The 102,203-nt window shown below is 44.1% G+C and overlaps 3 protein-coding genes across 3 annotated transcripts in view; all 3 read right to left on the bottom strand.

Moving 5' to 3' along the window:
* The window catches only part of arhgef18b (rho/rac guanine nucleotide exchange factor (GEF) 18b), a gene marked incomplete at its 5' end in the record, with an annotated part of 40,552 nt that extends 37,737 nt beyond the window's left edge, over positions 1-2,815 (bottom strand). Inside the window, one exon of the mRNA XM_079158349.1 lies at positions 2,740-2,815. Coding sequence (XP_079014475.1) covers positions 2,740-2,815 — 76 coding nt within the window. The remainder of the gene's footprint in view (positions 1-2,739) is intronic.
* Positions 2,816-5,287: 2,472 nt separating this feature from the next.
* insrb (insulin receptor b) lies at positions 5,288-79,666 on the bottom strand. Its single transcript, XM_079158300.1, has 23 exons — positions 79,518-79,666; positions 58,829-59,377; positions 29,544-29,752; positions 29,286-29,419; positions 23,662-23,801; positions 23,285-23,429; positions 22,971-23,185; positions 22,494-22,620; positions 21,547-21,797; positions 20,257-20,424; positions 19,945-20,143; positions 18,535-18,667; positions 17,993-18,146; positions 17,478-17,626; positions 16,071-16,227; positions 15,741-15,837; positions 15,480-15,547; positions 15,117-15,346; positions 14,409-14,519; positions 14,123-14,285; positions 13,872-14,001; positions 13,624-13,758; positions 5,288-13,309 (listed from the first exon to the last, which is right to left on the bottom strand). Exons 1-23 carry the CDS (start codon positions 79,609-79,611, stop codon positions 12,955-12,957), a joined length of 4,113 nt encoding a protein of 1,370 aa, XP_079014426.1. The 5' UTR covers positions 79,612-79,666; the 3' UTR covers positions 5,288-12,954.
* A 17,958-nt stretch (positions 79,667-97,624) lies between these two features.
* use1 (unconventional SNARE in the ER 1 homolog) lies at positions 97,625-101,541 on the bottom strand. Its single transcript, XM_079158651.1, has 8 exons — positions 101,429-101,541; positions 100,564-100,613; positions 100,385-100,463; positions 100,081-100,233; positions 99,780-99,795; positions 99,612-99,642; positions 99,230-99,392; positions 97,625-98,953 (listed from the first exon to the last, which is right to left on the bottom strand). Exons 1-8 carry the CDS (start codon positions 101,525-101,527, stop codon positions 98,771-98,773), a joined length of 774 nt encoding a protein of 257 aa, XP_079014777.1. The 5' UTR covers positions 101,528-101,541; the 3' UTR covers positions 97,625-98,770.
* Between the last annotated feature and the right edge of the window lie 662 nt (positions 101,542-102,203).

Raw genomic sequence — 102,203 nt, 5'->3', positions numbered from 1 at the left:
CCGAGCCTTACCCTAAGCCAGCCTGGCTCCACAGGCGCTCACTCCATTCTCCTTGAATAGATTCTGCCCTGTTTCTATTCCCCTGTGAAGGTTGACTTTCTGATTTTACCGAGATCAGTGTGAACAGGTACGCTGCCGCCGCTAATTTCAGTAACGAAGGAATGGTGAAAGAGTTGCTGCTCCGCCTCTCTGGACTATAATACAGAAACAGAAACATGCTAGTAGCAGCATATATTATGCTGTGAAGCACAAAATCAATATAATAGAAGCTTTGAAATGTTCCACGGAGGGATTCTAATTACATTTTAAATCTGATTGAGCTTTAAAAACATATAACTATATGATATAATCCATTGTGCAATCTACATTATATTGGCTTATGGACGTACATATCCTGTGTGCTCAGGTGGCTGCCACTAAATTCAATGGACGTTATCACACTCACCACTGTGAGCTATATGAAAAGCTCATCTCTGACATCTAGAAGGCAGACCCAGCATTTGTGTTAATAAGACTGAGACCTAACTAACTGCAACACAATGGGTTTTTTTTTGCAGTTAATTCTAATCATATTTGTGAGTGTTATAATTAGTGTCTGTGGCTCAGTCATCACCCTCAGATTTTGTTGTGCAGTGACATCAAATGAGAGTCCCTGCACCATGTCTTGCAATAAACCAGCAGCATCCACTCCACAGCCAGAGATGCTCTCACATAAACACACTGTAGATCTATTTTCTATATTACTAAATCACCCCCCGAGGCTGCGGGGATGGCAGTGTCCCCGCTGGAGGAGGATTTTGTTTGCGTCCAAATCCCACTCGTGCTAAGTGTAAACTCAGACACTCGGCACAGACATTGCAGCCGCGGCTTGATGTTGTCCAGTGGTGCCGCCGCAGCCTTTTATGGTTGGCCTCTCATATCTGCTAATACATCACACAAGGACGAAACATCAGAGTGTGTCGCTGTGTGTGTGTGTGTCTGCTCAGGTGTGTGTGTGTGTGTGTGTGTGTCCCCACAACCATTTTGGCACTGTCATAGTCAGCTGTTTTTTCGCCACAGTTTTGGCTCCACTTAACAAAGGGTGGCCTGCTACTACAACTAATGACTATTATCAACTAGTAAATGACTTAATTACATTAACACATCGCCACTTAATATCTAATCAATCTAATACTTCATGTACTTTTTGTTATTTGTATTTTCTTTTAAATATTGTTCCTCTTTTCTCTGCATTGTGATGCTACAACTGTAACTTCTGTCTACTCTGTTGAAGGGCTTTTGTGAACTGTTTCCCTTTCAGATCAAAGTTAAGGACAGAAGGTGTCATAATGCTGAACACATTGTTTGAGATAAAGTTTTGATTTCGTGCTATAAAAGTAAAATTGACTTGACAAATGCCCCACAATAAATCAGCTATTTTACTGAATTTATGTAACTTAAGCTGTTTTTTCTGTGCTTGTCAGATAGATTAAAGAAAATAAAAACGTCCATCATGCAGAATGTAAATGACAGATTTGCGTGCCTGGACCCTGTTTGGGCTTGATGAGCTCTGTGAAAAAGGAAGACATGTGAGCCAATGTGACAAAGAAGGAAATGAGGGCACATGTTCACCACAGACTGTCCATACGTTCGAAAAGCTACATGACAATCACAAGAGGAACTCTGGCATCATATGATACAGTCAGTTGATTCTTTGCAATTGAAGTGATGAGTTTATGACATGATGAGTTTATGACAAAGCACATCTGTTTATGTCAACAGATGTTTTTTTTGCTACAAAAAACACAGATGATGATAAAAGTCACACTTGTAACTCATCTAACATAAATATATTATTCAATACTTCAAATAAGTGTTGGTATTAAGGTTATAACGACCATTCAGTACCTGGATGAGACACCGTGCAAGTGTGTGCATGTGTGACAGATGTTGTGTGCTGTTGAAAACAGAATACAGAGGCTGTTAGATCTGTGGTCGAAGCAGCGCACATCAAAACAACTGTCATCTCACAGATCCTCTTTGATCAGAAATTCGTCCGACTACTCTTTCAAAGCGTCGAGCTACACAGACACCCCCGGCTGAAGCAAAATGGAAGCGTGCTACACGGCTTCTTCATGTCTTTATGTCTCTGAAGATAACAGCATGGAAACAGAAAGTGTGAAATAATACAAGCTCTGCGCTATGTAGAGACGGGTGAACAGGAAAAGATGAGTTTTTGCGTGCGTTGGGTGTATGAAACTCCACTTGTCAGTCTTTTGTCAGTGAACTTTTAGGATTTTTTTTCTGAATGAATTTAGTTGGAAAACTGTAAACTCACACCAAACATCATTAAAAAAAACCCTTAATTTAAGCTGTTTACTCTGCATTTACTGTCGCAGTATCGCCACACCAAATTATGACATGACAATGAATAATCAAAGGTTTCTGCCCAATTATAGGTGCATTTCTGTGTTCACTCGTCTTATACAATGCTGCAGGGATAGAAATGACTCATTGAACTTTGCAAAAACCTCTTCTGATACCCAGCAACCGTCGCTCACCACAAGCCCCAATCAGGTAAAAATGGCAAACAACAGCTAACACATCCTCTTATCCTGAGGTCACATCCAGTCCACGACCTCTACTGGATGATGACCCCTCTCTCCTCTCTGCCCAGTTTTACGCTCTCAGTGTTCCCTCTGTTCTATCCGACAAACCCAAAAAAACCGGCCGAAGTGCAACCACATGTAAAACCAGTACCTCTCTTGAAGGACCATCTCTTCATCCAGAGTTTGGAGAAGGAGGGCCAGGAGTTGTTAAGAGAGGAGTCCGCCATTTGAGCAGCGCAGTGGGGAGGCCAGCTGGAACTGGAGCTCTCTCACACTGGAGCTCTGGCACCCAGCGAGAGGAAGAGAGAGAGAGAGCAGGAGGGGAGAGGAGGGACGGAGGGAGGGGAGTCGAGAAAGAGAGAGAGAGAGTCCAAAGCAAGGAATAGGGAACTGCTGATTGGGGATTACCTCTCCAAAGACTCTAGTGAAGACAGGAAAAGAACAGGAAAGCCAAAAAATAAGAAAGGGGGACAGTGGGAAGGGAAAAGGAGGCGTGAAAGTGTTGCTTTGGATATGTTGAATATTTATAATTGTTTATGCTGCAGTGTAAGAGACTCCAAGAAAAGTTTCAAGCGTTTTTAACAATAAACTCATGCAGGAAAAAAAGTAAAGGCAGGTCTTCACTGTATAGACATTTTATGAGATGGTTGCTGGTTGAGGCCGAGGAGGAAGTCAGAAATGGGTTTGGGATGACACAGGAGTGAGCAGAGGGGTCGTAAAGGGAGGCAAAGTGCATTTTAATAGTCTAAGATCTCAGTCAACAATTAGAAATCAGTTGAAGGCTTCAAAAAAGCATGTTTTACTGTTCCAGGCCAGTTAAAAGATGTTGTTGTTTTAGGGAAATAGGGCAGAAACAGAAAAAGAGAAGGAAACGTACGCAATAAAAGTGTAAGGCAATGATACATACATGCAGTCTGAGTCACAGTGGCACAAACCGCCACATCTTCTGGGAAGAAGTAAAGCAAGTAAAGTCTTTTAAAAAGCTAAACGGTCACCATACAGGAGAGAGAGGAGAGTATCTCTAAGCTGCAGATACTAGATACAGAGCCTGACAATTGTTGCAACCATTGTGCTTCTTAATTTGCGCAAGTGTAACTACGGATGACTGTCAAGTTCAGCTCACTGCACATCAAGTGGAAAAGTCTTCTTACTTTCCCACAGACAGAGGAGGCGGAGAAAAAACACTGGCATAGAGAAGGCAAGTAGAAATGTACTAAAACAGAACTCTACCGCAGAAAAGTACTTCACATTTCAGACGATGCATCGACAAAGGCAAGTAAGGAACTGGGCCCTTGCTTGCAGATCTCTGTTTGAAACTCAAAACTCAGAAAAGCAAAAATAAACTCTACTTACATTCGATGAGCGGTGACAGATGGCAGCACGATACTCCTCTCTGTTCACCTGAACAAGGCAGAGGAGAGGAGACAAGGTGGTTTAAAGTTCCTCAGGTCTGACAATGTTCTGCGTGAACGTCGGGCTCGCCCTCACACTGACTGCAGAAAGCCAGCAGCCAGCCACAGGATCTCAACCCCGCTTCCTCTTTTTCTCATTCTGCGCAGCTGAGAACATGATGAATGGCCGACACTTACAGTTTCACACATGGCTGCTACTTTAATACGCGTCGTGGCGGCTCACGCACTCGACGGTAGCCCAGCACTATGGCGTAGGTGCAAGTTGTGAAGTCTTGTGTTGACGATGAGTGACCTATTGACAATAAACCTTTGTTCTTAACTCACAGACTCTTAAAGACATTTCATTGTGACAGATTAAGCAAAGCTACAACTAAAGGCGACGCATTCATGATTCAGTGCACACATATCCACCCATCATTATCTCATGACTTTCATCAGTCCAATCTCTATTCTTGCATTGTGCATGTTCATGTTTTGCAGCTTTATGCTCCGCCGTGAACAGCCCAGAGAAACTGGGTTAAGAGGAACTAGCTGCGTTTGTAGTGGTTTCAGTCAGAGCATTAGTTCATCAAAATCGCGCCTCGATGCACCCTGTGCCACTGCTCGTCATCTTTGACTTTTGAGACCTCAGTGTGTGAATGAACACGAAGGCCCACGTGAAATAGCTGACAGGCCTGAGGTCGTCCCCTGCAATACAATTCACAAGCAGTGAGGAGAGTTATGGGCTCACAATACATCAAGAGAACATGTTTACACGGTGTGGTAGAATTATAACAGTAGAGTAACAATGTCAGACATTCTGCAATAAATTTAACTGATATCCAAATATTGCATTGTGATTAAAACTGAAATGTTTGAGGTTCATGTCTTCATTTTATTCTTTCTTTTGCAATTGCTTTGGAAATTTAAAGGATCAAGATTGCAGGGAGCAGGTTTAAATACAACATGTTGGCAAAGGAGTGTGTAGAAAAAACTCAATCACACGTCTCTTGTCAGAAACAATTTCAGACAAAAACATCTGTGACAGGTGACATATTCGTGACACAAGAAAGGCTCAATGGGTGACATGCTACTGATGTACGCAGCGTTTTAATGCTGTAGTTGGTTCAGGTGGAGAGAACTATTTTATACACTGCTAGGTAGTTTTATGTAAAGCAACACATCATATTTATAAGGCCAATGTATCGGAGTATAAAAGTATAAAGTCGCAGGTGTCTGTGAGGTAAACGGTGAGAACGTTCTGGCTGCCGGCCTCAGTTCATAGTTAAAAAAGCACAAGACGACACATATTCTCCAATAATTTTATTCATAATTTTAATATAAACAGTTAATTGTTGAATAATTTACACACAGCAAGATTTTTATTTTCATATCATTGCAACAGTTTCTGTACATGTCACTACTTGGCTCTCCTTTGAAAACATAGAAAAAATAAATTGTCAAGCGTTCATTTAGTCATGGCACATTTTTGATCCTGTACAATATGCATGTAATTCTGTCTGTGTGTGTGTGTGTGTGTGTGTGTGTGTGTGTCTGTCTGTGTGTGTGTGTGTGTGTTCAATATGTTGATATCTGTGATACATAAAGATAATGGCACATTTGGATCCAGTGTGAGGGATGAAGCAATCTCTGTGGGTTGCGGGTTTAGGTTTTTTTGGACTGTACATACACACACATATTCCTGCTGTCTGCATACACACCGATGTCTCAAAATAATGTATATACAACATATCCCAAAATTAATACATCAGCATTTTTTCATCGGCAATAAATGACATTGATAAAAGAGGTATCCTGCAACACTACACACAGCATTCTGGGGACCACCTATGTGCACTGAGGAGAGAAAGACTCGAAGGACACGGAGAGGAGGAGCGGGAGGAGCAGCGATCAAAGACAAAGAAAGCCGTGGTAAAGACTTCAACAGAGGACAACACGGACACAAATCCATTGATTCAAACGACGCACAGCACGGGAAACAGGATAGAGATAAATATAAAAGGTATTGGTGTATAAACTGGAGCAGACCACTGGACCGACAGAAGACTAGAGAAGAAGTTGCTTTTCCTCAGATTCGTCACCACACCTGCAAACGCCCCCCCCCACACTGTCTACCTTTAAACAACGGAGGGTCAATAACACAAATATGAACAGTTCATCACAACACTACTGTCAGACAGTACTTCATTCATTCATAGCTGAAGGTGTTTCACCTTTATGCTGAGCCTCCACAGGAATAGCTTGATATTTTGGGAAATGCGCGTGCGTGTTCCCTTAATGGCAGAGAGCTAGATTCTCTCATATCTGTCCCGTACATAAAGGCCACTGCTAGCCATGGGTTAGCCTAGCGTCGCACAGAGGGAAACAGCTAGCCTGACTCTGGTTAACTCGTTCATCAACTCATTATGTCTCGTTAATCCGGACAAGGAACAAAGGAGGTTTGCGTTTCAAGGAACAATTCCTTGGACCTGACTCTAGAAACTCACTAGAGTCCAGCACGTAACGCCACAATTTCATATTTCCCAAAATGTCAAAGTATTCCTTTAACACCTCCAGCTTTACAGTCTAAACTTAAAGATGTAGGGTGGTTGAACCATCCGGTTTTTCTTTTCTCTCTCTCTTTTTCTTTTTTTTTTTAGCTTATTAAGGATTTTATCACTCATGTTTCCTCTTCTTCAAAAGGATGTGCAGTGGTCTTTTCCAGTTTTTCACGTACAAAAAAACAAAACAAAACAAACAAACACATTTGCAAACTAAAACACGTTTTGTCAGAAACAATTTCATACAACAACATCTGTGATAGGTGACATATTTGTGACACAAGAAAAGGCTTTATGGGTGACATGCTACTGTGGCTGGGTGGGGTGGTTGAAATGCATGACAACATTCAGAACATGCATTGGATTAAGAGCAGGGTTCATTTCAGGCCACGTACTGTTTATGTGTTGTCACACAGGGGGGCAAGCCCTCAGACTGGAGTTGTGCTGCTCCTGTTAAATACATTGACGGACTTGACTCTGCTTTTCTGTGTAGTGGGTTGTCTCATGAAAAGAAAAGAAAAATCTATCGTTTTAAATTTAGAAAAAAAGTTATATACACATTGATAACCATGTTAAATTCATAATGTACAAGAGTAGTAAAAGTTTACAGTCAGAAAAAGTAAATTGTATTTGCCCTCCATACTTTGGCTAAAAAAAAAAAAAATTCTCTAAAATGTAATACTTTTTTCTTTTCTTTAAAACAAAACAATAATACATACAATGCTTTGTTCTCACCCTGCGCTGTGTTATTAGCATGCTCTGTCCAACCGCTTTTTAGGTCATCAGAGTTCAACAAAACAAACCTAAACTTCCCTAAAAATCAAGTACTTTCGTTTTTAGGGGGGGGGGGGGGGGGGGGGGGCCATGCTGCTATTTACAGTTAAGCTGTTTGTTGTTGTTATTTTCTTGTATTGCAATCACTTGCTGCTAATCATGGGGTCTGTGCATGTTGTTTGGGGCCCTGCTGTCAAAACAGACAAGAAGCAAAATCAGTGAGCATCAAAGCAAGCTAGATCTTAGCAGAGCAGACACACACGGTCAACTGTCAGAAAATCCAAATTACAGCGTTTTCCCACCAAGCAGTGAGAATATATTCTCTGCATTTACATCTAAAGAACACAGAATGCATACAAGCATTATTCTTGTGTTTTCATTTCATGTTTGGGAGGGGGGGGGGGGGGAATCCTCTGCAGTGATTGGTGGAGACACGTTTCTGCTCTGAGGGGAGTGGAATGGGTGGGAAGGGTCAGGCGGGCTTTTAGTCTGAGCAAGGCACTATGGGGTCGGGGGCCATGTTTGCTTTGCCACCCCTGACCTGCAATGCTTCCATCCAACCGCTAGAGGGCAGTCCAAACCACATCACATCAGAGAGCGAGAGAGAGAGAGAGAGAGAGAGAGAGACAGAGGAGGATTCCTAATTATCTTCAAAAGGGCAGAAGGTTTTCAGATTTATGAAAAGGGTGTTTGGGTTTTTGTTGTTGAAAACGTGTCCTTGGAGTTATCATCTCCATTTAGATTTTTGCAAGGAAGCTGTGAACTTGCACTTCAGAGCAGATAAAAAAGGTAGGTAGGTAGCTCCTCTTCCTCCTCGTCCTCTTTATCCTCCCACCACAAAAGCATCAGGCCGCCTCCCTGAGACGAAAAGTTACAATCTAGATTTCATGTCTGTTAATAGTTCTTATGGCACACAGGATTGTCCCAGTCCGGCTCCTTTTGTAGAGGAGGGTCCTCCTCGTTAAAACGTTTTAACCAGCTCAGACGTCAGTGTCCTGATCAGCCAAAACAGACCCAACGCCCATGGCATTGACGGGAAACAAAAGGTTATCTCTTGATATTCACAGTAGAAAAAAAATATACATACAAAACATAAATCAGCACAGAGAAACAGACAAATAAACCGGCCACGACTGGAGGAGATGTGGGATTTGAACGCTAACCGTTTTGACCACATAAAGAGACAGATTGACAGACTGAGGAAGAAGAGTAGGGCTACCAGACAACAGGGTAGTCTAGAAGTGATTTCAAAAAAAGCACAAGGGTCCAGGGCTGAGCTCGGGTGATCACAGATATGCATTCAGAGCCAAAGAGATTCATGATAATGTCACATCCCCAGAAACCAGTACAGCCACGACTACATACAGTCCAGAGGATTGGTGAATGCCGAAAAGGCAAATATACACAATAAAGCTACACTGCTTCTTCCAGCGCCCGGGGAAGCCTCCTCTGAGAAACTTCATAATAAACTGTAGCAACAGTGAAAATGACTGTCCATTAAGCCAATTAACTGCCTTACGTTCCACATTTTAATAAGTGCTCGTGGGTGAAAAATGACGAGGGGAGGGATAATAGTTGTATATCTTACGCTTATCCCTAAACTCCAAAATCAAGACATTTAAAAACAAGAGAAGGGCCAAAATATCCACATACTGCAGGGGTCAGTGACAGCTTCCCCCGGCACACAAGAAGAGAAAACAACAAGAAGGGAGAGGGGTTTAATACACCAAGAGGGACAGGAATTCATTAGCAGTGTTGGTAATGTACGATAAAGTGATATTATTTTAAATAATCGGATATTGAGAGACTGACGGGGATGATTTAGGCTCTTTAGACTGATTCCTCCATATGCACTGAGGTAGACTCTGGCCAAACACAAAGACGACGACAATTACTTACTTACTTACTAACTAACGAGCACTCTTGCTGCTCACCATCAGCTACACCACCTGTACAATAACAAACCAGGCTTTTACATCGCTCTACTCTCAAACACCGTAAAAATGCTTGACTAAAAAGCTAACTGTGTTCTTCTTATACAATGACAATGATCATAATAAAATAAATATCTGGTATTTCAAAGATATGGGCACCATCTTAATTAAAAATTGCATATGCATGTGAACACCACCACAAGATAAGCAACCTAGGGTCAAGGTAGAGACGAGAGCGATGTCCCGCGTCCATCATACGTACTAATACTAACTAGATTTAGAGTATGCAGTGTATACAAAGATGTACCAACTGCCAATTCAAATAAGAATTTAGTATTAGTATGTAGTGTGGAACGGCGACACAGCTGAGGTCCACCATTTCTTTCTGTCAGGTACGCGAAACTGACGGGCATCAGATTTGTATTTTTTTGATATATCTTTTTTTCTGCTTTTATTTCCAAACTATGTCACAGATTATTTACAAAGTACAAAAGCCCAAGATTGTAACTCCTCAGAATAATTAGCTAAAATCTACATCCTAACCTCGGGCGCCTACGAGTGCGCAACAGCACAGACTCTGGCCAATCCACAGTGTCACCGCTAAAGCACTGGGTGAACATTAGTGTTCAGACCTTACGCTGGCAACAAGCTAAAACGAATAATACAAAAATCTAAAAATAAAACCGCCCCAAAGACTTCCGACTTCTCTTCCAGCAAAGAACAAAGTTGCAACCCTACAAACACAAATGTAAATGCAGCTTTAAAAACGTCTCTGCCTCTCCTGCCTCATGAGAAGAAATACAGAGAGAGCACAGAGGCCTGTGTGTGTGTGTGTGTGTGTGTGTGTGTGTGTGTGTGTGTGTGTGTGTGTGTGTGTGTGTGTTACTAGCCGATATAACTAGCCTGGACGTGGCTCTGGGTTTGAGAAGGCACTGGTAAAATATGGAGGCAGCTTCTCTGCTTTCTCTGACTCTGATTCTGTGGGTTCTCATTGTTGACAGAAAGCTGCCAACACTTTGGCTATAAGTGCTGAATGCTGTTCGGCTAGATTGGCAGCAACACTGGTCGTTGTGTCCAGAAAAAATAAAGTCTGCTGACTATCCCCTTCCCAAACCATCGAGTGCTGCGGATAGCAGAGTGAGAGAGGAGCCATTATGGAGGAAACTGAAACTCTTGACGGCCTTTGGGCTCCGAATAAAGGTCGTAGTAAATGAATGATCTTAATGAGGGATCAGCAACTCATTCTTCTGCAGCTCTGAGTGAGGGTACGGTTGACAGGAATGTTTTTGATTCCAGGAAGGAGGGACAAACTTCAGATATTCGATTATTAAGAAGGAAAAACAAAGTCTTTCATGTGTGTGCTCTGAATCTGATGGGGTGTGGCGGTGGTAACAGCTTTGCCAACAGACAGGCAAAACCAGGGGAGGGGGGGGGGGGGGGCGGGACAACAACGAGGGAACGAGCAGCTCCAACTAAATCCTGGAATGTCAGACCTGAGTGAAATAGCTACTGCACACCGTGTCCCGACGGCCCGACTGCATGTGATAGCAGAGACAATAATAGGATTAACAATCACTCACACACACCCTCGGCTGCCCCTCGCTCCCCACTACCTGCTGTGGACTCTGAACACAGTTGGAACTTTCCGTATTTCTCTCCAGCCCCTTCGACCACAAAACGTGGAAATTTCCAATAGCCTGATTTTGGAGCAGTGAGTTCAGCAGCCAATGGGGAAGCCTCAGGAAGACTGAGGAGGGAGAGCGTGCAGGAGGTGTGTGTGTGTGTGTGTGTGTGTGTGTGTGTGTGTGTGGTGCAGAGCAAAACGTGCACGAACAATGAGAGGTGAATATAATGTGTGAAATTAATAGAACCTTCCATCCAACACTGAGGTCCTGAACTGAACCAGATCTCAGGTGAGATGTGAAGGGAAGGCTACTGCTGCAGGATTTAAATAATGAGGGCGTTTAATGCTAGTCATAGAACAGAAGGATGGATAGAAGAAAAAAGGGGCCTCATTGTTTCACTTCACCTGCATTTGGCCGAGAGCTGCTGTTTAATTCCCCATCCTGCCCTCGATCCAAGCAGCACCCACACTAGTCAACCGAAAAGCCATCACCGTTACGCCAACACAAGGAAGTACAGTCACCAGGCAAAGGACGAGCTCTCCACGCTCTCTAACCTCACTTGACAGTTAACGACGACCTGGACAACCAGCGCCATCGCGTGAAAGACATGATGAACCTGTGATAACCAAACACATAAAGACCTCAGCTCCAGCGTGATCTGACCAGAGAGACACAGCAGACACAGGGACAAACAAACATCAGGTGCACTTCCACCTAGAAAGACCTCATACCCCCTTTTATAAAGCTTTTTTTTTTTTTTTTTGGTTATTTCGTATTTTTTCCATTGCTGTAATAAAGTTTCCTCCTCAGCTCTCAGAGGGAACACGTTTTTTTTTTTAAAAGAAACCCAAAATGATGCAGTGAGTTGACGATATTTCGGGGGCCTTCTTCTTTCCCGTCCACGTGAACAGAGAGGACTCAAGAGGGACTGGAGGCCTAAGACACAGAGAGCACTGATGGTAGATTAGTGTGATTTCTTGGGCTATAAAAATAAGAAAATTAAAAAAACCCAGAAAGAAAAAACCTGGCAAAACAAAATGCTAGCAAAGCTTCTGATGAAAATATTACAAATATGAACTATTTACAAAAACATCAATATGCCATATATTATATATGAAATACTGGTATTTAAATACCAATATTCCATATATACTATATATATTATATATATTTATATATTTATATACCCACTAAAATATATCAAAGCAGCAGCTATTGGTCAGTCTGAGGAACTCTTTTGTCAAATTCTTAACTGTTTAAATATCCTTCAGCCATATAGTGAGGACACAGACATACAACTGAGAAACAGAAGAGAAGAGAAGATAATAAAAAGCAAATAAATTAAAACTAGTCACCAAACACCCAATGAATCTGTGTGAAGTTTGGAATTCTGCAGAACCAAAATAAAAAAAGTAAAATAAGAAAACATTCCTCTAGGAATAGATGTTTGTTCTAGAATCAAGTCTTTGAAAGTCATCCCACTGTTCCAAACTGATTAAGTCATTGTTCAAAGGGAAATGAGTACAAGCGCTGATAGACACTTCTCTTTGTTTATAGGCCACATACAAAAAGGCCACTATCTGAGTAAAAAGAGTTCACTTAAGAGAGAAACAAAAACAAAAACAAAGCACAGAAATGTGGAAATGCAGATTGGTGGGGAGAAGAGGAGGGACACGTCTGGAGGAGGTTGAGCAGAAGCAGCCATCTTGGTTGTCTAAGGTTTGTCGTGTTCACAGTTTTTGTTTTTTCTCTGTTTCCATCACAAGTCCTGGAAACGTGGCAATAGTGAAAAACAATAGATAGGTAATATGGTAATAGAAAGTCCGATGTGTTGTTGAGGAAGTTACAAAAGAGTTACACCATGTTTTGCATCCCTCGCTTGCCTGTGTGCGGCAGCCACGAGGAAGAAAATAAAAAGTCCTGAGATCTGTGTCGTTTTTGAAGGGCTTCTCCAAGAATACGAAAATCATTAGAAAATGATGAGAGGAACATGAAAGATACAGAAAAAAACAGACTGGAAGAGAAAGATGATGGGGGGGGGGGGGGGAGGTTAAACAAGGTCTTTTAGGAAACAGGAAATGTTAGGAAGGGCTGGATCTGGGCAACGATAAGATTCGTCCGTTTTTCTTGCCACCGTTCATGTGTGTGTAGGGGACATGCTCCTCATAGTTCCCCCTGAGGGCCACCGAGGGCCCGCCGTCCCTGCCTAAGCTCTCCTCTCTCTGGGAGTACGAAGACGGGTCCAGTGGGATGCTCTCCATGTTCTCCAGGTCCAGGTCATACTCCTCTGTCTCTGGGACTTTGTTCTCCTCGCTGTAGAAGAAGGAAAACTCCTGGAAAGACGGGTGCAGCTCCTCCCGCAGCATCTCGATGATCTCTTGGAACAACGGCCGCATCTTGGGGTTGTACTGCCAACACATCTGCATTAGGCTGTGCCTGGAAAAGGGAGACAAAAGGCATACAAAGCCCATTAACGCATACCCCAGGACTGTATTACACCAATTCATTTAAACCATTCAATTAAGCCCTCAACTCCCTGGGCACACTCAGAAATAGAAGTACTGTATAGGAGAATTACTCGGAGGCTAAATTTCCCCCAGACACACAATGAGCTCCATGAGAAATAATGTGTACCTTTTGATGCAACTTTTAGGTATAAAGACGTTTGTGATATTGGTATGTTTGTACAAATTCAAACCCAGATTAAGACACAGTAGCAGTCTTCCAGTAGTGAGTCTGTATTCACTCACATCCTCTCGGGGCAGATATCCGGCCGGTCCAGGTATCCTCCATCCATGACGAACTTTAGAACCTGTTCGTTGGATAAACCCTGGTAAGGCTGCTCTGCTAGCGTACTGATCTCCCACAGCACAACGCCAAACGACCTGCAGACACGCACACACACACACACACACACACAACCACATGTGATCAAAAGGCACCAGCAAAGTAATCAGGCTTGCAAAGACAGCACAACGGCTGCAGAACTGTGACTTACCAGCAGTCAGAGTGGGCAGTGAAGACTCCGTCCTTCAGAGACTCTGGAGCCATCCACCTGACAGGAAGCAGGCCCTTACCTCCCTTACGGTAGTAGTCAGTCTCATAGATGTCTCGGGTCATACCAAAGTCTACGAGAGAGGGGGAGAGAGAGAGAGAGAGAGAGATTTGTGATTCAATTCAACCACAACACACAACTAACCGAGATGAACTGCAATATGAACAACAAGGAAAACAAACGAGCAAAAGTACCTCCAATCTTGACGGTGAAGTCTTCTGCCACCATGCAGTTTCTGGCGGCCAGGTCTCTGTGGACAAACTTCTTGGCGTTGAGGTAGGCCATGCCATCCGCAATTTCTGCAGCCATCTGGATCATCTCCTTCAGCGTAGGTGGTGAACGGCCTGTGGGGTTGTTCTACAAAGACACACAAAAACACAGTTACAAAGTCAGTCAGTGATGCGTTTGAATATGAGAACCAAGCATCCTTCAGCTGCAGCGATCTTCCACCTGAAGAGATGGGATTTCTGTGTTGCATACCTCAGAGTCCGGCCTGAGACCGCGCAGGTAGGTCTTCAGGTCACCGTGGGTCATCAGCTCCATCACTACCAGGGTCGGCTGACCTTTGGACACCACGCCTAACAGACGTACCTACATAGAGAAGAAACATACACACACACACACGTGTGAACTTACAGTATTTACCCTTCCTTTGACTGACTAGGGACACTAGTAAACACTTAATGCGACTTCAGTGTGGGTAAGGTGTCCTCAATTACTTTACTATTAAGAGAAACAATCCTGCTGCTAACCAGGCAGACAAGATTAATACATTCATAAGCTGTTGCCATCATGTGAGCGTTCTCTTCATCTGTGGGTAAATAATACAGAAATGGCCCCCCCATACATCTCAACATGATTTCTTTTTTTACAGCTGACAGCACAACATATGGCAATTTAATTGGCGCTTAGGAGGCTATTAAATGAAAATATATTGGTAGGCACAATTGCTTACCAAGTGTGAACATTTCTTTTTGGAGTCAAACTGTGTGTCAATATGGCAGAATGAACACAACAAGCGAGTCATGATTATATGAGTCACACATGTTCTCGCTGGTTTCAACCCCATGATGGAAAGCTGTAATATACAGCAATTCACACGTGTACGGATAGCTGCTGCAGTGTGCCTGTTAGTCAGTGGTGAAGCTGTGAGAGGAACAGTTTGAAAAGCACTATGAAGGGTCGTACCACGTGGTGACAGTTGAAAGCCTTCATGACGGAGGCTTCGTTGAGGAACTCGATCCTCTCGCGCAGGCTGGCCGATTCATTGACCGTCTTGACGGCTACTTGTGTGTCCGGGTCTCCTTTGATGATGTCCTTGGCGATACCCTCGTACACCATGCCGAAGGAGCCCTGACCCAGCTCTCTGAGCAACGTGATCTTGTCCCGGGGCACCTCCCACTCATCAGGAACATACACTACACACAAGGCACAAATCGCCGTTTCGATGAGGCAACCATTCACAAATCATCACGTTGTGCTTTTAAATACAGGAGAGAGCACAACATGTTGTACTTCCCAATCGTAGCAGTTGTGTAGTGCTATTCTTACCATCATTGGTGCTGATGTACTCTGGGTTTGAGGAGGCGATAAGAGGTCCTGTCGGGCCTTCTGTTTGCCTGTAACACGACAACAGAACTGTTACACAATGTGAACTTTCTCCAGTATGTTCGGCCCTTCTTGCAGAGTCCGTCTTGTTTATTTGTACTGTCACATATTCCCTCTTTGACGTCATATAGTGTAATCTGCTCAGTGTATATATCCTGCATGGCGGATCATCCCGATAGGCTGCATGCCAGTCAAAGATCTTACCTCTTTTTGAGGATCACAAAGACTCCACCTCCCACGAACAGCAGCAGGATGAAGCAGATGACTGGACCCATCACAATCCAAATAAAACCTGGATCCGCTGTAACAAACACAGAAGTCATCGGTCAGTTCACTGGGAAGACTGCAGAGCATGATAGACAGATCTGTATTAAAGGATATTGATGCGCAAAACAGCTGATATAAGCCTTGGTTATTAAATATCTTATAATATGTATGAACAATTATGTGAGCAGTTTATGAACTTCCAGTTTCGTGTGAACGATGCATGACATGCGAGTTCAGTTAAGTCAGACATGTAGCCTCCGGTCTTACAATTGGGCATGAAGAAGTAAGTGGTTTCTGTGAAAGAGCCATTTCCCGCCAAGGAGGTGGCGCGGACCCTCACGCTGTAGTTTCCAGGTTGCACAAGCGAAAGCTTTGTGCCACCTGACTTGAGGTAGGCCGGCCGTGACACACAAGCCGTGTGGACCTGGGAGAAAAATGAAAAGAACACTTCAGCACGAGATATCACAAGGAATAATGACAGCGAGCACAGATTCCACTACTAAGCTGCGAAGTATAAAGTGCGTGAAGGGTCATTATTACTCAACGCAATAATGAGATCTTTGTAGAAGGCCTTTCGAACAACAGCAGTTTTAGATTTGAAGAGCATGAAGAGCCTGGGTCCAGCACAAGCACTCACGCTGGGGAGAATGTCACCAATAGTGCATTTGTCTTTGTACAACAATAAGTGTGTAAAAAGTGTAAACATTGTAGATCACAATTAACTTCAAGGAAAATGCAGAAACACACATAAAATGAGACTTATGTGTGTCTGTGGGTCTGTTGTCCTGGTGCATGCTGGGAGGTATCCCTACATGCATACCCAAGGATGCTACTGCATAAATATATATCAAAACTATTCATATCAGGCTCAATAAGAATGTTTAATAATGCTCCTCCACCAACTTCATTAATCCAAATAAGAAATAATACTTTGGTCTTGCTTAAAAATAAAAAAATAAAAAAATATATTTTGACTGATGGAATTACAGGTATCAAAGAAGAAAACCTGCAAAACTGTGTTAGAATATTCCCAACTTTTAGCATGTAGGACAGTTAACCAGTCACTCTAAGGTCTTGCCATGTGGCACCACTGTGCAGAAAGACTAATGACATGCTCTAAATGTCAGTTTAAATGAATTCTGATCGGTTTGTTTCAGCTGCAGGGTGAGTTTGTGAGTGACTGGTGTGTTTTCAGTGCAGTGCAGGAGATGTCGTCTGAGATGCCGGTCCATCCCCGCCACTGCATTAGAGTCTTCCTTCCTGCCTCTGTCACTATGGTAACAGAGCTGCTACTGGCTCCTAGGGTCAGGCAGTGCCGCAATGAATAGCAATGAGAGATGAATTCCCACATTTATAGCAAGTAAACAACAACAACAACAACAACCCACACACGCACAGAAGCACACTGTCGGAGACGAGCAATTATCTGCACGAACACACAGGTACAAACACGCAAACACACACACACAGTGGTGGCATAGAAGGAAAATACAGCATTTGAGTTTATACAGAAAACCTTTTCCCGTCTGCCTCCACTTTCCAGAGTCTACGTAGATAAGTCCTGGTTCTCTCTGCATTTTCATTCATGTTTTCTTTTGCACTCGTCTGTGGCCTCCTTGCCCTGTTTCCCTGCCTCACCGCTCTCTCAAAAGTTCGGGGATGGTTGGTACTGACCTCTGAGTCTCCCACCTTCCTGTAGAACACCTCATACAGAATAATGAGGCCGTTAGGGGAGCGAGGGGAATTCCATTTGATCAACACGTAGGGAGGCTCGGCCGTCACTATCTCATGGGTCACTAGGCCTGGGATGTCGTCTGCTTTCTCTGTAGGTACCAGACATTAAAAGACAAGCACTGAGCATGTGTGCAGTATAAAAGCACTGCATTTTCACATTGTTCTAGTTGGCAATGTGTGTCCCTGATTGCCTCTAGAAACATTTGTTTGGGTGCACATGTTTAAACTGTTTGGAGTTGATTCTGATCACCTATGGCCCTTTCTATGCTTCATACATAGGTAAATGCTAAATGTGTACGGTTATGTCACTGTGTGTTCTTGTAAGTCTGTCAAAAGCATGTATACTCAGTTGCCAAAATGAGCACGAAGTTGAATCAGCGTCTTTCAACTAAAACTGATCATTTTACCCTTAACTAAATTAACATTTCCTGAGTGAGATTTTGACTTGTTCTTACCCTCTGGCATAGTTCGAGCACTGACATAAGTAGCCAGGCTGCAGCGTTTGAGGTCCGCCGCATGGTTGCAGGCCATGATCTCTATCTTATAACTGGTGAAGTGTTGCAGGTTGGAGATGACTGTCGACTCCTTTGAAGACACCTTTAGCTCCACCTGAGCAGAAAAGACGAGAGAGATGTTATTACTTCGACAGCGTCAGGGATGTCACGGAGAATAGCAGCTTCCTGTGCCATTCTGAGGCTGAGCTGAAAAGTAATTAGATTTCTTACAAAAACATAAATATGTCATCTGCTTCAGAAAGTAAATTAGAGGTTCACAAAGTTAAAATAAATATACAGAATTGGAAATCATTTTTTTCTCAGGGGGCCGCTTTCCCTTTTCACTCTGATTTAGAGCAACATGTAAAGGGGATCAATATTGATTTTCTTAGGTTACATGCGCGTCTTTAAAATGGAAATCTGGGATGGGGAACAGAAAAAAGATCAGCACAGACATGAGAATGAAAAATCTGTATGGTACAGGAATCTAAACGGTGCGAGACCTTGGATCCCTCCTCGTCTTCGTCTTCAGGGGTGGCTGTGGTGGAGCCGAAAGCCAGACTGGGGGCTGCGGTGAGGAAGAAAGAGGGCAGGGTGGCGTTGGCAACTCCCACTGAGCGCCGGCGACGAGATGGCCTGGACAAACAGAGCAACAGGTAAAGCAGTGAGCAAAAGTTAGGTGAAATGCCACTGAAAACCTGAAGGAGGCAGTGCTATTTTTCAGAGCCTCTAAACGAATGGATAAATTATCAACACAAAAGTCAGAAGCATTTCATGTGAACTACATCCTGGCAGATAGAGCAGTAGTGTGGAGGAGGCCAGTGAGGACCTCTGCCCACAATAACCTTTACAGTGAGCAGCAAGTCTGACTGCATGACATTTATCCACAAATACCATTTAGTGCCCTGGTGGAAGAGCTACCAACCCCCACCACTGTGAGGTGCCAATGAGCAGGGCCACGTTCCTCTCAGTGGTTATGAGTGTAGGACCCACCACAAAGGCCATGTACTTAAACCAACTGAGACACAGAAGACCTGCAGTGCAACTCTGTGTTCAGGACAGGTAGAATCCCTGTCAATTAATTAGACAACGTTCAAACGTCCAAATTCACCACCAAGTAAGTGTCCTTGAGTAGCACACTTCACCCCAAGCTGCTGCGGTGAAGCCTCTCCTTCACTGTACAGGGAAGCGTAGTTAATGTTGAACCGACACTCGCTCATGCAGAAGAAAAAAAAAATATGAAGCTTCCTGCATCCATTTGCGTGACGGAAAAAGAGAGCACGAGGAGTTCTTTGTGTACTACGGTGTATGGAGCTGACCTTGGCTGATTCAACAGCATGGGGTTCAAAATCCAGCTGAGGTGTGTGTGAGTTTTTAGTGTTTGTGTGCGTCCAAATGGCAGTCTGCATGACTGAGCCCCTGACTGGCATGAATGATAATGGGCACAGTAATTACAGCGGAGGGAGAGACTCTGTGTGTGTGTGTGTGTGTCAGGGGAGAGGGTAGGGGCACCGTGGCCCAGAAAATCAGCACCTCCCACCCTGAGCCCCCCACAGTAGTGCCCTGTACAAAAACAAGGGTCTACATAAACCACACGCACGAATGGACAAGACAGAGTTGGCACAGAGCTGTGTTGAGACACACATCATGTTGGCTGGCACAAAAGAGGCGTGACCAAGTCTGGCTGGACAGACACAAACAGCAACTAACAAAGCAAGAAGCTCCTGTGGCGCTACATTTGGTATGACGCTAAAATGTGCAGAATTTGGAATGTATAAAAAGCTTTGTAAACAAGCATAAAGTTCATTAAAGTTGTGACCACACTGCTGTACAGCGCGTGAAAACATGCTCTGAAATAAAACATTTCAAAAAGTCGTGAATTGTAACACTTAATTACAACCCGGGGTGTGTACCTGCTCTCAAAGACTGCATTGTGGAGGTAGTTCTCGAAGGTCTTGCGATACTCTATCTCCTCCTGCTCCTTCTTGAGCTGGTTGTCAGTCTTGGGGCAGTCGCAGCACCTGCCCCCTGAGGTGGGCTCGTCTGTGTGGTTCCACTTCTGCTCATCCTCACTGTCCAGGTGGGTCGGGGTACGAGACGGCAGCTTCATTCCTGGGCAGGGGAAATAGGCGTGAGGGAAAGCCAGGCCAAAAAAATGTGAAGTGAGCAGCAGTTGATTTGCGTTGCAGTCACTTTTGAACGGATCAACCTGTGTGGATACGGACCTTGTAGGCAGTAGTCAAACTTGTAGAGGTCGCTGTCCTCAGACTGCTTACGACAGATGACGCGGTAGTGGGTGATGTTGCCGTTAGGATTGGTGGGAGGCTTCCACTTCAGGATGATCTGAGAGGAGGAGTTGGAGGAGGAGATGGGGTCCAGAGGCACAGAGGGTTCTGAGAGGGATGGAGGAAGACAACAGTTAGGACTGTAATGGTGATGTATGGCCGTAGGCAGATCGACTTTGGTCCTTTGCGAAAAAAATGCCCCCCCCTATTCATTTATGGAGAACTTGCTGCATTGACCAATTTTATGGTTGTTTGGAATTTTCTCGTAGGCACAAGCGCAAACTAAGATGTAGTCCAGACCTGTTGTAAGAGTCATGTGCAATTAGTCCAAGCTTAAGCTTTTCACTAATAGAATTCATATTTTATTACTTTGAAGCAATTTTGACAACCCTATATAAATTACACTTCATAATTATTATCTGCAATTCAAATTATAGGCAAATATAATTCAAAATGTATTCATATAGCCTAAGATAACCCCCATAACTTAAATTGACACAATTGCATCACAGTACAATATCAATATGAACATCTACAACTGCAAAAGGAATACAATTATTTGACCCCCTCTCGTTTGTCATCGATCGCCTTGCTGTGGCGAGATGTTTTTCAAATTGAACCATTTCTTCTTCATGTCAGTGACAGTACGACTCTCAGGTGACATGCCGTTAACAGCACTGAGTTATTTAACCCCATTTCCTAAATTTCACTGCGGATGCTGTTAAAAATGATAGACTTTCCTTAATGGATCTCTGAAAGCACGTAGGACATATGGGGTAGGACGTGTAGCCTTATAGTATTATCAGGGTGTTAATTATGCTAATTTACAATTCTGATGAATGTATGCTAATTTATGCACAGGTTGCATTCATCATGTTTTCACAGTTATCTGAAGTTATGAGTGTTTGCTGAATCTGACTTTACGAAAAAAAATAAGAGAAAATACGAAAATGTTCTTGTATGTGGTCCATTGTGTTCGGGTGAGACTAAATGTAAACCTTACTGTGTTTATTACAAGAAAAAACTCCATAGGGTACTTTCAACACAAGACCAGAAACTGTGATTCTGTATAATGTATTTATCATCTAATTGTGAAGTCAGATATTCTCTACAGTCAGTGACAATTTCCGTCAAATCTAACGGCCAAAACTAAGTGCAAAGTCTCTAAAAACACATTTTCCTAAACCTAACCATACTTGTATGTGTATGTCTTTCAGTGGTGGGACTCACTGGAGGCATTGGTGCGGACGTAGATGATCGCGCTCTTGGCTCCATGAACCTGGTGCTCATCAGATGTAGATAGTTGGGTTTTGACCATCATGGCGTACTGGGTCCAGGGCTTCAATGGTCGGATCAGGTGCCCCGGATCATCCGCCTTCTTGCCGTCCGTGGAACGTGATGGAGGATCAACATCAGCGATCACCCAGCTGTTAGAGCCACATGCGTCCTGTCCATCAAACTCCGTCACATTCTTATACGGCCTGGAGCAGAGGGAAAGTCGGAGATCAGAGAACATGGATCAACAGCTCCAAACTAACAGTGAGAAGTATCTATGGAGCGTCTTTGGCAAGTTAAGGACATACGTTTTGTATTTATAAGGCACATTTTAGCACAGGTAACACGGGGAGCCAAACAATTCAGTGCTTTTAAGACTATAAGTAGCATTTTGACTGATTCTGTATTTCACTGGCAGCAACTGAAGTGTTTTAAGTACTGGAGTAATGCAATGTGAACGAGCTTCTACTGGTTCAGTTACTGACATGACTTTCAAAGCTTAGTCCAAAATAACTCCTGATGTGTTCTCTGTACTCCAGAGATGATTTTAGGTGCGAGTACATTTCCTGACACTGTTTTTATGAAACGACTAGTAACTCAGTCTTGTCTTTAATCAGCTGTAAAAGAGTTCATGATAATCAGTAGTTTATATTGATCCTATACGCTTGCTTATAGGACTAAGACCATCAGCATATGACTGATGCGTTTGTACAAATTAAAAAGCAAAGATCCAAGAATTGACCCTGAGGAACCCCCGAGCAAATCCTAGTTTCAGCAAATTTAAAGCTTCTGAAAAGCATAGGATGTTCCATCATTGATGTCAGAGGAAAACCAGTTAAAACAGGACCCAGTGTGATGTGCCATGGTATGAAACAATCCAGGGATTTTGATCAGATACTTACGCCTCTTTATAGAGAACCATAAAGCCCAGCAAGTCTCTGAAGTCTAAAGGCCAAAAGGGCTCCCACTTCAACATAATCATCGTTGATGCGGTCTTGATCATGGTGAATTTCAGCAGCTTGGTCTCACCTAAGGGGTGAAACAGACAATGCTCAGCAGGAGAACGTCAAACACCGCACTGCTTCTGCTTTTGAGGTATAGACAATCACGCCATTATGGTTAGAAACAAAACACATCAACATTATTTCTCTGCATTTGAAATAATATGGCACACCCTAAAGGTCACACCTGCAAAATGCATGCAGAGCAAGGGTGTGCGTTTTGTGTTTTTCCTGAAGGAAGGCCGTCTATGTAGATACAGCATTTTATTTCATCCAACATTTGGTTGTTGTGAAAAAAAAGACGCATGTTTGTACTGTTAACACAAAGAAATCTAGAGCCGGTTAAGAACATTAATACAAACGTTCCGGTTATCTTACAGGAGGCTTGGTCCCCGTTGGTGCGTACAGCGATGTCATTCTTTTGGTTGCGCTTCTTGGTTCCCGTCACCTCCTCCATCTTTCTGATTTCAGACATGCAAAGTTTGGAGTTGTAGTGGAAGAACATACGACCGCGATGGATGGTCAGGTTGTGCTTGGACCAATCCCACAGCTCACGCAGGTTCTGGTTGTCCAGCGCATAGAAGGCGAAGACACTAAGAGAGACGGGGGGGGGAAGACAGGTGAAGAAATTAAACACTGTGATTATCTAAATGGAGAGGAGAGGTGAGGTGAGGAGAGGAGAGGGGACTTACTCTCCCTCAAGATGCTCCCCTCTAATAATACGTAGTTTGCGGAGGAAGGAGAGGGAGACCAGGGCGTAGGCTCTGCGAACAGTCAGGTAGCCTGTGATTTCCTCAAGCTGGCCGAAACTAGCCTCCAATTCAGCTGCAATGTTATCTGCACGGAGATGGACATTTGGTCATACAGATAGCTCGTAGGTGATGGCAGAAAAGATACAGATGGTCATACGGTCAGACAAACACACAGGTGGATACACACAGGCTGTATGGCTAGAAGTCCCGATAAAGAGAGCAACATTGACTGAAAAACCCGAGCGATGGAGGGAGAAGGAGACAGAACACAGTGTGAGAACCAGAGCCTCGAGATGGTGAGGTGCAGTAGTACTCACTCCCTCCTCGAATCTTGATGATCAAGTTGCCGTGGAGAACAGTGCAGCCTCTCAAAGCCTGGGCTGAAGTTACAGAGTCAATTAACTTATTTCCCGCACACAGTTTAGGACACAGTCCTGCACATGGCAAACAGGTCAACCTACAGAGAGAAAGAGAGAGAGAGAGAGATGTACACAGATTAGAGCCATTAAATACTCGCTGATATGCTGGGCAGAGAACCTTATTGAAGCAGATCAATACAGACAATCAAGAACATTATTGGCATTTAATCAGAATGGGATTATTGTCCACGATACATTCCAAAAGCCACAAAACTACAGAGGCTGCAATGTTTCTGTGTGCTCATATCGGAAATGGAATGACGCATAGATGAATGGTATGAGGCAGGAATGCTCAGTGACGTGCTGGTGCGACATGCGCTGCGACCGGGGATGACGTGGCATTTTCAAACAACAAGGGTGAATCTGTTTAGTGAAATTAAACGGACATACATTTATTCTAGTCGCTACAGTCTATTCTGAATTTGATATGCAGGCAGCCATCTGGCTTCATGTTTGAGTTTGTGTTCTGCTTTATTCTTGTTTTTACGTCTCGTTCCTAATCTTCTCCGCCTTCCATATAAAGCGAATGTAACAAACGTGCTCATTAAAAGCACATCCTTTATTTGACTTCACTACATTAAAAAAAAAGACTGGTCTAATAAGCAAAGCGGGAGGAAGATGTATAATTAACTAGATATCAACAATACTGAACGTAAGGTTTCTCAAACTCATCATCTCAAACGAGAGACAATCACACAGAGCCTTGCAATTCAATGAATGAGATGATGTATTCAGAGGTGAATCTGTATAATTCTCTCAATTAATTTGATAAGTCCCGTAATGAATCCATAGGCTCTTAGCGGTGGAATTGGATTACGCAATCTCTCATCCACATCTGAGCCTCCTTCATTTTTATTAGCGCTGGGGGATACAGGAGAGAGCTTTATCATCCTTTGCCTCAATTACTTCTGTCGCACATACAACACACACACACACACAAATGCACAATCATAAATAACAAAAACAACACGACTGGAACACCAGCTGCAGTTCCCAACAGGCATTCCCCTCTCTCAGCTCTCTGAGTGGCGTTCTCTCCCTGCAAACATGTGCTTGTGCACGTAGTCACACACACACACACACACACGTATACTGTGCAATGAGGCCTTGATGGTGCTGCCTTTCAGCAAATTCATTCACAAAAGGCAGGCCTTGTCTAGTGAGCCGGGTACCCGCCACATGGAGAAAAGGGATCCGATGCATCATTCACAAATGAACACTTTTTTTTTCTGAAGCCCTCTCGAAAGACCATAATCATTCCCTTTAATTCCCCTTCTAGCCTTGACACCCCTAACCACAAAGGTCTGCCTTAGACGTAAACTAAAACGCTGCTTTTTGGTTGGTCTGCTCCACAAACCTCAGTGTATCGCTCCTAACACCACTGAGTGATAGCTTCCCCCACCCAACGTATTTTTAAGGGGGCTGCTCTGAAAAAAAAAAAAAAAAAAAAAAAGTTGAGTCAAAATGATCTGTTTCCTTGAAAACTACATCTGCAAATCAGAAGAGGGCTGGGGGGGGGTGACACTGGTTCACTAGAATGGATTTTGAAGCCGTCCAATCAGGGTTTGAAAACTCAAAGTAGAGGAGACAATGACATCAAACGGCAGGCAGCATTAACAGGCACCTTTTCAAAGCAGCCCCTGTGCCCGGGGAACAGCTAACAAAGGATGCTGTTGTTCACTGCGGGGACCATGCAAGCTCTGCATGCACTGCCATTTGTAAGCTCACCCTGAGTTAATTCTATGTTTATGCAACTCTTGTCATAATCCCCCTTTCCAGGAAGCATACACACACACACACAAGTACAAACAGTCTCACCAAAATTGTGCCCCTACCTTTGCCCTTAACAGCCAGGCCATGCTATGGATGACATTCACCATGGTGACATGAAGTTCCAGGGGTGTGGTTTTGGTCCTTGTCTGGCTTTTTGCTATCCACACTGAGAGAGCCGAATGACCCATTACACACCTGCCTTCTCCTAGTTTCCATCTTATCAAACTCTTATTAATTTACGTCAATCAGAGGCCAAATAACCGTTTCCCCTCTAAGACTTCTGGGCGAGTGGAAACACACTGTAATGATCTCTTAAAAACAACAGTGAGAAAAAAAATCCTCATTCTTTCTCCCACATAGAAAATCGTATATTCAAATTCTCCGCAGTAATGCTCTAGTTGCAGTGTAGAAAGAAAGAATGTTTTGGGCCGTTGTAGTGAAAAACACAGACACACAGGCAGACAGGCTGGGTCCAATGGCAGCTCTTAAAGAGACAGTGTTTATCTGTCCGGCTGAACTCCATGACTCGGGCTCCAGGGTCTGCTAGAACCATCTGCAACAGAGGCCGCAGCTGACGCTCGGGTTTGGTTTTGGGCCCAGGCCTGGCGGAACCAGACCAAGTGCACGCATGCACACACACACACACACTGCTGTACTACTGCCACAGCATCCAGGAAAGATGAGCAAACTCTATTCAGTAGATTTCAGGGACGGCTGGAGAGACAGACGAAGACGGGGAGAAAATATATCCAAGTGAAGGACACATTGTAAACACAAGATTTAAAGAGGTGCTTTTGTGAGATTCTTTGCGAAGAAATTCAGTTTTAAATCAACTAATCGATTGGTGGACAAAATCACATGTCCGTCAACTAAGAATTTCTTTGGTTGAGGACAGCCCTAATGCAACTAAACATCCAGACGTACATTACAGATACTTACATTTGAATTATACTATTGACGGACAGCAAAGGGCAGGTAGTAGTTTACTGTTTATTGGCGTCACGGAAAAATCAAGATGCCAATGTGTGTGTGTTAGTGTGTGTACTCCTATGTACAATCTGTGTTGCCTGCCTGACTGTCTGGGCGTGTGTGTGTGTGTGTGTCTGGGTGTAGCTTCTGCCAGGCTAAGCCGCTGTGGTGATGACGCTTGTTCTTGCTATAACCAAACCAGAGCAGCAAAACAGACACACAGAGGCCCCCCTGATGTTGCAACTGCGTCAGAATGCCAACGAAAAGAAAAATGTTTTGTTTATCACATAATGTGTGCACACATACATCTATACGTAACCACACAAACAAACACACACAGAGGATGCCATTCTGCCGCATGCCTCAGGGGTGTATGGACTGAGACTTAAAGCAATGTTCTTTTCTGTCTAAGCACCTGATAATCCCTGCGGGCTGGCAGCATGCAAGGGAAAGTCAATCTCTCTCTCTTACAAAAAAAAAAAGATACATTTTGGAAAAAAGGAATGTTTGGTTGAAATGTTCTTCCCATTTCCGCTGGGTGTACTAAAGCTCTGTGCATGTGTGTGTGAGTGTGTGTGTTATTTACCTAATAAATATATCTCTCTCTATATATAAACCTCTCTCCATCTGGACACAGTGGACATTCCCCCCCCCCCCCCCCCCCCGGCCTGCACCTGGAAAAAGTAACCCGACCAAACGCTGTACTGGGAACGAGCTAATGTAGTCACAAACACGTTCGGCACACACAAACACTCAAATGCATGTACGCTCATGCACGTACACATGTATACGCAAAAAAAACTCGTATAGTCACAGGTACACGAGAAACACACAAACACCATCAATCATCCGGCCACCTACGGCTTCAAGCGATGCAGACGTCTCCAGGACACAACCTGCTCTTATTAGGACAACCTCAGAGAAACACACCTCTCAGTGCTTCTTTTTCACCCAATCTTCCCCACACTCCATTAATGTGTCACTCTTTCTGTCTTTACACCAACAAAAAGTGGTAGTCGTACTCGGTAAAGTCTTTTGTCACCGCTTAAATAAACAAGTCTACCACTTCTTTGTACGTGACTTGGCATGTGATCTTTATTTAACTGGCAACTCCTGTGAGAGCCGTTTAGTCAGATTTGCCTCGCCAAAAACAAACAACAGGAGTGTTACATGCATCACGTTTCTCCTGAAAAACATTTTTATCCTCATTGCACACACCTGCGTGTGTGAGAGCATGAAAACAGGAGCGGTCTCAAAACACATGCTTGGCCTCGACACAAATACGCGTCTTCCTCGTTTAGCGAGAGCTACTGGCGCTAAATGAGGAAGCCAGTGATGTTCCTCTACCCGTGTTTACTTCAAGTAAGAATGCTAAATAAGGTCATGCCCTTGCTTGTTGCACATGCAGACAAAGCTGTGTGCTAAACAGGACCAGGTGAGGTCCAGGCAGTGTTTTTGACATTGCTGTTACATTCACGGCACCTGGCTGACGCTTTTATCCAGATCCGGATTTACAATAAGATAAGCGGTTGAGTGTGCTTAAGGATAATAGGGATTTGGACCGCTGATCTTTCACCTCAGTACTTTTAACTACCTTAAACACTGACTTATATTACTTCTACTACTTCTACTTCTACTACTACTACAGAGGATCTGTACGCCCAAAGCATTTCTCATCCAGCTATGAATGGCAGTGACCCCGTCAGTGTACATGCTTGTTACCGTAAGTTGGTTTCAAAACATCCACCAAGAACCGACTATCAACCAACAATCATTATTCCTATTTGCTATTATTTCACATGAAATAATCTCCTGGGAATCACTCAACCATAGTAAGTAAACAGGTCCCAGGCAGACTGTAAAGTTGAGCTCAGGTTCTGAACACTGAATAATCCCTTCAATAGGAATATAATTGGCTATTAGGTGCATAAAGACCTGGGCACATTATTTCCAAAATAATCAACACTTTAACATGATTAGAGACATTGCTCCATGCTGATATAAAACATATTTGGTAAATTAAGTTAATGGATTTATTCTGCATATGAAAAGTAGAAAAAAAAAAACTTTTTGTTCTTTTATATCAGCTTGGGAAAGATGTGACTGGATGCAGCTGTGTAATCATGGAGAGCAGAATGTGATGGAGGCTGTGAAAACACCACGGACTCATTTACAGCAGTTGAGATTAGAGGACTTATTTTCATTTGACATTATGTAGTCTCGTTGCCTATATAGCAACTTTGTATTTGGTGCAACTTATGAACATATCATACCAACATTAACTGACATTAGAGCCATCAGCGTTACACATTTATAATTACAAGAACGTGGTCTTTCTCACAGGCTATCAATTGACACTGCACTTGCTTGTAAATCATAAAACCGGAATGCTTAAAACAGCTGAACAGCACTGTTTACGTTTGATAACCGGGCAAACAGAGTTGCAGGTGATGTTTTGCTCCTCTACAATGTCTCGACGTAGTTTGTCCTCGGCAGCCCAGCTGCTTCTCCTTCCACAGGGGAGACTTTCCGTGGTGGAAAAATACTTTTTGTTTGATCAACTTCCAAACACAATCATCTCTTGTGTGCAAAGGTTATTGAGTGTGTTGAGTGACCACAATCCACTGTCACAGAGGGATGATTTGTTGTGGGTGACAATTACATCTCCGATCATGTAATGGTGGCCACCATCAATAACACAGCAGTGTTTATGGTGGCATTAAAGGGGTGGGTGTGTGTGTGTGTGTGTGTGTGTGTGTGTGTGTGTGTGGCAGACGTACGTAGTGGAGTTGATAGTGGTGTATCCAGAAGGACACTCCGGAATACAGGCCCCGTTGTGGATGACATATTCGTAGCAGCCCAAGTCTCGGTCCTGGTTCAACATCTTAGTCTGTTTACACTGGTTGTGGAGCTCCTGGATTAAAAAAAACACACAAAAATGAAACACAAATGCTTACACCAGCGTCTGCAGTTTACCGTGTCCACATTTGAGCTAAATATTAGACGAGTACACCTTAAGAATTGTAGTTATTACCAACCTGGCAGAAGGAGAAGCTGACACAGCGCCAGCCCCTGAAGACATAGTATCCAGGAGGACACTTTTCCATACAGGTATTCCCATGCTGGAGGTTCCTGCAGGCCACACAGCTACTTGCATTACCTGGCTCAGAACAGCTGCCCAGGCACTGGTCATGGCAGCACTGGCCCTGCAGGCTACACGCACTATGCTTACAGTTGTCCAAGCACACTGAGGAAAAGCAGAAGGTGGGGGGGGGGGGGGGAAAGGGGAAGGAGGTGGTTAATATAAGGTATCGTACACATGGACTCAGTCATGTGTTTTATTTTGGCCCCAACTAGAATCACCATGAAGATTGTGTTTGTAACATCTCCTGGTTCTGATGGCATTTGGAGACAAGTGAGAGAGCAGTGGGACCTTAGCCAAAGTAAAATAAAGCCAAATAAAAACAGCACGGATTTGCATGTAGGCAGGGATACGTCTCTGTCTCGGTCACTCTTGTCTAACATTTAACAGCTCACAAAACGTTAAAACAAGAGAGACAGCAAAATCCTGTGGTCAACATGGTCACCAAGTGGTGGTTTGCTCTGATCTGTGAACCACATGCATGTTTGCTGTGGAAGTACACACACATGAACACGGCTGCGTGGACTATAAACAGGTGTTCTCGGCGAGGCCTTGTGGTTCCTTGTTGCCTTTTTAATGAGAGTACAAACCGGCAACTGAAAAACTTTTGACCCTCACAGAAAAAACTGGCAAAATACAAAGCACGGAATTATCCGTGATTTCATTGCTGGGGGATGGATTGCCGACTCAGATATTTGCATCACTCAATTGAGACAAACACAATCGGACAAACTCCAACCGGAATCTGCATGCGGACATGTAACTGCACAACCACTGATTGCCACCATAGCATCCATGAAGAGCGAGTGGCCACAAGTCACGCCTGATGACCAACGGCGATAGTCTGCAGCACCCTGGAAACAACCTTAATTGCTATTAGGTTTAGATTATAGGTCATTGGCTCATGTCAGGTTTCATTTGACCTATTGGGAAACAGCATTTGGTGAAAGAGCTTGAGTGTCAATTGTGATTGGATTAGCAGTAGGGTTTGACCTGTTCTCTGTAATGATCTAATAGAGAAGCTGCTATTGCCTTGTCTGATGGCCAGTAGAGACTCATTACATCTCACCTTACACCAGGCACTGGTCTTTTTACCAGCTGCACTTACTGATTGGGGCAAACAGGAAAGGAAATAACAATACGCAAGAGTTAACCGAGGCTGTTCAGTTCATTTTAGTCTAGAATCCACTGGTAGGTAAAGAACATCAGCCAGATGTGCTTTACCTGCCATACATAATAGAAACACCTCAGAAAATCAGTTTTGTCTTTCCATTTACTTTGGAATCAACAAGATAAAAAAAGCTAAATATCATAGACAGGACCCCAGGTGTTAATCGCCGTCTCTCACTATGTTTCTCACTATATCGTCAGCTTTGATATCATGTGTTAACTGAACCAGAGAGCGTCAGGGCAGGAAGCAGATTTAGGTCAAATAAAACGAAAACGATTATTTTGACATTGCTTTGAGTCCCTCATAGGCAAATATTTACAGCATCAAGAAAAGGAGGATTCCGTATTATCTGGAGTAGTTTGATTAACTTTAGATAATCGAGTTGTCCTTACTATAAACAAACCTAAAATAAGAAAGATGAACTTGGCTCACTGGCAGCTAGAAAATTGGAAAAAATATTGTTTAAAGAAATACTGTCAACTTAAAAGGGGGCACTGTATTCCAGTCTTCGTGGGATGCCACCCCTGTGAGGACATCCCACGAGCCCTCACTGCCAAGGATACAGCTAGGACCCCCCCCCCCCCCCCCCCCATGCACAGGACGGCTGCCCATTGTACTGCCTGAGTAAAAGCAGAGAGGACAGACGGGGTTGTGGCAGGGGGAGCGGAGGGGTGGGATATTGAGGTTAAAGAAAAGAACAACGACGAAAGGGACAGAGGGTCGAAACCGCGGAGAGGGGTAATGACTAATGGAGAACAAAAACATTATTTTCAACCTTCCGGGTTGGTTCATGCAGGGGTCGCTCCACTGCATTTTCTTTACTGGGAGCTAGTAAACACTGCACACAGTCGTCTCTGACCCACAGAGAAAAATGCACAGCTCTTCTCCAGCCCTCCCCCCTCCCGTCTGTCTGCTGTGTGTGTACATGCTGTGACCGCGGCATCACATAACAAGAGGAGGGAGGGCTGAGACTGCTCGCAGATCCAGCTCCAGTCGAGGATCCATGCCTGAGTGCCGCTCCAACCCCAGATCCACCCTCAGCTTCAGCCAATGTGTTTGCTGACTGGGGGAGGCAGCCATTCAATGGCCTTCCATGTTGGGGAGGAGAGAGACGCCCAGGGTTAACCCTGGCCTTGCTGGGGCAGACAGGGGGCAGACGCAGCCAAGTAGCCAGCATGCCAGGGAAGACTGCCGCTTTGGGTGAATTACAACAAGCTTAAGGCTGGAGCTGGGCCCGAAACGGAGATAGATAATTCCATTAATTACAGCGTCACTAAGAACAGTTGTTTACGTCCCCCTGTTATATTAATAAGACACGCATGATGCACTACTTTGGTATTTTATCTTTTCAGTTATTATCATTTTAATCTAAAAAGGTATATTTACCCTTTTTCCTTTCATGTCTCTATCTGATCCCAGCACAGCAAGACTCAGTGGGGAGTACTATAGAAGCATAACGCCACTACTGCAGCAGCGTTATTCTCCATTCTGCTCACGCTAGCGCCGAGCTACACAAGCTAGCTGCTATGCCAAACATGCTCCCAGTCAGCTCACTCACTCATTCATCCCCTCCTCCTCCTACTCCACTGTCCTCTTCTCTATCCCTCCTATCCGCCACAGCCTCACCCTGCCCTGCACCACTATCTATCTCTCTATCTGCCTGCCTTTCTAGGCCACTCAACCCCTCCCACTTTCATTCATACAACGCTTTGTTTTGTTTTCATGCTGGCTGGATGGGGGGTGGGGGGTGGGGGGGTGGGGGGGGGGGGGGGGGGGGTGGATGGAAGGAGGCATGGATGGAGGGATGACTTCCCTCGTGCTTCAACAACAAGAGGAGGAGGAGGAGGCGGTAGCATCCTGGAGAGCTAATCTCTCATTAAGCTTAACACACACACACACACGCACACACATGTGTAAACCTCACGGTGTCATTGTCATTCAATAATTTGCTTGCCGCTTCCTTACATACACACACACAGTCCCAGTAAGGGTTTTAAATTCAAAGGTGTGTTGTGTTTACCTTTCATTTGGCCATGGCAGTAAAGAGCCCTGGCTGTACAGTCCCCAGGGAAGGAACATGGGAAAAGCTGAGCAGCCAATAGCGTGCAGCCACACACAGCAACACTTCCTGCTCTTAACACATAAAACCTCCCCTTTAATTGGCAGTGCTGTCTACAGGCGATGTGCTGGGAACAATAACAAACACGTTTTTACCCCAGAGCCATTTACTCAGGAGAACACATGCACGCAGACACTCATACACCCTCTTACACACACACATGCACACAGCTGCTGGATTCACGTTTACTATATTTGGCCACGGTGGGAGTCCTAAGCTTCAAAAGCTTTGCTGTAAATGCTGAGTGATCTGATGTAAGACATTCGCCCTGAGAGAGTCGAGGAGAGAGACGGGGAGGAGGGGAAAGAGTGTAAACAAAAACACCCTGATTGCTGGGAGGGAGAGAGTGATACTGTCATAAGAAGCGTCAACACGCATGCAAGCAAGCGCACTAATAGACAAATAGGAATAGGCAGAGGCAAAGGTCTGTTTGTGTTCACTGTTATGGCCAAAAGGAGAGCAGAGGGGGAATACGCTAAGCTGAGGAGTGCGGTTGGCCGATATTAAAATGTCCCGACTGACGATATTGCTTGAGGAAAAACAATGACGTGCAAAGTCATGGTCCAAAAAAAATGTACATCTATTCTACACAAGGGCATGCTGAGATCAATACATTGTAGAGCTACTGTATGTTCTTTCATTCTAAGCTTCTATTGATATTTTCAAATGAAACATGCCGTGTATATATATGAGAGCGAGAGCGAGAGGACCACTGCACTCAATGTTACTCTAAGCTATTAATAATAATTTGTCATTTTAATGTGTTTTTGGAAAGATTGTTTGTTAAGATTTTATTATGCATTGAATCTGTGCAAACTTTTTCCAGCCTGTATTAAAGGATGAATACAAAAGTAAACAGTCATACCCTTCCTTTTGCTCCTGCAACAGCCACTCCCTCTCAGGGTTGCTGACACACAGATAAAAGAAAGGCCATTATGCAAGCAACTTACTCTACACAGGAAACGTAGAGGTTTCCTGTGTAGAGTAAGTACTGATGAGTTTACTCGAGTATACTTGGAAATATGAAGATATTTCACTGCGGTTACAAAGCTGTGTGGGTCAACAGGCAGTTGATCTGGGCAGACACGCTAACCATGCAGGTACAGTATGTGCAGTGGGCTGAACATGACCAAATTAAGTCATTCTCGTTTATGATATGCGTGCGTGTATGTCAAACCAGACGTCAGCTATTGAATTATTATTGGATGTCTTCTATTGATATCAGCCAAACATATCCAGTCAGGCTTTAAAGGTTGAAGGTAGGACTGCGTAAATGGAAGAATTAGGAGGGAACGTATAGTCATTTCTATGCATCAGCAATCATAAGGTGCTTTGCATCGACCATTGAATGTGGGCGTGTCGAGGGCGGGATGTAAGGCTGAACCAGCTGCGCACATTTACAGGCTGATCTGGGATCAGTAAAAAGGAAATTGCGCAATGGCAGGCGCACGCAAGGTTTTATAAATCAGAATATTTTTTTGCCGTACGTGCATTTCCTCCTTTGAACGTACGCAAACACTTAGTGTAGTTGTGTCCTTTCAACTACTGGTATGGACATATTTACAGTGCCAACAATAGTTTAATCATCTTTTACAAACAATCTCCTGCAGTAAAAGTCAGAGCACCCCGACAACCTTGTTTCTGTGTGTGTGTGTGTGTGTGTGTGTCTCCTCTTGGCTAAATGACCCAGACTAAATTGGGTTACTGATGGTTGAAATTGGCTGAAAGAGAACAGGGCTCGTCTTTCTCTCTCTCGCACACACACACACACACACACACAGTTGATGCAGCGGTTTCTTTTTAGTGTTTGGTCCACTATACAAACCTCCCTCACCCACAAACTCATTGACATGCCCTTTGTAAGCAGGTCATTTTCAGAATTCTGTTTTGTTTACAGGTTTTAAAAGTTGCCACATACATTAGAATTCAGCGAGATATCGAAGAACAGTTTTGTCTCTCCGTCACACACGCACGCACGCGCGCACACACGCACGCGCGCGCGCGCGCGCGCACACGCACACGATCACAGCCCTTCCACATATCTGCATGCCTGCCTCAACACGTCTACTTGTTCACCTACGTAAACAGTAGCACTCCGTCTATCTGCGCATATCAAAGATGGGCCGGTTAATGTTGGTAACAAGGCTTTTAAATGTACACTATCCAAAACGAAATCCAATAACATCTTCTTCATTGCTGCCAACAGTCATTAAAATGACAAGACTTCAGCACTTTGCCACTTAAAAAAAAAAGAAGACGCTTGATCAAATCAATCAGAGGTTTCTTGCTTTGCTCAAGGACAATTCAACAGTATCTGCTGAGAGAGCAGAAACTTACGGTCGTACACCGACGCGTAACTGCCGCAAGATCCAAAACATTTTGGATCGCCAGCAGCCTTCTCTGATCTCGAGCCTGCTGCGAACCCGTTCAGTCACATCTGTACAGACAGGGCAACGTATCTTGTGTTATGCGACGTGTAACGAAAGGGTGAACGTGGCCGAATGAGCATTGTTTTGCTGCCTGCTTTGTCTGTCTGCTCATTGATTTCCTCGCCTTCGTCTTTCCTGTGTGCCGGCCAGCCCTGCCGGCCCATCTTGTTACCATGGCGATGAGTCCAGACATAGACTGTCTGCAGTAATTAGCTGCACGCTCCCAACAGGCGCTTTCTTAGATTCCCCTCTAGTCATCATTTGTGTCCTGTCTTTTCATCGTAAAGCAACACACTCTCCATCTCTCTCTGTGTCCCTGGAAGCTTTGCACTCTTCTCGCCTCTCCCCTGACTTATCCCCCCCCCCCTGTCTCTCTCTCTCGTCTCCTCTTGACCCTCCTCTGCCAGTTTCCTTCCCCCCCCCCCCCCCCCCCCCCGTGCCGCCCCTGTCCCGCCCAGCCGTGGTGTCTGGCCCCAGGTGACAAATTTGCTCCTCCAGAAAGCCGCAGCTACTAGATCTAATTACGGACGCTCGGGATGGAGCTGCGATCAATACGTCCCACTGACGGTCCTCTTCGCCACTCCCTTATTCTTCTCTCCTCCAACAGATCCTACCCTCCACACTCACCCATCCTCATCCCTCCCTCTCCTCCCTCCCAGTGCCACATCTTTAATTTTGTCACACTGCCACCAGCTTCAGCATTTGCTGCTGGCTGCATTTTTTCTGACATATAGGTGCAAACATGAAAAAACACACACACACATTTATACATGCACTGCTAAAGTCTCTCTTTTTCTCTCGCACACACATAACACAGATCATGTTGTGACACACACACACACACACACACACACACACACACACACACACACACACACACACACACACACACACACACACACACACACACACACACACACACACACACACACACACACACACACACACACAGACAGAGGTCCAGCAGGTTTTGCTGACTAGACAGTTTGGTGACAGTGGGGAGGTGATGGAGAGAGGCAGCGGACGTGAACATCCATCTACAGAGCAAGACACCTGCATCACCGGCCTCATGATTTTCCTTCACATCACCACTAGCGAGAATCACACACACACACACACACACACACACACACAGAAGGAGTTTCTTCATAACATAACTGCAGTCAGCCAGTGAACAAAAGGCTGCGGTCAGATCCAGTGGTCACTCTCTCTGGTCTTCTCTAAAGACTCTGAAACTGGAGCCCGTGATTCAACGGTGAGCCTGTGGCATCCCTTGAGAGAGACATGCATCCGAGAATGTGGACCAGATTGGGAGCGGTTCCACGTTCACTCCAATGGTGTTTGATGGGGAATTGTGATTTCTGCTGCTGCTTACTAGTTGCAGCATTTTGAGGCAACAAACACCTCCTGTGTCGCTTATAGCAAGTCAACTTAGAACCAGTAAATGCACTGGAGAGTCCCCATCTACCTTACACTGAGACCGGTTCAAGAAAAATGTACTTTTCATCATCCAGACTGATAATTATTGACGCGAAAATGTCCGACTACTCAAAACTATCCTGCAGTTCCAACTTCTACCATGTCAGAGGAAATTAAATGACTGAATTAATCAACGAACACCAAACACTATGTTCTATTCTAGCTCTATACAAACAAACAAAAAGAACACAAAGCCACAAAGGGCTGCAGACAGAGAATACACATCTTTAACTGAACACTAAGTGCAGTTAGATAAATACTCCTTCATCTGGGTAATTTAATCAGTGGCGCTGAGTGGCAGCCCAGTCATGACTAAGGTGTTTTTAAGCCTTCCCTTTCTGCCTCAATGGCCCATTATCTCCTCATATTAGCCGCAGAAAAAGAGACGGAGAGAAAGGCAAATCACTCTCTCTCTCTTTCTCTCTGTCCTCAGTTGACACAGAAAAAAATGTTTATCAAAAGGCTGATTATCGGATTCTTTCTCTTTCTACTCTCGTCTTCCATTACTCCATCTTTCCTCTCCTCCAACCGCCAACCTCCACCTCTAGTTCTTCCTCTCTTTCCTGGCTTTCTTGGGTTTCAGGGGCTTTGAGTTCAGCTCGCCCTCATGACCGGGACGAGGACTCTGCGTTGTTGGGGATAACGCACATTCTTAGCCTGTCGAAAGACGAGGACCGGGAGTCCGTAATTAGACAATTAATCAGTTAGTCCACTAACGGATAATTAACTGGCAACCATTTTGAAAAAACACCAAAACATGGCTGTGAACAATGTTGCTCTTCTTTGTTTTGTATGATGGTTAGCTGATTATCTTTCAACTGAGCCTGTGAAGGACATTTTATAAACTATTTAATCAATTAACCGAGGAAGATAATCAGCAGAATATTTGGAATCTCTTTGCTTAAATAAAGGATAACAAGTTTGGGGATTTTTTTTTTTTACCCAGTTGTGTATAAACAAAACTTCCATACAGATAAAAGAGGCTCAATACAGATGCACGGGGACAGATGACGATGTAGCAACAAGCATACGGGCAAATGTGAAGACAGACTTGCATGCAGAGATAGAAGAAACACGTCTTGTACAGGTAAACACAAACAAAGACATAAGTCAACTTAATCCGTTTGACAGAAACACACACACACACACACACACACACACACACACACACACACAAGTGACATGGTCCTGTGTTTCTGCAGGCTGGCCAGCTGCACTGAGCAGTAGGCACAGTGTGTGGGGGGGCTTGGGCGGGACGGCTGCAGTGCAGATGCTAGCTGCCCTATTTCATATTCACAGCATAGCACTAAGCAGAGCTACAGAACACAGGCAAGCACACACACACACACACACACACACACACAAGTACACACACACACACGCGCATTCACGCACAAAGAGCAGTGCAACACACCTAACACGCCTGACACTATGACATTACTACATCTGTCAATTTTGAAGTTTCAGAAGAGATGATAAATCCTCCAAATGTTGGAATATTATGAGGAGAACTCAGATGGCACAAACACATTTTCTCCCGAGAGGAAAAAGAAAATCAATCAAATTAAATCACAGACGTTACTTTTGTTCTGAGTCACTGAGAGAAGGCTTCTTTTTTTTTTTTTATATGGCCAGATGCCATTTTAAGTGCCCTCACTGCTCTTTGTATCAGACAAATCTGAGCCCCCCCCCCCCCCCCCCCCCACCCCGCCAGTCTCCTCGCTGCATTCATATCACACAAGGCCTCAGGAAGACTATTCTGGGAGGAAGGAGGGAAACTCTCCATCATTACTACCAGAAACAGGCTTGTCACATACACACATTCCCCCGTCTTGTGTCGAAAGCACACCAAAAATGCTGCACACAGGTCACATGTCACAGACACGTGAAGTTCTAGCATCTTTCTTTTGTTCATAGCGACCCTCCCTTCTTACACACACACACACACACACACACACACACACACACACACACACACACACACACACACACACACACACACACACACACACACACACACACACACACAAAGACTGGAGAACGACAAAACAGTTGCTGGCCCTGACTCGTACTGTATTCAGTGATTATTGTTATCTGCTTGAATTATTCAAATATATGGGCAATTTAATTTAAAGTGTCTTCTTAGTAAATCTTCTTACTCAGACTAAGTCTCGCCTTTCTGACTTCCATTTTTGTTTTTTACAATGCAGCAAAACGAACACGTCTGCTGCTTCAAGCTGATTAAATGAGACTCTGCCAAATATTTGCAAGACGATGAAACACAGATCTGGTAGAAACAATTATGTCCTTAAGGAGCTGAAAAATCCCTTAGATATTGACACAAATGGTTGAATTGTCTCACACGTTGGCTTGGGTTTGAAGGGCCAGTGGTCATGAAAAGAACTTGGGACATAAAATGTAAAAACACGGCGGTCATAATGTCTTCACACGCAAATAGTTATGGACCTGTGTTCATCCAGTCACAGTCATCCCTCATAGCCTCACTTCAAGTTGCTGAAGCCTCCGTTTGACCTCAATGAGACTCATCTTTCCATCAGCAGAGTGAGAGGCCAAGGAAAACAGCCGAGGAGACTGACCAGGGGTCTCCTGGGCCGGTGCGCAGGGACAGATTACGGAGAGTGTTAGTCATAAGCAAAACAGTGTAAACTCAGATTCAGGGCTCAAGTGCGTCGAAGGAATTTTGGGAAAAAATCGGGAGATCTCTTGCTTCTGTTTTGCTCTAAATGTTTGGCCATCCATCTGTCTGAACACATCCCCCCCCCCCCCCCCCCCCCCTCGTTCCTTTTGTCCTGAACAGAGGACTGGAACCAATATTGGGTTCTGCTGGTTTTTAGGGAGAACAGGTCTACAGTTCTAGGGATCCAGAACACCGTGAAAGTTATGGAATACAAAAATGTTTTGATTTAAGATTCCCAAGGCACTGTCACTTTGATTTGAAGGTAACAGCTGCCAAAAATACTTGTGAACAACAGTCCTTGAAACCCGGTTGTTGAGCAGAATAAAAACGGTAACTTCTAAAATAAGCTATTACGGCTTCACAGCCAACACGATGTGGTACGGGTAGCTCAGGAGCCGTCGACCAAAAGCGGCGGACAGACATGGACGTATTCAGGTCGTCTCCCTTTGAGATCAAATTCTAATCAAAACTCATTCGACAGGTGCTGACATGATTCAATCAATCATCCCGACACCTTGCGTCAACAACAGGACGGGTTTCTGGCAGCAATGTGTGTGTGATCGGGTACTCAGAAAGAAGCACTCCTATAATGTTCCACTACAAATGAATGGGAAGTGAGACTCTACAAAATATTCCTTTATAAAAACTAAAACTAGATTAGCAGAACTAGTAGGCACACTATACCGTTTACACTGCCATGGTCTGGACGCTTTGATTGATACGTCTGCTGCTGCTGCTAGTTAGGCTGATGGCTCGCCTGCCAGTCCACCCATCACACATGCCCCTGTTGTAATGCTAATGCAGCGTGTGCCACTCTAAAACCTCCCCTAATTAAAAATCTTAGTTCCAAGAACTGCCAGTCTAAAGAGAATTTCTATAAGCACACAATATTAACTGCTGAGGCAGAGAATGAAGCGAGGTTATGTGCGCGTGTGTCCCTGTGTGTGGACGTGCCAATGACGAGCATTATATACGGGATGCTTGGATGTAGACTACTTAAAGCCACAGCAAACAACAACAATCTAGTATACGAGCAGATTTTACGTAGCAGCATCTATAGTGAGATGGACGGGCCGTAATCGGATGCTTCCTGCACACTATTGGTTCATACTGTGCTCTGACATGCCCTCGGTGAACATAGGAGGGAGGAATGGAGGCTCGGGCCGATGAAGCATGTGAAAACAGAGCATGATACGCAAATGCATCGATACAGATGCACAATTGAAGTGAGCGGTGGATGGAGGAAGGGAGGCCAGGCAGGAGGACGAAGCTCAAGGGTAGGGAAGTAGGGAAGGAGCCGACAGGGAGAGCCGGAGAAACGCCTTGACGCGAGGGACGACACATAAAGGACAGATGAGCAAAAAAACACAACCAAACAGCATGGATTCAGCGGTCCAGGGTAAAGAGCTCTGTTTCTGTCCTCCTATCCCTCCCTCAGCCAGTCTGATCAGTTCGCTTCGACAAACAACCCCCCCCCCCCCCCCTCCCTCCAGGCTTGTTTTTCTCTCCCGGTACAGGAATTCGCGGGGCGTCACCTCAAAAACAAGATGTTACCTAAGGAGGGTTATATTCACTTCTGATTCATATTTCAAAAATGTTTCTATCACAGAATTCATATTCCTTAATGTTATGTGAATATATATATTTTAAAAACTAAATTCTGATTATATTAATATCTTATTTATCATCTTTACTTAAAGCCACACTTATGAGCAAAAATAACATGCTTTAATTCTACATGGAACGGCCGGCGCTTTGCGACCAACATATGTCTTCATCAGGGTTTATTACATAGCTACGACACTTCTTGTTGACCTACAAAGAGTTGTGCTCGAGGCCTTCAGTGCCTTCGGGTGTTTTGTACCTTTTTTCCTCTGAGAGCTACTTGTATCGCCGATAGGAGACATCATTTCTCTCTTACTTTTATGGTCCTTAATCAACGTTTCAACCACCGCAGTCGTCGCCTCTGTTACAAACCTGGTGAGCCCTTGCTAGCCTGCTGACGTCGCCGAATGTTGAGACGTCACTGAAGTCACTTAACTTGTGTACGTAGGGGGTGGGTCTGTCCTTGATTTGATTGGATAGAAATTCAAACAAAGTTTACAAAGTGACTTTGTGTTATCAAGTTTATGTTCATGTTTGTTAAACCACAGAAAAGGGGAAGTGAGCTACTTGAGGAGAACCCCTGCTCGATCCTGATGTGTCCAGTCCAGATTTAACAGTAGAAAATAAACAAACAAAAGAAAAGAATCAATACGCTGTAGCTTCCACTACCTGCAACAAGAATGGAAGTGCCCTTACTCGTGTTTGATACCCACTAACACCAATCACGTCTCTGACAACGGGCACTACAGTGGAGGAGGTGCCTTTTCATCTGAAACCATTCATAAGCTATTATGGCTGCAGCTCAGGCATAATGTGAACACAGAGAGAGAAGCTGGGTCCTCAGCCAGCCTCAGCTACATGCCAAGCTCGGGCACCCGGCGTCCCTTTAGTGGGCCTGACTGAAAAGAAAACCCCAGCTGAAGGATTTACACAGCGGGACGACTGCTGGAGAGGAAGGGTCCAACCAAAGAGGCGTACCCGCTTGTATCATGTGTCCATATGCGTGTGTGCGTGTGTGTGTGTGCGCACACATACATTATACATGTACACCAGAGTGTAGGACAAAGAGTAAGGAGCACAACACATACATTAGGAAGGAGAAAGGGGTGTCAGGGGACTAAAGAGGCCCTGTTTATCCTTGGGGGGGTGCAGGTGTTGTCAACAGAGGCCCCTCTAGCAGGCAGGCAGCCTGGGTGAGTGGGTGGGTGGCACACAAAGAGAAAAGCCTTTCACTGAAACACAGCAGAGACAAACTGACACTACCTGTGCCTCACAGAGAGCTTTACCTCTGCTGCTGCTAATAAAACAGGAATAAATAAAGACAAATTGAACAAAATCGCATTTTTCTAAAAAACAATATGTCTGTCTCTGTAACAAACACTAGTGATACCAACACTCACATTCAACATCACACTAAAAACAACTTAGAAGAAACCTTTGTTTGCCGGTAGTAAAGAATATCTGACTGAGGTCACAACCACTCTGTCATGTATCCCCAAAGATATTGGGAACTAAACGTCCAGCTTTAATGTATCAAATCTACTTTTTTTATTCAGAAAATCCTGAATCAAAACAGCTGAAAAAAAAATGACCTTAACAGGACTTTTACTCTTGTGGTTGTTGGTACTCTAGTATGAGAATTGAACTCTTATATACACGACCTGATCTTCTAAACTAGGCAGAATGCCTTCAGGGTGAGAACGTGGTGTGGTTGACTGAATTCCATTACATTACAAATATGACTTTAACCATTCTACAAGACTAAACTGTATTGTAACCAGAACGAGCCCCCGAAAGAACACACCACTGATTATAAGTATGCTATGTACTGCAAGGCCTACATCATAAATGACAGTTTATACTCAATCTGTTGTCCCTGGTTTATGTATTGACATTTAACGTGTGCTCGGTGAGGATCCTTCCATTGTTTTTAACTTACCGAAATCACTAAATAAGAAACAAGCCAAAACAAACTGCTCAGTGAGTTTTTAAACTGTGCAAGTTTCTGTGGTCAGCTTCCACAACACCACCGTATAACAGATGTGATTCTCTGCCACAGAACATTGGACAGGCAGAGGTACACAGCAGTGTGTGTGTGTGTGTGTGTGTGTGTGTGTGTGTGTGTCTTTTTAATAAGATTTAAAAAAGTAGAATGAGGGCTAAATTAAATCAGTGCAGAAGGGAGAGCCTGGGCGGTCAGGGGCACAGCGGTTAACAGGAGACAGTAAACAGGTATTGGTGATTGATGCTATCAGCAGCTGTAGCTAGCGCTCACTGAAGGACCTGTTGACAGTGTGTGTGTGTGTGGGTGTGTGTGTGTGTGTGCAGAGCAAATATTACGATACACAAAAGGAGGAAAGCAAACTACTACTTTGTTTTAAATTGGTCACTTGCACATTTGATCAGTTGTTGGTCATGAATAAAAGAGGGTATTGCTAGGAGCTGGGATGACTTTAATTATTCACATATACTGGAACTAGGGATGCACTTCTTCATTTGATTACTTATCCTTTACCTATCACGTTTAGTTTATAAGTTCAGCTATCAAAGTTTGAATCAGCAAAGCCAATAAATATCAGCAAAACAATAAGAAAATGAAAAGCTTCAGCAAATCTTCTCTCACACGGTCATCGCTGGAGGGCCATACATCACCGCAGCTATTTTTCTGCAGTCCAGAAAAGTACTATTGGCACATTTATCTCTGTCAGCGGTACACATGAGACGAAGAGACTGGAGCATCTGTCCCTATCTACACATACACATACTGTCCACAGTATGGAGTTATGGAGCGCCAGACAGTCCCTCCTACAGACATACGTCCCATCAAACAGGACTGGGGGCGGGGTTTGTCATCCAAGCTGTTCTCTCGGCATGCATCGCTCCATCACGGCTAACCAGCCCTCAAGAGGCCCCCCCCCCCCCCCCACACACACACACACACACACACACACACACACACAGACACACAGACACACACACACACACACACACACATAGCAGAGTGCTGACTTTCAACTGCATTAACAGAACCATTAAAGACAGGCTGGGTTGTTTAAACGTGCACTGCTGGACACTCAGGCTTTGATTCAAACCTCCACTCCCACACAATTACGGATCAATTCATTAAACTCAATGGTCCTTTACTCTGAATGAGGGTGTAAACATGTATTCTGGAAACGCCTTTCAATATATACCTCTAGAATGACATGATCTCACGAGTTATGATAAGCTTCATAAATGTTTGGCATTGCATCCATTTGAGTTGGCGTTATGTGTGAATTTGGTGTAGATAGCATTTTCTAAATGTTTTTTTTCCTTTTCTTTTATTCTTTGTTTGTTCAGAGTGGTGCTGAACCTCTCTAGTGATTCATCAGGTCACATTATAAAGAGATGTAGCTAGATTATTTCCACAGTTTTCACTGGAACCAACAACAAATATCTGCAAGTAAATGTTTTCCCACTAATAGCAGCCACGCCCAGTTCCTCCCTCGGTGTTCCCATTCCTGCTCTGGGAGGAACTGAGGGATAAACACACAAACACACTCAATAGGCCCCGACTCTGGCCTGCCTCCGTGCACACACATACACAAACAGATATTCACCTCTGCTCCCAGACTCCCTTCTACCAACAAGCCCTTGCGACCAATTAGTTTAGTGGAATTGGCCAGAGGGGCGCCCCTCTGCCTGGATCGGTTCGAGGCAGGCGGCAGGAAGAGAGATGGTGGGCGATAAGGGGGACACACACCAGCATTCCTCCTGGGGGGCTTACAATTTATGTGGGTGACAAGCAAAAGTCATTTGTTTCCACATGTGTCAGAAACCTCAGTTTCCCAATCAATCGTTTAATTCCAGCGCCGTATACAAAGATCTAACACAATTGTGCGACTGAAGAAGAATTGACTTGGGAGTGTTTGTCCCCTTATTTTCTTATTTTGACGGAAAGGCAGCTCCAAAATGGTCGTTTGTGTTCTGGGTTAGTTGGCTAGAGACCTGCAGGTGGACTGGTTGTGCCGCTCAGATGTCGGTACACACGAGGCAAAGTAAAAGAGGGAAAGCCGGCAGCACATGACGGCAACATTCCTCATGGGAGGAAAAGAAACAAAAAACTCATACCACTCTATCTCTGTCAAGATAGGAATCGCAGAAGGGGTAGTCGGATGAAATATGGGTGTGCACAGTGCGCACGCACAAAGCGCAGGTTCATCCAAAACACCAGCAAGACATAGCTGCGAGCGTCATCTGTGGTCATGCGTTTGTGAGTGCGTGTGGAGCAGACAGCAGAGTGCAGTATGTCTGGCTGACAGACGGCGAGCAGAGCAGAACCTTATTTAGCTGCAACAATGCCATCACAAGGCCCAGAGCCTGGAGACACTGGAGAGAGGAGGCAGCAGCCAAGGCACGCTAAATATTAGCCGGGCTGGACGTCATTCTGCCTGGTGATACACACACACACACACACAAACACATGCGTCGTAAGAGACTAGCTCACTAGCTCACGGTCTATATTAAGGACAAGCTATGGGTGTTACGCAGTGTCATCTTCGATATATATACGTGGACTAGGAGGCGCAAATAATAGAAGCGGACATTTTGATTAGAGTGCAGCCTCGTCGTACTGGCAGAGTTCCAGATGGAGCACCGAAACTATTATTAAATTAGTTAGCATGTCATGAAACGGGAAGATAAATTATACCACCCTACTATATAATGAGTTCATCTAAAAGGCTCCATAGACACAGAATGTGACTGTGTTTCATCTTGTTCAACAAGGGCTCTGCCAGCGCCTCATTTTAAATGAACTTAATCCTACATTAGTTTGTATCTTATTAAAACCGAACAAGCTAAAGTGTATGGCGTGTGCATACGAGGATCTCTTCTGTTGTCATTTCACATGCTTTGCAGACATCTATGGCTGCAGCTATGACCATGAAGCAGCTCTTGTACGAGTGACTTTTCATTTTCCATATTTACCATTTGAGACGCCAATTTTCACACATATATGCCACGACAAAAAATACATTGTACTGTCAATATGTGAATGATTAGATGATTCAAACATATGTACGACTTTATTATTATTCTGTTTTAAAAAAAGGTCAAGTATGGTTTTTAGATGCTCAGCAGAAACCATGATACAGCTACTTAAACTCCTACTTAGAATCATCTTTGCATAGTTCATGATTCCTCTCTGCTTTAGATGAAAATGCCAAATATTACCTAGTTCCGGCTTCTCAGTTGTGAGCATTTGTTGGATTTATTTTTCTTATTTAATAGGAAACTGAATATCTTTGGAGTTCGGAGAGACAAAACTAAACATTTAAAGAAGTCACTTTGGGCATTATCCCTGTTTTTCTAACATTCTGCGGACCAAACTATCAGTAGATTAATCAGGAAAGAAATTTGGAGATTCATTTAAAAAGCATTCTAAGCTACAGCCAGACTTTGAGCTACCGTCGTCGTCTCCAAAGCGACACGCCCCTCATTTACACACAAAAACAGAGAAGACACAAACACAGCAGCTTGCAATAACACATACGTCTCTGAAGCCAAAACTGTGCAGCAGAGAAAACAGAGGAGAGGAGGAGGAGTCGTGGTCACTAAGCAGTCACAAATTACAGATGAAAATTGCGCCTTATACAAACAAAAAAAAACGGAAAGTCACACCTTTGCCAAAAAAAACACGAGAACTGTGGACAAACATGTTATAACCAATCACACGGGGAGTAACTCCGACATGCACCAATCGCAAGCACACACACTGCCGGGGCGGCCATCTTTAGTAACAGGAGCCAGGGCTGACAAGTTTGGTCTATCATTTTGAGGCCCAGAAATTCCTGCATGTCTGCATACCACAGTGAAAGGGGAAGTAAGGGAGGGGAGGGGGGGGGGCACAAAGTAAAGGAACAGAGGGACAGAAAGGAAAAAAGGAGGAGGGAGTGCAGAGGGAGGATCTTTCACATAAGGTGGAGCAACAGGGAAGGGAATTGGAGGGAGAAAAAGAAAGAGACGGGGAAAGACCGTTTCTTCTCTCTTTCATCACGCTGTTTTGGCGGCGTCTGATGCTTTTTGCAGGCTTTTCTACACATGATTAGACGACTAGACATCCCGGCCATGTTGGTAAAAAATATATTAACCGCATTCCATTCTCGTGAGGGTAGCGGGACTATCAAAATGCAGCAAAGAGGAGGAGGAGGAGGAGGAGGAGGAGGAGGAGGAGGAGGAGAGATGGTGAAGTGCAGGGAACGCATACTATGAGCATGAATGCAGTCTTCCCCCTGTGCTACAATTTACTACTACTGTTCAATAAAGATGCTGTACTGCGAGATAGCAGCAGCCATTTTTACTGCAGTCTTATAACTCTGTCACCACTCTGCTATCATCATGCGATGCGTTTAGGGCGAGGAGAGAAAGATTATAATGGCATTTTATAGCTGTCTTGCAAATGTATATTGCCATTCAAGCCATCAGGAGGAAGAGTGGCGATGACATAGTGGACTTCTAGGCCTGAATGTTGTTACAGCATCGCAACAAAATAGATGAATATTCAACAAAAGGTTGTTTTAAGGATCTGACATGAGCTACAGAGGAAACTCATGCTGTGACCTCCACTCACACTTGTCTGATACCTAAACCGAGGTTCATATCTTCATCTCCTGTGTGACACACAAACACACCGTTGAAACCGAGATTCATCATTCATCACTCGCATTTTTTTGCTGCCGTGTAAACATTTTTTTTTCAGGTTTTGTTTCACTATAGATTCTACAGATTTCTTCTAGCAGCTCCCGCGAGTAATGCTACAAGTCTCAACACAGATGCCACAACAAGTAGTGCAAGATGCAGGTCAGAGGAAAGTACCTGTTTTGCAAAATTGGCGCTGTGCCAGTCTGTGTACTGATGCCAAGCGTGTAGGGGTGACGCAGCCACTGAGCCATTCAGCATAACAACGAGATGCAGACCGAAGTGGCCTCTAATAAAAAAAAAAAAAAGAAAAGAAACGCTTCATGACCCCGTTTGCTTGCTGGGATCCGATATTTGATTTCTTTATGAGATATCCTGCTCCAACATCTAATGCAAAAGCTCAGTGGGGGGGGGGTAGTTTTAAATCTGTTCCAAAGCTGGCAGATAGTTACATCAGATGGGAAATGATGATTTTGTGTCTAGAAGTTAGCAGTAGAGCAGGTTATGAAGAGGAGGAAAAAGAAGCGTACATCTCACTGTGTGCCCCTGCTGCTAGGCAAAAACACTACACACACACACACACACACACACACACACACACACACACACACACACACACACACACACACACACACACACACACACACACACACACACACACACACACACACACACACACACACACCTGTCCTTGTTCCACATCGGCACTTCCCGTCTTTGTGAGTCCTCCTGGAATGTGTGTGTGTGTGTGTGTGTGTGTTTGAGCATGTATGTGACCATGTCATACCCTATAGTTATGGATAGCAAATGGCCCATTGGCCCTGACTTCTCGTCCCCCCCCTTCATCCTCTACTTGCTCACCTCTGACCTGGGTGGGTGAACTCAGGGTCACATTCTCCCAATAATGCGCCTCTGCATCTTTCCATCACTCCCGCCCACAGAGCCCCCCGAGCCTAGTGTCACAAGTGTTGCCTTAAATAGACAAGAGTTTCTCCGGACTGCACCATTAAAGCCGGCACAGGGGTGGTGGTGGTCACCATCAAAGCTCAGTTTACCAAGAATTGCGCTCCGTTCCCAGACACCTAACACATTCTGGGTAGGGCCCCGACTCCCTGGAAGGTGCTTTGTTTTTTTCTTTTTGCTAAGAAGAAGCTGTTAAATGGTTAAAAGAAAAGAGAAATGTATTGAAAGCCAAGGACATGACAGTCAGCTCAGCGAGCTGGGTCTGGACAGAACTACGTGGCAAGAGTTGGGTTTGGAAGCGGCATCGAGGATGAACGAGTTCAATTCAGGAAGAAACAGTTTAGAAACACAACGCTGATTTCTGAGAGCTTCATTTAGCACACGCATGTTTTCAAGATTTAACTTTTGACTCGCTGGACCAAACTAGGGTGAAAACATAAAGAAATAATAACGGGAAAGCATACTAATAACTTCCATGTGTCAGATAAGCATGAACTCCACAACCCGCACACCAACACGGATACATTTCCAGCATGTGGGAAACTCTGCTTTCCCCAGAAGGTGATGTAAAATTCTTGAGAATATAAAATGTTCAAACACCCTTCGGCTGAGCCGGTGCACCGCCTCAAAGCCACCCATGAAATTCAAAAGTATTTGATGGAGCATAAGCATTATGTATTCCAAATACAGCACATACTAGTAGCTTATTATGCCTCTACATACACAGCGCTTCCTTGCTCCAATGAAGCAGTTTATGAAGCACTTCATTTAATTATTTCCTTCACTCAAAAGTCTTTTTGGCACCCGTCAGAATGTTTGTTTTAGGCATCAAATTTCTTTAAAGCGTAAATAAGAGCAGTGAAACCACCACACTGCGCTGTATGTAATATAATACTGAGTGTGCATCCGCACAGGACTTAAGTGAGTTTGATGACCGCGTCAGTGTTACATTATTGACTTCATTATCTGTAGATCTTGTGGCAGGTACTGGGAGGGTTTGGGCACCACAACAGGAGGAGGTGGGGGACAGTTTTCATCCGCTTGTTGTGATAATGAAAAGAAAATGCTCCTCGTGTGCGCCGTCCACTTTGATAGAAACAAATTCATGATGAAAGAGTGCTGTGGTATCCAATTTATCAAAGACAAGCACACTTTATGATCAGAAGATTTGCTGCTTCACAGTATTCCTCATAGAATGTTTTTTTGTTCCATATATTATGAATAACCATGTTTGATTCATTGCATCATCAATCACCTTGACTACGCTTTATTACTACTGGAATTGTTTTGCTGAGCTGAAAACATGCGTCAGGTGAGTTCCTGAATGTGAGTGCTATGTTTCTGTTTGCTATGTTAAGACTGGACGGTAACAATAAATACTAGAACATAGTGCAACTGTTGATCAGACTGTGTCTTCACTATCCAGTGTGCATGATGTGTGTGTGTGTGTGTGTGTGTGTGTGTAGTGTTGATGTCATCTGATCTGGCCAAACACCTGAAAAGAATCCCCTTCCCTCGACTAGAGGGCGGGTAGTGTTCTTTGCCTCCCTCACACACACACACACACACACAAACACTTCAATCCTTGCAGCTCGCCTCTCCTCCCGGCTGGCTGTCTTCTAATTTCTGACAAACTTGATTTACAACCTTAGGGTTCGCGTTTGCTGGAGGCTTGCGAAGCGATTAATGAAATAAACATTTGCAGCACTGTCAGAGCTCGGCATTTCTGTTAAGAGTTTGTGGATCTGGAGGGAGCTGTGATCCATTTGTTTAACTTTTCTTTCCTTTCATTCCCCCCCCCCCCACACACACACACGTAAATAACACCCCTACCCCCGCTATCTTTGCCCACCGGCCTCCCCCCAGGGCCCAGTTGTACAGCTCGGCAGTAGGAAGTGTTTCGGGACAAAGGCAGGAAGTAATGAGGAAGTCCTCACAGACAGCTCAGGCTGTAACAACCGCTTGCCTGTCAACATGCCTTCCTCTACGGCTCACACACACCAAACCACTCGTGCACAGTGGGAGTGAAACCATCACCCTCATTGGGAAGGTATACCAGCCTCCTTCTCAACATCCCCTTGTCCTATGTGAACGGAAGTAGCGTGTATTCTTAAGAAATGCAAAAGAAGAAAGTATTATGAGATAGGGAAAGACTCTCTCCATCCCGATGCTGAAAACACAGTGCGGCAACAGTAGCCACACATCTTGCTCCAGCATGTTGGTATCCTCAGAAGCCCCCATCCTCTCGTCACTTACAGCCAATCCGCTGTTAGAATGGTGGGCAGCGAGTAGGTTTGTGCTCCACTTGGCCCTGTGTGCAAGTGTGCATTTGTTGTGCATGTGTCTATTTGAAAGTGTACTGTTACCATTGCATGCGTGTGTGTGTGTGTGTGTGTGTGTGTGTGTGTGTGTGTGTGTGTGTGTGTGTGTGTGTGTTTGTGTGTGTGTAGAGCAGGATGTGGGAGTGCCCGTCCATTGATGAGCTGGAGGAGAGAGACTTTTCCAGATCCCCCGGGGCACTCGGCTAGCACTGCCTGCCTGCTACTGCACTCACTGCACAAATGGAGCGGGTAGAGGGAAATGCACGCACACATGCACACAACTGATGCCAGCTTATCAAAGTTAATTTGGATTTGTTAACAAGGATGCAAGCTGCCAGGAAGGAAAACACAAGAGCACAATTACTAACTCTCCCTCTCCATCTGTCTGCTTCTATCCTTCCTCTCCTCCTCCCCTCTTTCAGTTTTTGTCTCTCCCTCACACTCGTTGTCCCTTATAAGACACCAATGGTAATTCAAACACCAGTGAGTGTGTGTGTGTGTGTGTGTGTTGATCTAAGGAGAAGCTATCACAAATGGACAGCATCAAAGAGGAGCATGTCTGCGTTTATAGCAATAAAGGAGAGAAAGATGAGAGCAGATGAGAGCATCTCTCTTCAGGACCACATCACTTGTAATTCACTTTACTTAGGACTTGGAACAAAGAAGGATATTACAAACAATTCAAATACCATCATTCAAGTGTGCTCTCTACTTTTTCCTGTTTGAATGAACAGAAGGAAGTCAAAAAGTAGAAATGTTTCACTTCAGGAGAGCACAATATGTTTCACTTAAATGTGCTGCAAAATCAAGAATTTTGAATCACAAATTTAGCGGAGCAAAAAACTATTTAATAACTGGATCATAACAGCCAGACAATCATTTTGACTCTAATAATATCGCCCCAACCCTAATGCTGATGTGAACTGTGCCAGACTCTCTGAGGTCCGACGCCTCACCACATGTCCCTCAAATGGCACATGATAAAGAACACTATATATATTCCTATATGTGCAGCCGGTACATGTTCCGATTTTGTTTTCCTCCCGACGGTAAAGCGAGCTTCCACTTCCAGGCAGCAGAGTTAATTCCAGTCAGGGAGAAGATGGCAAACGACAGCGTTTCTAACTTGGTCGCCTCTCACTGTCAAAGCATCTGTGTCAAAGTTCACGTGAACTCAGGGCTCCAGAATGAGATTATTTGCCTGCCTTTTGTGAAAATGTTCGACACGTCGGCAAAATATGGAATTACTGTATGTATTTTCACTTCGTCTTTATAGCGCCGCCATCGTAACTGTTGATCACCAGAGGTAAAGAGTGTGTTTGTAGCCGTGTGATCTAGATGGGTGATTGGCAGACAGGAAAAACAACAAGCCGTCCCCTCCAGATGGAGGCTCAGGAGTTGAGAGCGGTGACTCAATATATCTACACGGTTTGTTGCTTCACGCATCAAATTTAATGAAGCGTTTGAATGTGCACAAAGCCAATTCTAACTCTCGTGACTGTTGTTTCGCGTACACATATGGACATTTATAGTTTACAATATGGACCCTATATTTATGACCTGAATATTATTTTTACAGGCCAGTACTATCTGTGGTCGGGCGTCATCGGCTTAGAAATGTTTACAATGGCTGGGTTTTTAAAACTAAACTAAAATCGGTGCCACAACTCAGGTGTCATCTCAGCGTTTGTATCAAATGATGTCGAGTGACACCCAGTCCTGCTCAACAATCACACAAAGATGGAAATACATTGAAGTTATTCAATAAATCGCCGACTTTTGGGTAATTTTCATTGCCTCGAGAGTAATGCTAAATTAGTAATGTGTCATTTCTTATTATAAATGAGCCTTCACTTTTTACAGTCGGTAACATGGGCGAGGATTGTTGGACACACACACACACACACACACACACACACACACACACACACACACACACACACACACACACACACACACACACACCACACACACACACACACACACACACACACACACACACACACACACACACACACGCGCAGACATCCTGCAGTGGTTCTTCACTATGAAGACACTTAGAGCGAGCCGAACGCTCCCTTTGTGTGCTCGTGTTCCCTGTGTCACTGAGCACTAAATGGCTAATTAAGAACAGCAAGCTTCTGGAGAACCATTTCATTTACTTTTCATTAGAAACAACTGCAGAAATGGAGAAGAGATCGAATAGAGAAGTGAGAGGGGAAGCATCCTGAGCGGAGACACTTCTACACCCCAATTAAGAGGCGGGGCCGGAGAAGAGATCGAATAGAGAAGTGAGAGGGTGAGAGGGGAAGCAAGTGTTTTTGTTTGGCTGTGGGCACAGGTCAACAGCACGCTTCCTTTAGCGCCTCCATCCTTAATACTGTCCTTTTCTAGCTTGGCCAAAAGTGAGTGTGTGTGTGTGTGTGGTTTTTTTGGAGTGTGTGTCTGTACCTGGGAGCCACACTTCAAACTTGACTTGTTTGTTTTGCTCTGTTTATTTTGCTTTGCCCAGCCCCTTCTCTTCCCCTCCTGGCTCCTCATCTTATCCACGTCCACTGTCCACTGTCTTTTGCTAGCACGAGAAAATAAAACTGATGGAAATGCCATTGATGACAATTCACATACCAGCTGAGTATCACGTTATGATTAACAGTCTAGTGATGCAAAATATATAAATACAAAAGGAACAGTTCAACATATAGGAAATGAGTTGTTCTGAGTTGAATCAGAAGATTGATATGCAGATAAACCTACACACAAACTACTGGAACGGAGATACAGTCCAATAGCTCTCTCAACGTAAATGTGGGGATGCGAGTATCATTTTAAGACAGTCAGAAAAGATGCTATTATTTAATAATCCTTAACAAAAATACAAAGTCTTCTGAACATGCTTTCAAACAGCTTTTTTTTATGCTTTCATAAACTACCAGCACAAGTATATCACCGCTCACAGATTACAGCTGTAGCTCCATGGAAATGAAGTTCCAGTAACTGAGAATCACATACAGTACTGTAAACACCATAAAGTTTTGTTTTTGATTCTCCTCACGCTCTCTTTCTCTTGCTCAACCTCTCCACAGTACTCTCTGCCTCCCTCTTCCAAAAGCTTGGAAGTTAGTCTCTTTTAAAAAACGTCCATGGGACAAAACTAAAATTCCCATCCCCAGCAGAGAAGCTCATAGCTGGGCAGTCCGACCCGTGAACTCTGGTCAGAAGGAGGGTCACAAAGCCGAGCCGAGTGACGCACGCTGACCCATTTAGATCGACCACCGGTGCAGGTTTAACCTGTCTGACTGCGGACGGTCTCAAAGTGGTACGTGTGATGTAGAGAGGGCATTTTCCCCTCTATGGCTTTTGTCACTGGAAGGTGAAGCTGTGTTTGTGTGCTTTGAAAAACAATCGCAGCAAACAACAAAGCACGTAGGCAAAGGGAACTTTGACCTGAAAAGCTTTCTCTTCTCCTGCTCGTGTGTGTGTGTGTGTGTGTGTGTGTGTGTGTGTGTGTGTGTGTGTGTGTGTGTGTGTGTGTGTGTGTGTGTGTGTGTGTGTGTGTGTGTGTGTGTTTTCGTGTGTGTGTGTCAGTTGTGCAAGCACAGTGCTGGCCGGTGTCTGTGAGGCTGCACACCGTGTGCCAGGCCTCGGCAACAGACAGAGCCTTATCTAAACAGGAGATCGAGTGTTTGCTCCCATCCCCTCTTTCTCTCATCTGTGAATATTACCCGTACTTCCTTTCTATCTGTCCCTTTTCTCTCCCTTAACCTCTCGTTTGTTAATCCAGTCCTCGGTCGTGTGTGCTTGCTTTCCAACTAGCAATCTGCCTTTGTGTTTGTCTACTATACTTCCGTCTCTCCTCTGTAAATAGAGCGCTGTCTCGTCTATACGTTCAGTCTTCTTGCTTCCTTTTTGTTCATTCTCTATTTGTTTTTAATTTGAACACCATTTAAAAAAGGTCCCACGGACAAAAACAAACACCCATCCTTACGTTAAAATGCCCTTTATTGTGAATATGAGATATTATATTTTTCTAATAATGGGAATAAATTAGATAAGAGATTAAATACGACATTTATCTCAAATCCGCAAAGATCCGCAAAGAGCCGGCGACAGAAAGGAAGTGCTTTTAATCGCATTGACCAAACCACGGACAACATTTTCAATATCAAAGTATGATCGCACAAACTTTAATTTACTCATCATGTGCATACATGTGGGTGCAGAAGTTGCACGCCTGCACATCCTGTCCCTTTTAAAGCGGGTGCCAGTTATCCAGTTATCAGTGATCTCACAACCTCACAACCTTCCCCTTCTCTTCTAGAAGTCTTCTTTTTCTTGCCAATCTGGTATTTCTACTCCAGTAGCAATCATGTTATAGATAAATAATAAATAATTCTTCTCATTCTCTGTTTTCCACGGGGACATCCATGGGTAAGAATCCACCGCTCGAAGACATTTACAACCGATTCGGTCAACGACAACTAAAGCGATGCCCTGTTCTACAACACCACACAGCCTGACTATCAGCCAGACTACCAGCGTTGATCGAAATGCACTCTACTGTTTTCTACAGGAAAAGCAAGTAACCGCCAACATTCAATCAGGCAACAAAGCCACAGTGACAGCTTGTAAAAGCTGCGAAAATTGCAGCCTGAATGCACTTGACAAAACCCACTACTGGGCTGACCTCGACTACCTGCACAGCGTTGTCGATATACTGGAGGCGCACACACACACACACACACGAAGCGCATGTGTGCGTCAGATAAACACACACATACAAAACAGAGAAAACAGCACTGGGCCATGAATGTCAGATCTCATACACTCTCCAGGCTGTTTGGATTGCCAACAAGTTACTTAAGGGCCCTGCACAGTTAAACATGACTTGTCTTGGTTCACAGACACACACACACACACACACACACACACACAGTGGTTTTCCTGCTGGTAAGGAGCATGTGTAGGATCAGAGGAATGCAGGCTCTCCCTCGGCTAAGGCAAATTGAACCCTGTAAAAACACAACAAAAACAACCCCACAGTTTCCACTCACACATTAACTATAATTCCCTAATCTAATGCTCCACGGCTCTGCAAACGCACACACGTGTACGTCTAAGTTTGTAAACCGTGAGGTTTCATTTACAGAAGCTCTAGTTAACGATCCTACCGTTTCCTCGCACCACCAGCACGTGTTTCATTGTGCATCACTGCACAGGCAGGCAAACAACACACAAACTCACTGCTAATAACACTGCTGCTACTGCTATAAGTGCTGCTACACTAATTGTACTTTTACTTATATTTCTATGTTATTCTAATGTAGAACAACACTGATTTGAGAAAAGCAGTAAAAGGTCGCGGCTGTCGTCTAAAAGGGTCGACGGAAATGAGGAACCGTGGTTCTCACCTCCAGCGGGGACGAGCTCTTTAGCGCTCACATATGAAACTCACACGAACACTCGCACGCATTTAACAAACACATAGTGTGCACATATCTGTACAGCTCATCTGTACACTCACACTGGCTCGCCGCAGGGGCGAACAGCCATGGCATCATGTTCTAGAAATGGCTCCGTCTTCGAAACGCAGCTCTCGTGACGCAGAGCACGGCGTCATACCCGCTCCCCCGGACATGAACGCACATGTACGACGAGGTTGTTCGCCGTGCCGAGCGCCCACCTCTGTTAACCGGTCCACATTCTTTCTTTCTTTTTTTTAATGGTTTGTCTTTGAAATCAAATCCAGGGCCCGTAGTTATCAAACTTCTCCGAATACGTCTCACTTAACGTCGGAGAGAATTTATCACATTGACTGGAGCAGAGAGCGACTATGCACGGAAAGTGGAAAAAGTCAGAAATTGTGGTGTAAAATCCTATCGAAAGTTCAAGTCAAATGCAAATAATAGACTCAAATTACCACCACTTCTGAAGGAAACATATTGCCTCAGTTAACATATAACTCATTATAACCAGCGATGATTTTTGGCACATTCACTCCAAAAGATGTGATCACTTCTGTCTGCACTGCAATCATCTAAAATCTCTCTTAAATTCAGGTATTTTTCATTCATGAAAGAAGTTTTGATAATAGCTTTTATTCTTAAGTAAAAGTGAAGGATTTCAACATTTGTCTTTCCCTTGGGTCCAAAACACTTTCTTTGATAAATACAGGCCTCGGTCTTCACAAATATCAACAATGGCTTTTTTTCTTTCTTCATTTGCCTTAAATTTGAATGTTGAGCTCTTAATTAATTGTACCAAGTTTTCCAACAATCGTAAGTGCCGTTGCTCCTCCTCTGTAATGCTAAAAATGCTTGTTATAACCTCACCGTTTAGACATACTAGTCAACTTGTTGGGAGTCAAAACTCGAAGGCGATGCGTGTCTGTATGTGCAAAGACCGCGACACAAAGAGAAGACATAACCTGCATTACTTCTCCAACAGTGAGACCTGGCAGAAAATCGAGGAGCCAACATTATATGCCGGCTGCAACAGTCGATAGTTAAAGTATAAACACGGCCCGAGGTCGTTATGCTTTGAATGCTGGCCTTTCTGTCAAGACACAGAGACAGAAGAGAAAAAAACAACACAAGCTATAATCGCCTTCAAAAAATAATAATCATTCTCTCTGTGTGTCTTACAATAGAAGCCTTTCTCTATGTTTATGGTGGGAGAGGAAAGACCGGGCCGACATACTGGCAGCTGGCTGCAGCACCGAGCAAACCCGCAGCTCGTTTCTATCAAAAAAGGAGAGAAGATCTGTGCAATATTTAACAAACAAGTGTACATCACTGTTTATTCCCGTCCATCAGCTCTCTCGCTCGAACCCCCTTTTTCTTTTACGCCACAATGCCTACCTTTGAGCTTGCAGTTCCCGGACTCAACAATGCCGTTGAGTCATTCCACACATCAAGCAGATCCCGAGCCTGTAATTACTGAACACTTGCCCGCGACGCTGCAGTCAATGAATGCTAATCAGAGGGAGTCCGCGACCCCTGGCTGCTGATATCAGGAGCAACCCTCCGCATCATAGAAATCATTACACAAACCATTTGCAATGAAAACATCAGTCGTCTCAATTGATTTCTGGGGAAGAAAAAAAAATAAAAAATCTCCAGCGCATATTATCATTATGTGTCTCAATGGACCACTTTACAATGAGCAGCGTGATGGATTCTGGAAAGGTGCTACACTATCATGTCTGCACAAAACAGTCCGTCAATATGGAGATTTGTCCAATGCTTCCTAGATAAACGTTGGTTTTTTTCCTTCTAGTCGGCGAGTATTATCCGGCTGGTTAAAACACCCGACAGCACCTCTACCGAGTATAATAAAGCCGGGGAGCCGCTTAGTTAGCTGTGGGCTACAACTTGCGCTTGTTTTACCCTGTATCATTTTACATTTGGACAAATTGGAACCATTAAAAAGTACGCCAAATTAGCTATTGACAGTTCCTGTTTGCAATGTTCCTATGGAGGTACAGACAACCATCACTGGGTTTGATACTGAAGTAAACGTAAAAACATGATTCTCAGGAGAATTCTGGAGTTATACGGAGCATCGTATTTTCTATGAAGACTTATGGACCGTTATAGACGCCAGCGATAACGATATCTCCGCTAAGTGCGAGTCACACTGAATGTAAATATATGAGGGGGAAAAAAAACACTAAAGCTCTCCACTGTTATAATCCATTAAGACACAGATACACTTACTTCTCTGGCAGTGGTTCTGCGACCAGCATCGTCCCCTGAAGTGTCCGTTGATGGTGTTCTGTGGGCAGATGGTCTGACCTTGGGCCGTGCCGGGACACACGTCTCCACACTCTCGGTCGTTCTTATTGGTCATGATATAGTTGTCCTCCACCGTGTCCAGGATCTTGGACCAGTCCAGGGTGGCCAGGTAGCACAGGTCTGGATTCTTCTCGATCCTCACGGCGCCCCGGGTGATATTCATGAGGCTGTGGAGGCCCACCTCCTTCAGCTGCAGCATCTCGTAAATTACAAGAGCGTAGTTGAAGAAGAGGTTGTTTCCACGGATCACCGTCAGGCTGGGGAAGAGATCGCTGAGGGCCTCCAGGCCGTAGACCCTGAACAGCAGCACATAGTCGGTCACCACTCGCAGCTTTGGGTAGCTGAGGGCCCGGAAGTCCTCAGTCTTGGTCTTAAACATGAGCAGAATCTTCAGGTGGCCCTCGATGATGGTGCAGTTCTCCAACGACTGGAGGTTGGTCACATTGTTCCGGATGTCCTTGCTCTGGCAGACTGGAGGGGTTAAGAGGGAGGGAGACGTGAGAAACAAATATTAGCCATAAAACAGTCTTTAAAATAATTCAGCCATGAACGGTTTTGGTCAGACACCACGGCCTCTCAATATGTATGATTAGTTATTAGGAACACCTCCCTAGAACTAATGCAATGTAATAAAACAGTCCTAAATAAGGGTCAGGTGTTGTTGAAAGTCTTTTAGAGAAGAATAAATTCAACTTTTTTCAATTAATCAATTGTTTAGTTAATAAAATGTCTATCACAAATTCCTAAAGCTCAGAGTGACGCCAATTAATTACACGGTCATCTCAAGTAAAGCAGCAAATCCACAGAATTGAAGCTGGAATTTAGAAATGTTTGGACATTTATATAATAACTGGATGATTAACAGACTTTTGTAATAGTGGAAATGAGTTAATGAATCGACTTATCACTCAGCATAATAATAATAATAATAATAATAATAAGAGCACATCACAGTATAAATGTAGAGGCATGTCATTCCTCGGCTTTGGCTTACAGTAACAGGCCAAACCGTAGACTGTGTGTAGATCATTAAACGAAGGCAAGAGTAGTCTTCGATTTGCAACGGTATCAAAACGACCGGATGTGAACATCAACCATGAAACCACTAGTGATCTGCATTAAGTGGAGCAGAGCCATTCATGAAACAGGCTCACTGAAGTCCCCTCTACAATCCGACTGGCCGCAAGCACTCTCTCTCCCTCCCGCTCTCACACACCCACCCACCCACCCACCCCCACCCACCCACCCACCCACCCACCCACCCACCCACCCACCCACCCACACACACACACACACACACACACACACACACACACACACACACACACACACACACACACACCCCACCCACCCACCCACCCACCCACCCACCCACCCACCACACACACACACACACACACACACACACACACACACACACACACACACACACACACACACACACACACACACACACACACACACACTCTCTCGCTCTCTCTCTCTCTCTCTCTCCTCATTGGCTCCAGCATTATTTCTCTAGAGAGGAAATTACTGTATGGCACCGTGTGATCTGAATGAAGCAGACATGAAGGGGTTAACAGAAATGAAGCCTGGAAGCTAAATGCTTATCCATGCTCATTCATACTCTTTAGCTGCTGAACACTGGCACAAACACACACACACACACACATAAGCCCACATTTGGACCAGCAATTGCACGCACACACACACACACACACACACACACACACACACACACACACACACACACACACACACACACACACACACACACAGACTTATTCACACACAGAGACATTTACTAAAGGAGATGTACAGAAAGAAAAGGCATGCTGTAGTTGCTTGCTACAAATAATAAGACGCACATTTTCAACGTCTTCCTCAGAAGTTAAAGGAAGATTCTAAAGTGGGAGTCGAGAATACGTCATAGTTTAAAAACAGGTAAAACATTATTTCTGGTTTTGTCATTATATGAGGAAGCGAAACACATTTTATTTGATCTTTTAAAAACAGGTTTACAAATTTACCAAGAGGACGCAGAGCGAGATGCATGATGTGTGTGTGTGGGGGGGGGGGGTCTGTGGGAATGTCCGTGACATCAAGTGTCAAGCAAGTGTCATCTCATGTGAACAGATTTGCTGTTTAGAGTGGAGGCGTTATGATGGACCGCTTTATGATGTTAGAGCAGGTTGTTAAAATGAGAAGAACATTTGCATAAATTTTGCGGTGTCAACACACCCATTTCCACTCCGTGAACACACTCATTAACTACAATGGTTAGTGGGGAGACATGTAACGCTAATTTGTATCACGTGACTCTTTAAAAGCTTGCATGTACCGTACCAACCATACGGCCAGCCATTACGGCCCAAAACAGATGTTTCTGGTCAATAACCAACACGCGAAAAGATTAGATTTAAATGCAATCTGGGAATGAAACGTGTTTCCACTGCGTGAAACGAAACAGACCACTTCTCTCAGTCATTTGTTTCATTACAATTTCAACACAGAGAGCAAGAAAACCCAGATTCATTTGTAAAAAACTAAACAATGAAAAGCGGCCTGAGCTGATGCATGTAGGGTAAAATGAGTCTCCTATCACAGAAGTCATCTAATAGTCTCCAATTAGTCTGCTGCTTTCAAATCAATAACACAGACACGCCTACTAATGCATCCATGCATCTTGGTGGTGTGAACCCCATCTGCTCTCCACCTTTTTCTTATATTCCCCATTTATTATGCTCAATCCTTTGCTGCCACTTTACACACACACACAAAATAATCAATGGCACTACGGCATCTTGAAATAGAGAAAAAGTCAAACTGGATTGCAGTGGACTACTTGTTTCCATTGAGTTGTTATTGACTGTCCTCATTTCCCAGGTGTAAGCTACCTATTAACTTCCCATTCTGTCAAAGGTTAGCGAGACAAACATGTCAACAATCCAGGCGCAGACTCTGACCAGCAGCACGTCGATGGAGTTTCAGTGACTTCTTGTAATGGATAGGAGCCAATAAAGCCTGTAATCACTGCACGGCCAAATAAAACCGTGTTGTTTACTACAACCGCATGTTGGCAGTTGGGGGAAGTTAGGCAAGCGTGGAATGTGGACTGTTAAAAGTCAAACTGAGATATTAAACGGTCAGAAGGTATTTCTGCCACTAAGTGCCACCACTTGTTTGTACCTTAGAAACAACTGAAGAGAAATATACACATAATAGCAAGACTTTTTGAAACGCAGCCAGGAACAGTCAACTCATTTGACGCGGTGACAAAACTTTTAGGATAAAATAAATTGTGCCGGTGAGATATTAAACAGTAGGAATCAACTGTACTCGTCTGTACACAGGTGAAGCCATCCTGTTAATTATTCAGTGTCACACCGAGTAGCCAGTAGCCGACTGGACATCCAAAGGTGTTCGTGTTTTGTCACATGACCCCACTGTCAACTGGAAAGACCTGAACCCGACCTAAACCACAACTGGACAAGCCTACATAAACAGTCAACAGCTGCTTATAGCAACATGATAGCAGCAGTGCACACCAAGTTCACCAAGATTGTAAAAACTAAATGAAAGTGTATCAGAATATTTACAAATACATCAGACATAAGTGATGCAGGACTGTTCCTGGACACAGATCCCGAGGGTCAGTGACCTCAGGTTGAACGAAAAAGTTCCCAAAACAACGCAGCAGAGCGTCAACTCGGATAAAGACGCTGATTTTCCGCAAGTATACACTAGAATTTGTCTCTGCACGAGTAGTCCGTCAATATCTCTCTAAACAGCAAGAGTTCTGTAATAAAGTGACAAAATAGATTATTAAATAAATTGTAAAATCTACAATCAGACAGCAACAAGTGGACACAAGATCATTGCCGTCCGTCGTTCACCGTGTACTAAAATTACCTCTATCGACCGAAGACGATCCGAAAACAGTCGTTTGGATCGAAAACATTTACATTTACAAACGTACCCACGTTGATGTGGACGTGGCCAATGCCAGCTCAACTTTGCACACTTCCGACTGCAGCCGGCTTTGCCAGCAGCCAAAAACAACTCGTAAAATAAGACAATAAATCAATTTCGGCAGTTAAGAATCTCATCAGATAAGGCAAGGGTTTGAAACAACAGCTACTCATTCACACCATCTAGCAACGGGCCGCACCCTCTTTATTAGACACATACTGTGTCAGAAACCAAAACAACAAAAACACACTTCTTCCTCCACTGTGTGTCAGTCGGTGTTATTCCCGGTGATAAGAGCAACCTTACACCTTCTCAGCCCCTCCTGCCTTATCTCCGGGACACATCAAACAGGCCTACAGGCCACCCACTCGCTGTCAGCCTGCAGTACTAACCGGATACCTATTGTGCAACGCGGCAGCATAACAAACTACGTTACGCAACAGCAACAGGGCCAGGGTGCAACTCACCTCTGCCCACAATGATCTTCAAGAAAACACCAAGAGGACACAAACATGACCTTTTTCATATTTATCGTACTTTTGAGAAATGCGTTACTGGAAATGTGGTCTCTCTCTCTCTCTCTCTCTCTCTCTCTGTGTTCACACGGCGTGCTTACAGGCTTAGCGCGTACAGTATGTCACGTCTGCTGTTGGAGAAGCTTTATTGACACAAAGAAATGTTAGCGGGCCATGAGGGGAAGCGGTGCTGCTGGGAGCTCCCTCCGCAAAATGGAGTCTTGTTTTTGACTGACAGAAATGAGAGAAGGGGGGGGGGGGAATAGTGAGAGGGTGGGGTTTGTGTATATGGGTGTCTGTGTGTGTGTGTGAGTGTGTGTGTGTGTGTGTGTGTGTGTGTGTGTGTGTGGGGGGGGGGGGGGGGTCGTGGGTCATCGGGGGGGGCAGATGGGGAAGAGTGGAGGAGAAGGAGGGAGAGGAAAGGAGTGGAGGAAGGGAGGAAGGGTTACGTAGTTCGGGGTTGGCCCGCGAGAGCCACTGTGTCTTTAAAATAATGAGCTATCTCCTCCCTCTCTCCTCCCAGGTTTAGGAGCAGGGGGACACGGGAGAAGCAAAGAGCGCGAATAGGGAGATTGAGTCAGAGGGAAAGGGGTCGTGTACAAAAAAAAAGGGGGGGCAGGGGGGGGGGTGAAAGTGTAACCTGAGCCCAGGCAGGAACGCAGGGTGACGTAAGGGACCTACAGGACGGTTGGTGATCACATGCATGAATGGAGGGCCGCTATGGACCACTGTTACATGACAAGCGAGACACACACACACACACACACACACACACACACACACACACAGGGGGGAGAGGGGAGAGTTTGCTAACTATTGGCCATAATAACAACAAATTATGAGACTGCTCAACAAATCCTAAACAAACTGAGCTCATGACTGGATCTATGGGGGAAGAACATGAGACAGGGGAAGACACCTGCTGCACCATTTTTCATGTTTTGTCATCTGAAGAAGTAAATTGTAAAACAAAAATCCGTTGACACAAAGACTATACTGTGAGCTGCTGTTTTCAATTGCATTTGGACATAAACAGAGCTTGGTATAAAAATATTAAAAAATACCCAAAAAGTAGACATTGTGTGGGGGCGGGGGGGTTTGGTGGACAATGACCGTGACCCCTGTGAACCCCACCCTCCCACTGAGGACCACCCATAAGCAGACAGCCTGGTGCTCTCACTGGCTGTACAGGAGCTCTTAATTACAATAACAACCCAATCAGACGTTAATGAGCAGGGGGGCGGGGCTGTATCGAGGCAGCGAATGGAATAACAGAGCACAGACTGGAACGTACTGTACCATACTGTGGATCTCTATATGAGAAATGTGGGCCATCCACCCGCCTTCCCTGTCTGTTTGACACTTAATTTGGCAGCAGGAATGAGAAGAGGAGGTGGAGGAGGGAGGGAGGGAGGTGTAGAGGGGTGTCAGACAAACAGAAACAGCAGAGGGAAAAAGCTGGGAGATGGAGAGAGGTGAATGAGTTTAAATACTCAACAGGAGATTTTTTTTTAAATAATAATTTTACATGAACATTTTTGAGGAACGGCATATTCAGAAATGTCAATTCTCCTGATAACGAACACGTCGAAAAAAGATAGCGTCTAGACATTTCCTGCTGTGCGCCGCTTGAATAATTATGAGGTCTCTTCACACATTGCCGCTGCAACAGTAACTGAATAAATTGCCCAAAGTGTTCCACTGAAGGCCGGAGCTTCAGTTGGTCACACAAGGACCGCCTGCATGTTATTTTACACTCGGCCGCTATACTTTGATGTTATTTCAATATGATGTGAAGATTCAAAACACCGCCATCAATACGGGTCCACTGGTCCATACACAGACAATAGAGCAGAAGGCAACATGCCAGGACGGGATGGGGCTTAACAACACTGGTAAAAACAACATTGTAATTGATAATATTATTATTATTATTATTATTATTATTATTATTATTATTATTATTATTATTATTATTATTATTATTATTATTATTAGGGGACGATTCTTCTTCTTTTTTTTTTTTAAGTATTTCTTTCATTTTTGTCACACATTCAAAGTTAGACTCTACATAAGACCCTCATATACATAAGACATAAGAGAATGACTGCGATGGCTGCAAGTGAATCCAGTAACCAAATTGTAATTAAATGAGGCAAAATTATGTTATTAATAGGAAGCAATGACGGTTTACTTTGAGAAAATGCACTTTCGGTTATGAAAAGAGAATTTTTGATGGTCTAAATTTTCTGTCAAGCAATAAAATGGTTCCTTAGTTTGCGATGGTGAGTCTAACCCTCTCCTCATTACATTATGTTGATGCTGAAACAATATATTGCTCAGCCCTAAAATTAAACTTCAGCAGTATTGTTGCCACAACTCATGTAGTCCTGATGCTGTAACGGTCATTGATTATGATATTGTGGCATAAGCTCACACGCCACCCTTAAAAGAGCAATAATAGTACAAGGCTGCATGTGTGAAAACACCTGTCAAATACTGAGTATTTACATTATGTATGATCTGTTCAGTCCTTCTGCTTTCTGCGACGTGTCATTTGAAGATGTCAAAATTAGTTCAACGTCTCGACGGCAGGTTGTGACAACAGGACAGATTTTTATTACAAGTGCCATTCTGAAAAAAAACGATTTTCAACCCTGAAAACCTGACCTAAAATAAACGCTGTCGACACAATCCAGCCACAGTGTGAAGACGCTGTGTGGCGGCAACTGAGAAACGCATGATGGTGATGATTTAGATTTTACACAACAAAGCAAATCAAAGATCCATGGAATGGAAGACTGTGTGCCTGCAACAGTGTGATCATCCGTGATATCTCTAAGATCACAGGAATAATCGGCCAGGGTGGCTCTAAATCTTAAGCAGTCTATTGGCTGTTTCCAAGTCAGTCTAAAGACATCTGTTAAACAGCAGTATATATTGGCACATTTCACTTTAGCTCCCTGCCATTTTAGCACGTCATCCTCCGGTCTCTGTCACGTCCTTACTCCCTCTCGCTTGTCAAATATGAGGCAGAATTAGCTCACAGAATAAGCTCTTCATAATTACAGCTCGAGATTTACTTGAGCATGACCGGTGCAACTGAGGTCGCACCGATGTAACGGCTATCTCCGACAGAGCAACTAGTCAGTGAGCGCCCACAGCTGCAGCCTCCGTTATAGTGTAGCTACAATTTCAGATGGATTCTTCTCGTATTTTTAGAGTTGTGCTCCCTGCAGAGAATTTAATATGCATCAACTAACCGTAGCTGGCTGGCAGTGAGAAAGTGGATCACACTGGCAGTTTTTTAGAAGGTGAGAGTGGAGCCCTCTGCGGCCTGGGTACCAGCCTGCCTCAGCCTTCCACTGTACCAGAGGGCAGCCTCGCGCTAGCTTAGCGTGAAACCAGACCCGTCCAGCGTGAAATCGGGTGGCAGCTAACTCTGGACGGTGAGAAGTTTCCTCTCGCCGTCAGGTTAGACGCACGTTGCGTCCGATGAGGTGATCTGCTGATTATAGATTTGTCAACAGATCGGTTGCTGAACAAACCCCCCCGGGAGAGAGAATGTGCGGCCGCGGTGCCAAGTGGACTGCCAGTGGAAAAAAATGCATTTGTTTGTTGATATAGCTGTGGAAAGTCCTGCGAAGTAAAGCCAGCTCCCTGTGCGCCCACTGCCAAGCTGTGGCTTTTACAGTGAAAAAATGAGGCTGAGAAATTGCATGAGAGGCATTTTGATTAACATGTACCAACTTGTACCTCCAAAACAAAGAGAGTTGAGGACCAAAATAATAGTACGAGAGCCAAAGACAGAGAGGGGGGGGGGGGGGCAGTTTGAAGAGTGGAAATAATCTCAGCGTGCCATTAAATCAAACCACACAGGAAATGTTTTGAAGACGACATCTTCTGTTGACAATAAGAGGGGGAAAACGACCGAGTGACACGACGAGCGAGGGTAGCGAACACGTGCGTCTTTACAGACCTGCGCTTCCACATTCGAGGGCATCAGATAAAAGGTGTGTGTGTGTGGGGGGGAGGGGGGCTTGGGAAGGGAGATGGAGCGGAGAGAGAGAGAGAGAGAGAGAGAGAGAGAGAGAGAGAGAGAGAGAGAGAGAGAGAGAGAGAGAGAGAGAGAGAGAGAGAGAGGGAGTGTGTGGGTTGGAGCACCTGTTCCTCCATTGCCTCAGCTTCCCATTGAGGAGCATGGCAAGGGGAGCCGGCCTAGCCTATTTATACACAACGCTGGGTCCCGTTACAGCTGTGGCACGGGGCCAGGCTGTGGCAGATTGAAGCGGGTAGAAAAGAGCAACATGCAGGCCCGGCGCTGTCAGATGGCTGGCCAAGAAAAGGGGGAGGCCTAAATCAGATCACACTGGTGACTTTGGCTCACCCTCCTTCCATCTACCTTCCGGCGCTGGCAAAGGAGAGAGGAAGGGGGAGGGATAGAGGGGGGGGGGGGGGATAGGTACAGACAGAGGGAGACAAAGAGACGGAATATAAACGGAGAGAAAGAATGAGGAAGAGAAAAAGAAGTGAGGGAGGTCACTTGTTTTCAAAAACAGTGACTCACTATTTTCTACTTCCACCGAGCGTGGTATGACCTTGGACTCAAAGCTGCTAGGAGAGAGGAGAGGAAAAGACAGGTGTGTAGGAGCCAAGTGGAGGAAAAGGAGGCGAAAGAAACCGAATGTGTGCGGACAGCCCCGTTTGACAGGGTGCCTGATAGGAACCGATCGCTGGAATCCAAACACTAAATATCCAGTGCGTGCACACGCGTAGTCCGACGGAGAAACATGTCTCGTGTCCATCGTACATGTGAGATGGACATGAGACGAGATGACCGATACTCTTTTACATCTTCACATTCACATAAGGGCTTAAGTTTGCACATATTTTACAAGACAATTCAAATAAAGCCCGTCTCTATATCTCCAGCATACAGTTGCACCTCTGCTCTGACTCCATGCTCAAAACCAGCAAACAAAAAGGCCAAGAATTTAAAACCCTCAGTCCAAACGTAACGCAGATAAGATGCTCATTGTCTTTGTATCTGAGGTTTTTTCCTTATTGCCCAGTTCCTCATTCCATTTCCAGGTCTCTCTCTCTCTCTTCATCCTTCCCTCTGCCTCATGTCTCTGCAGCGCAGCACCGCGCATATTTCAACTTTTCTGAAAAGAAAGTCACTTAGAAAGAACTTAGAACTGCATCTGCAAGTACGTGGAACCCGGCGTGTTCGGCCGTGACAAGATACAATACAAATCGCACGGATCTATTCGGTCCTTCTGCTTAAATCCATGACCGATTGTAACCGACGTGATCAATGTTTAGAAAATAACTGGACAGCTGGCAATACACCAACCAAGAAAAGAAAAATCTGAAAAATGCTGGCCACGCCTGACAAAAACAGCTAAACCAGGTGGTGCTCCAAACAAATAAAAAGCATGCTGGGGGGGGGGGGGGGGGCGCAGCATTCCTGACATACTGAAAACATTTGGAAACAGACAGAGGACTATGAAACAAGAGCAGGTAATCAAACGCAGGCTGGACTGTGCCGACGATATAGTGCAAGACAGACAGACAGACAGCGCACACCACACACACACACACACACACACACACACACACACACACACACACACACAGACACAGACTAGAGTGAGTAATACAAAAAACATCTGACGTTCCTTTTCATCTTCCCACGTTAGCGAGTGGAGCGCAGAGCGGCGTCTTGGTGTGGTGAGCCTCGGCCTGAGAGGGAGGCAGCCGGGGCTCGGTTCCTCCGCTTGACTTGCAGCCGCACGGCAGCAGCTGCAGAGCCCGGCCCCACCGACGCTCTGACCCACAAACCATATCTACACATGAGGCTGGACGAGCTACGCCTGCCTGGTGGCTGTGCCAAAACTCGCCGTCTTCAATCCCATATGGCTTTCGTTCTTCCTCAAAAAAAAATAAATAAAAAAATTCAGCCCGCCTGCCTGCTTTAGACCTCTACGTTTGAGCATTGGCTGTGAATGCTACATCTCCAATACTATCCTGCTTCATGTAGTGCTGCAGTGTGTGCTTTAGCCACTCGGCATTCAGACTGAAACAGAAAAAAAAAAAAAAACAATCAAAGAGGAAAGAGGGATTCAGACAAGGAAGGGAGCTGTGATGGGACAGCTGCCCAACATGCTAACTCGTTCTTTTGACACAGAGTAGTTTTTACCTCCAGCTAAAACAGTTTAAGGGTTTAGTGGAGGTATTCCCTGTGTGGTGAATGGACGAGTGAGCTCATCCCAAGCGTGGCAAATCCTATTGATTTGGATTGCTGCAAGGCTGCCAACTCTGAGCTACTGCCGAATCCAAAATTTGAAGCAAAAGATGAAAAACACCCAGAGAGGAGGAAATAATTGGACTCTAACTGCCTTGAAATTAGTGTGTGTGTGTGTGTGTGTGTGTGTGTGTGTGTGTGTGTGTGTGTGTGTGTGTGTGTGTGTGTGTGGGTGTGTGTGTGTGTGTGTGTGTGTGTGTGTGTGTGTGTGTGTGTGGTGTGCCAGAGAGAGGAGATAAGTTAACAAGCACAGGAAATAAGAAAGCAAGAAAAAGACACAAAATAAAAAGAGGCAGAACTTGAGCGATGGAGAAAGCAAAGCGGCTCAGGAGCAAACAGAGAGACGGGGGGAGAGTTGACGAACTAAGACGGAAAAGAGGGAGAAGCAGAGGGGACGCTGGAGGGATGGAAAGCAGAGGGGCCAGGTCAGTTTAATGGCCCGTTTGTCTGCACTGTTAGACCACCAGCTCTCAGTGGCTGCTGCAGGAAGACCTCACACTCACACAAACACACAAACACACAAACACACATCACGCCTCTCCGCTTCCCTTTTTCCATATCTCTCCCTACCTCTACCTTTTCTTTGCTCAGGCCTGTAACACACAGCTTTGGGAGTGTCCCCCCTTCAATTTTAAGTCCAACCTAAATTAAATTGTGTTGTCTGTTTCAGCATCTGCTGTGTGAAGCATTTGTCCTGCGATCTCCTTTGAAAAAAAAAGACATTTGAAATCAAATTTAAAACGACGCCCCCTACGTTTGCATTAATTGGATTAATTAGATATCTACGTAGATGGATAGATGATTTTGAGCCAATAAAATGCGTTGTAAATTATATAAATTACAGTCTGCCACTTCTTACGGACTTGTTATCATCACGCATGAAGCAGCAAAGTTCTGTCAACATGTTATCTATGAACATTTTAGTCGTAGGATTTCGACTGTGAGCAAACATCCCCTCCGTCTGCTGTTTGTTTTTCCACAAAAACCCCTTTGCGGATTCCCAAAGGCTTTAGATCACTGCCCTCCTCTGTTAGTCTTCAAGTACAGGATATCCATGAGCATGCTAGGTATGGCATGGATGGAATACTGACGTCATGTAAACGTTGAAAAGCCCCCCCCGCCCCCCCCACCTCTCCACAGTCAACAAATCACTCCCTGTTACCTAGCCTGTGACAGACAAGTCCCTGGAGGGGAGGGCCTGTGGCCACAGCGGCATTGTAAAATGACTTCCATTCATTACGCTGTCATTTAACAGCAGGGCATGATTCAATATGGGCCCTCTTTAACTGTAAGTGAATTAGGAATGCTTGATGCAGGCTCATAAACTAGGCGCAAGCTCTTCATCTCTCTCTGTCCCCTTTCACTCCGTCTTGGCACGAGTCCCTCCAAGTGTTTCCTCCCAGATGGAGGCTGCAGTATCAGCGTCACACTGGGGACACTCCTTCCACTCCAGTCTGGCATTAAGTGTCGGTTTACCTCACTTCAAGAGCGGGACGCCTAATGGCCAGTTAAACATTGTTAAAGAGCCGAAAAAAGGCACGTGATGGACACACACACCAAAGTATGTGTCAACAACAATCCAATGAAAACTCGGTCTGACCTGAATGCTTTAAACGTTTCATGTTTTGCCATAATGCTTACATCTCTACTCAAATACTTTATTTTTTCCCAGTACATGTACACACTCATGGACATCGCAGCCTGCTTTTACTCGAAAGAAAACTTGGAACGTGTATTTAAGATCTCTGTTTAAGAGCTTTGCATCTGGAGTCCTAAAGGCGTCCGTGTTTCAGTGACGATGTTGACTTTTTTTGTTCAACATGGTTTCAACCTGCCGGTGAATTCACCTGTGCTGGAATCTCGCATGCAGTTCGGGGAGATTTTAATTTGCTTGTCTGGGAATCAATTTTGACAACCCGCTCTCTGACTCTGGTCTTTGCGAATGATTTCCAAAACTGTAAATTGCATTGCGTTGCAGTTTTTTTTTTAGAAAAATTAATTTCTGATAATCGATCTATTGAAATCCGTTTTTGGATTGTGAAGAGGCTGATTGTCCCAATATAAAGTTGCTCCATTGATTTGAACTAAATGTTTTCCCTTTTGAATAAAACACTGAGCGATGTATTCTGGCGTGTATACAGCTGTTAGTGGGTTTGTTATTACATGTATCACTGCCAGAGAAAGCCACTGTTCAATAGATAAATCTCCCGAAAAGCAGAAACAAAACCAGCTAATAAAAATCAATTAACAGTTAATAAAAAAAAAACTAATAAAAATCATACAAGCATACATTCTGTAATTGAATGATTGCATTTACTGCTTGGCCGGTGGTTTTGTGGGGCACGGCCAGACTCTCCATCTGGTTTCATGACTACGGTGGGTGAGATGGCGCAGAGGTGGACGGAGCAGTACAGCGGGCACACGAAAAGGAACCGAGAAGGGAGGCGCTCTGCGTACCCGCTCTCTGTTGTGCAGGTGGTTTCCATCTCCCTCTCCGTCTGCCGGTGAAATGCACCGACGGCCGTGTGCGCTGCTCACGGCACATGTTGTGAAAAGCAGAGGAGGTCTGAGGAGCGAAACGGAGGGGAAGCAGCGCTGCAGCTTGCCCGTCTCGAGCGGGACTTCTGGCGGACGCCTGTGATCGTCGGTAAGCACCGATCATGCAAAACTGACGAGCGGAGCACAAGTGGCCTCGTGGATCGATTCAAAACACTTTGTTATTGCAGCGAGGCTGGGAGGAGTAGGACTCAACTCAGCACCAGGTATTGACAGGCTGAGATTCAGTGAGTTACTCCCACATAGTGCAGCACACAAAATGATGTTTACAGGGGTAAACACACACACACACACACACACACACACACACACACATATATACAATATACCACTACAGACTAAGACATGCTGAAAATCCTACTTTCTGTAATCACACATACAAAATGCATGAATAAGTTAAATGCGGTGAATCTAGAAGTGTATTTATACAGAGGAGGGGAAGGAGGGGGGGGGGGGGGGGGGGGGGCATTGCACTACCAGCACATCCAGTGTAGTCACCATAGTAACCCATCTCAGGCTAGTTCATCAGGACAAAAACAGAGCCGCCCCCCCCCCTCACACACACACACACCTCCACTGAGCACATTACACATACAAACAGGAGTGTTCATAAAAAGGACACACAGACATGTGTGTCCGTGTCACCGGGTGTTCACAGTGTGCAGGTGGACATGCTAAGCATCACTTAGGCCCAGCTGGAGCGAGCGAGCCTAATAAGAGAGGAGAAAGCTAAAAACAAAACGGGGTGGGGGAGAGAGAGAGAGAGAGAGAGAGAGAGAGAGAGAGAGAGGTGTCAAATGGATTGTGTTCACACCTTTAAGAGGTTTGAAAGAGGAGGCTTTCCCACCCCATACAGAGCGGGATTAGCAGGTGTGTGTGTGTGTGTGTGTGTGTGTGGAAGACAGGTCCGCAGGCTGTGCGCATCTGCAGTGTGAAAGAAAAACAAATCAGTGGATGAGAGAGTGAACCCTCTTACCCCTGAACGTAAAAGCAAACGAGGGGAGGGTGGGAGGGAGGATGAGAGATGGAGATGGGAGGAGACGGAGCTCCAGCATGAAGAGAGAGAGAGAGAGAGAGAGAGAGAGAGAGAGAGAGAGAGAGAGAGAGAGAGAGAGAGAGAGAGAGAGAGAGAGAGAGAGAGAGAGAGAGAGAGAGAGAGAGAGAGAGAGAGAGAGAGAGAGAGAGAGAGAGAGAGACACAGCTGAGATAGAGAAGGCCTGGACACAGGAGGAGGAAGAAGAAGAGGGAGGAGAAGTTGTTGTGTCACTAATCAAGCCTGTTGCATTTTTCTCAGACAGAATCTACCTGAAAAAAACCTACTAGGTCAGAGACGTGCACGAGTCATAAATCACACATACAGTGCTGTAGAAAAACACTCCACAAGGTTCTGCTCATTAAATGAGAGGATTTTGTCTGAGGTGCAAACAACATTAAAAGACGATACTTTATTTCTTAGGAAAAAATTGACCGATATATTTGTTGAAATGGCAGAATAAAGACATCTTTAACTAATAATCAATGTTCAAAGTGTGTAGTTATTATGGAGGAATTATAAAATCCAGAATCAAATTCAAATTACTGACAAGTTGGTACGCATTGGCTCTCCTCATTTGAACTTTATTATATTCATAAATGCAGTTTTTTTTATTATGTCAGAGTATAGAAAGAATTATTTCCAACAATTGCTAAAAAACTCAAGGGGTGTTTAGAAAATAAATGTAAACAAGTGTACATGCAGGCTTATAGAGATGTAACAGCCCTGTTACTGTAAACAGGAAGCGGTTTCTTCACATTTCCTTGGAAGACACAATCTTACTGACGTACGGGCTTTCGTCAGTGAGGTCAGAGAGTCAGAAACAGAAGAAGATCGGTGTCCGACGGACAGAGACGGACACGTTAACTGCTGCGACTGTTGCCCTCAAATTACAGGATGGTTTTGTAAACTGTAACCACCCGAGCCCAGATACAGATTCCCCCGTGTGACACAAACATTCAGCCTTCCTTCTCAAACGGATGTCGATAAATCTGGAAACACTTGTCTTAAAATGTCCTAAAGTTTTCTTCACCATTGCTTACATAAAAAAGTCTGCCGTCCACTGGAGTGCCATAACAAAGAGAAAAACACGTCCATCTCTTGTACTGGGCAGGCGTCGGCCAACTGAGCCAGCGGTTTTACATCATTTCTACCATTGAACAGCTGTTTACTCAGCGAGGGTTGAACAACAAACTGTGGAGGCAAAGCCAATGGGACGACAAAAAGACGGACTTTCAAACTCACTCACATTCAGACACGGCGTCGGCCGGTGTCTGGTCCTGCCTTCTAAAGATCACTTTGCTGATCCTCGCATTACAGCGCCGGCTCAACTTGGATTTTACTGTGTGGAGTCACCAACGGTTTAAAATAGGGCCGATCCAAACAGCAACGAGGACTATCACATCAGATTGTTGCGGCATGGCGTCACGGTGCTCTGTGTGTGTGTGTGTTTGTGATCCCCCCCCCCCCCCCCGACTCAACCACATTTCTGTGCAGTGAGAAGATGTTTACAAAAACAGCCACGGTTCTCTGTCGAGGAATGCGAGTCAGGGAGAAGGGCATCAGCTAAGCATTAACAAAAAGAAGAAAAAAAGACTAATGCACATATTTCCTCACATGATACTGTGTGATGGATATGACAGTTTCCAGAATATGAATGAATACACGAGAGGTCTCCGGCTGAGGTTCACACCATAGCTATGGACAGTGAGGCTTATGGGTTGTGTAGTTTGTTTGTAGACTAAAATCAGATATGAGGTAATATGTGGCTAAAAGAACTGATTCAAAGTCATCAAGACCATATCATTGTCCAGTCGTCAGCATGCCTTGGCTGGTATATTTCTCCTTTCGTTGCCTATTTAAAGCTAGTTGAAACGCCCCTGTACGTTACTAATTATTTTCTCTACTTTCCAAAAGCTGAATTCAAATAATCCTTTTTAGACTTTTCAAATCGATGATAAAATGTTAACGTCGCTCTGGAGCGTCTGTCGAAAGCCAACAAAACTGAACACACAAGCAAACACACTCGAGTCTGTTTACTTGTCGGCTGATAAAACTGTGAATTGTGGCGGTGAAAAAAGGTCAGGTTTGTGTTTTTCATCCTCCGATTGTGTTGTTGGGAAAGACGGCAAAGGAACACAAAACACACACACAAGTGCAAGCTGAATGGAGAAAAAAAAAAATGCATTGGCCAGTTAGGAGCAGTTGTAAGGGATACTTGGAAAGATAAGAGCAGAGGAGGAAGCACTTAGGAAAGGCACCCCAACAGTTAATTTCCTTTAGCAGTACATATTGCCTTCCTGGCCAACACTCAAAAAACGCAGCACACAGCTGGTGGAGTCCTCAGTTCATGACCCCCATTGTCTGCAGGCTCTGTGAACACGGACTACCCAAACGTACAATGGCAATCTGCGTTCAGCGGTACAGCCGCATTGTGAAAGCCGCCATTCTGCATACAAGCCCATTAAAACATCCAGCAAAGGGCCGTTCTACCAGCGCGGCGCGAGAACAACATGCAACAACAGCAACAGTAAATCACTCCGGACTCATTTTGAATGTATACAGCATGTGTGAAATGACGTGTAGAAACATTAAAATGCTAATCATGTGGATTCAATGCTATGTTAACACATTCTAATTAGCGACAGGTGTGTTTGTATCTGGATTCTTCTTGAAACCTACAAGTCGTGTTGTGCCAAACCCTCAACATCGCCAATAAGCATTATTATGCTTTGTTAAGCTGTGGTTAAGATTATTGTGGAAGAAAACCAAAATATTAGTGGTGTAACGGACCGTTTACTGACGATCCGTAGCTGCCGATATTCAGTAAAATCATCGCTGATCGGCATTTAGTGTCGGCGGCAATAAACACAACATCCATTGTGAACAACAAATCCTCGTAGAAATCGGCAGGAGGAGAGCTAGTTAGTGTCAGCTGTTGTGGCCACCAGGGGCAGCACAGTCCTGCTGGGCTAAGAGAGCTAACAGGTTGCATTGAGTTACATTATGATGCCTTCAGGCTCTATTCAGTAAAAGTGGGCACTGGCCGATTGTAAATTATAGCGTTATCATGAATAAAGATTTCTGCTGTGCTCACTGGCCCTTTGAGGTCTCCTTAAATAAAGTATTGGATTCAGTAGAGGGATTAAACTGTGACATTCTTTGCCTCAAACATGAAAGCTCGCTAACTTCGTCACAAACACACATCGTGCAATTTGTCCATTTGATGAATTGGATGTTTTCGGTGGGTCAAGGGGGCCACTCGGGGCTCAGGGGCTAGTGCTAACATGCAGCTCACTCTTGAGCCTGCCGCTCTGGTACACACTGTTCTCATGCATGACCACCTCCTCCGGACACACACACGGAAAACATACATTGCCCGGAAGTGGGCAGGTCAGGAGCTGAGAGATGAGATCCTGCAGACAGCACAGGGTGGCTGGGGTGCATACAGATATACGTGCAACACACACACACACACACACACACACACACACACACACACACACACACACACACACACACACACACACACACACAGGCACCTACATGGTGGGCCACTTCAAACACATTCCACAGCACGCACAGCATTGTCGGAAAATGCCACTGTGCACTCCAGTGAAGAGAGCCCCGAGAATCCAAATGGGCTACAGACAAACTCACGAGGACATCTCTAGTCGTCCTAATTTTCAAAATCAACACGTTACTCCACCAGCAGGGTCGGGAAAAACAACCATTCAACTGTCGGTTGGCCCTGAATAAATGAGACTGCTTTGGACATTTGATTCACATCGTCCGGGTGGGAGATTCTTTAGGCTCTGCCGTCTGACTTAACTTGATTTAAGAAGCATACAGACTGTGGAAAGCATACGTAACAACACGCATGCACACTACCCCTTTCCAACAGAGCTGTGCTTACAAGCCTGAGAGGAACAAGAAGGGGGCAAGGCTCCCAGTTGCACAACTTGTTTTTCGCGAGTTAAACCCGGAGACAGCTACTTACTTCAGAAAACTGCTGATGACTATGACAAACTGACACAACCCAATAAAAATCCACAAACAGTCTAAAAGGCTTTATTGCTTTCTGTAGAGAGCGACGAGCACAGCCACAGCGTGGTTTGTATATCAATATGGCTTCCTCTTTCCCATGACTGAGGTGGAGATGTCAGTCAGCGTGTGGATTCAGAATTAAATATTTCAAGTATTTTAGGCGTAAACAACTCGAGAGTGCCAAATATGGTCACTTCCCAGAGAATTGAGTGCATCAGGAAGCAGAAACAGCCAATGACATGGACCCCACTCCCCGAGAGAGAGAGAGAGAGAGAGAGAGAGAGAGCGAGAGAGGAGAGAGAGAAGAAAGAGGAGGAAGGAGGGGTACCAGCAGCCCTGTCTCATAAGACCCCCTTTCAGAGGCCTCTGTTCTGTCTGCATACATGACCTGTGTAAAGGAGCCAGAACTTTTCCTTTGAACCTGGCCGCCGGGAGCAATTTTTTAAGTAATACAACTGAAAGTTTGAACAGCCTGAACCTTTAAATAACAAACAAATTAAATACAAGATACAGCACGTTTATTAATGGTTTCATTAAGCTTGTTCCCTAATTTTAGACTGGCGTAACAGCTCACTTGCTCTACCCACACGTACCGAAACACTGTGTGGACTTGTGCAACACATCATCTAAAAACACTGTACACAAATCTCAAAAAATACAAATGTAGGTCAAAGGTTAAACCGCTGATAAACACAGTCACATGTTGTTTAATTAATTTGTATTTCGTCTATTCTTTATTAACAATTAATATGTTTTCAATTGAGGCAAGCTGAGTTACCAGAAGTTACCAACCACATGGTCAAATTATATGTGTTATCTACTTTAATTAAATTGTCTCCCACTGTCAATACCTTTTTAAAAATATAACAAGATGGACTCATACAATTTGGTCTATTATTGTATAATTTATCCAATAGAGATCTACTTTAAGATTGTGGATGATCTTTATTTTTATATATATATATATATATATATATATATATAAAGATTAAAAGTGTCTTTCCTCCATTATATGACTGCTTTAATGCAGCCAACAATAAACATCAATTGAATACAAAAAAATGATAAATGATCACTCCACTGGTGTTGTTATGGTGAGGTTAATAGGCAGTTTACAGCGGGACCATTATCTCTCTCTCTCTCTCTCTGGCACAGCAGAGCGACTGTTTATGTTACTCGCTACGATCTAAAAACCCCAATTCATTGATAACAATAATAAACGAACACCACCGCAGAAAATAGATCCTCCGGCGAGGAAGACGCCCATGCTATATGGTGCGATCTGTTCGAGAGCAATGTAGGCTAATCCACCACCTATAAAGAGACTTCTTAGCGTCGGCGGCTAATTTGTTTACGTTCAGGCTGCAGCAGCCGCGTGTGTGAGTGTGCGCGCGCGCGCGCGAGCGTTGTTTTCGATGCTGCGTCTGTCGCCATAAGAGGCCTAGCTGCGCGCACAGGGCCAATCCTGCTACTCCCAGTTTAGACTCGCTGCAGCAGACCACACTCGTCCAGTTACAGCGACTAATCTGGCCCTGGGGCTGGCGCATCCAACACAGGCCGCTAAAATATGTGTGTACCTTTAAGAGACGGCGCGAGAGAGAGGGGGGGGGGGATTAATCAATAAATGTTACGCAGAAATATCAATTATTATCGCGCGGCTACGCAAAACGCAACGCCTGAAATTACTAGCCCCTTAATTAGACCCTGTGTGAAACTTTACGCATGCGCTAGATTGAAGGCGAGAGCCTCGTGACTGAAATCGCAATCTTAATTGATGAAATAAAGAATAATAATAATCGTGGTGTTTTTACGGAGCACCATTAGCCACGTTATATTCCACAGGGGACTTAATAACAATGTCAGTGATAAGACGAACTCACTTCAAATGTTCTAACAACATTCCTGTTGTAATTACAGAGTCTGTGTGGAGCTCTTTGGTATGTTTACGTTGTCTTCTTCATACTTAATGGTAGTTTATCCTCCTATAGAGACACAATAATCATAAACTAATGTAGATGCTACACGTGTAAGTTCTCCTGGTATCACTTTGAGTAACAAATCATTAAATTGTGCTTTCTTCAACATGTCTTTATATCAAATAAACAAGGAAACAGTAACAAATGTGTCATGACAGACATACAGCCACATTGCTAAAAAAATATTAAAAAAATAAATACTTACTTTCTCCGTTTATTAGTCCACATTGGCATATAATGCAGGTGCCGATGATTAAAAACACAATTTGTGCTCGCAGCTTTAACGTCCACCGTCTCATTTTGACTTGAAGATAAGTTGAGCTCACCTCTTCAAGCGTCTCAACAAAAAAATAAAGAAGTCTATTTCAACAGACGTTGGGATATCAAAAGTACTGAACAAAGTCCTACAAATGAAGGTCCAATACAGCCCACTGACTCAACGTTGCCCCCCGTGAGCCGGGGGGGAGTTGTGCATGTACGAGTATCTTCCCAGCCAAGTTTGTGATGTCGGCTGTGTGAGCCCTGGAGGAAAACGCAGACCACTAAATAACGTGATCTTGGCTTCTGGCAACTCATGTGCGAGTAAAGATCTTCATTTTCCATCAGTGAAGGCGACAGTCTCCACGTCCATGTGTCCAACGCTGGAGAGGAATTACAAGTATTATTTACGCAAGGGAGGGGGGGGTGGTGCTACTTTTGGGGGGTCCCCCGATGGAGGGCCAATGGCCCCGTGCGCACTGCTCCAATGAGGGAAAGACCCACCTTAGAAAAACAACAATCGGTAGGAAATGCGTTCAAAACAGCCTCTCCTCTCTTGGGTTCCTCCCGCAGAAAATGAGCTGAAGTTATGGATCTCGCCAAAGAATTGGAGACGACAAGGTTTGCGCTCTCTCTCGTTTATAGTCCACAGGTCCTCTTTTATATCACACCCCCCCCTCCTCTGTTTGCGTGTATCTTCTCAGAAAGCGGAAGCTTTTTTTTTAAGACAGATGGGAGCACATCCCAGGAAACTCCTACGTGCAGGAGAAGCGTGCAGCGGTACAGCTTTTCCCCGCTACGACCTTCCTCTGAACTCCTTCACCTCCGCTGGCCACCTCGCGCCGCAAACACCCATAAAAAAACGAACAAAAAAAACGGGAGAAAGAAAACAAAGAAAACTTGGGAGTGAAACGTGACTTCTCTGTCTCGTCTACTGCGTAAAGAGGGGAGAGAAAGAAAAACAACGTCTCCGTTTAACCTGCACGCTGCTGTGAAGTGAGGAAACTCTCCACCACGCCGCCCGATGCTTTTTCTCAGATTAACGTTAGCTGATGGGGGGGGAAACAAGCTAACGTTAGCTAGCTAATCCAAAACAAACGAGGTTTCGGTGACGGCGATAGAGTTAAAAAAATAAAAATAAAAACACACACACGCGCGCGTTGACAAAGTCCGTATCACGTCCCCGATAGTGAAACAAACGTCGAGGTAAACAAACGTAAAAATATTTTAAAAAAAGACGAGCCCAAGTGTTAAAAACTTGGATTCCCGTTCCGTTTAGCGGTTGCTCTCCCTCAGGTTCCCCCTCTTTCCGTCTCTCTCTTTCTGCGAGTCTCTCCACCAGTAAACAAGTCCTGCCAGTCACCTCAGCTGGGCCACACGTGGTCCGCGGGAAAACACGGAGCGGAGTCGCCCGGCACCCAACCAGCCAACCGGGGTCCGGATCGGGACTGTCTGAGCCGGCGCTGGCGTTAGCGTCAAAACACACCGGTGCTCTTTGTCGGAGGAGAGCGAGGGGGGGGGGGATGCACATCAACGTGCTCGTTAAAAACGGGAATAGAGTAAAATAAGATTTATTTAAAAATAAATATGTCGAGCATGTATGTGTGTATAAATGGAAATAATCACCTGCTAAATTGTCTAGTTAATACTCAGCATAGTGGATTGTTAGATAAAGGGAAGTTTGTAGCCTGTTCTTTAGTGCAACTTGTGGACAAAATAACAGAAACACAAGAGTCCTGCAGTAATTATCATTTTAAGGCATATTATGATTATGATTAAGCTCCTGATCATTTGTTTTGTCTACAAAATGTCACAAAATTACCTGCATGTTTTTCAGACGACCAACAGTCCAGAACCCAAGGTGAGTTTACCATCATAGAGTAGACAAAGAAAAGCAGATAATCATTCAAGATTGATCGCTATCATAGCTTGAAAAATGACTGCGACGATTAATCGATTATCAAAACAGTTGCAGTTTAATTTCCTTAATTGATCGAGTAATCTTCTCAGCTCTTCTCAGTTTGAATATTTGTCCGCCTGTTTGGCACTTGTTTTTTTATTATGATCTTGTATTTGGTTGAGAAAAAACTATATAAAAATGGTCTTTATAGCGTTATTTCTCAACCAAAAACAAAATTAACTAATATTATCATTTGAAGACTAGCCTTGATTTAAGTTCACAATGTTCACGTTGATTTACTGACTGAACAAGACAAATTCATTAATTTGCAAACATATCTTCAGCATCTCTATACGTCGATTTCTTGCTCACTTATCATCCAATATAAGTGTCAATACCAATATAGTTGACATACATACAGATATCATTTTTTTTAAACAAATATTTTCAGATAGTAGCATAGAAGCAGAGAGATTTGTGGCCAAACCAACACGGCTCTGTGTCGTGGAGCAGTGTAAACGTTACACACTGCCATGGCCCTGCAGCCAGGAAGCAAAATACCTGCCAGCAGTAAGGAAGACACACACACAGTTCCCTCACATTTACATATTATCCTTAGAATGAAACCTGTCCTAATGATGTAACTCAACGATTCAGACGCACAACACCTGGGAGCTTTTCTAGCACCTTCAGGGTGGCTGAATCCTCTCTCACCGTAACATGGGACAGGTAGAAGGCACTACAATAGAATATAGTACAACATGTGCTTCTTGTATATCACGTAGAGGTGCAGTGTGTGTGCTTGGATGGGTACGTACTGGTCTACTCTGCTAAGAGCTTGTTGAGCAGGCTTGTTAATCTGAGGAATGTTGTTACCCAGTGAACAGAGTAAATGAGGTCTTAGCGAGATTATATGTCACAGGTCTGAAGGACTAAGGGTTGAGGAATCTAGTCAAAACAGATCTCTTTGTGGTAGTCACGCTGTCTGACGCCAACTGGAGGCACACACACACGCAGTCTCTTCTCATACTCTCTTCACACACTTCGTCCCACTTCCTCTCAGGTGCTGTGCATTACACCACTTTCTTTCCTTTTTGCAGTGGGAGTAGAGGAAGTCAAGCGAATGGCTTCTCATCCCACCAACCCGACTGGAGTGCTGTTTTGAGTCTACACATGCAGCACTTGTGCAGCACACAGCCGTTGTACTACGACTTCATTTCAGTAGGTGGCACTAAAAATAACTCCAGCCAATTCACTTACTCCAAATGTCAAACCGGGACAAAGGGATGCAACGTTGTGAATAAATAGGATTGAATTCAACAAGAGAGGAGAGTGTAGGGAGATTCAGCCGATGTCAAGGAAACACAATGTGAATCTGTTAGCATGTATACGGTTCTCTGAGGTTGTAGAGATTCATTGCTTCCTGTGATGACTGCAAATGAAGAATTATAATTTGATCATGTCTGTCTTGAACATCTTTATTTCGCTGGTTCTGTAACTCACAAAGGCAGTATTCTCCCCTGGGAACATGGATATTGCAAAGCTCTCGTGCCGGTTATGAACATGTTGACACACCTCTTTTTATCACGAGCTCTGGGGCAGGTTTGGGGCGTGTCCACCTGGTTACTGGAAGTTGATTCAGACCAGAGGATATGCAGATACATGAATGACACAATGATGGGTGACAGTTGACAAAAAAGCTGCAGGGTCAGCACTCATTGCGTCAGTGAAAGCTGCTCAAGCTCCTCAATGTCCCAACGTGCATCTCGTCTTCTGGGAAAACAGCACACATCCACGTTTTTTTTAACATTGTCGGCAGTAGCACAACACAATATCTGCACTTGCTTTCATCAAGGTCTGTTCTGTTCCTTCAGGTCCAGCAAGGTATTGAACATATATCTAAGAATCAAGTCAAAGTAGTAATTAATTAAGCAGAGAGGAACATGAATAGATGAAATGCAGATGCTCTGATCCGCTTTTTCTTCCCTGTTACCTATTCCAATACCTCGACTCAGCAAATGATATCTTGATTTAGCATCAGCCTCATCAAGCGAGCCGCAGTCAGGTGACATACAACAGCTCCTTGGAGGGAATGAGCATTTATTAGTACAGTCGGCATTCACACACCCAAGTTAATGAGTTACAAATGCAGACATTTGCATTTCCCCCCCCCCTCCTGCCTTCCAACATAAACTTCTACAACATTAACTCCCACTACATATTCAGTCTGTTTCTCCACACACACACACACACACACATGCACAGATCCAAAGGGCAAAACAAACTCCCGCTCATTCTCTCATGCAGTCGCCTCTGCTGCAGCCTGTAAATGGTGGGATTAATACATTTAAATGGAGAGAGTCTCTTTCCTTTTGTTGGCATGGAAGGCTCAGTAATTAGCTGTCCGGGGAGCCAGGAAGCAGGAATCTCCGTTCATCCTGTGTGTGTGTGTGTGTGTCTGTGTGTCTGTGTCTGTGTATGCGTGAGGGCATCTGTGTGTGTTTATGAGTGTGAGATGTCCACCAAGGAGATCGGGTCATGAGCTTAAACAGACAAAACGTTCCTGGATTATCCTCTTCAAATGGCTCCCTGTGTTAGTGATTTACACTTTAAGCACTTGCTGTTCCTGCACTTCAGTCCCGGCAGCCTGCAGCTGAGAGACAAACAGACAAACAACGGCACCTCTCTCACTGTCTGCCTTCCCTTGTTGTCTCTCAAGCGCACAATGCAGTCACATGTAGGTTGACATTGAAGCACGAGGGTGCACACTTGTTGCTCTCGTGTGGAGGAACTTCACATCGCTCCTCTGCAGACGTGACATTGGGAAAAGGGAGATCACAGAAACACACACAACAGGATTCGCTGCTTACGCATTAACTATGGCAAAAGGAAGTTGTGTATTTATGTACATCTGCAGAAATACCTGCGTCAACTCAATGAATTCCCTCTTTAACGTTCATAAGTAAAATGAGTTTCAGATGTACTTTACATGCAAAACATCGTATTAATACTCTTTCTGTAGCAGGTCTGTGATGTGGAACGTGATCAGCTCTTCTTCCTGTACAGGTGCAGTGGGCGTATGACAGACGTTGGCATTTTGTGGCTCTTTTAAAAAAAAATATGTATTTTTTTTCCCGTGTATATCGAGCATCTTGGACAACAACATTTCCTTGAGGACGAACAACTCTTATCCTGTTTGTGAATGGGATGGGGTGAAGCTGGATGGCCTTAACAGGCGATTCAGGTGTAGTGAAGGAGCAGCACACCTGCTGACTCTGTGTGGAACCGCTTATCTGAAATAGGAACAGCGAGGAAGATGAAGGGCGCTGCTGACTATAACTAGATGTCAGACTAAGCCATTGATGAGGAAGACTAAAGCTTTTGGAAAGAACACCGTGGGCCGGCTCAACGCTATGATTATGTGCCCTATGATGCGTTCAGTGATCCGATAAATCTCCCACACGGACCACACAACTCATGTTGGTAATCCATGTTGATAACGGCTGCCTTTCAGGTCGTCGGATTGATCCACGGAGTTCCAGTCTGTCCCTGTTGGTCTGTCTCGGTTTGATCAATCACCTCTGCCATTAATGAAAATGAAACCAATGGTACATTGTGCCATCTCTAAAGCAGCTGGATATGCATTACGTGGGGATTTATGAATCACAGAGTACATACCGTATGTCAATCAGCCTTTTCAGAGTCTCTTCTTGTACACAGTGTGCTGCTCCCTGAGTCTCAGCGGCAGATTCAGACACAAGTCATGCGAGCACATGTAAGATATTTAAAGCCCTCTATCTGCTTTTCTCATCCTCCTTAGTCATGTATGCTCCTCAAGGCTTACGTTTCATTGATTTATTACCATAGGAAGAGCTAATCCATTCTGCAAAAACACAGCATAAAACTCACACATACATGTAATCCAGGAGTTATATTATTCTTATAGGGGGAGATTAAAAGAAACTCTCCTGGAAAGCCTCTCGTTTGATAAGATGATTTGCTGTAAAAACACTACAAATTCACAATTGACTCACTTTTATAAAGACCATTTATATGTGCCAGTGGCAGCTAGTGTCCGTATGTTCCAGTTTAATGAAATCAATTCAGCACAATCAATTTTGTGCTGGAGTTTATTTAATTAGTCAATTGACAAAAAATGGATTTTAATTGAGTTGAATATACTTTATAACGGTGAACATATACAACAGTCTTTCAATAAGCGACATACGAATCCGTCAATATTCAATCAATCACAACTAACTCTCTGCTCACAACTAAACCACGATGTTCATCCTCGTCACAACGCCGTCCAATCAAGAACGTGAACACCAAAAAGAGAAAGAAAACCAATAACAACCATATCGCCATTTGCATACTTTACATTCTGCTTCCTCCTCTCTGTACCTCGCCAAAAACACTTGTTTGTACATCTTTTTCAAACTGTCTCATATTTTTTTTTACTTTGTTTAATTTCTCCATTCTACAAAATCACCCCACAACCACCAAACAATTGTATAGCTGATTGTTTAGGTCATTTCTCTGGTAATATTCACTGGGAAACTGAATGTGTTTGGGTTTTGGACTGTTAGTACAGCAAAATAATTAAAAATGAAAAAAGGCGGTTATGTAACTCTCTGTGACTGACTTGTGAAATGAAGTAGTTACGGTAAACGGGGAAACGGCCGTCCATTTCAACACATAACCGTTTTCCTGCTACATCCTTTGGTTCTATATGTCACGCACACCAAAGTGTCGATGGCAGTTTATTTTCCAAGGAAAAGGTTTGACTTCCTCTTTGAGACAGCTCTATCTGTGTCACTATGTCCTGAACTAGAGGACCCTTCAGTAAACCCGACCACCGCCCCCGTTACTCCCCGCTCCATCATGTGTGTTGTGTGTCCTGTTGGTCTTTGTGTGAGACACTTAACCCATGGGTCACACACACACACATCCCAGAGAGCCTTGTTTTCCCACACGTGGACAACGACACACTTATCTATAAACAGATTAGACCGTCAAGGTCACTTCTGCTGCCCACTCCTCTCTCTCTCCGCACACAAACTCTCATCACCTGCTCGCTTTCTTCACAATCGGAATCCAACTTCTCCTTTTTTTCCTCCTTTCTTCTTTTCCTCCTGTTTTCTCCTCATTTTCTCACCCTCCTCCTCGCTATTATTTCAGCTTTTTGTGTCCTCCTTCGCTCCCTCTATTTGTTCTTTTTCTCACACTGATGGGGCGGTTTAGCGGGCCACGAGGCCATGTGCAGGGCTGAGGGATTAGCTTTATCATTGATAAGGACCTGGGGTGGCGCGTTGCATGGCGAGCTTGAACCTGAATGCCCTTCCTGAGAGGATGTGTCAGTGACTGCTTTAGCCACATATAGCAACACATCCAGAGAGAGAGAGAGAGAGAGAGAGGCACAGTAAAGGACAGTCAAAGGCAGGTCAATGTCACAGCCCCCCCCCCCCCCCCCCCCCCCCGGGCAGCGAGGGCTCAGGGGGGAAAGGTGCATTGGCTTCAGGAAGATAGTGTGTGCTGCACAACATCAAAGTATGGCTCTCACACTTCCCCCTTGCCCTGGGAGGAGGAAGATGTGGGGACACTGTGTTTTGTTGCTTCCTTTCACACGTAAATGCGTACACGTGTGTGTACACATGCAGGGCAGCGAGCAGGCAAACAGCTCAGCTCTTAGAAACTTCTGTTCCAGACGTAAGAAAACCGGATTGAAAACCACATTGACATTTGTAACTACGATGATAACAAAAATCTCGTTTCTCAACAGTATAGCTTTATATGTTTAGATTAGGAGGGTAGTTAAAAAACAATCTAATATTGTTTATTCAATGCTAACGTTTTCTAGCGGGCTTTAATGAACATCAGACATTTGCGGGCTATATGTAGGCGCCACGGAAGAGACAAGTCTATGAGTGGGTCGAGGGGTCACGGCTCAGACATGCCTGGAATAAAAGCAGATCGTTTTTCTTTTGTAAAAGTTGTGCTAGTAGTTTTTTTTACGGGGGCTGTAGTTTTTCCTGTGCTTATATAGTAAACCACAAATACTTTTTATATTTCTTATATAAATATATACAGTATATACTTCTTTTAGCAGCTGCTGTGGCCAACTTGTCTTAGAATATTGAAAGTAAACTCTCAATACACATACATTGCATTGAATTACAGAAGTAAGAGGAACACAGACTGGTTCGGACATGTCGACATGACTTTGGCTTCACCTTGTTATATTTCTTCACTTGCTTTAATAATATATAACTTTAGGACTCTAATAATTGACCAAATCAGGATTTCTTTTGCAACGTGGTAGTTTAATCTTTTGGCCACTATTCTTATTAATGTATTAATAGTATTAATGATCTTATTTTAACGAGTAGATTAATGATTAGATGGATGTTATTTGCTGTAGATGCGGTCATTCTGTAAAATGTGTAATTTATAGCTTTTTGATCGTCAACCTCCGTTCTTTAACTGCATGTGAAAACACCCACAGGGTGACTTGTGAGTGCAGATCAGAGCAGGGATAAAAATTCCCAGGATTCCAGTGACACAGGGACCCGACAATGACCCTCTGTGTCCTCCATGAATGGATATATCCACTGCTCTAAGGATTTAAATATTCATCAATCCATGAGTGATAAGAAAAGAGCAAGAAATTGTTGAAAATGCGTAGATTAAACTTAAAACGTGCAATTGAAATGTATTTGCTCTTAACAACAACCTATAAGTAGCGTATAGCAGAGATGTGTCATTAAGGGGGGAAGGTAAATAGAAAATTGAGTTTGCCTTACAAAAATAAACCCGAGAGGCCGACGCAGAATGTATTTTCTCACTGGCGCACAGATCGACTGAGACCAAATAAGTGAAAGGGGAAACACCTAATTACTTCCTGAGAGCGAGGCATGGTTGTGGAATAAATGCAGCAGCATTGTATAAGTGTTTACAGAGGAAACACACTCAGCCGCGCACCACCCATCCTGGACGTTAAAGACACCACATCCAAGGTGAGAACTGCTTCTTCCAAGAGGATCAAAGATGGACTGCAGCGTTCATGACACCATCAGTTAGAAGGGGAGCAAGAGACTAACTGCTGCTCTTTAGACATCAACCTGGCTCGACGTCTGCAAAGCGATCCACCTCCCCCCTCGTGAACCGTCTCTTCCCGGGACAAAATTAGTAGCAACAGTGCTGCCAAACAAACTGCCCGAATCCTTGATTAGTTTCCTCTTCCGTCTGCCTTTTGCTATTGTTATTGACCCCTTTGGAGCGAAGCCAAAGCACTGTCCCCGAGTTCTTGTCAGTTGTTTGACAGAGAGGTTAGAGTGTGTGTTTGTGTGTGGCCTGTTCTTTTCCGTCCCGGAGGAGCAGACGCGGGGAAGCCATCAAGGCTTTAACTATTCGTTCTTCCCAAGTCCTATTTCCAGCCACAGCCCGGGGGCATGCGACTTCAACATCCTGAGACTCAGGCCTGACTGACCACAGCGCTGCTCTCTGACCCCCGGAGGGGCCAGCGCTCCGCACACGGAGAAATGGGAGTGACCAGGGGGGGGGGGGGGCCGTGTTGTGTCTTGAAACTTCCCAGAACGACAATAATAAAAACAGTGTTTGTTTATGTTCTCACAAGGAGAGGGATGGGGAAGTGGGGGGGGATCAGAGGAGTAGGGTGGGTGTAAAAGTTCAGCGAGGGGGTCTGGGAGTCAAAAAACAAACTGTCGCTTTAGACTTACGCAAGCTGGAATTATTGTAATGTAGTGACATGTACTTGAGTGCAAGTGTTTGTGTGTGTGTGTGTGTGTGTGTGTGTGATGGTTGCATGCCTGAAAGAGGCCGGCTGTGTGAGAGTACAGTGTGTCTGGTCACTATAAATAACCCTCAGTTTGAAAACATGTGAAAAAAAAATAGCCCAAATTAGGACATCATTTGAGAGTGTGTGCGAAAATAACCAATTCCATCAAGCATGCAGGCTGAGATTAGACAAGTGATGATTGGGAACATGATGTAACTGTATCAGCAGGACACGTCCCTGCATTTGTTTAATAAAGTCGACTCAGTTTAAGTAGAGTTCAGGTGGCCAAAAGTTCCAGGGACACTTTTCTGTAACTGCTCTTTTTCTGGGACAGAATTCATTGTCACAAAGCAAATAAGTTTGGTTTCTTTTATGTATTTATTTTTTCAGTCAAAATATTCTAAATACCGGGGGGGACATAGTTTTAAAATGTCATGCAACTTAATTTCCTGTCAATGATTGAGTGACAAGTGGAAGAAAAACCAAACTGTCACACTTTGCTTTGAGACTGTTGACTGTCGTCAGATGTAATCCAAGACTCACCAAAAAAACTCTACAACAAACAAACAAACAAACGAACAAACACAGCACCTTCTTTTTCCAACTTGCTAACGCTTTGTCAGACCCCTTGGAGTCACTTTCTTACGCACTGGGTAGCCCTGGGCACGGTCGCAGTAAAGTTAACACTTAGTTAATGTTGAGAATTCAAACACTTGCTTAGGTTTAGGCAACACAACTACTTTGTCGGTTTAGGAAAAACGTAATGTTTGGGCTTGAAATAAGTACGTAAACTAAGTAAAACAACGTAACGGTAGTACAGGAAATGTCACAAACATCACTAACGTAACTTCTAAATTGACTCAACAACACTTTGGGAAACAAACGCTGGTCTCCTGGTCGAAAGTCCTGTGTTTATTTGAACCACCCGCCTCCATCCCGTCTCTGCCGTCTTCATACTACCTTGAGGGACGCAGATGGGTCTACATTGTAGTTACTTGAAAGCCCGGTGCGTCCCTAAAGGGGGCCTTGTGCATCGGTGTCAAACGCCGAGGGGGCGTGACAAAGTGTCCGGGAATGAGCATGAGCTGACAAACAAGATTTAAGAGCCTACAGCCTTTGCTAGCAGCTCATTGAGGCAGTGACAGCAGCGTTTAACAGGAAGTATGGTTACCATGTTCACCATCTTAGTTTAGTGTGTTAGCGCTTTGCAGTTCAGCACTAAACACAAAGAACAGCCGAGGTTGATGGGAAGGTCAATAGTTTTGCAGGTGTTTGTTCATAAACCAAAGTATTGGACCGGCCGACTGACATCTTCGTTTTGTAGATGTAACAGAGATGAAGCTATTTGGCCACAATGACAGGAGGCATGTTTGGAGGAGGAAGCGTGAGGCGTTGCAACTAAATCCTAGACGTTATTGGATGGCTTGGGGATGTCTAAATCGAGCTAAAAATCAAGCTTTTGGAAAAGACCTGACCTCAACCCCGCTGGAAATATGTGGACCGCCCTGAGAAGTCGAGTCCATGTAGCAGAATTTTGCCAGAAGCGTGTTGATGGTGAAAAGTGATGAAGGACATGCAATTAAATACTAGCTGTGATTTTAATATACTTGCAATTTATACTTATAATCCCAATGCTGTCATGACACACATTATACGGCTGACAAGGATTGTTGCAGTTTGACCAACAGCTCTGCCGGCCCTATCAGCGGCCTGGTGCTCAGACAACAGGAGGGTCCGGCTTTAACTTGTCAGCGTCAATCAGTGAACCGATGTTGAACATTGCATGCCACAGAATAAAAAGCAAAGGGAAATATGGAAGATGTTCTCTCTTTCCCTTAGCAACAGCACATTTAGTGCTTAAATCATCCCACTGACATGCAGCAGCCACGGAGAGGGTTTAGCCAAAAGATCTCCGAGCTGCTGAATAAAAAACCCGCTCCAACGCCGGAGCTTAAGCATTGCAACTGCAGGTCAAGGTTTCTCACAGCATTCTCTCTGGCGCTGTGATGTTTTATTCAGCGGGAACTATTCTCTTGGCGTTGCTCGTGCTGCAGTGTGAGATGCATCGAGGCAGAGAGGGGGAGACAGGGGAGCGGGGGAGAGGGGGAAGGCGGATCGGCATAGGGGAACGGGGTAAAACTGGGAAGGAAGCTGAGCGATACAGGTAAATAATAGACGAGAGAGAGAATACAATACCAGTATCTGTTACAGCAGCAGTGGTCGAAGCCAGTGTGACATTTACTGAGAAGGGCAATGGTCACACCAGGCTGTGCACAAAATTCCAAAAGACACCGCGACGCAAGTGAGCCTGCTAACGACACCTGGCCAGCCGAGGAACTGATAGTATTAGTGCGCTCAGTGTAAAGGTTTGTCTTAGGAGTGTGTTAATCATCAGCAGTGGTGAAAGAAGCATTCAGACATTGTTCTAAAGTAAAAGTAAATATGCAACAGTTTAAAAAATACTGCATTCATATCATACTTTAGTAAAAGTACAGAAGTATTATGAGTAAGATGATCAGCAAAATGTACTTAAAGTATCTGTTACGCAGACCAACATGATTGTTGTTGTTATATTGTGATAATTGTGGATTATTGTCGCTGGTGTATTATTGTAAAAGTGGCATTTTATTTGTTGTAGTTGGAACTGATTTTAACTAGATTATTTACTGCTGGGTATTTAAATCTTTTTAAGTAATTTTATTTCGTAAAAACATGAACACAATATACAATATTTTCCCCTGAAATATAAAAGTATAAAGTACCTCAAAATCTATAATTCACTCAGTCCTCTGATCTATAATGCTGCAGAGATGCACCGATACTAATACTACTCAATCAGGATCAGGAATTGGTGACAAATCTGGAATTGGATACCATTATTTTAATAAATAACAATTCAGTATATATGTATTTATTGGTTATATTTTGTTTTTCAAAGTTAAGAAAGCAATGTTTAAATCAAGCCTGATGTTGCCTTACACAAAGAAGAACGATCCCATTCACTTCCACAGAGTGAGCCACGCAGTTAATTAATTAAACACTGGTACCAGATCGGTAATCCATATCTGCCGATACATAAAGGCAACGTATTGATATTGGTATCGGGACTCAAATAATCGGATTGGTGCATATCTATAATGTCATTATATTTCACTGGTCTCCAAAAGTACAGCAGCTTTTTGCAGCCAAAAGTAACCAGCAAGTCAAACACCTTTACACGGCAGGAGGAGTAAGGCCGTTCATTCATTCATGAATGGTTTTTGTGTTGAATAAAATCACAGTGCTGTGAGCACAATGTCGAGCCTGCCACACAAATCCCATCCTCTTCATATTCCCACCTAAACACATTTTGTCTCACTGGTTTCCAGCAGCCTACAAGCTCTTTTTGCGAGACCTTTTCTGCAGCTGAAGATGCTCACCATTGTATGCATCCCCTTACCCGTCTCCCCCGCTGAGACATCCAGTCATTTAACAAGGCTGAAGGAACAGAGAGAGAAAATAATCAATAGTTGCGTACAAAGAGCTGGAGTTTGCCTGACAGCCAAACAAGCAGCATCACTATTGATCTGGTTGGAATATGATGGATTTGAGAGGAGAGCACAGTCTACTCCATTTTTACCCATGTGGAGGCAGGATTGGTGCACTCACGTAAACGGGTCCGTAAACACAATCGGAACACAATATGTTACATTTGCAAAATAAAATTCTTTGCAACAGAGTAAGAATCTCTAGTATTGAAATCATAGTATTCTCTGTTCGGGCTGCATTTTCTCAGAGGCTACACTGACAACACAACATGTTGCAGGAAACCTTGGAGAAGAATTTTTGCCAAAATGTGGCACTTTTGTATTTGTAATTAATGAAGATCCATCTGGTTGGCCTTGACATACCAACTGAGTGGACAAAACATGAGATGAATGATGTTGAAACTACCCTTGAAAGAAACCTTGGTCTCAAACATCCTAACAAATAACAGCTCCACCAAGGATTTAGGCCTTTTATCAACACATAATTGTACACACACACACACACACACACACACATACATTTGATTATGTCCATATTGAACTGAAAAGCAGTTTCATTTGTTTTGGGTACATTTTGTGGTTTCAGTGTTTGGTTCATTTGCATAAAAAAACATAATGCAGGTTTAGTGGGAAACCAGAGAGAAACCTGGCAGATGAAAGCAATAACAGAAAGATTTTAGACACACACACACACACACACACACACACAAGCATACACACCCCTAATCTGTTACCCTGACGAGCCTCCCTTGTTCCAGGAGGGGCCTTGCACCTGCTGTGGCAGCTTGGGGCCTCCTGGGGGAGAACTTTGAGGAGGCCCAGGAGAGGAGCGCCTGGTTCCAACGTAACACTTTTGAACAGCACATTATTCCGAGGATGAACCCCCGACCCACCCCTCATCCCTCATCCCCCACTGGACTCAGTGGGGGACGAGGATGGGAAGTGTCCTATGAGGCACACATCCCAGTCTTGGCTCCAGCATCAGGCGGAGCCCAAAGCCTCAACTGCTCCCACTTCATGTTGTCCACAGCACCTTTACGTCCTTGACAGTTTTTACCCTCAAGGCCTTCTCCCCGTCTGAGCAGCGAATCCCAGCCCACGACTCGACCCAGAGAAAAACATGTCCCAATCGTGTCCCAATTCTAGTTTTAAACACCAGAAATAGTTGGACTAAACTAAACAAACAAGATTAAATGTGTTAGTTAGTGAGCTTTAGAGGGGGATTTTGTTGGCTTTGGACAGAGCTGTTCCCTTTGTCTCCGGTCTTCATGCTAAGCTGACTAAACTTACTCCAGTTCCAGGTAGCAAACTCTTGGCGAGAGAGCATATAAGCATTTTTCCTTAAATGTAACTATTCCTTTATGTTCAATTAAGAGGCGGACAAGCTTTTCTTCTCAGTATCAAGCCACAAAGCCTCCTGTAGTACCAGCAACAGCCGCGCTCTCCAGTCCTGCCCGCTGGGAGATCCTCGAATCCCGGAAAGGTAAATAAAGCAAAGAACCAAGAAATGAAACCTCTCAGCAGCAGCGCTACCTGGGATCTCTACATCAAAGAGCTGAGCAGAATCCAGCAGGGAGATGGTTTCTTTCACTGTGGACTCTTTCAGCGCCACGCAGCCCGACAAACAGGCTGGAAGGTTCAGTGCATTAACCCACATGTTGACACGAGGCTGCGAGTGATAGAGCAACAGAGCAATAGGGGGCTGCAGAGGATGACATACAGGTCTTTGGGGTGCAATAAACACACATGCATGCACAGGCCAAAACACACATGCGTGTACAGACACACACACACACACACACACACACACACTGTTATGGCTGCTTGGTTTATCTGTGATCTGCTTCCTGGTGGATTTCCTCTGAAATCAAACTGGATCCTCAGCTGTCACAGATACAGCAAAAGGCGTCAAAGTGGTCCTTCAGCTACCTGAACGCTCCATGTCAGAGAGCTGCCACAACACTGCTGCACATGTGAGTGTGAGTGTGAGACAGCTTTGAGATGAGCCCTCACTAGAGAGAGGAAGAGCCAGAAACACAACACGACCACACAGACAGACAGAGACACACACACACACACACACACACACACACAGGGAGGCGGGTCCTGGCGAGGGAAACAGTAACGGCAAAATGAAAACAAAGTGAAACTTCCACAGCACCTGTGTAGACAAGAGAGATTAAGATCGACACTGGTGCAACTGTGATCAGAAGACACAGACTTCAGTGAATACAAGTTTTAATGTTTTGATATAAGTTTACCAATGCAGTGGTGAATTGTAAACTCTGATACCGCTCTGTGAATAAAGGTTAACTGCACCAGAGTTGGTTTGATTTACTGACAACTTTCAACACTTTTTCGGGGGATAGAGCAGTAAAATTCGGACTTATTTCCATCACTGTCTCTGGTGATTTAACCCTACTAACCTTTATCTAGATGCACACTCGATTTCCATGTCTGACCTAAGAAATACTGGAAATTATGAACTAAAAACCGTAAAAGCAGTTTGTCAATAAAAGGAAATCATGGAGTTTATTGACTCGTGGAGATTTAACTGTTAATTGTGTATCTCAGCAATTCCAAACCGCTCCCTATGTGACTCAGAGTAACGGCGGCGGATCAGTTCTGTTTTCCATGAATCGGAGTGTGTGTGTGTGAGATAGTGACTCACAGTATAAGCTTAATAGGTGCAGCCTTTTACGCTCCCATTAGGTCATTAACATTACAGCACATTCGAAACTTTGGCAAGGAGTAAAAAAGAAAGAAAGAAAAAAAAAGAAAAGCCCTCTCTACCCCTGTGCTCCCTGAAGGAAGTACATGGAAAAAAAGAGAATGAAAGGAAAATCTCCTTCATCTCTGTAGGCAACCCAAATCCTCACTGTAGCTGCAGCCAAAAACTATATTAAAAAGAGTGGAGTGTTGGTGTTTAACAGCCGCAGCGCTGCGCTGAGAGGGGATGGAAGTTCTCTCATGCTTAACAATTTCTCTGCTGTTTGGAAAGCTCAAACCAATTTAAAGCACACACACACACACACCAGCACAAAAATTAGTGGTACAAGATCAAATTATATTCCTTGTTTCCTGCTCCTAAATGAACAGTTTTTGGGATCCCAGGTTGAGAAAAATCCCTTTGTCCACTGCTGTTTATCCGTTACTCAAACATTGTTCTTATCTATGACTTGCAACTAATCTAGAAAGCAGTGGAGATGATTCCTTAACCATAAATAAACAGTGTATAGATACATTGAGGTCTTTTACTTAGTTAATAAGTGTAGCAAATCCACACTGTCAAAAATACTCCCATTCAAGTAAAAGCCCTGCATTCATAATCTTACTTAAGTACGGCAGAATGGTCGCTGTCAGGGTATTATATAATATAGTTAAATCATTATTATTATTATTGATGAATTACTGTGTGGCTAGCTTTGTCCGGTGGTTTGGACACTTAAAATCTACAACAATGCATCAAATTCTATAAGCTAATCATATATTTATATGCAGAATCTTAATTATCAAAGTCTAAAGCAACTATTTGGAAACACTTAAGAAAAATACCGTTGTGTTATTCTTCTTTACCGCTGGTTGCAACTTATAACCCCTTCATAAAGGCTCTCGTTTCTCATTGGCACTGATTCAGCTAAATTTACAAGTAAAGAGGGTCGAGCACTATTTTCAGGGTGTCCCTGTGGGAAAAAGAGTGCAGGAAGGAACTCATTCAGGTTCCCGGGGTCAGAGGTTAAAAGGGCCATTAATGGACTCCACAGATCTAGAGGCATTTGCTGAATATAGTAACTCGTACTTAACACGTCCCAGACTCTGGAGTCTGTGTAGGAAACTGAGACGAAACAGTCCGTTTCAGCTAATGGGATACTAGAACCACAATGAACATGAGAAACCACACCGCTGATGAAGTCATGTACTGTAGCTGCAGCCTCAGAGAGCCAATCACACAGCCAGAGCATTAGCAAAGGCCTGAGAATGGAGGCGCAAACAGCTGTGATTTAACTGAGGGATGATGATCCTCCGCAGTGACACAACCTCATTTGGTCTCCTGGTGGCCTGCATACCTCAGCTTCCAGCAGGCAAAATACCCCCCAGGGATCCTAAAATACACGGCAGGCCCGGCCAGCCGTGAGGAGGGGCAGCAGCCGGGGAGAGAGGAGAGAGAGGAAGGGCCGGGGGCAGAGCTGCAAGCCTGGACAAGCTAGTCAGCTCCACAGTCCTCAGACGACAGTCAGACTGACAACACAGCAGGAATGTTGGCCTCCTAGAAGCTTCTTCAGTGCGTCTGTTCTCAGGGAAAAAAAGAAAAATCACAGTTTCCAAGCAGTGATCCCCAAATGTCAACAGGCTGAATCAAGTAGGAACAAATGCAGACAAATGCAAAGATTAGCCAGAAGTCACATTGAGTCACTGTGTGATTTTCTGTGGCCAATTGCAGTTATTTCTTTTTTTTTTTTAGCCACACTTCATCAGACCCCTTCTATAACTTCTATAAATGAGTAGTGGGGTTAATTTAGGATCCATGGCTTGATCCGGCCACGAGGGTCACTGAGGCCATGCATCTGTTCATATGTCCAGGATGTGACTGACACTCTCTGGCCACATGAAGTCACTGCAGCAGACATTTTCAACAACAGAGGGCGCAATTCGGTATCTTTTTTTTTTTTATCAAGAGGAAAAGTCATACACAGCTCCCACTACACACACAGTGCTCACAGTTATTATGGCAAAAACAATTAAAGGAAGTGTTTATACTTTAGAGTCTTTATACTTTTGTGGATTCATTTCTTTTGACCGTAGGCACTATTAAAACACTCTGAATGACACGCGGTTACAGTCATTTTAATGAGAACAAAATCTTACTTCATCAACATCAGCAGTCATCACCAACACAACACACTTCATCACCTGATGGACATTTATGGAATAAACCACCAACACATACAGACTCATAAACAACAAACAGCACTGAGGAAATCCGACATATTGAGGAGTGGTGAACTAATATCTAACGGCACAAAGCTCTAAACCTCTACGAAATGAATGTCTCCAGAACAAAAAGTAGAAGATAAAAAAAGTAAACTGATGCTTGGAATCTGTTTCACAATTTGTATTAATATTACATATTAGTAAAACACTTTAACCCCCTTATTTAACATTCATAAGCACCATATACACATGTAATGAATGGTTCACAACACTATAATGCACTATAAACAGATAATGAATGATAATATAGTAAATATAATAATAATATGTCTTCATGGAAGTTAGAATTGTTGACAAAGACAATGTCCTCATAGCAACAGTGTAGTGTTATAAACCATTTATTAAACATATATATTGTGCTTATAAATGCCAAATAGGGTCAGTTAAAGTCAAGTTTTAGCACACCAAGAACTGTTTGTGAGTCCACATGTTTTCATGTTCAATTAATATAGTGTTGAAACCGTGGCTAATACACAGTAGATGTCGGACGGTTCGTGAACTCTTTAAGATGTATGCATGGCGAAAAATCTGTTCTATGAAAGATTATTTAGGTTGCACTAAGTGAGAAAGTACACACATGTATTGAATGGCTAGCAGCCGACCTGATGACGGATTAAAACAGTTAAGGCTCAGCCTCTGCTGTCTGGCTATTAAGACTTATGTTGCTGCTCGCAAAAAAAAAAGAAAACCTCCAACAAGAAGTTCTTCACCTCGATTCATGATCCGTTTAAAAAAAACAAAAAGGTATACCGATGCTTCAAACCACATTTTTAACTTCCATCAGCTTGTTTAGAGGAAGAATTTCCGTTTCAAAAGTGCAAATGTTTCAGTTGTTTTGGTTCTGACCACTACTGATCTGCATCACACACACACACACACACACAGACACAGACGAGCTGTGCTGATATATGAGGCCTATGTAGTTGCTTCTCTGTAAACCGAGGAGGACGCAGCGCTAAGAGTTCGGGATTGTCGGCCGGTCATCACCGCAGTCTGGGGAAGATTCTGATGAAGAGGATCATGCTGATGAAGCTGAAGGAGACCAGGATGAGCATCAGCCACAGCAACCAGTTGACGGACTTCTTGGTGTGCTGCTCCAGTCGCTCCGACTCCGTCTTCAGCTTCTCGAAGTTCATGTCCGCCTGACGCATGGACTGGCTCAGAGTCTGGGAGGGAAAGGGAAACGCACAGCTGATCATGTAAACATACAGATACATGCTGAGCACTCACACCTACAACTCAGCTTTCTTATTTCAGACACTATTAGACTGTTTTAGTGCAACAGGAGCAGAACATGCTTGAGGAAACGTTAGCCAAAACAGACAGGGTGACGTATTACAGCTTTTATTTCCACTCCATTTCCATATCACATCTTAGTAACCCTGATGTGGTAAAGACAGTACGATGAATACTGCGATACTTCTAGGCTTGTGTCCAGTTACCTGGTTGTCCTGTTTGATGATGTTCTGTGCGGCCAGAGTGTTGTTCTTCAGGTTTCGGGCCAGGTTGAGCATGTCCTCGGCAAGCTTCTCCTGGAGGTTGTGGTGGTGCTGCAGGACGGCCTCCAGCTCTGCAGCAGACTGACGCTCATCCAGAGGAAGACCTCTGCACGAGGCAAGACAACATTTTGATTTTTACTCACTAAATGTGATACAAAGTTCCACGGTTGCCATCTTGTCAAAGCGTTAAGCAGCGAGGAGAGATTTATGATTAACAGATCTGGAAATGAGCCTCAGCTGCCATTGTTTGTTATTAAACGAATAACTAAATACAGTATAAGGGACGTTAGATCTTTAAGACAAGAAATGATGTGTGCAGCTTTACCTCCTGTTCCGCAAGTCTGTTTCCGATGTGCCTATAGAGAGGAAAGGAGAACGTCATCTTTCTAGAACATCGATCAGATTACTGGCTTGTTTAAATATAAAAGTATAATTTTTCAGCCGAGCTACTGAATTCAAGGATACCTTTGAATCTGAAAAACATATTTCTTACCTTTGCCTGACGGTCCCTGTCAAGACACAAAAGAAGAACATTTATGAATTTAATGGAGGCTTTATTATTTGTTTTCTCAATTTTATTTTTTTACCAAACCTTTAAGTATTTCATTTGAAGGCTAAAATGCTCAACTTTTAAAATGGTAAACATTACCAGTACTAGATGAAGGTGGAATCAGCCGTGAGCAAAACAATGCAGGTGCATCAGCTGTTATTTCCACAGCGTGTAAATCTCAGAAGTGAACCATTATATCTCGACTACTCAGCACTTTAGCTCAGGAGTCTACATCTCAACCTACCGTGCCGAGCAGCTCGTCCCTCATCTCTCCCGTACACCGGGCCTTCGCCTGCATGTGGACAGTTTTTGAGGCCGGCATCCTCTCGTTGGCTATTGTGGGCGTTCGCCCGGGAGCGAGGAACTGATTAGCCAACGCCTTTTCAGTTGGTGACGACTGTGAACGAGAACAGGAGAGACATGAGATCAGAATAAAAAGGTCTGTGTACAGTATGTGGGATACACAGTTCATATAACAAATACAGAGAATGTTTTAAACACTGCCATAAACATCCAAGTTAAAAATGTTAGAAATTATTGTCACTGACCAGCTTCTCTGCCTCAAGAAGTCCTTTCAGAAAATCTACTTTTCTTGAATATTCAGTCATTATTTCTGCTGTTGGTTTGCTGAAAAAACAAAAACAAACACAAGTTGTTATCGACATGTGTGTTACACATTAGCAATGATAAAAACATTAAGATACATGAGAGTTGAGAGAGACGGTACCTCAGGTTTTTCCTCAGAGCCACCAGCATCTCCTCCAGGGCACCAACATACTAGAGGACAACAGAAGAGCAGTCATTGTATACATTGTTAGGGGACATTTGTTTGGATGATTATATCGTTTAAAACATGCTTTATTTTAAACAAGGCAAGCATATTGCAGTTGGGACACTAAGCCCAAACCCAATACAGTGTAACACAAAAGCACTGCGATAAATCCTACTTTAATAAAAGATTATATGTTCAGTTGTTGTTGGAGCTGTTTTAGAGAGCTGATTCAGCTTCATGGTCGTTCTGGAGGCTGTAGTTTAACTCTCATTGATATAAATAGTGTGGACAAAGGAAACACTTCTTGTAAATCGATACAGTTCAACAGCATCACAAATTGCACCTCCAAATGAGAATGTAGAGTTTAATTAACACCCTTGCTATAACGGTTTCAACAAAACCTGAACATTATAACCTCCACAAAGGGAGGATTAGTTGCAGGACTGTTCACCTATTTAGTGTGAACTAGGGGTACCAAGTAAACTGGGCACTTAAGTGTGAATATTAAGTTACTATTAACTCTGTGTAACCGTGTTAGCTGTCATTAATGCAGTAAGCTAACTTGGCTAGCATAGCAGAGTTAACAGCTGTAACACGAGCTACGTGTGTTTTTCGTGTAACGTGTGTCGGAGAGGTTAACGCCACAGAAAAGCACCATCTCATGAAGTCCTGTCGGTGGGTTCAGTGACGACGTGGCTGACAGACTCGGCGGCTCACAGCTGCTGCTAACAACAACAACAGCCATGCTAACTCAAACGTTAGCTGTTGAAGGTCAGAGCTCAACGATATAAAAATGACTTGCGTGTTGACGTTGTCTTACCTTTTCTAATCTCCATTCGGTTTCTCCTCGTTTCTCAGAAGCTATGGACTCACAGCGGGACAATAGTCTGATAAAATTGATTTCTAATCTTGAAGCCATGTTTGAAGCTGACGCACCGTCGCAGCATTACGACGTCACCAGCGCAGCGACGAGGCGGGCGGAGCGTCACGGTAAAGTGTCCAACACACAGGACAGTCTACGGTCGAACCTCGGTCCAAACACCGTTATTCTTAATTTATTCAGTGAATTCAGATTTAGTCCAACGGGTTGAACCTGCGTTTTAACCGATGATAGGATTCCCAATGATATTTTTATATTTAATAATAAAGTTGTATTCTGTACGCTTAATTTAAGTCTCTTTTTTTTAGGCAACACACTTTTTAAGGTTAAGATTTAGGTCAATACAAAATAAACAAATGACAAATACATATGTTTTGCTCATGTTGCCTGTATCATTCATCTGGTATGAAAAAGATTTTGGGTAGACTTGACATGTGTCCTTTTTATTTATTTTTAATATTGATAATTTAAACTCATATTTCTGATGATAATTAATATGATCCTTCTTATGGGTGCATATCATATTTATTATAGCAAATGGATAAATGTAAGTCTTTTGTTTGGTTTTAATTTAAAATAACTTTTCTCTTTTCTCTAGCCTCGTGAAATGGCAAGACAGACTCTTATTTTTTTCTTATGACCGTTTATGTGTAATTTTATATAAATCCCCCCTTTTCATTTATTCAATTATTTTTATTTTTATTTATTCTCTGCG

Source organism: Pholis gunnellus (genome assembly GCF_910591455.1).
Source record: "Pholis gunnellus genome assembly, chromosome: 4".
NCBI lineage: Eukaryota > Metazoa > Chordata > Actinopteri > Perciformes > Pholidae > Pholis > Pholis gunnellus.
This window is presented reverse-complemented; position numbering and strand designations above follow the sequence as displayed.

What these genes read in the sequence shown, in the direction of transcription:
- insrb (XM_079158300.1), bottom strand. Translation starts at nt 79,611, where the DNA reads ATGAGACGGTGGACGTTAAAGCTGCGAGCACAAATTGTGTTTTTAATC. An exon ending in CATCAAGATTCGAGGAGGGA is followed by an intron (nt 23,430 to 23,661) that starts GTGAGTACTACT and finishes ATCTCCGTGCAG; the next exon opens with ATAACATTGCAGCTGAATTG. An exon ending in GTACATCAGCACCAATGATG is followed by an intron (nt 15,347 to 15,479) that starts GTAAGAATAGCA and finishes CCTTGTGTGTAG; the next exon opens with TGTATGTTCCTGATGAGTGG.
- use1 (XM_079158651.1), bottom strand. Translation starts at nt 101,527, where the DNA reads ATGGCTTCAAGATTAGAAATCAATTTTATCAGACTATTGTCCCGCTGT. An exon ending in ACAGACTTGCGGAACAGGAG is followed by an intron (nt 99,393 to 99,611) that starts GTAAAGCTGCAC and finishes TGCCTCGTGCAG; the next exon opens with AGGTCTTCCTCTGGATGAGC. An exon ending in TCATCAAACAGGACAACCAG is followed by an intron (nt 98,954 to 99,229) that starts GTAACTGGACAC and finishes TTTCCCTCCCAG; the next exon opens with ACTCTGAGCCAGTCCATGCG.